The sequence below is a fragment of the Oncorhynchus keta genome, chromosome 23 (assembly GCF_023373465.1).
Source record: "Oncorhynchus keta strain PuntledgeMale-10-30-2019 chromosome 23, Oket_V2, whole genome shotgun sequence".
NCBI classification, from domain to species: Eukaryota; Metazoa; Chordata; class Actinopteri; order Salmoniformes; family Salmonidae; genus Oncorhynchus; species Oncorhynchus keta.
In genome coordinates this window covers 26,112,101-26,228,063 of record NC_068443.1, presented here as the reverse complement: position 1 = coordinate 26,228,063, position 115,963 = coordinate 26,112,101, and the positions used below count along the sequence as shown (strand labels likewise).

Genomic DNA, 115,963 nt, shown 5'->3' with positions numbered 1-115,963 from the left:
TTCCAAACTGTTGGTTTTGAGGGGAAACTTGTCAGAGTCCATATTTTTCCTGACCATACTGGGTGAGAACAATAGGCCATCTGCAGCCCAGAACAATGTCGAATTTTTAAGGAAGAACGACACGGGGGTCTCCATTCAGTAACTGGTTAACGACTACTACAGGAAATATAAGTGTGTATTATTAAAAAAAGAAATGTCCCCATGCATTGGAGATTAAAACATTTATCATTTATTCAACCAATGCTTTTGTTTTGAACAAAGGATGAATTTTGGGACACATTTGCTAATGTTTGAAAATAATGGATTCAAAAAAGATCATCTAATCTTCACAAGTTAGATTGTGCATGCATAATTGCTCTATCAAATACATATTGGAAAGCAGACTTCACCCCATCAGCTCCAGTGATGCTGGTGATTTCTATTAATGAAGCACATAGGTTACCCATAGTGCATTAATGGGCTGTCCAAGTCATTTGATTTGCTAATTGTGATGGCGTAGTGCACCAGTGTAACAGGGCTGGAGTTGAAGGGCCCTTGTGAAGTGTTTGGTAAGTGTTTCTTCAATAGAGAAAACATAAGACATTGTGATCCCTATGACATGAATTTATATACTTTTTTTCCTGATGTAATTCAGAGGCATGTAAGAAAAGCATGTTCACTGCATTTGAAACACTGTAATTGTAATTGACAATTTAAAGACGTCAAGATTTTGTTTTTCTCTTTGCATAGGACCTTACTCTTGCAATGCTATGAGTTGACTTTGTTTATGTGTTAAAGTCAGCATTCATTATAAACTCATCAAAAAAAGAAACGTCTTCTCACTTTCAACTGCGTTTATTTTCAGCAAACTTAACATGCGTAAATATTTGTATGAACATAACAAGATTCAACAATTGAGACATAAACTGAACAAGTTCCACATGCATGTGACATACAGAAATGGAATAATGTGTCTCTGAAAAAAGAGGGGGTCAAAATAAAAAGTAACAGTCAGTATCTGGTGTGGCCACCAGCTGCATTAAGTACTGCAGTGCATCTCCTCCTCATGGATTGCACCAGATTTGCCAGTTCTTGCTGTGAGATGTTACCCCATTCATCCACCAAGGCACCTGCAAGTTCCCTGACATTTCTGGGGGGAATGGCCCTAGGCCTCACCCTCCGATCCAACAGGTCCCAGACGTGCTCAATGGGATTGAGATCTGGGCTCTTTGCTGGCCATGGCAGAACACTGACATTCCTGTTTTGCAGGAAATCACGCACAGAACGAGCAGTATGGCTGGTGGCATTGTCATGCTAGAGGGTCATGTCAGGATGAGCCTGCAGGAAGAGTACCACATGAGGGAAGAAAATGTCTTCTCTGTAATGCACAGCGTTGATGATGACAACAATGACAACAAGCTCAGTCCGATGATGCTGTGACACACACCGCCCCAGACCATGACGCACCCTCCACCTCCAAATCAATCCCGCTCCAGAGTAAAGGCCTCGGTGTAACGCTCATTCCTTCAACGATAAACGCGAATCCGACCATCACCCCTATTCAGACAAAACTGTGACTCGTCAGTGAAGAGCACTTTTTGCCAGTCCTGTCTGGTCCCGCGACGTTGGGTTTGTGCCCATAGGCGACGTTGTTGCCGGTGATGTCTGGTGAGGACCTGCCTACAAGCCCTCAGTCCAGCCTCTCTCAGCCAATTGGGGACAGTCGTAGCACTGATGGAGGGATTGTGCGTTCCTGTTGTAACTCGGGCAGTTGTTGTTGCCATCCTGTACCTGTCCCGCAGGTGTGATGTTCGGATGTACCGATCCTGTGCAGGTGTTGTTACACGTGGTCTGCCACTGCGAGGATGATCAGCTGTCAGTCCTGTCTCCTTGTAGCGCTGTCTTAGGTGTCTCACAGTACGGACATTGCAATTTATTGCCCTGGCCACATCTGCAGTCCTCATGCCTCCTTGCAGCATGCCTGAGGCACGTTCACGCAGATGAGCAGGGACCCTGTGCATCTTTCTTTTGGAGTTTTTCAGTCAGTAGAAAGGCCTCTTTAGTGTCCTAAGTTTTCATAATTGCCTACCATCTGTAAGCTGTTATTGTCTTAACAACCATTCCACAGGTGCATGTTCATTAATTGTTTATGGTTCATTGAACAATCATGGGAAACCGTGTTTAAACCCTTTACAATGAATATCTGTGAAGTTATTTGGATTTTTAATTATTACCTTTGAAAGACAGGGTCCTGAAAAAGGAACGTTTCTTTTTTTGCTGAGTTTAGATGTTGTGTCAGCAACATAATACATTCTAAACAAATTAAACAACATTGTCGGTAGGCTCGTCCGGTCTTTCTGTTCTGTTGTGATTTACCGTTCCATTTTCATAGAATTTAAATGGTTCGGCCTATGAATGACTGATATTTTGTCCTCTCCTCCACCAAAAACTGTTAAGCTTTAGGAGAGGGTGTAGGAGAGTGTCAATTTGTGTATCCTACTGCGGTAGAGTTTTGAATTCCACCACACACACTTTGAAACAGCTGTTGTTTTTCTCAGATGAGAAAAGAATACACACATTTAAAAACAATACGCTACTTATGTTTTTATCTATAAAATGTATAGCACAACACTCTACATTTTTTTTACACATGTATTTAGGGTTTCCCCCTCTGTGATTTAATTTTCTTGATGATATACACTAGAGATTTTTAGTATTCTTTTTTTTGTTGTATTATTATTAATTCTTATTTACAGTGAAAGCCTACCCTGGCGAAACCCAGACGATGCTGGGCCAATTGTGCGCAATCACAGCTGGTTGTGATACAGCCTGGAATTGAAGCAGGGTGTCTGTAGTGATGCCTCTTAGCACTGAGATGCAGTGCCTTAGACCACTGCGCCACTCGGGAGCCCTCTAGAGAGTTAAAGGAGAGTTTAATTTCATACAAGCACATTAGTATCCACATTTTCTCTGCACATCTGATTACCTTTGACCTTTTTCAAGAGGAGGCGAGGAGAGGACAGAATTCCAATTTAGATTCTCCCTTTGTAACAGTGATTTCACGGTGCAGACTTTTAGAATACATGTTGCCCTTTAGTGGTGATAGGATAGTACCTCATTGAGGAATTAAATCTTGCAGCGATAAACTGCACGTTTATCACATTTGTCGTTTAGGCAAAGGCTACATGAGTCAATCTGTTGATGCGAATTGTGGTAAAGTTAAATATGTAATCTGTAGGCTTAAGTAAAACATTTGGGTGGCAGCATAGCCTAGTGGTTAGAGTGGTGGACTAGTAACCGAAAGGTTGCAAGTTCAAATCCCAAGGCAGTTAACCCACTGTTCCCATGCCGTCATTGAAAATAATAATTTGTTCTTAACTGACTTGCCTAGTTAAATAAAGATATAAAAAAATGTAATGATAATAACCACAACAGCTTGCATGGCATTTGTTAAGCAGTACCCCAGTATTTGATATTATTAATTCTCTGTTCTATTCAAGTCAGCAAAGCTGTTGTTTTTTAATCAACCAACCAAGGCAGAGTTGGGCACTCAGCCAATCATCCAACAGCGCTGTTGTAAATGTTTTAATTTCCAAGCAGCATAGCATGTTAGCAGTATTGAATCATAAAACAGTTAAAAATGATAAGAAATGTAAAATGATCAACATCCATATTTTCCATTTATTACTGTGTGATTTAATCAGAATCAAGTGCCATCTGCTTTGAGACAAAAAATCTGAAACATCCAAAATATCACCTCATATGGCTGCAGCCTATAAAATAGACTAGAAAGTAAAACATTGACATCATAGCTCAAGTGGGGAAAGCCAAGGCATGATGAAATCACTAAATACCCCAGGCACAAAGTAGATTAAGCCTTGCAGCTCATGACCCAATCATTCAGAGGCAGACAGAGCCCACAGCAGGCGATGTGTTAAGGGGACAGAGTCAGCAAATTAACCCCATGGGATCACAACATGGTCCACACACAGAGGGCCAGATTGGATGGAAAATAAATCAAAACAAAGCTCTTTTAGACCAGCCCACCCACAATAGCCAGCGACAATAACATCACAACAGAGGAAATGTGAATATTTGGAACAAATGGCGTCCCATACTAAAATAATCCGAACTGCGAAGCCTCCATATGCAAATAAAAAAAAGTAATTACTTAGTCAGAGGTTTAGGAGCATCTGACACTTTGAGGTTTTAATCTGACATATGGTTTGTTTGTGGGAGCAGAGGAGTGTTGTCATACAGAAGGTTTAAAACTGATTTTAGGGGGTAGAATACTAATTGTATATGATTCAGATTACAAATATTTTAGTTCCATAATATTATATAATCTGTTCCCCCCAACATCATCTCTGATGTTTTACGTGATGACATCACAGGCATAGCAATAGGATCTCAAATGGTCACAAGCCTTTTGAGAAGAGGAGCCTCAGCCATATTATATCCCTTCTTAGTTGAGACCATTACAATGTGCTTAAATTACATTAAAAAACTATAACGGTACCCTAATGATTATGACACACGACCATTTTATGCCCAGTCTGTGGAGAAATTGACTGAATTGGCGACACTTTTACATCAGGGCCTAGTGGAGAGGAAAGACTTTGTTTTAATACATTTCCTCTCGTCCTCTCCTCTGTCATTTCTCTGTGATAGTAAACTCTCCTGGACGCATCCATCAGTTTCTCTGGCCAAGAGTTGGAATAAAAGGAATAAAATCATTAAACCATAAGTCACTTAGCAAGCAGGAATAAAGGGCCCTCTGTTTCTCTGAGTCCTGAAAAGAGCTGCATGGTTTGTTGGTTTCATTCAGAAACCAACAAGTTAATGTTGCATATAATGTAATGTTTTGGTACTTAAAATGTGATTTTACATTGACTGATGAAGCATAGTATATGACTACTGTAAGGTAAAACTGGTGTAATCAGAGGTGAGGCTTCTTCCAACAGCCAAGGGTCTGAAAAATGTACCAAATATGATACATGTATGACCACACGAGGGCCCCAGAGAGAGCTCTGAGAAGACAGTTCTTTAAAGAAAAATGCTGGTTCCAGTACCCCACCTTAAATAAGTAATTCAGTATCAATAACAAAACCAGAGTAGAGCTACAATTATCTGGTTCTCAATAGATTTGGGATATTTAAGAATACAGTACATGCTAACATTCACTTACATTGAAAAAATCACCCTCTAGCCTGTGTGAGCAATGTGCTGCGAAAAGCACAGAATGTGTCACGCTATCAACACCTGTCATGGACTATTAGCTACATAAAGGTGATGTTTAACCCTCAGTGGTATAAATGTTTAAGCATTCCCTATAATGTTTCTGACTTTTCTATACAAGGCTTTATTTAGTTTTGAATGGATCAAATTGCCCCATTGTAAAACAGTGCCTACTCAAGTGCCCACCACATACTGCTTATACTACTTGTGACAGGTTATATTCCAATAACCCTAAGAGGATAGCTAGGGACCACTGTGTGCTTCCTTGCCTGTGTGTGTATACCCTTTCTCAGGGCTAAGGAAACCCCCTTGGCCCTTCCTCAAGACATGAAGGGAGAGTGTTGGACTGCTGAAAATAAACCCCTATTAAAGCCATTTTATTCTTGCTTCAGAGAATCATGACAGCAGAAACTGTCTCCCTCTGTAACATGTGGTGGGAGATATTTTGGGACATTAGCCTGCAAATAGACCACACACCTATACATGACACAGAGAGCCAGGACAGTGATCTTAATTATTATGATGACAATTAATGATGCATCTTATCTACAGTATATGGTCCTATTCTTCTGTATTGCATATACTGCATATACACTTTAGAACATAGTGTTTTCAGTGGTGGAAAAAGTACCCAATACTTGAGTAAAAGTAAAGATACCTTAATAGAAAATGACTCAAGTAAAAGTGAAAGTCATCCAGTAGAATTGCTAAAATATGCTTAAGTATCAAAAGTAAAAGTATAAATCATTTCACATTCTTAAATTCTTATATATTAAGCAAACCATAAGGCACCGTTTTCCTATTTTGTAAATTGACGGTTATCCAGGGGTATACACCAACACTCAGACATTTACAAATGACGCATGTGTGTTTAGTGAGTCCGCCAGATCAGAAGCAGTAGGGATGACCAGGGATGTTCTCTTGATAAGTGGGAATTAGACCATTTCCCTGTCCTGCTAAGCATTCAAAATGTAACAATAACTTTTTGGGTGTCAGCGAAAATGTATGGAGTAAAAAGTACATCTTTTTTTTTTTTGAAATGTAGTGATGTAAAAGTTGTCAAAAAAAATTGTATAGTAAAGATACCCCTAAAATCGACTTAAGTACTTTACACCAGTGAGTGTTTTAGCACGTAGTAGCCTATGACATTTAAATTGGTCTCGGGAAAATTGCACAATGGGTCATTTTGAGTTCAGTGATTTTAAAAATAAACAGTCTACATCTGAAATGTTTTGTCAATAAATAATATACTTAGTTGTGACTGTCCTGTTTATGAATATAAGATTGAGGAATTATTTGGCTGTGTTTCAGATAGTCTGGGGGTCTGTCTACTCTTATTGAAGACAATAATATTCTTCAATTTGAAGGTAATTTGAAGGTAAGAATTTCAGAAACTCATTTTCACCAAAAGAAATGGTTACGGCAGTAGTTGTCGTCAATGTTTCAATATTTAGTCACCAGTATTTAGGGACGGTTACCAATGCAATGCTTTCTCATGACCAAATGCCATGGAGCCACCCAGGGCTGTTCTTGTGATGATTAAGTTTGACCATCCCGTGTCAGTATCATGATGAGGGAACAGTCCAATGGAAGATTCTCTTCCACCACCACTACAGAGATAATTGGTCCCTTATACTATATGATTGAACTGGGTCACTTAACTGTGAAGTGGCCAGGACTTTATAGAGGAATTTAATACAGATCATTTAGTTTAACTCCAGGAGGTCCAGTAGGATAGGGAGAGTGGAGATCACTGGTTTAGTGAGAAGCTGAGCCACAGGGCTGAACCACAGTCCATTACCCCACATTTAGGTCCTGTACTGTTGGTTCATGTGGCTATAAGGATAGTTCCAACCAGCAACACAGACAGATGAATTTCACCACAATAACCTACAGATTCTCTTTTAATAGAAGGGAGTATTTAAAGATCATCTATTATTACGTTTAAACTAACCCCAACCAAACATTTAGGATAAGTTGTTACATATGTATGTTTTGTAAATATGCCCACAGAGAAGGCTTAGAGATTGTATTCAGTTGACATGATGCCTTTCATTTGTGATTTCCTGGCTCTGTTTATCTGACTGTCACATCCTAATTTTCTTTAGGCTATGGAGGCTGGGAGCACAACTGGGTCAGTTATACTTCCTGAATGCTCCCGATCCTTCCAACGAGGGAAGGACCGGGGACTGGCTCGCATGGCAGCACATCTGCATTATGTCTCTTGCTATAAGGGCACAAGGCGAGACCCAAATGCAGACACAGGGGGCAGATGGTTGAGCTCTGATATTTATTATAACAAAAGGGGCAGGCAAAAAAGCAGGTTGGGGACAGGCGAGAGTTTATAAACCAGGTCAGAGTCCAACCAGTACCAGGCGATAGGCAGGCTCGAGGTCAGGCCAGGCAGGGGTTCAGTGATCAGGTCTGAGTCCAAACAGTACCAGGCGATAGGCAGGCTCGAGGTCAGGCCAGGCAGGGGTTCAGTGATCAGGTCTGAGTCCAAACAGTACCAGGCGATAGGCAGGCTCGAGGTCAGGCCAGGCAGGGGTTCAGTGATCAGGTCTGAGTCCAAACAGTACCAGGCGATAGGCAGGCTCGAGGTCAGGCCAGGCAGGGGTTCAGTGATCAGGTCTGAGTCCAAACAGTACCAGGCGATAGGCAGGCTCGAGGTCAGAACAGGCAGAGTCAAAACCAGGAGGGCTAGGAAAAAACAGAGACGGGCAGAAATAGGAGCTAGGAAAAAACGCTGGTTGACTTGGCAAAACAAGACGAACTGGCACAGAGAGACAGGAAACACAGGGATAAAAACACTGGGAACTAATGGGGAAAACAGATGACACCTGGTGGTGGGTGGAAACAATCACAAAGACAGGTGAAACAGGTCAGGGCGTGACACTTGCCCGTGGTGTTTTTTCTTTTTTTACCCGTTTCAGATTTGTCTGGGTTGGTTCTACTGGGGTTTGATTTTCTATAAAGGCTTTCATGTCATGTTATTCAGGTGGATTTTGACATGTGCACGCTATGCTACAGTAAGGTGTTTTATCTGACCTTTTATTGTCCAATAAGATGTTATATTTGATATATAACCAGCTTTTTATTTACTTGTAATATATTATATTTATTTGTATTTTGTATGTTGTATTCTGTTTTCTGTCATGGCATGTTCTAACACATCCAATCTCCCCTGTCATCTAAACCCACATCAACTGTTTGGATTTTGTCCCAAAAAAACACTCATTATTCCGAGATATTCTAACAATGAACCAATTCCCTGTTGTCTCTATGTAGCCTACCATTATCTTAAATTACAACTTATCTGTTAGTTTACCTCTATATCTGTCGTCTCTAATGATGTGAACTCTACTAACCAACAAGCAGATTTCCCTGAGGCAGCCTATCAGAGAGCACTATTTAGTGAGGTTGTAGCTGCCTGCATGCGCTGGCATCCATGCATATTCAGCAGAAGCAGGACAACTGTTAAACTGTAATCATCTGTGCTCTCTGCAACCTTATGCCATTAATACTGTGTAGGCTAAACATTCCGTGCTGAGATTACCTTCATATTAAGGAAGGGTTTTACCGTCACCCTGGCATCCGTTCGACTAGATTAGAGGTAATTTGTCACCAGTGTGGGATCATGTAAGCATCGGTTACTATAAGGAGAGAGAGAGAGAGAGAGAGAGAGAGAGAGAGAGAGAGAGAGAGAGAGAGAGAGAGAGAGAGAGAGAGAGAGAGAGAGAGAGAGAGAGAGAGAGAGAGAGAGAGAGCTTGTGAGGCTTCTGACTCTCCCAATGCAGACTCACAGACCGTTGTACTGCAAGGCACAGCAGAGTGCACATGTGGAATCATGCTGATGAACTACGTCCTATCTAACTAAGGAGCTGGGCTTTGTCTAAAGATACTTTTTTCTTGTTAGACAGCTAATCCTCTGTGTCCGGTCAAGGCTTGGCACTCAGACTACTGAGAGTTTGATTACCAACTGGACAGACAGACTGGCAGAAGTGTGTGAGAGAGAGGAGCCAGCTAGAGGGATATACAAGACGTCCTGGACTATCTGACCGGAATTCTTGTTGACGGTGGAAAGATGACATCCAAGTCATCCAGGCTGGGCAGACCCTCATCGGCAGGGTCCAAGCAGCCCTCTCAGAGGAAGGATTGCCCGGTGGGTAACCGATCCTGTATGCTGCGGGTTGGGGAGAGGCTGATGAGGGCTGGGAGTGAGGGGAACCTACATGTAGTGAGACCCAAACCTGTCCAGCAGACACCCCTGGAGGAAGGACACCAACAGTCCAGCTCCATCACACCCAAAGGTAGGAACTCTCAAAAGTCTTTAAGTTTATAGTCTAAGGCACTTACTACTGTACTGCAAGACTTTAGTAGTAATTTACTAACTCATTGTTTTCTGATGATGTACTGTATGAGCCATAGGATATTGTATTGACAATGACATTGTGTCAAAGTCAATACACCACAAATTAAATCTGATTATGTACAGTGTTACAGTGCTACTGTAGCCAACAGTGCATGCTTCTGTGCATCAGTCATGATCACCCCACCAACACTCTCACACTCTCTCTCTCTATCGCCCTCACCTACACGCTGACACACACACACACACACACACACACACACACACACACACACACACACACACACACACACACACACACACACACACACACACACACACACACACACACACACACACACACACACACACACACACACACACACACAATTACTGTACAGTATGTGGAGGGCTTAGATCACCCTGTCAGAGGGCTATTTTGTATTGTCATGCATTCCTGGGTGAAGCACATGAGTCTGGCCACATTGTTCTGCCTCGGCCCCCTCAGCGGCCAGTGGATTAAGCCCTGGGGTCAACCCTTTTAGCTATCATTGTGCTGATTAGTTACATTTCCCCTCTTATCATCACATTCTCTTTCAGTAAAGTTGGGTTAATCTCCTGCCCCGGTTCAAAAGTAACTGCTGCTGCAGACCCTCTGATTGCAAATTGTACCGTTTTGAATTGAACCTTGCCAACTCTGCAGCTGGAATCAGTCGCATAGAGAAAAACCATTTCTCACACTATCCAGGGTACAAATGAGCCTGTGAGTGAACTCAGGTTCCCTCTAGGTTTAATATATCATTTGAGCTGACGAACAATGGCTGCGATACATGGCCTATAACTAACAGATGACATTTCCTGTGGCTGTCTATCTATCGTTAGTTGCTGCCAGTGGCAGGCTTAACACCATGTATTCAGAGAAAGATCTGAACACTAAGCCTCTGCTCTCCTCTCAGGACATGATACAAGACTGTTCTGCTAAACTACCCTTTAACCAGCCTATTTTTGAAATGTCTTCCCTTTCTCCATACATTGTGACAAACTGCACTTCTCACACTGAGCCCTCGGCTTAAAATCCTATCACACTTGCTGTCACATGCAAGTGACATAGAGTAGACTTAAAATAGAATAGAATAGTACTGAACTTGGTCTTCTATCGTGAGTGATAGTAGTTTTGCAATTTAGTTGGGAGTAAATAACCTGTTGAGTTTTAGTGTGTGAATGATTCATCATGAGGGCCATCCCAGCCATGGTTCGCCTGCTTAACAGTTGATGATGATCTCATCTTTCATTGTCTACATATAAATATTAAATATAAAATAAATATATGCCATTTAGCAGACGCTTTTATCCAAAGCGACTTACAGTCATGTGTGCATACATTCTACGTATGGGTGGTCCCGGGAATCGAACCCACTACCCTGGCGTTACAAGCGCCATGCTCTACCAACTGAGCTACAGAAGGACCATCTGTTGTTAATTGTGTTTTAGTTAGTATTGTCAATTCTAATATTCAAATGTAAGTTGTAGCTACTCACAATTCAGCATGTTGCTGCCAGTTGCTCTATATATTTTTTGTCAAATAATAATTATACTGTTTTCCTTTGATCTAAATCTTTTGGCGCATCACAATGCCTGCCACTGGACACAGTCTGGTGGTAATTATCAGTGCATATGTCAATATCTAAGCTGCAAGATCACCCAAAACTGTAGTATTAACCTGATGACTTTTGTGCCTTCTAACCCCTTTTATACATTGTCTGTCTAAGCTACAGACTGGGTTGTACCATTGGATTCGTATATTATTTTCTGCATCCGTAGATACCAACCATTAGCCTGTGTGATTAACGGTGGCTGAGCAACAGCGGTGTTTGCGAGACAACGACAGATCCCGAAGGGGCCGCAGGGCCAGGTCTTTTTTACAAAATCATCTGTAGAGTCCAAATGATCTGAGCTACAAACTATTGAAAGCAATCTATGAAAAGCTGAGACTCCCACGAACACGTTTTTCTCTATGACTCTCACAAGCTACACAAGAGTCGTTAGAAGGTAAGGGGTTCTTCTACATAGAAGATCATAGGAAATCACAGGACATACTGTAGTGTCTATGATACTGTAATAAGCTCACATAGTTGGTGTCACAAACTCCAAACTCCACACAGTTGTCACTGAGTAGTTAGATATTAATTTCCCATTGAGCAAACAATTTCTGTACTTACAGTATTCATATAAATTAATTGTTATCAGGTTTTTGCTTTGACGGACCTTAGTTTTTATTGACATTTGTCAATAAAACCACGACTGTAACTGTTTATGTCAAATTGTTATCTGTTCTACTTGTAGCCCTGGTTGTCCTGAAAATAACTGTAAAACACTTCATTGAGAGGCTAAATATAAGGGGGGGGACACGCAGATAAATGAAAAGCCAATTTGTTGCTGGAGTCTTGGGGCTGATAGGGTTAAAGCAAAGACAGTTCTCAACAGGCTTTCTCAGGTTTCAGCTTCAAAGTGGATGCCTGTTTTTTAGATAAAGATACTGGTGTCTTTATCAACATCTTGTTTCCAAAGATAGAGACTGGTTTCTGAGCAAGTGTTAACAGGATTTAAAGTTTATACTTTTAAACATCAATATCCACTAGATTAAACTAATGGGCAAATCTGATGGTATTATTATCAGAATAATTATCCACTGAAATGTACAATCCTCTTGTGAAATTTAACCTAAGTGCTCTGTCAATTGCAACGTGAAGACTGTTTCTCATGATGTGGAGTAGAAATGAATTTAGGATGTGAATGATACTTTTTTCATTACATTGTATCCTTTATTACCTAAAAACCCTTTTCTGTGTATTATTGGATCTAACAGACCTTTTTCATTTTGACCAAGTCACTTCATTTTCAGTTACGTAACCCATGTGATCTGTTAATTATGGCAATCCTTGTGTCATCTCAGGCAGCAGCCTAGCTCACAGACCCTGATTCTGATTCGCTCTGACAGCTGCGTGATTTCAGATCAGACGGAAGTCTGCCCGGCCCTGTCCGTCCCAACCCCCACCTCCCACCTCTACAGCCTCTACACTACAGCCCTAATGACATGTCTTTTTTTTTATAGCCACAACAGCGATGCATGCTTTCATGAACTCAACACATCTGAAACAGCTGCTCAATTGATTTAGACTTCATTTTGTTCCCTTGTTAATAATGATTTAGGTGATACTGGCGTGACATGGCTATTTCTGTGGCTTTGGTTTAGTCTCGGGATGAGATGCATACAGATGACATCATCGAGGCCAGTGTTCTCATAAACAATAGAAATTCCTGCTCTCCCATTCGGAAAACCATCCCTAATTCTCCAAATGACTCCTTATAACGAGAACTGGACCCCTTCTCATCCAAGTTTATGATTAACTCAGATTGACTTACGGTAACTACCTAGCTAACCTGCAGATATTTACTTTAAAAGAACCCTTTAAAATGAAAGTTTTCATTGGCGTTTGTTTTTCTTCCCTCTGGTAGATTCACAGGCCAATAGAGGAGCGTACTTACAGCCTGTAGCTGTATGTTATTATAGCTAATAGAGCCACCCAGGTAAAAAAAAGAAATGTAATACAAATTCTGGATGTCCCTCTCTCTTGGTGTCCATAACCTGTTACAGTTAGTATGTAAGGACATTCATGTTCCATGCTTTTATTGTTGTAACGTTTTGTTGCACAGCACATGCTTGACAGCCCCCACCAAGACAGTTATTAAAAACACTCCCCCGCATACTAGTGCTGGGGGCATAATGTGAGATCTAAGTCATGCAACAAGGATGAACAAGCTAGGGAGAGATGAAGTACGCACATTCTGTATAAACTGATTAGAGCGTACCCTAAAGCCATGTTTGGTCAAGTTCACACGAGGTTACTGAAACTATTGTAATTCACATTTATTTACCTAGTCTTTGTGATAGTATGCCAAATTACCAATAAAGAAAATGTATTTGGAAACTGTGGTTGGCAAAGTTAATAACAGCTGATAATGAGCATAATAGGGCATGTATTAAACACTAAAGGATCAGTTCAGACTTCTATGCTATTTATAAAATGCTACCCTGAACCAAGCAACAGGTTGATGTCATGTGAGGCATTGATTATTGTGAAAGTCTGTGTTTATTAGGTGTTTTATTGCTACAGTATGCCAACAGTGTTATACTGTATATAGTAGGCTGTAGGCTATTTCAGGCAACACATCAATTCCACCCTCTCAACATCTTTGAAAACTGACTGAAGGGTCAATTAAGTAAATTACATTGAACACAGGTTTTGATTTAAAGTGGGTGTGGCGTACCTCCCCATGTCTTTACATGAGATGGATACGGGAATAGGTTTTTGATTAAATTGTTGGGCAATCTAGATCATTGAAAGATAAGTGAATTTTCACTTAACAGACACATCAACATCCTTCAGGAGTGTAAAAAGGGGGAGGGGAAATCCTTGGGATAACTTGTGTTAAAGTCAGTGATCAGTAGATCTGTATGAGTTGATAGAGCTAGGCTCTTTCCAAGTGGCACCCTATTCCCTACACAGAGCACTACTTTTGACCAGATGCCTTGGTGCACTACAAGAAAAAGAGATCCATTTGGGATGCATTCCTAGTGAACGAGGGGTCTTAAAAGGATGGGTAAGTAGCCTTGTGAGCAGACAGAAAGGAAGAGTAAAATATTACTACGGTATTGCTTTGCTCTCCCAGGACTCATCTTTCAAAACGGTCTCATAAGATTTTGTTTTTGTAGCTCATGCGGCTTTATAAAACCTTGTCACATACTATTTCATAGCATATTTTCAAGGCTGAATGTCCCAGCCTTCAGACTCAGTGAAGTGCATCAGATAAAAAAAAAAAACCTCAAGTCTCACAATATCAACAATATGTAGTCTGCCTCCTCTAGACCAGACTGCCTTTATACCCTATAATTAGGGGTTCACAGCGAAGCTGTTGTTCTTCTCAGATGTTTTTTTTTTTCATTCATCAAATAACTCAAGTATACTGTAGCTTGGTAACTTTCTTTCTAATTACCAATCTATACTTGAGTTATTTGACTTTGTATGTAGAGGCCATGAGTAACTTGGTCAAAAAGAATGGCACCGATTGGCCTATATGCGGTCTCACTTAAACCCAAATATCTGTCAACCCGTTTGACCTAGAGGCTTGAAACTTTGTACTGTATGTAGGTGTATTTCTTCATTTTCCTCAAGGACCCATAAGTTTTGTTAGGACAGATTTTCCTCCAACCTGGACATTTAGGAAAGCTTCTCATGAACTTTAAGTCCAAATAACACCAAATTTGGGTATGTAGACCCATGTTACCTCCTAACTTATACTGAACAAAAATATAAACGCTACATGTAAAGTGTTGGTCCCATGTCTCATGAGCTAAAATAAAAAATCACAGAAATGTTCCATACACACAAAAAGCTTATTTCGCAAAAATGTTGTGCACAAATGTGTTTACATTCCTGTTAGTGAGCATTTCTCATTTGCCAAGATAATCCATCCACCTGACGGGTGTGGAATATCAAGAAGCTGATTAAACAGCATGACCATTACACAGGTGTACCTTGTGCTGGGGACAATAAAAGACCACTCTAAAATGTGGAGTTTTGTCACACAATACAAAGCCACAGATGTCTCAAGTTATGCGGGAGTGTTCAATTGACATGCTGACTGCAAGAATGTCCACCAGAGATGATGCCAGATAATTGAATGTTAATTTCTCTACCATAAGCCACTTCCAATGTTGTTTTAGGGAATTTGGCAGTGCATCCAACCGTCCTCACAACCGCATACATGTTCTGTCTGTTATAAAGGGAAAAACTAATTCCGATTGGCTGGGACTGGCTCCCCAGTGGGTGGTCTTGGCTCCCAAGTGGTTAGGCCTATGGCTGTGCTCCTGCCCAGTCATGTGAAATCCATAGATTAGGGAATAATGAATTTATTTCAATTGACTGATTTCCTTGTATAAACTGTAACTCAGTAAAATCTTTGTAATTGTTTGATGTTGAGTTTATATTTTTGTTCAGTGCAGTTTGAGAAAAGCTAAGGGATTGATTAAGAGATGCCTGAGTTATTGATAAATCAGGAAATCAGATTTTACGTGTTTATTTAAATCCTTTGTAAATCCTCTCCACTGAAACTTTTTGGCGTCATCAAAGACATTACCATGATTAATCATGTTAAGTTTGGCATTGACATAAAAAAGTAAACAAACTATTTTGACTATGGAACGCTAATGCTTAAAATAATCATAAAAATCTTCTCATAGACTAAAAGTCAGATTCACTCCAAATTTGCTCTTTGCACTCATCACAATAGTCATTGAAGAGTTTGAGAAAATGATGCAGAAGATGAATGAATGAGAAGATGATGCATTCAAAGATGGCCACAATATACCAGTAGATGCATATTAGCCCACACAGTGTCTTCAGGAAGTATTCATACCCCTTGACTTATTCCACATTTTGTTGAGTTACAGCCTGAATTCAAAATGGATTGAATAGATTTCTCACCCATCTACACACAACACCCCATAATGACAAAGTGAAAACATGTTTTTAGAAATGTTTGCAAATGTATTGAAAATGAAATACAGAAATGTCTCATTTACATAAGTATTCACACCCCTGAGTCAATACTTTGTAGAAGCACCTTTGGCGGCAATTACAGCTTTGAGTCATCTTGGGTATGTCTGTCAGCTTTGCACATCTGGATTTAGGGATTTTCTCCCATTCTTTCTTGCAGATTTTCTCTAGCTCTATTAAGTTAGGTAGTTAGCTGAGGTGAACAGCAATCTTCAAGACTTTCCACAGATTTTCAATGGAATTCAAATCTGGGCTTTGACTGTGCCACTCAAGGACTTTAACATTCTAACACGGAACCCAAACCGGCTGCGCGAGTGCACCAGCGTGCGCTATCGTGCATACATTTATTTTGTCCCCCTACACCAAACGTGATCACGACACGCAGGTTAAAATATCAAAACAAACTCTGAACCAATGACATTAATTTGGGGACAGGTCGAAAAGCATTAAACATGTATGGTAATTTAACTAGTTAGCATGCACTTGCTAGCTAATTTGTCCTATTTAGCTAGCTTGCTGTTGCTAGTTAATTTGTCCTGGGATATAAACATTGAGTTGTTATTTTACCTGAAATGCACAAGGTCCTCTACTCCGACAATTAATCCACACATAAAACGGCGAACCGAATCATTTCTAGTCATCTCTCCTCCTTCCGGGCTTTTTCATCTTTGAACTTATATGGTGATTGGCATCTAAACTTTCATAGTATTACCACGACGACCGGCAAAACATTTTGTCTTTCAATCACCCACGTGGGTATAACCAATGTGGAGATGGCACGTTGGTACCTGCTTCTATAAACCAATGACGAGATGGGAGAGGCAGGACTTGCAGTGCGATCTGCGTCCGAAATAGGAATGACTTCTATTTTAGTCCTTGGCAACGCAGATGGTCATTGGCGCGTGCGAGCAATGTGGGTGGAATAATTGAATAACATGGATTTCTACATTTATTTTTCAATGCTCGCGCACGCGACGTGTCCGGTCTGGTCAGCATGTAAGGGGCCTAGCTTGAACCATGAAAAACATCCCCAGACCATTATTCCTTTCAGGCAGGTAGCGTTCACCTGGCATCTGCCAAACCCAGATGCGTCCGTTGTACTACCAGATGGTGAAGCGGGATTTATTATTCCAGAGAACGCGTTTCCACTGCTCCAGAGTCCAATGGTGGCGAGCTTTACACCACTCCAGCCGATGCTTGGCATTGTGCATGGTGATCTTAGGCTTATGTGCGGCTGCTCAGCCATGGAAACGCATTTCATGAAGCTCCCGACAAACAGTTATTTTGCTGACATTGCTTCCAGAGGCAGTTTGGAACCCAGTAGTGAGTGTTGCAACCGAGGACAAACTATTTTTACGCACTTCAGCACTCGGCAGTCCCGTTCTGTGAGCTTGTGTGGACTACCACTTCGTGGCTGAGCCGTAGTTGCTCCTAGATGTTCCACTACACAATTACAGCACTTACAGTTGACCAGGACAGCTCTAGCACGGCAGACATTTAACAAACTGACATGTTGGGAAGGTGGAATCCTATGACGGTGACACATTGTAAATCACTGAGCTCTTCAGTCAGGCCATTCTACTGCCAATGTTTTCCTATGGAGATTGCACGGCTGTGTGGTCGATTTTATACACCTGTCAGCAATGAGTGTGTCTGAAATAACAGAATCCACTCATTTCAAGGGGTGTCCACATAGTTTTGTATATATAGTGTATGTAAATGAGATATTCCTGTATTTCATTTTCAATAAATAAGTCAACTTTCTGAAGGCACTGTAACCTAATATGCTAAGAAATACTTCCATCTTCTTATCATGAAACACAAGACCAAATTACAATTTTGGGGGAATGTAGGCCCATGGTACATGTCTGATTTAACATGTCCATTTAAGCCATTGTAAATCGACTCCACAGTGGCCTATCAAACCTGTCATTAATATCATGAATGTGCCTAAGATGAACCACACTGAATTTGGAGTTGAAATCTCAAAAACCAAGGAAACTATTAAAAACATTTTTTTTACATATGTAACTTTAATGCTCAAAATCATCTGCAATCATCTTCTCCTCATGAACCACACATCAAATTCACTCAAGATGTTGTATTTAGAGTCATTACATCAGTATTGAATGGTTTTAAGAAAAAAGTACCTATAGATGCACGCACTGTACCTTTCGATGCATGTTAGCACATATGCTAAGTTGGGCACACTACACCACTAGATAGCACCATATCTCACCTGGGCTATAAGAACTGAATCGATGGACATGGGGCCATGAAATTTAGTATGTGAAGATATTGTATATGTCCTTAGAAGCTGTGAGAATATAAAGTAAATGCAACATTAGATTGCTGCACCAGACCAGTTTTTGACACTATAGATGTCATTGGCACCAGTCACACCATAGGATATTAGAGCAAAAACTATTGATCAAGTGGACTTTGTCTCAAGCAAATGTTAGATTTAAATTATGCAGACGAACAATGTGAAATATCATGAAAATAAAGCTGAAAATATTTCACAAATTTTTACATAAATCATTAGTAATATTGACCCCATTATTGGTATTTAAATATATTTTTATTAAGTGTATATTAAGTAATGACTTTAAGAATGATAACCTGCTGCATTCAAAGATAGCCAACCTACAGCACTAGACTAAACTTAACTTGTGTCATCCTTCTGGTATTGAGAGAAAAACATGTAATACTTTCACTGATTGCACATGAAGGAAGATAGTTCCTACATTAAGGAATATACAAACAGTGGACAGTTTATTAGGTACACCCCTCTAGTACCAGGTCAGATCCCCTTTGCCTCCAGAACAGCCTGAATTATTCGGGGGATGGAAACAAGGGACCTAACGTTTGCCAGAAAAACATTCACCACACCATTACACCACCACCCGCCTGTACCGTTGACACCAGGCAGGATGAGGCCATGGACTGATGCTGCTTATGCCAAATCCTGACTCTTCTATCAGCATGACGCAACAGGAACCGGGATTCGTCGGACCAGGCAATGTTTTTCCACTCCTCAATCAATTGTCCAGTGTTGGCGATCGCGTGCCCACTGGAGCCTCTTCTTCTTGTTTTTAGCTGATAGGAGTGGAGCCGACAATTTGTGCTGTTTTGCGCACCACTGTTGTACTGCACCAGTATTTGCCTGTTTGTGTTCCGCCTGTTAGCTTGCATGATTCTTGCCATTCTCCTTCGATCTCTCATCAACATGCTGTTTTCGGCTACAGGACTGCCATTGACTGGAGGTTTTTTGTTTGTTGCACATTTCTCTGTAAATCCTAGATACTGTCATGCGTGAAAATACCAGGGGGCCCGCCGTATCTGTTATACTGGAACTGGCGCGCCTGGCACCGACAATCATACCACGCTCAAAGCTATTTAGGTCACTCGTTTTGCCCATTCTAACTTTCAGTCAAACAGTTCCTGAATGCCTTAATGCCTGTCTACCTGTTTAAAAAAAAATAGCAAACCACAGCCACATGACCCACTGTCAGTAGGAGAGAACCATTTTCGTGAACCTAATAAACTGGACACTGAATGTACTGTACATCGCCATTCATAGGCTTCATTAGGAAATGTGTCGATGATGTTGTACCCAAAATAACAATCCGGATATACCCCAACCAAAAACCCTGGATGAATGGAGAAATCCGTACCATGCTGAGAAACGGGAAAAGGGATACCTAGTCAGTTACACAACTGAATGCATTCAAACAGAATCTGTCTTCCGCATTTAACCCAACCCCAGAGCCTGTACTGCAGCATTCAATGTCAGCAGAATGAGCCCAGATGACTCAGTGGCACGCGACATGTACAAGGCAAGCAGGTACGAGCTCCACAAATCCATTAGGGATGCAAAAAGACAACTCAATGTGTTACCCACCAAAGCCTCCCTACCAGATGAACTTAACATATTCTATGCTTGCTTCGAGATCGACTACTGAGCCATCCAGGATATCTCTCGGTGCTCCGGACTACCAGGTGCTTTCGCTCTCTGAGGCTGAAATCTCAAAAGAGTGAATACTCACAAAGCCGCCGGCCCAGATGGCATCCTTGACCGCGTCATCAGAGTGTGCACTGACCAGCTGGCGGGTGTCTAATTGGACATCTTCAACCTGTCCCTGTTCCAGGCTGTAATCCCCACTTGCTTCAAGGAGACCACCATTGTCCCAGTGTCCAAGAAAAGCAAGGTGACATGCCCAAATGACTATTGGCCCGCCATACTCACCCCTGTCATCATGAAGTGCTTCGAGAGGCTGGTCACATCCCACATCAAGGCCAGCATGCTAGGCACACTGGACCGACTACAATTTCCCTACCGCTCAAACAGATCCATGGGAGAGGCTATCACTATTTACATGGCCCTAACCCATCTGGACAGGAGGAACACCTACATGAAAATGCTGTTGATTGGCTACAGTTCAGTATTCAACACCATTATTCCCTCCAAGTTCGCCACCAAGCTCAGTGCCCTAGTTCTAGACACTACCCTCTGCAACTGGATACTGGACTTCCTGACGAGCATACCACAGGCTGAAAGGATTGGCAACAACACCTCATCTCTTAACACAGAAGCACCCCAGGGGTGTGTTCTCAGCCCTCTGCTGTTCATCCACGACTGCAGAAGAAGGAGGTGAACTGGCATTGTAGTGCCAGGACAATGTCAGCAAAACAAAGGAATTGATTGTTGACTTCAGGAAGCAGAGGAGGTCCAACATGTCCACATCAACAGTACTGCAGAAGTGAGAGTCAGCAGTTTTAAGTTCCTCCGCATCCACATCACCAAGGCCTTGACACGGACCAACAACAACAGCGCCTCTGCTTCCTAAGGCAGCTGAAGAAATATGTCCTCTCAATACTACCGCTGCACCATCGAGAGCATCCTGACCGGTTGCATCACAGCCTGATATGTGTCCACGAACGCAAGGCCCTAAAGCCGGTGGTGAAGACGGCCCAGTGGGGCCGTGTAAACACCAATTGAGGACATCTACTTAATTTTTTTATATTTTACCTTTATTTAACTAGGCAAGTCAGTTAAGAACAATTCCTTATTTTCAATGACAGCCTAGTGGGTTAACTGCCTGTTCAGGGGCAGAACTACAGATTTGTACCTTGTCAGCTCGGGGATTTGAACTTGCAACCTTTTGGTTACTAGTCCAACACTCTAACCACTAGGCTACGCTGCCGCCCCAACTAGAAACGAGGAAGTCCCAGCATCATCATCAAAGACCTTACACACCTCAGCTACAAGCTGTTCACTCCCTTAGCGTTGGAGAGATGGTATTGGAACACGAGGTCTAATACCAACAGGCTCAGAGACAGTTTCTATTTTCAAACCAATCAGACTTCTGAACACTTGAACTGAACTGACCACCTGCACTGACCACCTGCACCTTAGTACACATGCACTCAATCACGCACATACCCACACAGACATCCACACATTCACACACACATACATCAGTGGCGGCTCCTCAGAGGAGGAAGGGGAGGACCATCCTCCTCAGGAAATTTCATAAAAATACAAATAGTGAAATATTAAAGTTATAATTATTAGATAAAACTATACTAAATATATTCACATGACCAAATAATTTATTAAAATACACTGTTTTATAATGAAGTCCTACAGTAGCCTCAACAGCACTCTGTAGGGTAGCACCATGGTGTAGCCGGAGGACAGTTAGCATCCGTCCTCCTCTGGATACATTAACTTCAATTCAAAATCTAGGAGGCTCATGGTTCTCACTCCCTTCCATAGACTTACACAGTAATTATGACTTCCGGAGGACTTCCTCCAACCAATCAGAGCTCTTGCAGCATGAACTGATTACAGCTGTGAATTGGTTATATTCATTGCTAGACAGACATTTTCAAGTCTTGCCATAGATTTTAAAGCTGTTTTATGTCAAAACTGTAGCTAGGCCACTCAGGAACATTCAATGTTGTCTTGGTAAGCAACGGCAGTGTATATTTGGCCTTGTATTTTAGGTTTGTTTGTCCTGTTGAAAGGTGAATTTGTCTCCCAGTGTCACGTGTGCTCCCTCTCCGGCCTCTAGGTCACCAGGCTGCTCATTAGGTCGCACATCTGTCACCAGCGTTAGGCACATAATGACACTCACCTGGACTCCATCACCTCCTTGATTACCTGCCCTTTATATGTCACTCCCTTTGGTTTCTTCTCCAGTCGTCATCGTTCCTGTTTCATGTCGATGCGCTGTTCGTGTTTCTTGTTTTGTTCATTTATTAATTAAATGTTATCACTGCCTGAACTTGCTTCCCGACATTCAGCGTACATCGTTACACCCAGGGTCTTCTGGCAAGCAGACTGGACTTGGTTTTCCTCTAGGATTTTGTCTGTGCTTAGCTCTATTCCGTTTCTTTTAATCCTAAAAAACTCCCTAGTCTTTGCTGATGACAAGCATACCCACCACCATGCAACCACCACCATGCTTGAAAATATGAAGAGTGGCACTCAGTAATGTGTTGTGTTGGATTTGCCCCAAACATAATGCTTTGTATTCAGGACATAAAGTTAATGTATGTTTTGGAATATTTTTACTCTGTACAGGATTCCTTATTTTCATTCTGCCATTTAGGTTAGTAATGTGGAGTAACTACAATGTTGTGGATCCATCCTCAGTTTTCCCCTTTCACAGCCATGAAACTCTGTTTTACAGTCAGCATTGGCCTCATGGTGAAATCCCTGAGCGGTTTCTTTCCTTTCCAGCAACTGAGTTAAGAAGGACACCTATATCCTTGTAGTGACTGGGTGTATTGATACACCATCCAAAGTGTAATGAATAACGTCACCATGCTCAAAGGGATGGATATACCAATGGGTGCCCTTCTTTGCAAGGCATTGGATACCTCCCTGGTCTTTGTGGTTGAATCTGTGTTTGAAATTCATTGCTCGACCTTAGAGATAATTGTATGTGTAGGGTACAGAGATGAGGTAGTCATTCAAAAATCCTGTTAAACACTATAATTGCACACAGAGTGAGTTCATGCAACTTATTATGTGACTTGTTAAGCAAATTGTTACTCCTGAACTTATTTAGGCTTGCCATAACCAAGTGGTTGAATACTTATTGACTCAAGACATTTCAGCTTTTCATTTTTAATTAATTTGTAAAAATGTCTAAAAACACAATTTCACTTTGACATTATGGGGTATTGTATTTGGTTTGGAAGTCCATATTTTTGTGAGTGAAGTGTTCATTGCGTTTCTGTCCTGGAATATGACATGCTAGTCAATGTTAAAGACATTGAGAGTGACTTTTACAAAATCAGTAAAGATCTGACCCACCAATAGAGGGTGCCATCACCCTGAACCTTTTTATTCTCAGCATTGAGATGCAATTTCCTCGAATTGTCATGGTTGTTCTTCTCTCGTTATCTCTCCTCTGCGATAAGGACACAAAAACCCATCCGGAAAAATATCTTCCTCATAACCATAATGACATTTTCCAGCATTGTGCAAACCGATATGTAGTTGGAAGCTGAAGCATTCGATGGCTGGCTGTGTAGTATAGTCAGTGAACCAATGCAGCATGGCAGATCAGAGATCCACCTTCGGGGCAGAAGTGAACTAGATCAATCAGCTCAGCTTTGTCAAAAGGAGAGAGCGAGACTAGGCTTCCTTTCCTCGACTCTATCTACTGCTTCCCTTGCGTCTCTCTTTCTCTCTCACTCTCTCTGTCTCTCTCTCTCTCACCACTCTTCAATCCACTTGTGCGGACTGTCACACAGTGGACCTTAAGTGTCACATCCACTTGGCAGGCTTTTCATGTTGAATTAATTCAACTGCTGAACAAAAATTGGCAGGGGGCGGACGGACGACAAAAAACAAAACTGTATAGCTGCCATATTAGACTAAATGTCAAATGTTCTGCTAAAGGAAAATGAAATATTCTTTATGAACATGTAGGCTACATTTCCAATCATCATAATGATGTGATAATATTAATTTGAGCTATTTAATAGCCTAATACAGTATACCCTTACAGTGCATTCGGAAAATATTCAGACCCGTTGACCTTTTCAAGATTTTGTTACGTTACAGCCTTATTCTAAAATGGTCTAAATATTTTTTTTCCCTCAACAATCTACACAAGGTCCCATTATGACAAATAAAAAAACAAATACCTTATTTACATACAGTGTATAATTTGCCCAAAAAATAATTTAAAAATCCTACAATGTGATATTCTGGATTTTTTTTCTTCTCATTTTGTCTGTCATAGTTGAAGTGTACCAATGATGAAAATTACAGGCCTCTCTCATCTTTTTAAGTGGGAGAACTTGCACAATTGGTGGCTGACTAAATACTTTTTCCCCCCATTGTAAGTATTCAGATCCTTTGCTATGAGACTCGAAATTGAGCTCAGGTGCATCCGGTTTCCATTGATTATCCTTGAAATATTTCTCCAACTTGACTGGAGTCCACCTGTGGTAAATGCAATTGATTGGACATGATTTGGAAAGGCACACACCTGTCTATATAAGGTCAGTGCATGTCAGAGCAAAAACCAAGCCATGAGGCAGAAGGAATTGTCCATAGAGCTCTGAGACAGGATTGTGTTGTGGCACAGATCTGAGGAAGGGTACCATTGAAGGTCGCAAAAAACACAGTGGCCTCCATCATTTTTAAATGGAAGACGTTTAGAACCACCAAGACTCTTCCTAGAGCTGGCCACCCGGCCAAACTGAGCAATCGGGGGAGAAGGGTCTTGGTCAGGGAGGTGACCAAGAACCCGAGTTCTTCTGTGGAGATGGGAGAACCTTCCAGTAGGACAACCATCTATGCAGCACTCCACCAACCAGGCCTTTATGGTATTGTGGCTAGACGGAAGACACTCTTCAGTAAAAGGCACATGACAGCCCACTTGGAGTTTGCCAAAAGGCACCTAAAGGTCTCTCAGACCATGAGAAACAAGATTCTCTGGTCTGTTGAAACCAATATTAAACTCTTTGGCCTGAATGCCAAGTGTCACGTCTGGAGGAAACCTGACACCATCCCTACGGTGAAGCATGGTGGTGGAAGCATCATGTTTTTCAGCGGCAGGGACTGGGAGACTAGTCGGGATCGAGGATCAAAGTACAGAGAGATCCTTGATGAAAACCTGCTCCAGAGCACTCAGGACCTCAGACTGGGGCGAAGCTTCACCTTCCAACAGGACAACAACCCTAAGCACATAGCCAAGACAATGCAGGGGTGGCTTCAGGACAAGTCTCTGAATGTCCTTGAGTGGCCCAGCCAGAGCCCGGACTTGAACCCGATCGAACATCTCTGGAGAGACCTGAAAATAGCTGTGCAGCTACGCTCCCCATCCAACCTGACAGAGCTTGAGAGGATCTGCAGAAAATAATGAGAGAAACTCCCCAAATACAGGTGCCAAGCTTGTAGCATCATACCCAAGAAGACTCCACGCTGTAATCGCTGCCAAAGGTGCTTTAACAAAGTACTGAGTAAAGGGTCTGAATACCTATGTGAATGTGATATTTCTGTTTTTAATTTTTAATACATTTGGAAAAATGTCTAAAAAAACGTAGGTTTTTTTGCTTTGTCATTACGAGGTATTGTGTGTAGATTGATGTGGGGGAAAACAATGTATTCAGTTTCTGAATAAGGCTGTAACATAACACAATGTGGAAAAAGTCAAGGTCTGAATACTTTTCGAAAGCACTTTATATACACCACTGCACTATGCAAGAGCATTACTTGTATGAAATTTTGTGAAACTACAGTTTCAGGGCTTTTCTCCATGTACAATATCAACAATGCCCAACGTAACATTGAAAATGAGTGTTGATACAGCCCACCATGAGTGTCTTAGGTTTACCCAACAGTGAAAATTGAATGCATGGAGTTCAAACTGTATTGAGAGGAAATTATATTTTTGTTCTGTATAATTTTGTTCTGTTCTTATAAAAGCTCAAATACTAAATGTGACACATTTTAGTCCACTTACTAACATCTAATGTCAAAGCCTGAGGAATTTAAGTACAACAACAAAACATTACTCTTCCCTGTGGAATTAGTCTATTTTCCTATGCATGTTTGCATGGCCTTGGTTTGCAGGTTCACTTCTGATAGAAAATGAATGCTGATTTGTACAATAGACCCAAATAGTAGTTATTTTCTAAGTTTTCATGAAGGAAACTATTGGTGGGGTTTCCAGTTTGACCATGACTGTGACCTTGACCTCAGAGTCCAGCTGTGTGAAGAGGGAACAGTGGGAGAGGTTGAGGAAATGAAGGCTAAAATCCCCACAGAGGACAGACTAATGATGTCAAACTGTTTTGTATTATTATGAAAAAGAGAATTAGACATTACATTTGTATTATAAAGGTACATATGTTAAATCTTTGACCATCTGGAACTCATGTTGTAAAGATATGTATTTGTTCATTAATTTGTTATGCCATGTATTCCCAACATGCACTCATAGGCTGGAAAACAGGGTGTTTGGAAAAAGTGAGGACAGCTTTACAATGGAGCTTCCTCAGGAACACACACACACACACACACACACACACACACACACACACACACACACACACACACACACACGTTGGTTTTGACCATAACTTTCCACGTATAACCTTGCACTACAGAAAGACCTGAACACTGTCTGCACTGTCAATGCAGAATTCATAGTGTTTAAGGGAATAGCGTGCAAAGTAATGGAATATCAGTACATACGGCATACTCACTGGAGAGGGAGAAGAGGTAAGGCATAATGTAATCTAAGTAAAGACTAAATGTTTATCTGTTGATTTTTGTCTCTGTGGTCTTTGCAGTATTGCTCTGGTGGATGCGTTTGGATACTGTGACTGTCATGTTAGTGAATAATGATCCAAGGTGTCATTGAGGAATCACCAATAAACTGAACCTGGACTAAAGCAGCAGTCAGAGGTTGTAGTATGAGAGACACTTTAATAATATTCCTTGTATTAGCCAACTAATACCCAGTTTTAGCTTAATTAAACACTCAAGTCAAGTGGGGAACGCCAAGCTTAAATATTTAAAGCAGGATAAAAGACAAGAGGGAGGACAAGGTTCCCGAGCGGTATTACTGTATTTAGAAACTCTATTACATAGATGGATTAAGCCCATTCCTTGGAAGCTCATCAATTAGTCTGAAACTTTGACATGCAGAGAAGTCTTACAACACTAAGCAGATGTACTGACAAGTATGCCTACATAGGAGCTTATGATGAACTGTAGGTCTCACTCACATGGTGTTATACTGTATGTTACTCCGATGTGCAGCTGGTTGAAGAAACAAAATATGATACAGAAAGTCTACACATAGCGGAATATAATCTGACACTACAGTTAGGCATATGTAATTCTGCTTTGTAACCCAGACCTACAGTTCATCATAAGCTCCTGACCCAGAGTCTATTTCAGGTTAAGGAACTACTGTGCACTCAAATGATACAACAGAAAACAAAATAGTCCTGTCTCTTTAACTGGTTCAGATAAATCAACAAAAACATGTTTCATAGCCAAGATTGAAGCACTGGGGAAATTCTCAACAGCTGTGTACATCCCTGCCTGCCTGCCCATCCCCACCCCCCTCCTGAGGAAGCTTCACAGCACATTGCACATGCCAGAATGAGTTCCTTCTCTCCCTCGGCTCCTCTTGCCTAATTCCAGGAAGATAAATAGTCCAGCTTGACTACAACTGAGACTCATACATGGGTCTCTGACCTGCCTACAATCTCTGTTTTCTGTCTTTGTTTCCTGGAAGCATGCCTCATGCTCTCTTCCTTTATAACCGGAGTATAAAAGCAGAGGTCGTCTTGCTGATTTAAACTCACACGTTTGCCTCATTTTATATCCAACTGGATGGGTTGGGATATGATACAGAGAGGACCTGGATTTGCTATATTCTGGTTACAAGCCCAGCTTTCCTCTGGACTGTAGTAGGACCTTCTTTGACCTCAGTGTGTGTCACACCCTTTGTTGATGTACACTGAACAAAAATATAAACGCAACATGCAACAACAAGATTTTCCTGAGTTACAGTTCCTATAAGGAAATTGGTCAATTGAAATGAATTCATTAGGCCTTCATCTATGGATTTTACATGACTGGGAATACAGATATGTATCTGTTGGTCACAAATACCTTTAAAAAAAGTAGGGGTGTGGATCAGAAAATCAGTCAGTATCTGGTGTGACCACCATTTGCCTCATGTAGTGCGACACATTTCCTTCACATAGAGTTGATCAGGCTGTTGATTGTGGCCTGCGGAATGTTGTCCCACTCCTCTTCAATGGCTGTGCGAAGTTGCTGGGTATTGGTGTGAACTGGAATACACTGTCGTACACGTTTATCCAGAGCATCCCAAACATGCTTAATGGGTGACATGTCTGGTGAGTATGCAGGCCATGGAAGAAATGGAACATTTTCAGCTTCCAGGAATTGTGTACAGATCCTCGCGACATGGAGCCGTCCATTATCATGCTGAAACATTCGGTGATGGCGGCGGATGAATGGCACAACAATGGGCCTCAGGATCTTGTCACGGTCACTCTGTGCATTCAAATTGCCATCAATATAATGCAATTGTGTTTGTTGTCCGTAGCTTATGCCTGCCCATACCATAACCCCACTGCCACCATGGGGCACTCTGTTCACAACGTTGACATCAGCAAACCGCTCGCCCCCACACAACGCCGTACACATGGTCTGCGGATGTGAGGCTGGTTGTACGTACTAGCAAATTCTCTAAAATGACATTGGAGGTGGTTTCAGGTAGAGAAATTAACATTAAATTCCATTCCTGCAGTCAGCATGCCAATTGTTTGCTCCCTCAAAACTTGAGACATCTGTGGCATTGTGTTGTGTGACAAAACTGCACGTTTTAGAGTGGTCTTTTATTGTCCTCAGCACAAGGTGCACCTGTGTAATGATCAGCTTCTTGATATGCCACACCTGTCAGGTGGCTGGATTATCTTAGCAAAGGAGAAATGCTCACTAACAGGGATGTAAACAAATTTGTGCTCAAAATTTGAGAGAAATAAGCTTTTTGTGCATATGGAACATTTATGGGATCTTTTATTTCAGCTCAAGAAACATGGGACCAACACTTTACATGTTGCGTTTACATTTTTTCTCAGTGCATTTGTGGAAAATATCTCATAACAGTTCCCTGGTATATTCAAGGTGTGGGGTTGAGGATATCCTCTGAGGTGTCCTGCTTGTATCCACTCTGTTTAAAAGCTTAATAGGTGAGGGGACTTGCTCAAGTCTTTGGCTGATTACTGCTTTAGGCCTGCCCCTGTTAGATTGAAGAGATAGCAATCATCTTCCAGACAAACAACACATGCAGATGGGAGTCCGTTTTTCCAGCAGACCCTTAACCAACGTGGGATGGCTTCCTCGTGGGATAGGCATTGTTCTGAGCAGGAAGCACATCTATGTTGAACATAACCTATAAGAGACTTCTCTTGATGACACATTGTCCCAGCATTGAATTCTTTCCTATACAGGATTTGTAATTATACTACAACAGATGCGTTCTTACAAAACTGCAGCTTTGTGTTGATGCCATTTGTTTCCCGTGACACAACCCCCACACACACACCGCCCTTCCAGCATAATTCTAAAAGTCATTTTCTGCTTAACCAAAAAGGCATACCTTTAGGTCCACTTAAAATGTCAACAAGATGTGTCGCATCATTCTTTGCCTGAAGTTGTGCAAAATGCTACTCAACAATGTGGACATCAGTAATTAGTCAAGATGAAGTAAACACGTCTTGTGCATGCTCTGAGTAAAGCATTTAAAGCATTTTAAATATCATAATAATTTTGTCTACGTGTTTGAAAATCTATGCATTTGTTCTAATATGAAGCTCTGTACTGTGTATTCACACAGTAGGCACGTATCTCACCACACAATCGTGTGATGAAAGTCCAAGAGATAAAGTAGGCCTACATCTCCCCCAACAAGACTACAGACAGTCTGACTCCAGACTAAATCAGCACTGTGTGATAGATATAATGAATACAGAGGATTAGAACTTCTCTCTCATTTGGTCTGCCTGCTTTGAGGGTCTAAGCCTTCATATTCAAGATGCTTAGGCGATTACCACCCTTTTCAAAAGCAAACTCCATGGTGGCCGTATCATTCTTAAGCCATACAAGGTCGGATTCTTGCTTTTTTGATCCACATTTCTATGCTGTATCTATAGCATAGTAAAAGTAAGCCACATGCCTGTTTCAGTTTGTTTAAATCTTTTGAGTTGTGTGTTGTTCACCCTCTGGGTTCATGTTGTAGGTGTTAATTTAGGTAACATACAGAGGGGTCCTAAAATGATTGACAACCTTAATAGTTGTGTGTTGTTCACCCTCTGGGTTCATGTTGTAGGTGTTAATTTAGGAAACATACAGAGGGGTCCTAAATTGATTGACAACCTTAATAGTTGTGTGTTGTTCACCCTCTGGGTTCATGTTGTAGGTGTTAATTTAGGAAACATACAGAGGGGTCCTAAAATGATTGGCACCCTTAATAAACATTAGCAATAATTACTGTATAAAAAAATCATTCAAATACTGAGCTTTTTCAAATGTTTTTTTATACTAATACAATTGCTCAGAGAAAGAAATGTTGTTTAACAAGTAATATTTTTCTCTCTCAAAAGGGTAGGGGTCAACATGATTGACAAGGATTACAGATAATCCTGAATGAATCGTGAATAATGAGTGAGAGATCATACCCCCAAGACATGCTAACCTCCCCTGTTATTGGTGATGGTGAGAGGATAGCATGTCTTGTGGGTATGATCTTTGGCCCTCTATAACTTTCTCACTCATCATTATTCATGATTCATTCAGGACTATCCGTTATCATGGTAGCATCCACATTAATATAGAAGTGTTTAGAAACATATTCTATTCTTATTTACAATAATAGTGACAAATTATTTACCATTCATTTCTATTGGGCACAAAATAATCTGAAACACAACCAAAACAAACTGCAAATGCATCCATTTGCTCCCGAGTGGCACAGCGGTCTAAGGCACTGCATTTCAGTGCCCGAGGCGTCTCTACAGACCCTGGCTCTATCCCGGGCTGTATAACAACCGGCCGTGATTGGGAGTCCCATAGGACGGTGCACAATTGGCCCAGCGTCATCCGGGTTAGAAGATGGTTTGACTGGGGTAGGCCGTCATTCTAAAATAATAATTTGTTCTTAACTGACTTGCCTAGTTAAATACATTTCTTTTTAAATAATAGTACAAAAAAAGTATTATCCAACAACTTTGTATAGTCACAAGCTTGATGTAGTCATTGTGTGCTAGGAATATGAGTGCAGCACAGATTGTCATCCATGGAACTCTTAAAGGCCAAACAACATTCTGAAGGTTCATGAAACAGACAGCTATGATTACTCATCACATGAAATACTGTTGGACACATCATGCACGGTCTTGTCTTTGGATGTTTGCGTGTCATGATAAACAATGAAAGGAAAGGAAAGGGGGATACCTAGTCAGTTGTACAACTGAATGCCTTCAACTGATAAACAGTTAACACCCTCGTGTAAGAGTTGTGGTTGTGTTTCACTTCATAACAACATAATTTCTTTGGTGTGTTTGAATCCCGATAACGTAATATATGATTCTCTTTCATATCTGTTGTATTATTATTACGTAATATTTAATTATATTTCATATCTGTTGTATTATTACCTCTTTTTATATCTGTTTTACTAATAGAGTTAGGAAACAACAACCAGAGAGACTCATCACCTGAGGATGTAGAGCGTTTCCACAGGCAGCAGACTGTAGAGAACCAGAACCACCACTCTGAGCCACGTTCCCCCAGCACAGTCCCCAGGAGGTACACCATCGGAGGGCAAGGGCCCCGCAGTGCCAGAGACCCCCTGACCATGCAGCATGCTGACGTAGAGAGGAAGAAAGAGGTGTTCCTGGAGCACCTGAAGCAGAGGTATCCTCACCATGCTGCTGTCATCATGGGCCAACAGGACCGCCTCAGAGACCATGTAAGCGGGAACCCTTTTTTATTTGGTTGGTTGTGATTCCCTGCATAATGGCATGATATACACTGTAGGCTTGTGTTGTTATTGTATTGGTGTGAGTATATCAGCTACTGTATAAGGATTTCAAAGCACATATGACACATTTGTCTCACTATGCCTTGAATTGAAGAATTTAATGATGAATGTAGAACATATTCTTTTTTTTCTTTTTTTTTCAATACATGGTGTTTCATCAATACATGCAATACGTTAATTCAATACTATTGTGTGGTGTCAGGTGTGCCTGGCCTGGAGTGTAGCCTAACGTAAATGATGGAAATAGAGATGTCAATAAGAATTTCCAGTAAAACAGAATAAAGTATGGAACAATTTCAGTATATGCTTACTGTTTAGGCCAGCCTACCTGAAATAGCGGTGCCGCCTCGCCAGGGGGGTGGTGCCGTGCGCGCGCTGATGCTAGAAGTGGCCATGTGGTAAAATAAACTGTGACTGTTCTACAAGTTAGACAGGTAAATCCAGACCCGCATTTGGGCTAGGTGGAGATCGTTTCCATGGCCACACCTGTCACCTCGAGGAAAGCTCATTTTACAAGCGAACGTCGTCTTGTTGCAGTCATTGCGAAAGAAACCCGTTTACTCCGAATTGAGCAGGACTCATGCAACGCGCGCTTACCCTCGGATTGAGGCGTTGATATTTAGGCTACGTTCAGGTAAACTATCGTTGAAAGTAGACCATTAGACTACTTTACCTAGTTTACCTCCAGTTGTGCAATTACAGTATTCTATTGGTATTGGTATAGCGCAGATGCTTGTACAGTAGTTTGCAGATAAACTTGTTCGATATAAGAATAGCAGATATACGCAATAACCTGCCATGCATACTTTCCAGTCAGTGTAACCTATGCTTCCAGTATATACATTTATTTTTACGTATGTTTTTTTTCTCATTTCAATTTAGTCTGGCGCCTACACTCCAAGCACATCAATGTCTATTTGCGTTCATTTTGTATTTTTCTTAAAGGGATAGTTCAACCAAATGACCATGTGAGCTGTCTATGGACCAGGTATGTATGATAGCAATCTATGCTTTGGTTTTATTTCCCAGTCACTGTTTCAAAATGCCAACGTTTTAGCATTTGTGGCACAACTTACATTCAAGTTATGGTAAGAGATTAGACATTTTCTACATCCTCATGTACAAATAAACCAAAAGTATAAAAAATGTTACCTACCCGTGACTTGGGTATTTGTGCCACAAAGCCCACAAAGCTAAAACATTAGCATTTGGGAACAGTTCCAGGGAAACGAAACCAACGCATGTATTGTTGTCATACCTTGTCCATAGACTGCTTACAGGGTAGGGAGACCAATGTATAATTTTGTAATTTGGGTTAACTATCCCTTTAAATGAGGGGAATAGTCTAGGTCTACAGTTATGTCTTGAAACAAATACTATTTTAAACCACTTTCCTATTGGTATTTATAGATTAATAGGTTTATATATATAGTTGAAGTCAGAAGTTTACATACACTTAGGTTGGAGTCATTAAAACTTGTTTTTCAACCACTCCACAAATTTCTTGTTAACAAACTATAGTTTTGGCAAGTTGGTTAGGACATCTACTTTGTGCATGACACAAGTCATTTTTTCAACAATTGTTTACAGACAGATTATTTCACTTATAATTCACTGTATCACAATTCCAGTGGGTCAGAAGTTTACATACACTAAGTTGACTGCCTTTAAACAGCTTGGAAAATTCCAGAAAATGATGTCATGGCTTTAGAAGCTTCTGATAGGCTAATTGACATAATTTGAGTCAATTGGAGGTGTACCTGTGGATTAGAGGTTGACTGATTATGATTTATCAACGGCGATACCGATTACTGGAGGACCAAAAAGATACCAATTAATCGTCCAATTTTTATTTATTTGTAATAATGACAATTACAACAATACTGAATGAACACTTATTTTAAATTAATATAATGCATCAATAAAATCAATTTAGCCTCAAATAAATAATGAAACATGTTCAATTTGGTTTAAATAATGCAAAAAGAAAGGGTTGGAGAAGAAAGTAAAAGTGCAATATGTGCCATTTAAAAAAGCTAACGTTTAAGTTCCTTTCTCAGAACATGAGAACATTTGAAAGCTGATGGTTCCTTTTAACATGAGTCTTCAATATTCCCAGGTTAGAGGTTTTAGGTTATAGTTATTATAGGAATTGGACTTTCTCTCTATACCATTTGTATTTCATATACCTTTCACTATTGGATGTTCTTATAGGCACTTTAGTATTGCCAGTGTAACAGTATAGCTTCCGTCCCTCTCCTCGCCCCTACCTGGGCTTGAACCAGGAACACATAGACAACAGCCACCCTCGAAGCATTGTTACCCATCGCTCCACAAAAGCCACGGCCCTTGCAGTGCAAGTAGAACAACTACTCCAAGTCTCAGAGTGAGTGACGTTTGAAACGCTATTAGCACGCTCCCCGCTAACTAGCTAGTCATTTCACATCGGTTACACCAGCCTAATCTCGGGAGTTGATAGGCTTGAAGTCATGAGCAGCTCAATGCTTGAAGCACAGCGAAGAGCTGCTGGCAAATGCACGAAGTGCTGTTTGAATGAATGCTTACGAGCCTGCCGCTGCTTACCACCGCTCAGTCAGACTGTTCTATCAAATATCAAATCACAGACTTAATTATAACATGATAACACACAGAAATACGAGCCTTAGGTCATTAATATGGTAGAATCCGGAAACTATCATTTCGAAAACAAAACGTTTATTTGAAATACGGAACCGTTACGTATTTTATCTAACGGGTGGCATCCCTAAGTCTAAATATTGCTGTTACATTGCACAACCTTCAATGTTATGTCATAATTATGTACAATTCTGGCAAAATAATTACGGTCTTTGTTAGGAAGAAATAGTCTTCACACAGTTCGCAACTAGCCAGGCGGTCCAAACTGCTGCATATACCCTGACTCTGCTTGCACGGTACGTAAGAGAAGTGACACAATTTCCCAAGTTAAAATAAATTCATGTTAGCAGGCAATATTAACTAAATATACAGTTTAAAAAATATATACTTGTGTATTGATTTTAAAGAAAGGCATTGATGTTTATGGTTAGGTACACATTGGTGCAACAACAGTGCTTTTTTTCGCGAATGTGCTTGTTAAATCATCACCTGTTTGGCAAAGTAGGCTGTGATTCGATGAGAAAATAACAGGCACCGCATCGATTATATGCAACGCAGGACATGCTAGATAAACTAGTAATATCGTCAACCATGTGTAGTTAACGAGTGATTATGTTAAGATTGATTGTTTTTTACAAGGTAAGTTTAATGCTAGCTAGCAACTTACCATGGCTTCTTGATGCAGTCTTGTAACAGGTGGTCAGCCTGCCACGCAGTCTCCTCGTGGAGTGCAATATAATCGTTGACAAATGCAGATTACCGATTGTTATGAAAGCTTGAAATCGGCCCTAATTCCGATTAATCGGTCGACCTCTACTGTGGATGATTTCAAGGCCTACCTTCAAACTCAGTGCCTCTTTGCTTGACATCATGGGAAAATCAAAAGAAATCAGCCAAAACCTCAGAAAAAAATTGTAGACCTCCACAAGTCTGGTTCATCCTTGGGAGCAATTTCCAAACACCTGAAAGTACAACGTTCATCTGTACAAACAACAGTACGCAAGTATAAACTCCATGGGACCACACAGCCGTCATACCGCTCAGGAAGGAGACACATTCTGTCTCCTAGAGATGAACGTACTTTGGTGCGAAAAGTGCAAATCAATCCCTGGACAACAGCAAAGGACCTGGAGGAAACCGGTACAAATGTATCTATTTCCACAGTAAAAGGAGTCATATATTGACATAACCTGAAACAGCAAAGAAAAAGCCACTGCTCCAAAACCGCCATAAAAAGCCAGACTACGGTTTGCAACTGCACATGAGGACAAAGATCGTAGTTATTGGAGATATGTCCTCTGGTCAGATGAAACAAAAGTAGAACTGTTTGGCCATAATGACCATCGTTAAGTTTGGAGGAAAAGGGGGGGTGGCTTGCAAGCCGCAGAACACTGTCCCAACCGTGAAGCACAGGTGTGGCAGCATCATGTTGTGGGGGTGCTTTGCTGCAGCAGGGACTGGTGCACTTCGCAAAATAGATGGCATCATGAGGTAGGGAAGATTATGTGGATATATTGAAGCAAAATCTCAAGACATCAGTTAAAGCTTGGTCGTAAATGGGTCTTCCAAATGGACAATGACCCCAAGCATACCTCAAGTTGTGGCAAAATGGCTTAAGGACAACAATGTCAAGGTATTGGAGTGGCCATCACAAAGCCCTGACCTCGATCCCATAGAAAATTTGTGGGCAGAACTGAAAAGCATTTGCGAGCAAGGAGGCCTAAAAACCTGATTCAGTTACACCAGCCCTGTCAGGAGGAATGGGCCACAATTCACCCAACTTGTTGTGGGAAGCTACTGGAATGCTACCTGAAACATTTGACCCAAGTTAAACAATTTAAAGGCAATGCTACCAAATACTAATTGAGTGTATGTAAACTTCTGAACCACTGGGAATGTGAGGAAAGAAATAAAAGCTGAAATAATTAATTCTCTCTACTATTATTCTGACATTTCACGTTCTTAAAATAAAGTGGTGATCCTAACTGACCGAGCTCAGGGAATTCTTAATAGGATTAAATGTCAGGATTTGTGAGACACTGAGTTTAAATGTAGTTGGCTAAGGTGTATGTACATTTCTGACTTCAACTGTACATATGTATAGAGTTGCTATAAAATGTGTACAATTGTTATAAAATGCTTCACTGTTTTGTAATGGAATGATTTCAATGACTTTAGTAGCAGTGAAACCATAGTCTACTCTTCTTATGTGGTGAAGTCCATGTTGCTGTGTTAGTTAAATGCTCATCCATCTACCTGTTACCCAGTGTGATCATTCTAATGGTCTGCAGCAAGGGAGGAGTTGAGGATGAAACATTTGCCAATGCTTTCAAAGACCTGGCATCCCACCAAAGCAGATGAACCATGGTCTGGTCTCTCTGCCCATGCATCTGTCAGTGATTAGAGATCAAAGTGGGAAATTTGATGCTTGGCCCTGCTTTCATCCCTAGCTGGCTCACTGTGCTGTGCTCTTCCCTCCCTTCACTACAAGTAACACCTTGAACAGTGACGGAGTGCTACCTTATGGTGGAGAGGTATGCAATTGTTGCTCTACACATGGGGTCCATATTGGATGGATAGATAGATTCAGTGGTTTCGGGGGCACAGCTGGAAGTGTTTTTGTTCTATTGCACTCTTGACAGGCTCGGCCCATCTTGGTCTGAGAGGCTTGTAGCTGAACAAGGTGGCACATTTGTTTTCACCCCTCAGAATTTATTTGTATTTATTTTTACCAGGTAGGCTAGTTGAGAACAACTGCGACCTGGCCAAGATGATAAAGCAAAGCAGTGCCACAAACAACAACAGAGTTACACATGGAATAAACAAACATACAGTCAATAACACAATAGAAAAAAGGTAAATATACAGTGTGTGCAAATGAGGTAAGACAAGGGAGGTAAGGCAATAAATAGGCCATGGTGGCAAAATAATTACAATTTAGCAATTAAACACTGGAGTGATAGATGTGCAGAAGATGAATGTGCAAGTAGAGATACTGGGATGCAATGGAGCAAAAATAAATAACACTATGGGGATGAGGTAGTTGGATGGGCTATTTACAGAGGGGCTATGTACAGGTGTAGTGATCTGTGAGCTGCTCTGACAGCTGGTGCTTAAAGTTAGTGAGGGAGATACGAGTCTACAGCTTCAGTGATTTTTGCAATTTGTTCCAGTCATTGGCAGCAGAGAACTGGATGGCTAGGCGGCCAAAGGGGGAATTTGCTTTGGGGGTGACCAGTTAAATATACCTGCTGTAGCGCGTGCTACGGGTGGGTGCTGCTATGGTGACCAATGAGCTGAGATAAGGCGGGGCTTTACCTAGCAAAGACTTATAGATGTCCTGGAGCCAGTGGGTTTGGCAACGAATATGAAGCTAGGGCCAGCCAACGAAAGCATACAGGTCGCAGTGGTGGGTAGTATATGTCGCTTTGGTGACAAAACGGACTGCATCCAATTCGCTGAGTAGAGTGTTTGAGGCTATTTTGTAAATGACATCGCAGAAGTCAAGGATCGGTAGGATAGTCAGTTTTACAAGGGTATGTTTGGCAGCATGAGTGAAGGATGCTTTGTTGCAAAATAGGAAGCCGATTCTAGATTTAATTTTGGATTGGAGATGCTTATTGTGAGTCTGGAAGGAGAGTTTATAGTCTAACCAGACACCTAGGTATTTGTAGATGCCCACATATTCTAAGTCAGAACCGTCCAGAGTAGTGATGCTTGATGCGCGGGCAGGTGCTGGTAGCGATCGGTTGAAGAGCATGCATTTAGTTTTTCTTGCGTTTAAAAGCAGTTGGAGGCCACGTAAGAAGAGTTGTATGACGTTGAAGCTCCTCTGGAGGTTAGATAACACAGTGTCCAATGAAGGGCCAGAAGTATACAGGTTGGTATTGTCTGCGTAGAGGTGGATCAGAGAATCACCAGCAGCAAGAGCGACGTCGTTGATGTATACAGAGAAAAGAGTCGGCCCGAGAATTGAACCCTGCGGCACCCCCATAGAGACAGGCCCTCCGATTTGACACACTGAACTCTGTCAGAGAATTATTTGGTAAACCAGGCAAGGCAGTCATTTGAGAAACCAAGGCTGTTGAGTCTGCCGATAAGAATGTGGTGATTGACAGAGTCGAAAGCCTTGGCCAGGTCTATGAATACAGCTGCACAGTATTGACTCTTATCGATGGAGGATATGATATCGTTTAGGACCTTGAGCGTGGCTGAGGTGAACCCATGACCAGCTCGGAAACCAGATTGCATAGCAGCGGTGGTGTGGTGGGATTCAAAATGTTTGATGATCTGTTTGTTAACTTGTCTTTTGAAGACCTTTGAAAGGCTGGGTAGGATAGATATAGGTCTGTAGCAGTTTGGGTCTAGAGTGTCCCCCCTTTGAAGAGGGGGATGACTGCGGCGGCTTTCCAATATTTGGGGATCTCAGACGATACGAAAGAGGTTGAACAGGCTAGTAATAGGGGTTGCAACAATTTTGGCTGATCATTTTAGAAAGAGAGGGTCCAGATTGTCTAGCCCTGCTTATTTGTAGGGGTCCAGATTTTGCAGCTCTTTCAGAACATCAGCTGTCTGGATTTGGGTGAAGGAGAAATGGGGGAGGCTTGGGCAAGTTGATGTGGGGGGTGCAGGGCTGTTGACCAGGTTAGGGCTGGCCAGGTGGAAAGCATGGCAAGCCTTAGAAAAATGCTTATTGAAATTCTCAATTATCCTGGATTTATTGATGGTGACAGTATTTCCTAGCCTCAGTGCAGTGGGCAGCTGGGAGGAGGTGCCCTTATCCTCCATGGACTTTACAGTGTCCCAGGTGGCGAGGTCCTTCTAGAGGGGACCTTTACAAGATTTTGTTAACCAGATCGCTGAGTCCCGCTTAAGTGACGCTGGTTTAAACATTAACTAGCTGCATTTAGTAGCTACAATGTACTACATTTCCCTTGTTGTATTATTGTGCCAGCTTCAAACCGGTATCACAGTTATAATCACTATCACAGTGTGAACCTGTAGTTTCGCTGTACCTGTCTGTAATTATTGTATGTAATACATGGTTTTACTCCCACTTACTAAACAATGGGACAGTTATTTTTGTTCCATAGCCAAGTTAAAACCCCAGTATAGGAGTCCGTAAAGGTTTTGACTTGTAGGTGCCTTCAACTCCAGCACAGGTAGCTTCTCTAGCTAGTCAAATCTTCTAATGCATTATTAACACAATATCTGAAACCCATAGGGTCAACCTGAAGTGGATGACAGTTAACACCCATAATGATCATGCTCGTTGTCAACTCCAAGTCTTGTGTTCTTTTTGGTAGGAAATACTGAACATATATTTTATGAAAGATAAAGTAAATCTATTGGGAAAGAATAATTGGATGTAACCAGTATGTTTTCTCGCCAGTAGCCACAGCTCAAGTTATTGGAGGCCTTTAAGGGTACCTTTTGATGAACTAAACAAATGATTTGCTCTGAGCTCAAATTTGCTCTGAAGTTTTAGTATTATCGGTAAAGCATTACTATTATGGGAATGAAAGGAGAGACCAAAACTATGTTGATAGAGAATAAACATCAGCCAAAATTGGAGTATTGTTATTCCGTGTTCATTGTTGTTATGGGAATTTGGATAGCGTCATTGGATATATTTATGAGTCTAGAAATACATGTTCAAACAAAGCATATGTTGACATAGAAATAGAATAGGTCTGTTGTAATGAGATGCAGAGTTAAAACCGAAACAAAGCATGTGTACCACTACTACTAGCTATACTGTATTTATGTACATTTCATGAATTCAACTTATTTCCTGTGCATCAAATAATGTAGTGGTAATTATGTGAGTCAAAGTGAAGAGGAGAGGGCACTCTGATCCAGAGCTGCCTGAGGTGGTTATTCACCAGAATGTGTCAGCGTAGCCCAGTCAGTGCCAGGCTTAAAATGTAAATGCAGTGAGTGACTCAGTGAGCGTGTTTGTGTGTCAAGTTGCAGATGTCCCCAGAAGTAACCCTTACAGAGGCAGCATGCATCAGGGACACATTCACATCAAATTATGTGTGTGCCAAATACACAGAACAAGTCCATTAAATCTGCTTTTTTTTGCAAGTATGACAGCTAACTACAGATTAACTTAAAGACGTGTTGACAGTTGTTATTTTCAAAAGTGAGCAAGATGCCCTTAAGCAGACTGGTCCTACTTTAGCATATTTCTGTGTGCAAGCATGCATGTTTGACAGTAATTTAGTGGAAGTAGATATAACTTCAGGTTGAATACATCACATCCCTGACTATAGAACTTTTGTGATTGTGTGTTGGTGACTGTTTCTCCATCTTTCATCTCTCCTTCTGCTTCTACAGGTCAGGAGCCCCCAGCACTCTGACAGCCCCCCGCCCAGTATAGGGGAGCAGCTCGAGCACCTCTCGTTGGAGTCTCTGGAGACCATGTCAGAGGGAGACGGTCCAGCGGTCTTCACCCGTGGCTGCCAGGCACGGGCCAGCCTGCCAGTGGTCCGCTCTGCCAACCAGACCAGGGACAGATCATTAGGTAGGTACTATGGAGCTCTCTCTTTCGCATGCTCTATGTCACACACGTCCTTGTACTCTGACACGTTATCTCTCTCTCCCAATCTTTTACGCTCTCACTCCTTGAGGTCTCACGGTTTCTCTCTATCTCCGTCTTTGTCTCTCTCTTTCTCACTCTCTCGCTCTCTCCCCCCTCTCGCTCTCTCTCTCTCTCTCTCTCGCTCTCGCTCTAATTTTGATGTTACAAAGTGTTTCCTCACCCTCCCTCTTCAGGTGTGCTGTACCTGCAGTACGCAGAGGAAACCAAGCAGATCCGGATGCCCAATGTGATTACCAGCATAGACACAATCAGGGCTCTGTTTGTTAGTGCTTTCCCCCAGCAGCTCACCATAAAGATGCTGGAGTCTCCCAGTGTAGCTGTGTACATCAAAGATGAGACCAGGAACATGTACCACGAGCTAACTGATGTCAGGTGTGTTCATCTATCTACTGTACATTAGTGACTCTACCTTCTGTTGTGATTTATTTCTTCAGATGACATTTCCCCTCCATTGAGCATGTTATGTTGCAAGGCCCATACTGGTTTTGAATGGGCTTCAAGCCTATATCATAAATATTCATGTAAATGTACAGTACCAGTCAAAAGTTTGGACACTCATTCAAGGGGTTTTCTTTATTTTTACTATTTTTTGCATTATAGAATAATAGTGAAGACATCAAAACTATGAAATAACACATGAAATTGTTTAGTAACCAAAAAAGTGTTAAACAAATAAAAAATACATTTTAGATTTGTAACGGCGTTCTTCGTTTGTAGAAAGAGAGTCGGACCGAAATGCAGCGTAGTGGTTACTCATGACTTTAATAGAAAAAGTGACACATGAAATAACGATACAAAATACAAAACAACAAACGGAACGAGGAAACCTATTACAGCCTATCTGGTGAAACTACACAGAGACAGGAACAATCACCCACGAAATACAAAGCGAAACCAGGCTACCTAAATACGGTTCCCAATCAGAGACAATGAGAATCACCTGACTCTGATTGAGAACCGCCTCAGGCAAGCCCATACAAACACCCCTACTCAGCCGCAATCCCAATAATACAAAAACCCCAATACGAAATGCAACAACATAAACCCATGTCACACCCTGGCCTGACCAAATAATAAAGAAAACACAAAATACTAAGACCAAGGCGTGACAAGATTCTTCAAAGCAGCCTCCCTTTGCCTTGATGACAGCTTTGCATTCTCTTGGCATTCTCTCAATCAGCTTCATGAGGAATGCTTTTCCAACAGTCTTGAGGGAGTTCCTACATATGCTGAGTCCTTGTTGGCCACTTTTCCTCCACTCTGCTGTCCAACTCATCCCAAACCATCTCAATTGGGTTGAGGTCTGGTGATTGTGGAGACCAGGTCATCTGATGCAGCACTCCATCACTCTCCTTGGTCAAATAGCCCTTACACAGCCTGGAGGTGAGTTTTGGTTAATTGTCCTATTGAAAAACAAATGATGGGATGGCATATCGCTTCAGAATGCTGTGATAGCCGTGCTGGTTTAGTGTGCCTTGAACTCTAAATAGATCACCAACAATGTCACCAGCCAAGCACCATCACACCTCCTCCATGCTTCACAGTGGGAATCACACATGCGGAGATCATCCGTTCTCCTACTCTGCATCTAATAAAGACACGCGGTTGGAAACAAAAATCTCAAATTTGGACTCATCAGACCAAAGGACAGATTTCCACCTGTCTAATGTCCGTTGCTCGTGTTTCTAGGCCCAAGCAAGTCTCTTCATCGAGGTGTCCTTTAGTAATGGTGTCACGCCTACTCCCACTCTCCCTCTCTGGTACTCGAGGGCGCCAGGTTGCTTTTCATTACGCATACCTGTCACCATCATTACGCGCATCAGCGCTCATTGGACTCACCAGGACTCCTTCGCGTTTTGATTGTCTCCCCCATATCTGCTTCTTCTGTTTCATCCCTGTGTCTGTATTATTGTCGTTTAAGTTTCCCCTGTCTAGACGCTGTCCGTAATTCTGTTCCTGTCCGTTGTTTCATTAAATGTTCACTCCCAGTACCTGCTTCTCATCTCCAGCTTTGATCCTTACAAATGGTTTCTTGCAGCAATTCGACTATGAAGGCCTGATTCACACAGTCTCCTCTGAACAGTTGATGTTGAGATGTGTCTGTTACTTGAACTCTGTGAAGCATTCATTTGGACTGCAATCTGAGGCTGGTAACTAATGAACTTGTCGTCTGCAGCAGAGGTAACTCTGGGTCTTCCTTTCCTTTGGTTTTCCTCATGAGAGCCAGTTTCATCGCAGTGCTTGATGGTTTTTCCGATTGGACTTGAAGAAACTTTCAAAGTTCTTTACATTTTCCGGAATGACCGACCTTGATGTCTTAAAGTAATGACCGTCATTTCTCTTTGCTTATTTGAGCTTCTTGCCATAACCTTTACTTGGTCTTTTACCAAATAGGGCTTTTTTATGTATGCCAACCCTACCATGTCACAACACAACTGATTGGCTCAAACACATTAAGAAGGAAAGAAATTCCACAAATTCACTTTTAACAAGGCACACCTGTTAATTGAAATGTTTTATTTTATTATTTTTATTTCACCTTTATTTAACCAGGTAGGCTAGTTGGGGAGAAGTTCTCATTTTTAACTGCGACCTGGCCAAGATAAAGCATAGCATGCTTTAAATGCATTCCAGGTGACTACCTCATGAAGCTAGTTGAGAGAATGTCAAGAGTGTGCAAGGCTGTCATCAAGGCAAAGGGTGGCTACTTTGAAGAATCTAAAATGTCAAATATAATTTGATTTGTTTAACACTTTTTGGTTACTACATGTTTCCATATGTGTTATTTTGTACAAAATAATAAAAAATAAAGAAAAACCCTGGAATGAGTAAGTGTGTCGAAACTTTTGACTGGTACTGTGTATTCATATTTGTGGATTAATTTACTTCATCCTGACGCTTTTCATAAAGGTTTTTGATTGTGATTATTATTATTTTTCTTCATAATCAAAAACCTTCATGAAAAGCATCAAGTAGAAGTAAATTAATCCACGAATACGAATATAATTTTACATGTATCTTAATTGACCACTTTTTCAGGAATTTTATAATATAAGCTTGAAGCCCATTCAAAAACTGTTTAGGACTTGCAACAGGAAGTTGGCGTGACTTTCATAGGGTTAGTTAAACACTTGAAAGACACAAATTGGCACACTTTTACTTAACAACGGAGGTTGGTACAGTATGATACTACCTAATGTGTTGTGTGGTCGGGTAAAAAAGGGATTGTCAAGCTTTGTGTGCTGTATAGTAGTACAAGTATCTATAACACTGCTGTTAAAACATCCATCTTTTGGTATAGATCTTCAAATTACAGGGGAAGCCTTGCAAGTAATTTAGTCTCTACTTCGGCATTTCAGCATTCTAAGCGTAACATGAATACTCCTCCACCTCCTTCTTTTTCAGTGTAGGCAGGGAGGCATTAATTGGGGTATTGTTGAGGCAACAAGAGAGGAGGCCCATGTCTGCTGATGACAGGGTGTCTGTCTTTTCCACACCCTAATCTGCACAGACACTCCTCTACGGCAGTGGTTCCATGTATTTGATATATTTCAGAGCTAGCACACCTTATTCAACTTGTTAACTAACCATCAAGCCCTTGACTAGGTAAATCAGGTGAGCTAGTTCAGGGCTACAACACAATTGTGAAATGTTTGGGGGTCCCCCAAGGAGAGGTTTGAGAACCACTGCGCTACAGTAGACTGAGAAATATAGTGCCGTGAGGGCTGGCAATTAAACAGTGGAGTGTAGTTCGCTGTTAGATGTCAACAACCTAGACTAGTGGTTAGAGCATTGGGCCAGTAACTGAAAGGTTGCTTGAACGAATCCCTGAGCTGACAAGGTAAAAACCTGTCGTTCTGCACCTGAACAACACAGTTAACCCACTGTTCCTAGGCCTAGTTAAATAAATAAAAAAATGTAAAAATAAAACATGTGTTTTACAAAATGGTGTGTGTTTACAAAATGGAATAAAGGTCCACACAAGCAGTGTAAATTTGGACGTTTTTCTTTTTTCCAGAAATATTACATCTCGATGCTGTCTGAAGGTGTACCACAAAGACCCTGCACATGCCTTCAATCGCAGCAACGCAAGGCCTAACAATGCTGAGGGCAGGGTGAGTGAAGCCCAAATGATAACACAGCCAAGCACACAAACTCCCCTAAGTCCCCTAAATCCATCTGTCTAGTGCGCTACCTTTGACATCAAGGAAGCTTCCGGTCCTAAATCCCTAACCAGGGGCCTTTAGCTCATCATTCTGAGACACACACAGGGATAAAAGCAACCTTGTGTATTCTTGATTGTAATAGAAGTAGGATCAGAGGCATGGTTATTCTTCTCTATGTTTGGGTATACCCTGCTAAGCAGTTATCAAAATCAAATATTTTTAGTCACATGCGCCAAATACAACAGGTGTAGGTAGACCTTACAAGCCCCTAACCAACGATGCAGTTAAAAAAAATGTGAATAAGAAATAAAACAAACAAGTAATTAAAGCAGCAGTAAAATAACAATAGTGAGAATATATACAGAGGGTACCGGAACAGAGTCAATGTGCAGGGTTTGGTCGATTGAGGTAATATGTACATGGAGGTAGCGTTATTAAAGTGACTATGCATAGATAATAACAGAGAGTAGCAGTGGCATTAAAAGGGGGGGCAATGCAAATTGTCTGGGTAGCCATTTGATTAGATGTTCAGTAGTCTTATGGCTTGGGGGTAGAAGCGGTTTCGAAGCCTCTTGGACCTAGACTTAGCGCTCCGGTAGCACTTGCTGTGCGGTATTAGAGAGAACAGTCTATGACTAGGGTGGCTGGAGTCTTTGACAATTTTTAGGGCCTTTCTCTGACACCGGCTGGGTTAGAGGTCCGGGATGGCAGGTAGCTTGGCCCCTGTGATGTACTGGATCGTACGCACTACCCTCTGTAGTGCCTTGCGGTCAGAGGCCGAGCCAAATCTTTTCAGTCTCCTGAGGGGGAATAGGTTTTGTCGTGCCCTCTTCACAACTATCTTGGTGTGCTTGGACCATGTTAGTTTGTTGGTGATGTGGACACCAAGGAACTTGAAGCTCTCAACCTGCTCCACTACAACCCTGTCGATGTGCTCAGTCCTCCTTTTCCTGTAGTCCACAACCATCTCCTTTGTCTTGAACACGTTGAGGGAGAGGTTGTTGTCCTGGCACCACACGGCCAGGTCTCTGACCTCCTCACTATAGGCTGTCTCGTCGTTGTCTGTGATCAGGCCTACCACTGTTATGCCTGGCCGTGCAGTCATGAATGAACAGGGAGTACAGGAGGGAGCTGAGCACGCACCCCCGAGGGGACCCTGTGTTGAGGATCTACCCTTACCACCTGGGGGCAGCCCGTCAGGAAGTCCAGGATCCAGTTGCAGAGGGAGGTGTTTAGTCCTGGGGTCCTTAGCTTAGTGATGAGCTTTGAGGGCGCTATGGTGTTGAATGCTGAGCTGTAGTCAATGAATAGCATTCTCACATAGGTGTTCCTTTTGTCCAGGTGGGAAAGGGCAGTGTGGAGTTCAATAGAGATTGCATCATCTGTGGATCTATTAGGGCGGTATGCAAATTGAAGTGAGTCTAGGGTTTCTGGGATAATGTTGTTGATGTGAGCCGTGACCAGCCTTTCAAAGCACTTCATGGCTACAGACGTGAGTGTTACGAGTCAGTAGTCATTTTGGCTGGTGCTCTCATGCATGTTTCAGTGTTATTTGCCTTGAAACGAGCATAGAGGTAGTTTAGCTTGTGTCACTGAGCAGCTCTCGGCTGTGGTTCCCTTAGTAGTCTGTAATGGTATGCAAGCCCTGCCATATCCGACGAGCGTCGGCGCCGGTGTAGTACGATTCGATCTTAGTCCTGTATTGACGCTTTGCCTGTTTGATGGTTCCTCTCGCTTTAGTTCCAACCCAATTTTCGGGCAACCCAAGAGGAAACACCGGCGTTACAGAGGCAAGAGAGGGTGGATCGGTCACCTCTTCCCTCCATTCTACTAGCTAATGTACAGGCACTTGATAATAAGATGGATGACCTCCAATCGTGGATTTGCTACCAACGGGACTCAGAAACATGGCTCTCGGACAGGATAACCGCCATGGCTATCCAACTCGAAGGCTTCTCCATTCACCGACAGGACAGTGGAGTCGGGGAAATAGAGGGGGGGGGGGGTTGCCAATTAACTCTGTACTCTTGCTTCCTGTTTACAAGCAGAAGCTGAAACAGGAAGTACCCATGATTCTCTCTGTTGAGAAATGGTCACCAGAATCAGAGTTTATGCTATAGGACTGCTTTGCTATCGTTGATTGGAATATGTTTCGAGACTCCACCTATAACATTGATGAGCTATCCACCTCTGTCACCTGTTACATTAGCAAATACATCGGTGACGTTGTACCCACGGTGAGGGTTCGCTGCTTCCCCAATCAAAAGCCTTGGATTAACACCAAGGTTGGCACTAAGCTAAAGAGCAGGGCTTCCGCACACAGCGCTATCGTAGACAAACCTGATGCTACGGCCAAAGATAGGAATAAGTACAAGAAGGCCTGCTATGACCTCCGCAGAGTCATCAAATGAGCTAAGGACAATATAGGAATAAGTTGGAATCATATTACACAGGCTCTGATGCCTGCCGTAAGTGGCAGGGGCTACAGTCCGTTATGGATTACAAGGGAAGACCCAACTGTTATCTGCCCAACGATGCTTCTCTACTAGACAAACTCAATGTATTTTATGCACGCTTTGACAACAACCTTGAGCCTCATGCCACAATGACCACCGCCCTGTAGCACTCACTTCTGGAATCATGAAGTGCATTGTGAGGCTGGTTATGGCACACATTAACTCCCAGCCACCCTAGACCCACTCCAATTTGCATACCGCCCCAACAGATCCATAGACAACGCAATCGCAATTGCTCTCCACACTGCCCTCACCCACCTAGATAAAAGGAATACGTATGTGAGAATGCTGTTCATTGACTTCAGCTCAGCGTTCAACACCATTGTCCCCTCCAAGCTCATCACCAAGCTTTGGACTCTGGGTCTGAACACCTCCCTCTGCAACTGGATCCTGGACTTCCTGATGGGCCAACCCCATGGGGTTAGGGTAGGCAACATCACTTCCACCACGCTGACCCTTAACACAGGGGCCCCACAGAGGTGTGTCCTTAGTCCCCTCCAGTACTAACTATTCACCCATGACTGTATGGACACGCATGACTCCAACACCATTATCAAGTTCGCTGACGACACAACGGGGTTAGGCCTGATCACCGGCGATGATGAGTCAGCCTACAGGGAGGAGGTCAGTGACCTGGCAGTGTGGTGCCGGAGCAACAACCTCTCCCTCAACATCAGCAAGACCAAGGAGCTGATCATGGACTACAGGAAACGGGGGAAAGCCCGCCCTCGTCCACATCGACGGGTCAGCAGTGGATCAGGTAGACCGCTTCAAGTTCCTCAGTTTCCAAATCACTGAAGATTTAAAATGTTCCAAACACACATGTACATTTGTGAAGAAGGCGCAACAGTGCCTCTTTCCCCTCAGGAGGTTGAAAAACTTTGGCATGGGCCCTCAAATCCTGAAAAGGTTCTACAGCTGTACCACTGAGAGCATATTGACTGGCTGCGTCACTGCTTGGTATGGAAAACGCACCGCTGTCGATCACATGGCGCTACAGAGGGTGGTGTGGATAGCCCAGTAGATCACTGGGGCCGAGCTCTCTGCCATCCAGAATCTCTGTATCAGGCGGTGTGAAAAGAAGGCCTGGAAAATCATCAGACACTAACCACCCAAGCCATAGACTATTTTCTCTGCTGCCACATGTGAAGAGGTACGTGTGCATCAAGTCTGACACCTATAGGCTCTTGAACAACTTATAATCCCCAAGCAATACGACTGATAAATAGCAAACAAAACGGCTACACAGACTGAGTTTGCCTTGAATCTTTATAAACCTTTTATTTCAATATTTGCACTGTCGCTATGCACACTCACTCACTCACAGGGCGCTGCACACACACTTCCAGATCTGGAAGAGTCTGGCTGACTGGCAGATCTGGAAGAGTCAGGCTGACTGACAGCCCTGGCTGCACAATGCAGACTGACAGCCCTGGCTGCACAATGCAGACTGACAGCTCTGGCTGCTCCATGCAGGCTGACAGCTCTGGCTGCTCCATGCAGGCTGGCTGCTCCATGCAGGCTGGCAGCTCTGGCTGCTCCATGCAGGCTGGCAGCTCTGGCTGCTCCATGCAGGCTGGCAGCTCAGGCTGCTCCATGCAGGCTGGCAGCTCTGGCAGCGCTGAACATGCGGGAGACTCCGGCAGCGCAGGAGAGGAGGAAAGCTCTGGCTGCGCTAAACAGGCGGGAGACTCCGGCAGCGCAGGAGAGGAGGAAAGCGCTGGCTGCGCTGAACAGGCGGGAGGCTCCGGCAGCGCTAAACAGGTGGGAGACTCCGACAGCACTGGAGATGAGAAAGGCTCTGGCTGCGCTGAACAGGCGAGGCACACTGAAGGCCTGGTGCGTGGTGCTGGAACTGGTGGTACTGGACCGAGGACACGCACAGGAAGCCTGGTGCGGGGAGCTGCCACCGGAGGACTGGTGTGTGAAGGTGGCACAGGATGGACTGGACCGTGAAGGTGTACTGGAGAGCCTGAGAGCAGGGCTGGCACAGGACGTGCAAGGCTAGGTAGGTACACAGGAAGCCTAGTGCGTGAGGCTGGCACAATTTTCACCAGCCGACTAACACGCACCTCAGGACGAGTATGGAGCGCTGACCCAGGTGCCATTAAATCCCAGACACGCTCCGTCGGGTGAATATCGTATTTAAAGCACCAAACTAGCAACTCCCTCATTACTCTCTCCTCCACTTTCCCCATTAACTCCTTCACAGTCTCTGCTTCGCTCACCTCTAACACCGGCTCTGGTTCTGGTCTCCTCCTTGGCTCCTCACGATAAACAGGGAGAGTTGGCTCAGGTCTGACTCCTGACTCTGCCACACTCTCCCTGAGCCCCCCCCCCCCCAATACATTTTTGGGGCTGACCCTTGGGCTTCCTTTTGCGCCGTCGTGCTTGTCTCTCCAACTCCATTCTCCTATAACCCTCTTCGCACTGCTCCAGCGAATCCCAGACGGGCTCCGGCACTCTCTCTGGGTCGTCCGCCCACCTGTCTATTTCCTCCCAAGTAGTGTAGTCCCGATATTGTTGCTCCTGCTGCCGCTTTTGCTTCTCCTCATACCAGCGCCTCTCAGCTCTCGCCGCCTCCAGTTCTTCTTTGGGGCGGCGATATTCTCCAGGCTGATCCCAGGGTCCTTCTCCGAACAATTCATCCTCCCATGTCCATTCCTCTTTTCGCTGCTTCTGCTGTCGCTGTTGAATGTTACCACGCCACTCGGTCCGGGTGTGGTGGGTGATTCTGTAACGGCTTTCTTCCGTTGAATGAGAGTCGGACCAAAATGCGGCGTGGTGGTTACTCATGTTCTTTAATGAAAATGAACGATACATGAAATAACTAAATATGCAAAACAACAAACGAAACGCGAAAACCTATACAGCCTATCTTGTGACAACAAACACAGAGACAGGAACAATCACCCACGAAACACACAGTGAAACCTAGGCTACCTAAATATGGTTCCCAATCAGAGACAACGAGAATCACCTGACTCTGATTGAGAACCTCCTCAGGCAGCCAAGCCTATGCTAGACACCCCTACTCAGCCGCAATCCCAATGCCTACTAAAACCCCAATACGAAACACAACAAAATAAACCCATGTCACACCCTGGCCTGACCAAATAAATAACGAAAACACAAAATACTAAGACCAAGGTGTGACAGTGTTGACTTTGATTCAATGTGGAAAACTGATCGGATTTGCAAAAAGCCATCAACATAAAGGAATCTAGTCTTTTTTTTAACCCAATGTTTAACCTAAATCCTTGATTTCACGTTGAATTCACATTAGTTGATAGCTCAACAAAATGTAAATAAAAACTAGACGTTGAAATTACGTCTGTTCCCAATGGGATAGGATCACTTTATTGGACTGAATTGAAAGCATGCTACATGCCACTAATGTTTTACTGACAGTATGTTGATGCTTTCAAGGCAAGCTCCCATTCTGGATTAGTAATTACAAGTATTTACTGTAGAATTTTCTGAACGTCTTTTACAGTTACAATCTGTCTCCGAAATAGTTACACTAGGATATTATTGACCATGACGGAGTTAGTTCATGTCATATAGAAATAAAACCAGAGGAAAGTAATACTGTAGCCACTGTAGCCTTCAGAAAATATTCATACCCCTTAACTTATTCCACATTTTGTGTTACAGCCTGGATTCAAAATGGATCAAATATATATTTCTAGCCTCCATCTACACAATATCCCATAATGAAGAATTGAAAACGTGTTTTTAGAAATGTTTGCAAATGAATAGAAAATGGAATACAGAAATATTCAATTTAGAATCACCTTTGGCAGCAATTACAGCTGTGAGTCTTTCTGGGTAAGTCTCTAAAGAGCTTTGTATAGCTGGATTGTCAATATTTGCACATTATTCTTAAATTATTAAATCTCGGTCAAGTTTGTTGTTCATTGCACGACAAACATTTTCAAATCTTGCCATAGATTTTCAAGCAGACTTAAGTCAAAATTGTAACTTGGCCACTCAAAACAGTCAGTGTCATCTTGGTAAGCAACTCCAGTGTATATTTGGCCTTGTGTTTTAGGTTATTGTCCTGTTGAAAGGTGAATTTGTCTCCCAGTGTCTGTTAGAAAGAAGACTGAACCAGGTTCTCCTCTAGGATTTTGCCGGTGCTTAGCTCTATTCCGTTTCTTTTTATCCTAAAAAACTCCATAGTCCTTGCCGATCACAAGCATACCCATAACATGATGTAGCCACCACCATGCTTGTAAATATGAAGAGTGGTACTCTGTGTTGGATTTGCCCTGTGTTTGAAAAATGCACTGCTCGACTGAGGAACCTTACATATTACTGTATTTGTGGGGTGCATAGATGTAGACATTCAAAAATCATGTTAAACACCATTATTAAACACAGAGCGAGTCCATGCAACTTATTACGTGACTTGTTAAGCACATTTGTACTCCTGAACTTATTTAGGCTTGCCATAACAAATGGGTTTAATAATTATTGACTCAAAACATTTCAGCTTGAAAAAAATGTTTCATTCCACTTGGACATTATAGTCATTGTGTGTTACTGGCCTACACACAATCTAAATTTAATCCATTTGAAATGTAATCTGTAGCACAACAAAATGTTGGAAAACGTCAAGTGGTATGAGTACTTCCTGAAGGCTCTACCCTACCAAGCAAAGAGCAGTAACTGCTCATAGAGTGAAAATTAGATAAATTACTTCTACGTTTTTTAAAATTATCCAGCCAAATGAATTGTAGGCAGATCGTTGGAGATGTGGTTGTTTTACTATGTTATTTTTTATTGATATTGACCCTGACCTCTGACATGACCTGTGACCCTAGACTGCAGTTACTGCCTTCTTGTTTGGTACACCCACTGGAATACGCTTCCAAGACGAACATTTTTTTTTAGCACAAACTTGTTTTCATATATTTATTTGTATGTGGTTGTCAGTGTCATAGTTTGATACTTGTATCAGCAAAGGACAATAAATAATGCCAAGGTAAACCGTAGACACTGCAGCCCAAAGATCAGTGAAACCAAGGTAAAAGGCAGTAACTGATGTGAGTGATGGCAGTTACTGCCTTTTCCCTTGGTTTCAATGGAACATTCTGCAGTTACAGCAAACATGACCCCCCCCTCCATAACACAACACAATGGAGGCAGGATATTTTGTCCACATGATAAAGCATGTATTTAATGTATAAATGAATAACACTTTTTTGACCAAATGTGCATCGACTGCTTTTTTGCTTAGTAGGGCAGAGCTATGTTTCAACAAACGGTTGAAAGTTATTTTATATTGTATCTTGTCATTTTGGGAAGGGGAGGAAGGGGAGGACCATCCTCCTCAGTGAATTTTTTTTATTTCGTGAAACATAAAGGTATCCTTTTTAGATTAAACTATACTAAATATAATGACATGTCGCCAAAGAATAAAACATACTGCTTTGCAATGAAGCACTCTAGGGTAGCCCCATAGTGTAGCCGGAGGACAGCTAGCTTCCGTTCTCTTCTGGGTACATTGGTTTTCACCTGCTTCCATAGACTTACACAGTAATTATGACGGGTTGGAGGACGTCCTCCAATCAGAGCTTTTGCAGCATGAACTGTGACACGTTGTCCACGAATCAAAGGTTTAGAGAATGTTTCTAGTCGTAAAAGCATAACCTACAGCTAGCTAGCGCTGCATAAAATGTGGTGAGTATTTGAAACAGAGAGCGAGAAAGACAATAGTTGAACAGTTTTGACAAAATTTCTTCAGAAATGAAGGAGAAGCAAGCAAGAGAGAGAGAGCTATATTTAGTCATTTTTATTCACTTTTACTTACCTAGCTAGCAAATGCAGCTAGCTAGTTTAGCCTACTCAAACACCCAGCTCAAACAGAGAGGGATGCTATGTTATCTAGCTGGCTATGACTATCCAACACTGGAACTCTTCCGAGTCTAAGCAAGCTTTTGGTCTTACTAATTTATTGCCACCGGGGCCCGCTGGTGTAGCTGCTAAACTGCTTATTGACTTACTGTACTGCATGATTGTAGCAGGTTTGCTAACACAGTAGTTCTATTTGCTATGTTGACTATGACATAACTTTAGCTAATATGTTGACAACGATGTAGGCTGTGTGTTGTGCTTATGATATGGTATCGCTTGGAAAGGTTTTATCATCTGACCACAGACAGCTGTTGTGTTGTGCATTGAAGTCCACAAGCGAAGGGAAAGGGTGAGAGGAGGAGAGCGAGTAGATGCCTGAAGGAATACAACGTGGCTGCTAAGAACGTGAACTGTGTTTACTTGTAATCAGGTGTGTATTCATTCCACCGATTCTGTTGAAAAACGTTTCTCACATGGAACCAAACAGGGATAAACATACCTGAATTTGTCTAATAGAAACTAATTTACAACTGTTGGACCAATGATTTCACCCCTAGATCCACTAGATGTAGGCAAGAATGTGCAAGGCGGTATTGAATTTGACTATCATGTAGTAGCCTAAATCTATCGCTGTTACATTGAACTGGGTGAATAGAATATGAATGACAGTCATCCAATATGCTGTAATAGAAATAAGGCCACTCTCATAAAAAGTAAAAAATGTCCTCCCTCTTAAACGGCTCCGGCCGCCACTGGTCTGCACCATATTGACATCATAGTGCAGGGTTAGGCAAACCTGGTCCTGGAGTGCTGCAGGCACTTCATGTTTTTTATTTAACTGACCTGGAAGGACAGGTGTGTTGAATTTAGGCAATCACTGAACTGATCAATTAGCTCAGTTGGTCAGGTGGGCTTTTGAGTGGCCCAGGGATTGGGAGTATGGTTTCAAAATTCCAGGAAGTTTCAATAAATTCCCTGGTTTTCCCTCATGATTCCGGGAATCCTCCAACCAGGATTTCGTTGAAAGTTCCAAGAATTTTGCAACCCTAATTGGGAGGCATGTAACCCTGCTGGGAAAGAGCTCAAATTCCTTTGGTGGGTGTTGTTCTCAGCACGTTGTGTTGTGGTGTTCGGAGAAGTAGTGCCTAGTGATCAGAGGCCTTGTTTCTCAGAAAGTAGAGTGTTCTGTTAGATTGACGTACTGTGTACAACCTTGTGTTGCAACACCGAAGGAAGTACCCGACCATCCTGGACATTCTTTATTCTCAGATCCACTTGATTTAACTCACACCTTATAGTCACCTTGATTTAACTCACACCTCACAAGATCAGACTATATATATATATATTGTTTTACATACACCTGATGGGTGCAGTGAAATGTATTGTTTTACAGGGTCAGCCATAGTAGTAAGTCGCCCATGGATTAAGTGTCTTGCTTGGGTATTTGAACCAGCAACATTTTAGTTACTGGCCCAACACTGTAACCCCTAGGGAACCTGCTGCCCATAAATGCATGTGATGTCTGTGGTAGTGTAGATCTTCCTCTTCACAGAAAGAAAAAAATGTGCTCTCTAGAACCTGAAAGGGTTATTCGGTTGTCCCCATAAGAAAACCCTTTGGAGAACCCCTTTAGGCTCCTTGTAAAACACTTTTGGTTTTAGGTAGAACCTTTTTGAGTCCCATGTAGAACCTTTTCCACAGAGGGTTTTACGTGGAACCCAAAAGGATTCTACCTGGAACCAAAAAGGGTTATCCTGTGTGGACAGCCGCGTAACTCTTTTGGAATCTTTTTTTCCTAAGAGTGTAGGCACATACATTTAGGCTTGTGGATGAAAGATGATAACACTTTTACCCTGGTCTGGAATGCATGTCGGCATGAAAATGTGTCTTTTGTTTAAGTTTATTACTGTACCCACTGGTGGTCAGCCCAGCATATTTTTCCATAGATGGAATAGCCCCATGTGTTTTAGGGTATTTCTGACCAGATAAGATTGATAATGCCATACTCTAAAAATATTTCCTGTTTGAGGCACTCCTGTTGTTTTTGCACAGGTTGAGAAAAGGTGAAATGTGGGAAAACAAGATAATAATATTTTCATTGTAGCAGGCCCATGTTAAATGTCTGTCTGCTTTGTTGTGGAAATATTTGGGTATTAATGTTATGCGCAAAAGATCATGATGGGAATTTTGCTAGAATTATGCACAAACTGAGTTTAAAATACTACAACAGGCCTCCCAGGTGGCGCAGTGGTCTAGGGCACTGCATCGCAGCGCTAGCTGTGCCACCAGAGACTCTGGGTTTGCGCCCAGGCTCTGTCGCAGCCGGCCGCGACTGGGAGGTCCGTGGGGTGACGCACAATTGGGCTAGTGTCATCCGGGTTAGGGAGGGTTTGGCCGGTAGGGATGGTAGGGATGTCCTTGTCTCTGCGGGCCGGGCACAGTGCGTGCTAACCAAGGTCGCCAGGTGCACGGCGTTTCCTTCTGACACATCGGTGCGGCTGGCTTCCGGGTTGGATGCGCGCTGTGTTAAGAAGCAGTACGTCTTTGTAGGGTTGTGTTTTGGGTTGTGTTTTTTAGGACGCATGACTTTCGACCTTCGTCTGTCCCAAGCCCGTACGGGAGTTGTAGCGATGAGGCAAGATAGGAACTGCTAATAATTGGATACTATGAAATTGGGGTGAAAAATGGGGTAAAAAAATAAATAATAATACTTCAACGTACATGTCAATGACTTGTTGTGTATGAATGAGCTGCTCTTATTGTCATAAAACAATACAACTGGGTTTCACTTTATTCCCAGTCGTTGTGAATAATGTCACCTGTTTGACTCTAGGGTTATTCTAGAATATTCCACATGCAGTTTTATCTGTTATGACAAGCCACTTTATGAAAGGTGAATAGATAATCCCTATGAAAAAGCAAAACGCAAAGTTAGCCAACACCCCTCTTGCATCATGCAACGGTTCTATAACTTTATCATCACTGTTCAAATCTGCTGAACTGCTGAAGGTAAAGCATGTACCTGCAGCACGAGCACTAGGAAGATTGTGAGTACCATAACAAGTATTTTCTTGAGTCTGTAGTCAACTATTACTGGCTAATGTAATTTAGCTTAGATTTGCTCCAGTTCAGTGATTGGCATGTTTACACATCAACTGACAATGCTTGATTAATGGACCTTTTCACGGGAATCGTGTCAAGAGTCCATTTTACATGACCTTATGATCTGAACAAGTTGTCTTTAGATTGTTGTTGTGAAAAGACTCTGAAATGAATACAGACAAAGATCCAGATCAGGGAGAATTATGTGTCAATGGTAATGTTGGGAATTACTCATACTGCGTATTGAACTAGTCCTGCACGCACAGCATACACAACAAACGCTCTGTGTCTTCACTCTGCACAGTAACGCATGACTGTGCAACAACGACATGTCTAAACAGATAGTGGTGTTTACCTGTGGTACAATTCCACCTTTGTGGATGTGGTTTTCCTCTCTTTTTCTCCCACACTCTGTGTATGGCCTTTGTCAAAACAGATGCACATTATGTCTACAATTTGTCATTAAGAAAAGCAACATTTTGATTCATAGATTTATTTTGGGGGGGACAGATATACCGTTAACCTAATGGCTGAGAGTCTCTCTGCATAGCACATCAAGTCTCTTTTCATTGACTTTGATGATATTTTCTCTGATTTTCCTCCTGTCTACAGATACCAAGGGAGATACTGTATGGAAGTCATAGCCCTGTGCACACTTTACAATCCACCTGCAGTCCTGTCCACTCCATACAGGGTTCCATGTCTCCCCCCACAGTCCGCTCCATGCCCTCCTCCCCCTCCAGGATCCCCTATGGCCACCGATCAGGGGGAGGGGTGCCAGGCAGTGCCACCCTCCCCAGGGCCAGCATGTCCAGTGGGCCCCCCAGCAGGTCCGTCACACCCTCCCCCAGTGCCATCCTGGAGAGAAGAGACGTCAAACCTGACGAGGACCCGAGCAGTAAGAGTATGGCGCTGGTGCGTGCCGACGGGTTGTATGTCAACGTCATTGACCCCTACGCTGTCCAGGAGGGCCGGCTGAGTATCGCCTCCTCCCAGGGGGGCGGCCACATGGGAGACATGGTCGACATAGGTGGTGGTAGCCTCCACCGAGCCTTGGTCAAGTCCCCAGCCTCCTATACAGAGAACCCGGAGCACCAGCATTCCCTCTACAGGCAGAAGTCCCGGAGGTACGGGGAAAGCCAGGGACTACCGCCACTCGGCACCAAAACCCCGCCCCCTTCCCCTCATAGATTGAATGACAACCACGGCCCTGTGGCCTCAGAGAGGGGCTCTCCTATTCGCCGGTCTCTGCGGAAGGAGAGTAATGGTAATACAGTGGAGGTGGTGAACAGGACCAGGGGTAGTGTGTCCTCTGTGTCCTCCTCTCCTGTGTTCGTGGAGCTCCCCTCAGGGCACTATGGGGACAGGCTGTTTCAGGGACACTTCACCTCCAATGACCCCCAGACCAGGTGAGACTCACAGACATAGAATTACTCATTCTATAACTATGTTGATACTCACGTAACAGAGGGCTCATTTTATTTGTTTACAGAGAGCTCATTTATTTGTTTATAGTCCACTCAGTAACGATTGCCTCTGTTTTCCAGGGAGTCCTGAGTGACTAACTACCACCTCAACTTTGGGTTTTTGATAAAGCACGATAGAAATTCAATGCGTTGTTGTTGTTGTTGTTGTTAATATTATGTATTATAGGTAACTGCCAAAATAATGGAATATCTTGAGTAAATGAGGGATACAAAGTATATTGAAAGCATGTGCTTATACACAGGTGTGGTTCCTTAGTTAATTAAGCAATTAACATTCCATCATGCTTAGGGTTATGTATAGAAAATCCTGGGCAGGCCATTATTTTGGTTACCATGGCTATGCCCCCATCCACAGCACACAAGTGGTCACTGAATGGTTTGATAAGCATGAAAACGATGTAAACCATATGAGAGATTCGGAAATGGCGCCTGAGACAGCGTTTTCCACAACCATCAACATTTCATGTGAATTTCTTGTGAAAGAATGGAGTTGCATCCCACCAATAGATTTCCAGACACTTGTAGAATCTGTGCCAAGCTGTTCTGGCTCGTGGTGCCCCAACGCCCTATTAAGACACTTTATGTTGGTGTTTGCTTTATTTTGGCAGTTACCTGTACATAGCACAGTATTGTTTTTGGCTGAACATGTATTGTGTTTTGCAGTGAGCGAATGAAGGCCATGGAACAACAGATTGCCAGTCTGGCTGGCCTTGTTCAACATGCACTTGCTATTGGGCCAGCTGAGATAGATAGGATGACTGCTTCTCCTTTCCATGTCAACAACAGTGCAGGTGCTCTTATTACACAACTATTAGTGTTACAAAGTCAAATTAGGATTAGTTTTTTGTGGTTTCATGCATGGATAATTAAAGTTATTTTGAATCTGCCCTATTTTAATCTCATATTACAGTAAGTCATAGAGTTGTCTCACTGATCTGATGTGTAGGAGTGTCACCAGTTCCTGCATCCAGAACCCCTGCCCTCCTTACAGATGGCTTCAATGCTCTAGTCCCTCAGGCCCCTTCCTCTGACTCCACCCTGCAGGTCACACTGACCACGGTCAGGAGGAATGTCACTGACCTCCGACAGCAGCTTCACCAACTCCGACAGCTACAGGTACTTAATAAGACACCTGCACATTACATGAATCCATTATCAGAATTGTTTAAAGTGCACTATTCAGAAATTGCTCCGCCCTTTCCTGGTTGCAAACATTCTAATAGTTAGCCTAATTTCAGTTTGTCACAAAATAGCAAGTATAGTGTAGAGAATCATTGTACCATCTAAACCACTGTGAAATATATTTTCCATAACCAAAAATATTGTATTTTCAGCTGTTTGAAGCTGGTGTACAAAACCGAAAGTCAAAGATGCTAAAACAAAACTTCTTGGACTTGCTTTCAATGAGAATGACACTTCTATATATAACACACATTTCTATGTGAATTTGGTTGGGTTGCCCAAAAAGTTTCCTATTGCAGCTTTATGTGATACCTCTTGTCATCCAAGCACCATAAGTGAAAATACAAACATAAAAGACAGATGTACAATATTCACAATAGTGGTATCTGAGAGAATCGGCATATATTTAGATCCAATATATACAGTATACCTTTATATGGTGTGTTCATATTATGTACTCCGTTATATTCCTCCATCACATATAGTGCATCTCATTAATTGAGTGAGTGTTGTAATGGCACTGTGTATGGTCCATTACTAGATGCAGAACCAGGACAGTGTGAAGGGGATGCTGAAGAGAGCAGAGGAGGAGCTAGCTGAGGTGATGTCTGAGACCCTACAGAGACAACAGCAGGAGACCGGGCCTGGCCAGAGACAGAGGTCCACGGTGGACGAGGAGAGACGCAAGTACCAGGCCATGGAGGAGAGAGTTCTGGCCCAGCTCAGGTAAAGGGTTGGAACCCAACACACTGACTGACAGGATATGTCATTTATTGAAGGCATTGACTTTGTTGAGCCCATCTTACTTTTACACAGCTACTGTTAATAACAAGAGTACAGATTATATCCTATGGCAACAAAAAGAGAAATCATCTACTTCCTACAATAAACAGTGATCAGACGATAGTAATACGTAATTGTTCCAGATGCCCTATTAGTTTTTTACATTTGGCTAAACTGCTGAAGCTAACATTGTGAGCGTGATCTTATGTTGCAATGTGAAGTCATTTGTTGCAGCTAAAGTGGGATTAGTTAATCTACTCTGATTATGTAATCAGAACAGATTCCAGTGAATCAGAGCACAGTCTATCTACCAGTACACTAACTCAGCTATGGAATGAGTCATTGGTATTCAGCCAAAAATTGCTAGTAATGTTTCACAATGTTTAAATGAGTGCTAATGAGGTTAAGTATGTGATCTGGGGGGGACTGTGGTACTGACGGTGATAGGAGAGATTAGTAATGGAGTCAAAGCCAATGTCTTACTTTACTATGTCAGATCACTGGGCCAAATTCATCTTGGGGACTGGGGGGTTAGACAGTACTGTATGTGTATGTAACTGTTATATAATGTTGAGAGCACAATTTGGGTGGGAAAACGGACATTGGGAAACAGCTATTGCTCACACTTTTTCACGCGTAACATACTTTTGAATATATAGTGTATGTGGACACACCTTCAAATTAGTGGATTCGGTTATTTCAGCCACACCTGTTGCTGACAGGTATACAGTTGAGCACACAGCCATGCAATCTCCGTAGACAAACATTGACAGTAGAATGGCCTTACTAAAGAGCTCAGTGACTTTCAACTTGGCACCTTCGTAGGATGTCACCTTTCCAACAAGTCAGTTCATCAAATTTCTGCCCTACTCTTAGTGCTGATATTGTGAAGTGGAAATGTCTGGGAGCAACACCGGCTCAGCCGCAAAGTGGTAGGCCACACAAGCTCACAGAACCGCCGAGTGTTGCAATACTCACTACCGAGTTCCAAACTGCCTCTGGAAGTAACTTCAGCACAATAACTGTTCGTCGGGAATTTAATGAAATGGGTTTCCATGGGCGAGCAGCCGCACACAAGCCTAAGGTCACCATGCACAATGCCAAGCGTTGGCTATAGTGGTATAAAGCTCGCTGCCATTCAACTCTGGAGCAGTGGAAACGCTTTCTCTGGAGTGATGAATCACGCTTCACCATCTGGCAGTCCGATTGACAATTTTGGGTTTGGTGGATGCCAGGAGAATGCTACATGCCCCAATGCATAGTGCAAACTGTAAAGTTTGGTGGAGGAGGAATAATGGTCTGTGGCTGTTTTTCATGGTTCTTGCTAGGCCCCTTAGTTCCAGTGAAGGGAAATCTTAACGCTACAGCATACAATGACATTCTAGACTATTATGTGCTTCCAACGTTGTGGCAACAGTTTGGGGAAGGCTCTTTCCTGTTTCAGCATGACAATGCCCCCGTGCACAAAGCGAGGTCCATACATAAATGGTTGGTCGAGATCGGTGTGGAAGAACTTGACTGGCCTGCACAGAGCCTTTACCTCAACCCCCTCAAACACGTTTGAGATTTATTGGAACGACGACTGCGAACCAGGCCTAATTGCCCAACCTCCCTAATGCTCTTGTGGCTGAATGGAAGCAAGTTGCCAGCAGCAATGTTCCAACATTTGATGGAAAGCCTTCCCAGAAGAGTGGAGGCTGTTTTGGCAGAAAAGGGGGGACCAACATCATATTAATGCCTATTATTTTGGAATGACGTTCAACAAGCAGTTGTCCACATACTTTTGGTCATTTAGTGTAGACGTTTTTATTTTTTAAATTTAACCTTTATTTAACTAGGCAAGTCAGTTAAGAACAAATTCTTATTTTCAATGATGGCCTAGGAACGGTGGGTTAACTGCCTTGTTCAGGGGCAGAATGACAGATTTGTACCTTGTCAGCTCGGGGATTCGTTTTTGCAACCTTCTAGTTACTAGTCCAACGCTCTAACCACCTGCCTTACATTGCACTCCACGAGGAGCCTGCATGGCAGGCTGACTACCTGTTACATGAGGGCAGCAAGAAGTCAAGGTAAGTTGCTAGCTAGCATTAAACTTATCTTATAAAAAATTATCAATCTTAACATAATCACTAGTTAACTTCACATGGTTGATGATATTACTAGTTTATCTAGCATGTCCTGCGTTGCATATAATCGATGCGGTGCCTGTTAATTTCTTATCGAATCACAGCCTACTTCGCCAAATGGGTGGTGATTTAGCACTGTCGTTGCTCCAACGTGTACCTAACCATAAACATCAATGCCTTTCTTTAAAAGATATAGGGATAGGGATATTTTGTAGGGATATTTATGTCCTTTGCGTTATGCTAATTAGTGTCAGGCGATGATTACGCTCCTGGATCCGGGATGGGGAGTCACAAGAAGTTAAGGACAACAAAGTAAAAATTATTGGAGTGGCCATCACAAAGCCCTGACCTCAAGCCTATAGAAAATGTGTGGGCAGAACTGAAAATGCGTGTGCGAGCAAGTTACACCAGCTCTGTCAGGAGGAATGGGCCAAAATTCATCCAACTTACTGTGGGAAGCTTGTGAAAGGCTACCCGAAACGTTTGTCCCAAGTTAAAAACGGAGTTTAAATGTATTTGTATGTAAACTTCGGACTTCAACTGTATGTATGACTTCAAATGTATTAACAGATGTTTTAGGTAGGCAATATATATAAAATTTCATGTATTTTAGTTTTTCTTGGAATAGAAACACCATAATATAAACTTTAGCTTGCACTATGCAGAAATCTCTCTGCCATTTCCTGGTTGCTAAAACTCTAATAGTTCACCTATTTTCAGTATATGTGACAAAATAAGATAGTATAGCATAGAGAATCATTGTACCATCTAAATTTGTTCGGGTCACCCAAAAAGTTACAAATTGCCATTTTAATTAAGCTAAAATATCAGAAATAAATCATAAGTAATGAAGGCCAGTATCAGCTCCTTTTCATAAATAAAAGAGAATAAATAATCTCAACTTGTAGCAGTCAAATGATTTGCGCACAAAAGCAAGCTTCAACCAACTTAATTTGCATTGAGCGTGAGAAATGCTCTTTACAAGTTAAATATTGGTATTATAAAGACAGAAAAATTACATGTCAAAGGTTAATTACACAAAGGAATATTAGTGGGAATATAACCATAATATAAACAAGAGAATGGAATATATTTGAAAAGCCTAAAATTGAGAAAAACATCCACGTGTGGATTCTATTTTTCAATTTATTTTAGATTTGATTGGAAAAACAAAACAAGTAGGCTGCAAGTACAGTGCAATAGACTTTAGTGAACCATTTCCAGAAAATGTATACAAAACAACACATTTAGTAGCAAAACATCCTGAATATCAGGACGCACAACTGCAACGTGTTTAGAATACTAATTCATACGCACATTGCATCTGAAACTGTTCTTTAGAGATTGTAACCCATCTGTCCCCATGAAAAGTATGTTTAGGGCTCCATCTACATTCATTCCACCTGGGACAGGACAAATCTTATTTGTGATATCAGGCCAGGTTTAGAAGAAGGCATGAAGAGCTCTGCTTGTCTTCAAATGCCCTGATTTATGCATTGTGACACTTTTGTTTACATAAGACATTAGCTAAACTTCTTCCCGATAATGAAAACAACTCCACAAAATATTTTTGTCCAAATAATCTGTGCACACTTCAGATTTTTTTGGCCCAGTTAGTGGCTTTTGACTCCTTGAAGCTTGAAGTGTTTGAAATAGCCTAATTGCTCTGTGTCAGCCTGTGCAGAATAGTAAGGTAGTAATATTTTTTTTATGAAGTCTGGTACACCATCCTGTAGACTCTTAAAAATGGTTCTTTACCAACAGCTTCCTCAGTGTTGGAACCAAATAATGTCTCTATTTGTTTTTCAGATTAATCTTGTGTTTTGAGAAAGTAGATAACAGTTTAATACTAACATATATAAATGAGTAGGAATAATTTAGGTAAACAATTGCATATTAAATTATGTGTGGTCTGTCGTGCAGTCGAATTTTACAATATACAACGTGTCCCCCCAAAATGTGTATATACAGTGCCGGTCAAAAGTTTGGACACACCTACTCATTCAAGGGTTTTTATTTATTTAGACTTTTTTCTACATTATAAAATAATAGTGAAGACATCAAAACTATGAAATAACACATGTGGAATCATGTAGTAACCAAAAGAATTTAAAAAAAATCAAAATATATTTTATTTTTGAGATTCTTCAAAGAAGCCACCGTTTGCCTTGATGACAGCTTTGCACACTCTTGCATTTAACTCAACATTTACTTCGCTGCCATCTGATGTTTATTGCTCGTTATTACATTAGGAGAAATCACCATGCAAAAACTACAGTGCCTGGGAGAAGATGCAAAAATGGAACCATTTATTAGTTGAGCAGTGAGCACCATCATAATATAGGCCAATCACCAATGTCTTTCCTTGTCATGCCAAACATGAACATTGGTTTTACTGTAATGTTATGACCAGATGTGGAACCTGTGTCTCTCAGGGAGCTGGAGGAGTATGTGGACCGTCTGAGGAGAGACTCGTCCTCTGGCAAAGGTCAGCTGTCAATCACCCTCAGGGACGTGGAGGAGGGAGCTGTCAACCTCAGGAGGGTGGGAGAGGCCTTGGCTGGACTTAAAGGTGAGCACTGTCTGGGGCTGCTGCTAGAGGTTAGCACATCATTGACCACAGGTAGAAGATGTTCAAGTGATTAAGTTACCAATAGCAGGAGATACGCCATAGCAGCATTAATCATAAACAACCAGTCAGTTCTGTAATGTTTTAAAATATGTGAAGGGTAAGAAAGGACACCGTGGATAGCTGACACCTCGTCAATGTGTGACAACTTTAGGATTTATGGTCCCTCCCCTCTGTCAGGTGAGTTCCCAAGCCTGCATGGGAAGATGCGGACGGTGCTGCGTGTGGAGGTGGAGGCGGTGCGATTCCTGAAGGAGGAGCCTCATAAGATGGACACCATGCTTAAGAGGGTCAAAGCCCTGACAGAGGCTCTCAGCGGTCTCAGAAGGTACATGCTGCCCCTATATATCATCCAGGACATGTAAGAGGATGATTGATGATCTGAGTAGTCAAATAAAGTTGTGCTGTGTTCCCTTCAGATGTGTCACAGAGAATCATCCTCACAATCCCGAGCCTGGAGCAGCCACAGCAGAGGGGTGTGTAGAGCCTGCCATTGCCCGGTCTGAACCCCCCCGGAAGAATCTCCCCACCATGGAATCCCCCAAACCTCAGCCCAGGCCCTCTGTCAGACCTCCCCAGCCACAGGTCAAGAACCCTGCAGGCAGGCCAAACACAGTCCCCACCTCACCTGACATTGTCCACCGTGTGAAGAGCTCTCCCGTCAACATGCATTCTTGTCAGCACTCAGCGGCTCTGCCACACCACCCCAGCCCCCCATTGACCTCCACCCACGGTCGAGATTCCCCCACCGTGGCCAAGGTCAGTCCCCGCAGCCGAGAGAACAGTCCGGCCCTGCAGAAGAGAATAGTCCCTTGGTGTGGCGATGGACCGGCACCCACGGCCAGTAGCACTGAGACCACCTCACAACCACCTGGTTCAGAGGAGATCCACACCAACAGGGGCAGCATCAAACACATCGTCATGGATGTTGAGGTAGTCATAGTCGGTCTGATAATCTTAGTAATTATTTCAGTGTCTGTAAAACACATGAGTCGGTTTCCTGTTTAAGATTAAAACGAGACTAAAAATATTCAATTGAGATTATTCTTAGTCTAAAACTGGACTTAATCTGAGTCCAGGAAACTTGCTCAAGGTAGCTGGGTTGAGATGAAGAAAGTCTTTAAAACTGAGATGACTGTTACATACTGTGTAATGTAATATAGACCACACTATCACTCAAGATTATTAAACAGACCCCTCTGCCAGTTCTCTAACATAAACCAATCTCAGTAAAGTGCATCTACATTTCTGATCGGTATGCATTGAGACGTCTGGGCCATTATATATCATTAGTATAGCTCTCTGGTCACCCCCAAAACCAATTCCTCCTTTGGCCACCTCTCCTTCCAGTTATCTGCTGCCAATGACTGGAACGAACTACAAAAATCTCTGAAACTGGAAACACTTATCTCCCTCACTAGCTTTAAGCAACAGCTGTCAGAGCAGCTCACAGATTACTGCACCTGTACATAGCCCATCTATAATTTAGCCCAAACAACTACCTCTTCCCCTACTGTATTTATTTATTTATTTAGCTCCTTTGCACCCCATTATTTTTATTTCTACTTTGCACATTATTCCACTGCAAATCTACCATTCCAGTGTTTTACTTGCTATATTGTATTTACTTCGCCACCATGGCCTTTTTTTTGCCTTTACCTCCCTTATCTCACCTCATTTGCTCACATTGTATATAGACTTATTTTTCTATTGTATTATTGACTGTATTTTTGTTTTACTCCATGTGTAACTCTGTGTCGTTGTATGTGTTGAACTGCTTTGCTTTATCTTGGCTAGGTCGCAATTGTAAATGAGAAACTTGTTCTCAACTTGCCTACCTGGTTAAATAAAGGTGAAAAAAAATACAAATTATCCTCCACCCCACAGACGGCAGAGAGAGAGCAGGACCTGGAGGAGGGGAGGTCGCCACAGAACTCCGCAGCCACCTCTTCTGGGAGTGAGTTTGAGCAGATTCTCCAGGAGGCCCAGGCCAGCCTGATGAAGGCCATACCCGACCTGGAGGTGACTGAGACCGGGAGAAGGGAGGCTCAGTCCTCCACTCCACCCCTAGCTCCAGACCAGCCATCTCTCCCAGACCCAGAGCTTCCCCTCAACCCTCCACTGCCAGACGAAGTAGATGCCCCTCAACCTACTGAGGCATCTCTTCCAGGTAAGAAACCTTGGAAGTTAATAGACCAATTCAATTGTTGGAAGCATCAAAGTTACCAGTTTGCTGTAATTTTTCCTATTTTTGTAAGAAACTCTGGAAGGACTCAGAATGCAGAACCATTGTACAAACTGGAAGATTGTTCATCATCCCCAAACAAAACTGAAGGTGTAAATAATCATAATGATACATAATACATGTGGAAATAACCATATTGGTTAAGGGCGAAGACCAATCAGGCAGAATCACTTTCCTTAAATGTATCCATAATGGAAAGAAAATTGCCTTTATTAATGTGTATGCTAATGTGTGTATACAAATTCATATTATTCTACTTTATTTGATTCTATGAACAGCATATTGTTAGAATTAACTGAATTCCATCTGGTTATTGGGAAAGACATGAATGCCATTTTGGACATGCGGGACAAATCTAATAAGACTAACTACAATCCACACGCAACCAAGGCTCTCCAGCATATACTCTCTGATTACAATCTCAGTGATGCCTGGCAAGCACATAATCCAAAAGCAAATGAGTAAATGTTCTACTCAAACAGGCATAAAAGATTATCCTGTATCAATTGTATATTATTTATCTACACCTCTATTTTCTAAAATTAAGAAAATAGAAAATCGACATATGAGCTTGTCTGATCACCACGCCTACTACAGCCAATTACACATTTCAGATTCTCCTACAAAATGGCGTTTCAATGTTTTATTACTACAAAATCCTACATTCTGTGATCAATTTGAAATTGAACTAAATTAATTCATAATGATTAATACAAATTCAGGCAATGACCCCCAGATTCTATGGGATGCCACCAAAGGTTGTTTAAAAAAATTAAATAATGCAACTGCATTTGCATATGGGTTGAATAAATCACAATTAAAGAAGATATCAGAATTAGAAATGCTGTTAACTGTGTTAAAGCGTTCTCAATAAACCCTTTTTTCAGACTAGGTAGCTGTTACTCTTTCCAAAGTCAATACATAACTTAATTTATTGATAAGACAGAGAGCATAGTTTGCCGTCTTTCGAGTTAGACTCAACCATAACTTCCATGGTAATCGGTCACTGTACTGGCCAACAAGCAGTAATGATCAATTAGATGATATAGTAACTATTGTATCTGAATCCTAAATACATTTTTAAAAATGTATTTGACCTTTATTTAACTAGGCAAGTCAGTTATGAACAAATTCTTATTTTTAATGACGGCCTAGGAACAGTGGGTTAACTGCCTTGTTCACGGGCAGAACAACAGATTTTTACCTTGTCAACTCAGGGATTCGATCTTGCAACCTTTCGGTTCCTAGTCCAACGCTCAAAGCTTATCTCCCTTCTATAAAGAACTGTACACCTCTGATTGTGAATCCACACCAAGCCAGACTAAGTCCTTTCTAAAAGAATAAAGAACTCCTCTTCTCTCAACAGAGGAAGCCACCTCACTGGGAGCCTAAATCGCTCTCAATGAACTCAAAACAGCATTGGATAGCATGAATAAAGGCAAATCACCTGGATGGGATGATAATTGCCCCTGAGGTCTATACATTTCTTTGGAATCAATTAGGTCCACCATTGCTCGAAATTATTAATACAGGCGTTCACAAAGGTTCATTTGGGAGAGATGTGAATACAGCACTAATTTTTGCTTTTATTAAAGAAAAGGTAAGAATGCCACCCAGTGTTCTCACTATCTTTGATAAACACAGATGTTAAAATGTTTTCCAAAATGTTGTTGTCCCATCTCAAGACTCAAAACCTTTATCCTCCATTGACAATTACATATCTTAAATGCTTCATCAGAAACAACAGCTCCTTAGGCTGTTTTATCTCTCGATACAGAAGAATGTTTTGATAAACTAGAATGGTCATATCTTTGTCTGTCTTGGAACATATGGGAATTGCCTCCAATTTCATTAATATGATTAAAATACTATATATGCCAATCCCTCAGCCATAGTTATAACAGTCAATATCTGCTCTGCTCCGTTCAGAATCACTAGAAGCATTAGACAGGGTATCTGGATAAGAGCGTCTGCTAAATGACTAATGTAAATGTAAATGTATTTCTTCAAGCTGTCAGGCATTCCCTTGGCAGCAAGAACCTCTCGGTGGATGCTGCAGTGTAACCAAGTGGCGTCGGGGCAACTGCTTGCACTCGCATTAACACGCCACTATGTCTCCCTGTCATGGCTTTTGCACCATCAGTACGGATACAAACACATCTTTACCACCAAAGTCCATTTGATGTCACAAAGCTGTCCAGTACTTTAAAAATATCCTCTCCTGTTGTCCTGGTTTCCAGTGGTTTGTAGGAGAGGATATCTTCCTTAATTGCCCCTAAATAAACGTAACAGACATATACCAGGAGCTGTGCCAGACCTGCCACGTCTGTTGACTCCTCCAGCTGTAACGCATAGAATTCACTGGCTTGTATGCGAAACAGTAATTGTTTTAATACATCGCCTGCCATATCACTGATGCGTTATGAAACTGTTGTTTGATGAAGACATTGTCTGTATATTTCTTTTGCCTTTTCCCCAAGCATTGTCCCAGCCATATCCGCGGCAGCAGGAAGAATTAAGTCCTCCACAATAGTATGGAGCTTGCCTCTTCTAGGTAGCTCTCCAGACGCTTCTAGCCCCTTCTTATTAATGGTATCTGTTGCTTTTATACATGTCTTACTGCTCAAATGTAATCTTAATTCTCGCTCAAAAAACTCCTGTGGCTTATTTTTCAAATTGGCATGTTTCATTTCCAAATGTCTGCGCAGGAGTAAAGGTGTCATCAAGTTGTGAGATTAGTAATTTTGCACGAAAAACACACTGTGGCTGAGGAAAGGCACTATTCCCAATATAAGTGAACCGCAAACCAATGTAGTTCTCATCATATTTGCGACTCTTTGATGGTCCAACGTCCCTGTCTGTTCTGTGCTTTCCCGTGGAACGGGGCAGTAGCTCTTTGGCTACATCAGATTCACAACTGCCAGTGTGCGTGCTAGCTGGGCTAGCAACAAATGTAGAATTACTGATGCTAGCATTGGATGTGCTCATGAAAGCAGAACTTGTGTCGTTGACAGGTGCAGGTGTAGTACTGCTGGTAGTAGCAGTACTACCAGTAGAGGCTGGTATTTGTGTCTACGGACGCGGGCCTTACTTTTTTTTAACCATTAAACAATTTTCAATCAAAGGGAATAAGCAGCAGCTACATTTGGCTACATGTGGACCGCTAGTGGAATTCCCGCGAGAGAGTAACGGTTAATGTGATTGGATGTTAATTATTTGACTTGGCTACCTGTATTTGACATTATGTTGTTATTTCGCTGAACACTAGATGGTTTCATTTTATTTTAGGCAGTGAAACGAGGCTACACGGGCGAGAAAAAACATCACCCAAATGTATAGCCCCGTTGAAAAATCTAAATGAACTATTTGAAAATGTGAATCACATTTTTTATTTGGCGTACCCCCGACGACATTGCGCGTACCCCAGTTTGGGAATAGCCGGTCTAGAGGAAGGTGTTTGTCCTTAGGCCTGGAGGGAAGCCAAAGTCATTACACTACCCAAGAGTGGTAAAGCGGACTTTACTGGTTCTAACGGCAGACCTATCAGACCTACCTTGTTGCCAGATCTTAGCAAACTGTTTTGCCTTGACCAAATACATTGACAACAGACTTTCATCGTTCTTATAGAGAAGGGCACTCAACATGTACTGCACTGACACAAATGACTCATGATGGGTTGACAAAAATATGTAATAAAAAGATTGTGGGAGCTGTACTGTTAGATTTCAGTGGAGCCTTTGATATTATTGACCATAACCTGTTAACTTACAGTAGAAGTCAAAAGTTTGGACACACCTACACAAGCAAAGGGTGGCTACTTTGAAGAATCTCAAATATAAAACATTTTGATTTGCTAAACAAAGCTTTTGTGTCCCCGTATGCTGATGATTGAACCATATATAATGCATTCAGAAAGTATTCAGACTCCTTGAATTTTTACACATTTTGTTAACTTACTGCCTTATTCTAAAATTGATTTAAAAAAATAAAAAATCTGCATCAATCCACACACAATACCCCAAAATGACAACACGAAAACAGGTTTTTAGACATTTAGACTTTAAATAATTTAAAAAACAGAAATATCTTATTTACATAAGTATTCAGACCTTTTGCTTTGAGACTCAAAATTGAGCTCAGGTAAATCCTGTTTCCATTGATCATCTTTGAGATGTTTCTACAACTTGATTGGAGTCCACCTGTGGTAAATTCAATTGATTGGACATGATTTGGAGACACACGCGCACACACACACACACACATATATAAGGTCAGACACAGATCTGGGGAAGGGTAGCCAAAACATTTCTGCAGCATTGAAGGTCCTCAAGAATACAGTGCCCTCAATCGTTCTTAAATGGAAGAAGTTTGGAATCACCAAGACTCTTCCTAGAGCTGGCCACCCACCCAAACTGAGCAATCATGGGGAAAGGGATTTGGTCAGGGAGGTGACCAAAAACCTGATGGTCATTCGGACAGAGATCCAGAATTCCTCTGTGGAGATTGGAAAACCTTCCAGTGGGACAACCATCACAGCAGCACTCCACAAATCAGGCCTTTATGGTAGAGTAGCCAGACAAAAGCCACTCTTCAGTAAAAGGTGCATGACAACCCGCTTGGAGTTTGCTAAAAGGCACCTAAAGGACTCTGACCATGAGAAACCAGATTCTCTGGTCTGATGAAACCAAGATTGAACTCGTTGGTCTGAATGCCAAGCGTCACGCATGGTAGTGGCAGCATCATGCTGTGAGGATGTTTTTCAGTGGCAGGGACTGGGAGACTAGTCAGGATCGAGGGAAAGATGAACTGAGCAAAGTACAGAGAGATCTTTGATGAAAGCCTGCTCCAGAGTGCTCAGACTGGGGCGAAAATTCACCTTCCACCAGCACAATGACCTCAAGCACACAGGTAAGACAACGCAGAGCCCGGACTTGAACCCGATCAAACTTCTCTGGAGAGAGCTGAAAATAGCTTTGCAGCGACGCTCCCCATCCAACCTGACAGAGCTTGAGAGGATCTGCAGAGAAGAATGGGAGAAACTTCCCAAATACAGGTGTGCCAAGCTTGTAGCATCATACTCAAGGCTGTAATCGCTGCCAAAGGTGCTACAACAAAGTACTTAATAAAGGGCCTGAATTCTTATGTAAATGTGATATTTCAGTGGTTTTGTGGAACACAAAACAAAGATTGAGGATTTAAAAAATGTTTTCATCCATTTTAGATTAAGACTTTAACATAAGAAAATGTGGAAAAGGGGGGCACTGGTGAGCAGCAACCTGTGAAGTCACGTTTTCTCAGTGCTCCGATCCAGGGCAAACAATTTACGATTAATACTTGACCAACAACCTACCCCACGTGTTAATTTTGTAACATTTAATTTGGAATCAAACCCAATTTACTAATCTGTCTTATTTTCTGAAAATGTTGGCACTTTTATCGTAAAATGTTGAGACAACTGGCCGCGACCCACAAAGGAGCAGGCCTCTGCTGAAACCTCGGGCTCACCTGACACGGACTCTGATCCCCCCCCAACCTAGACATGGTAATGGCGGCTATCATTAAACCTGAAAAGACTGTGCTGGCTAAGGTGGAGTCATTATCCACTGACCCAACCTCACAAATAGCTATTCTCTCCACCGAGGTCAACATATAGATTGACTCCGTTAATCTAGACTTGGTGAGACATGACACCCGTCTGGATAGCCTGGAAGATGGTGCAAATATTTACCCCAACAAAGTGGTGACACAAAGAGCAAGTCACCCGGCTATCATCAGATGTCGTCAAACTCACTTCCAAGGTTGAGGACCCCGAGAACAGACAGCGATGGGGGAACAGTCTAATTTTCGGCTTGAGAGAGGGACTCGAGACCGTAGGCGGAATGCCCTGTCCATAGCTAAACTGCTACAAGAAATTCTAGGCCTCGATTACGCCCCCACTCGCACAGAAGCATACAGTCCTCACCGAAAAATGAGTTAAATTCCACTACATTCAGGAGAAGGGGGATGTCTTCCGTAAGTGGCTCGGAATATTTGCATTTACCCGGACTACACGGCGGCAGTCATGAAGAAGAGGTCAGCCTTCAACGAGGTGAGGGGGCTCCTACTTCGCTGTCTGGACACCAGGTTCGGCATTTGTTCCCCAGCTATACTAAAAATAACTACTCCCTCCGGTGAGTAGAAGGCATTCTTAGACCGAACCAAGGCCAAAGAATATGTTGTTGTGCACCTACATCCACAGGAGGACAGGAGACATAATACTAACTAGCCATTGTGGGCTGATACTGTGACCCTGCACTAGCCTTGCTAACGCAACCAAGAACCAACTAGTGAATTCATATCTTGATTAGAAACATGCCTCCACCCTGCTGCCAAAAAAATGACAATTATTCATCCAGTAATTTAACGTTATGAACAATGATGGTATGTATAGGGTGACATGTTCTCACAAGGACAATATAGTTTGAATAGATACTTTTGTACCTGTTTCCTCCAGCATCCGCAGGTACACCTCCAATTGACTCAAATGATGTCAATTAGCCTATCAGAAGCTTCTAAAGCCATGATATAATTTTCTGGAATTTTCCAAGCTGTTTAAAAGGAACAGTCAACTTAGTGTATGTAAACTTCTGACCGACTTGAATTGTCTGTAAACAATTGTCTGTAAACAGTTGTTGGAAAAATTACTTGTCATGCACAAAGTATATGTACTAACCAACTTGCCAAAACTATAGTTTGTTTACAAGAAATGTGTGGAGTGGTTGAAAAACAAGTTTTAATGACTCCAAACTAAGTGTATGTAAACTTCCGACTTCAACTGTATATGTGTTTTTAAGTCATCCCAAGTAGATGGGGTTGATCGGGGGGCGGACATATTCCTATACCTCCCTTTTTTATATATTGTTTTACTATCCTTCAAATATGCATATAGCATAAGATACCTTAGAACCACCTCAGCCATCTATCAGGGCACATGGCGAGACCCAAATGCAGACACAGGAGCCAGATGGTAGCGCTCCGATATTTATTATAACAAAGGGAGTGGTCAAAGGCATGTCGGGGCCAGGCGAGAGTTCATAAATCAGGTCAGAGTACAAACAGTACCAGACGATATGAAGTCTCGAGGTCGGGCCAGGCAGGGGTCAGAAATCAGATCCGAGTCCAAAACAGTACAAGGGGATATGTAGGCTGGTGGTCAGGCAGGCGGGTTTGGAGTCAGGACAGGCAAGGATCGAAACCAGGAGGACTAGAAACAAACAGAGACTGGGAAAAAATATGAGCAAGGAATACCGCTGGTTGACTTGGCAAACAATATGAACTGGCACAGAGAGACAGAAAGCACAGGGATATATACACCGGGGATTATAAGCGACACCTGGAGGAGGTGAAGACAATCACAAGGACAGGTGAACCAGATCAGGGTGTGACAGGTTCCCTCCAGAATCCCCTTCCCTAGGTGTAAATGTGATTATGTTTGCCCTGGATAGAGCTTTACTGAGGTTCAGTTTAACACAGTAGCATTTTGCTCTAGTCTAGGAGAGGTAGATGCAGCCTTCCAACAGGGAGAAGGCCAGCATAGGGGTCCAAGGTTTTCTTCAGGGTATTTTGCTGTGTATGCTCATCTTAAGTCCTTAAGTCCGGACATGGTTTCTCTCCAAGAGACCCATCTCCGGTCCAGCGACCATGATAAACTAAAGAGAAAATGGGTAGACCAAATATTTCACTCCAACTTTGGTGCTAAGGCCAGCAGGGCAGCCATCCTTATCAGAAAAGGTACCCCGCTTGTCTCCTCCAAAGTAATTCCAGATACTAATGGCAGATATATTATAGTGATGAAAAAATTGTTTATTCTGGTTAATCTCTATGATCCTAATTGGGATGGCGATCAATTTCTCTGACCTTATCGCAACAGTTCCCGACCTTAACCCTCATCATTTGATATTGGGCGGAGATTTCAAATGTGTATTGCATCCAAGTCTAGACAGATCCCGACCGAAGCCCAACAATGTGGGAGCAAATCCCACTGCTAAACAGTACTCCTTTTTTTCCCTCCAGTCCACGAATCATACTCTAGGTTTTACTTGTTTTCTGTGGGATTGCTCCTCCATGGATCAGACAAATTATAGGATTCTACACTGCATCGCAGTGCTAGCTGTGCCACCAGAGACTCTGGGTTCCAGCCCAGGCTCTGTCGCAGCCGGCTGCGACCGGGAGGTCCATGGGGCGACGCACAATTGGCCTAGCGTCGTCCGGGTTAGGGAGGGTTTGGCCGGTAGGGATATCCTTGTCTCATCGCGCACTAGCGACTCCTGTGGCGGGTCAGGTGCGGTGCACACTGACCAGGTCGCTAGGTGTACGGTGTTTCCTCCGACACATTGGTGCGGCTGGCTTCCGGATTGGATGCGCGCTGTGTTTAGAAGCCGTGCGGCTTGGTTGGGTTGTGTTTCGGAGGACGCATGGCTCTCGACCTTCGTCTCTCCCGAGCCCGTACGGGAGTTATAGCGATGAGACAAGACAGTAACTATTTTATATGATTCTCGAAATGAATTGATTACTGTCCCTGATTTTGACAATAAAATTCTTCCTTTTGTAACTAATAGCCAATATTTATTGACATTTTCTTTCAAAATCAGGCGTAGTAATCAACTAATTTTTCCTGCTGGACAATAGAATTCTTCCTTTTGTAATAGGCAATATATATATATTTACCTTTATTTAACTAGGCAAATCAGTTAAGAGCAAATTCTTATTTTCAATGACGGTCTAGGAACACTGCCTAGTTCAGGGGCAGAACGACAGATTTTTACCTGCTTGGGGATTCGATCTTGCAACCTTTCGGTTACTAGGCCAATGCTAGGCTACCTGCTGCCCCAATATCACAGCATCAGACCATAGCCCTGTCCAGCTAGATATCCGCTTTCCGGACAGTACTGTGTCACAATGCGTGTGGCAACTTGACCCACTACTACTATCCTGTAGTGCCTTTAAAAATATACATATCAACTCACATTGATGTCTTTTTACAGATCAACTGCACCCTTGATGTGTCTCTACTGTGTGGGAGTCGTTAAAAGCATACCTAAGGGGACAAATTATTTCATTTTACCAGGCAAGGCAGTTAAGAACAAATTCTTATTTTCAAAGACGGCCTAGGAACAGTGGGTTAACTACCTGTTCAGGGGCAGAACGACAGATTTGTACCTTGTCAGCTCAGGGGTTTGAACTTGCAACCTTCCGGTTACTAGTCCAACACTCTAACCACTAGGCTACCCTGACAACACACAGCGCACCAAACGCTTATCGGAGCTCTCTCAACTCAATCTAAATGTGGACAACAGATATGCTTCTTCTCCGACTCCTGAACTCTACAAAGACAGACTGCTACACCAATCGAAATTTGACAATCTTTCCACCAAACAAACTGCGCAGCTTCTGTTTTAAGTCCAGTCAAAAATTCTATGTACACTGAGAGAAAGCTGGCAAGTTGTTATCTCACCAGCTTTGACAATCCGCTGCTAGCAGCACAATACCTTAAATCTGTGTTGCAGCTGATTTAACGTCTACCAATCCCAAAGAAATCAACAATAAATTTAATCAATTCTATTCGGCTCTTTACTCACCAGAGGCTCTTCCTGACACATCTTGTATGCATGCATTTCTAGACAATCTGGACATCCCCTGTCTCAATTCAGATGAACAAACCAACATGGATGCCTCAATAAGTGATGATGACGCTACTCTGGCAATCCAGTCCATGCAGAGCGGTAAAGCCCCTGGGCCTGATGGCTTCCCTATTGAATTTTATAAAACATTCTCCTCTAAATGATCTCCTATCCTCAGCTCAATGTACAATGAAATCCTTTCTAGTCAGAAACTGCCACAGACACTTACCCAGGCGACTATTTTGTTTTTTCTTCAAAAAGACAATCCCCTAGACTGTGGCTCGTACCGCCCTATAAGCCTTTTGTTCCGTTTAGAGACAGTGATGCCTAATATAATTAACTCTGACCAAACCGGATTTATCTCAGGTAAGCAATATTTCTACAATATTCGCCGGCTATTTAATGTTCTTTATTCTGCCCAGTCAACTCTACAGCCAGAGGTTGTCATCTCTTGATGCTGAATAGGCTTTCGACCGGGTTGAGTGGGAATAATTATTTACAGTACTAGAGAGATTTGTGTTTGGCCCGTCATTCCTTTACTGGATTAAGATTTTGTACTCGTCCCCAGTGGCTTCTGTTCGCACCAACAATGTTACCTCCAGCTACTTCCCTCTCCACAGGGGGGCCAAGCAGGGTTGCTGTTTATCCCCTTTCCTATTTAATATGGTTACTGAGCCTCTTGCTGTCGCTCTGCGGGCGGAGGAGAGGATTAAGGGGATATTGAGGGGCAACATGACTCACAAGGTGTCCTTATATGCAGACGATCTTCTCATATACATCTCTAACCCTGTGGAGTCTATACCCTATCTCTTGGACATGCTACAAGGTTTTGGGACATTCTTTGGTTAGAAGTTAAACCTAACAAAAAGCATGCTCCTCCCCATGAATCAGTTAGCAGAAGGAATTGGGTATGCCAATTTCCCATTTAAGGTGGAGCATCAGGTTTTTTCTTAGTTGGGGATAAAGGTCACACGCTCTGTTTAAACATAACTTCAAAACACTCCCGGAGCGCAGTAAGCAGGATTTCATAAGGTGGTCCACGAATGACGAATCCACGAAATCCACAAATGTTTTTTTGTGACCTATTTGTTGATAACACATTCGTCTCATTTGATACTCTGAGGGTTGACCATAATATTCCCAAAACCCACTTTTTTAGATACTTGCAGCTTTGCCAAAATACATTTCCCTTAATTTCCACTAGAGCCTACTAAGTGTCCAGTCGTGAGGTGCTTCGATCTTAACCCTTATCTGACGGGCACAATCTCAAGATTATACGACATAATACAGGACATTAATCCGCCTTCCTTTGCAAATACAAAATCTGCAATGGAGCAAGACACAGGTGGCGAGCTACCTGGTGATACAGTATATGGCAATAAAGTATTGAGCGTATCCACTCATCATTTTGCATAAGGCAATGGCTTATTCAGTTTAAGGTTTTGCACCGTCTCCATTACTCAAATGACAGATTGGCAAAAATATACCCAAATGTTGACCCCAGAGTCCAGCAACTGTGGAACACATGTTTTGCTCATGCAAATCGTTGAGTGGCCTCTGGGACCCATTTTTGATACGTTCTCACATATGTGTAATACTGTTTGCCCCAACCCAGTCACTGCCATTTTTGGGGTACTTCCCCTAGACCAGAATGCTACCACACATCAGGCGAATGCAACAGCATCACTGCTAGCTTGCCACCTTGTCCTCTTTCACTGGAAGTCTGCAAAGCCGCCCTCCTTTATGCAGTGGGTTAAGGAAGTGATGTCATCCCTGCCTCTGGAGAGGCTGAGATGCACTGTGCTTGGGTCCCGACAGAAGTTAGACTTAAACTGGTCTCCATTAATACAATACGTGGAGAGCCTGTCTTTTACTTAGTGTAACTTGCATAGTTTGGTGAGCAGTCATGTCAGTTCTAGTGGCCATTTGTGCTGATTTTTCCAATGTTTCAGTTTCTATTAATGTTTGTTTCTATTTGTCTTTCCTATTTAACTTATTTTTATAGATGCCTTTGTGGGTGGGTGGTTTGGAGGGAGGGATGAGGGATTGGGGTTGTACTGTTTTTGTTGTTATATCTGAAAATCTATAAATAAAGTTTTTTTTTAAAGCACTTTTGGAAAGCTCATATTCTAGGCTAGACATTACAAAAGCATGGTACACAGATCTACAGTAAGTGAATCTGAATAACCCTTTAACTGGAAAAGAATATGGAAAAATATGACCTTGTCATCCCGTAATCTGAACCACCAATTTATACATTCTAAATTTGTTCACAGACTGTATTTAACACCAAAGAAAAGTTTTATCACACTGTTCACTGTGTCCCCTAAAACAGGTAGGCACATTCCTTCATGTGATGTTGGAGTGCCCTGCAGTTAAATGCTTCTGGGACAAAGTTACAAAATTAATTTTGAAGTGCATGAATGTAAACATTCAATGCGTTGCATCTACTATGTTACTTAACGATGATAGCTCCTTCAATCTCTCAGTCAATCACAGACGATTACTGCGGGCAGGCAGCACTTCCGCAAAAAAAAAGATGCTGGCTCTTAAGTGGCAAACACCCCACTCTCTCACAATTCACCAGTGGATACAGTCACTAGTAGAAGTTATAACATTAGAATTATCGACAGCGAGAATGAAAGGTGCTAGTCAAGAAACAATTGAGGCCTGGACAAATTTGCTTTGTGAAGAAGACTGTGAAGAATAATCTGAGCTAAAGCCCAAACACACACACACACACACACACACACACACACACACACACACACACACACACACATACATATATATATATATATATATATATATATATATATAATGGTAAACATAATACTCAACATAAATATTTCAGGTTACTACAGTTACTACAGTATATATATTTACACACTGTCGTAATCTGAAATATTTATGTTGAGTATTATGTTTACCAATAGATGGCAGTATTGATTCAAAACGGGGTTTGCTTTCTGCTATCCGTCAATGTTTAAATGTCTGCCATATATATCGTGCTCGAGAAAGCCTCAGGTAGTTTTACACCAGGTGCATTCCGGTAATGTTATTCAAAGTTACCATTTAAATACTAAAACATACTTAATGTGTCCAGTGTCATCAATCTAAGAAACATCCTAAGATGCTACATATACAGTACCTATTTTCATAAAAAATGTTGTCATTGCTTTCAGGCCCACAGGAAAGGGCTGGTATGGGGAGGGTTTTCTCTCGTCGACGGGGGTTGGGGTGGACGTAAAAGTATCCTAGGTTAGGGGATATGGGGTAGGGGGCAGGTAGATAGAGATATGGGGGGGTGGGGACTGACAACCAACCTGTATTGCCAGGCGGGGTGCTAAGGGGTGGAAAACATGGTTTAATAAAACTTTTGTCAAGATGTGTATGTATTATTTATGCTCTACATACAGTATAAATTGTCTGTGTCTGTGTGTCCTCATCTGACAGAACCCACTCAGGCAGCTGATGTGGCTGCTGAGGTGACTGTTCAGGTCAGCCCTGAGCGACCACATAAGTCTATGGTTGAAAAGCCTCGCAGGCCCAGTGTGGAGAGAGAGATGAAGAACAGCCCAGAGAAGTCAGGGAAGTCTCTTCCACCACCCCCACCACGGAGGTTCTTCCCTTCACTGTCCGGCTCAGGGCTGACCACAGGGAGGTCTGGAGAAGTCATCTTTACTACCAGGAAGGAAGCCACCACCGCCCAGGTGTGCGACTCATTTGTTGGCAATTTCACTAGTCAAGCAGCATTCCCTCCCAGGATAACCTCATAACACTGCCAGTCAAATAGTTGTCTTTAGTAGTGTATGCACACATGACCTAGTGGGGGATACAGTGGCAATTTATCTAAGCCAGTTTTGCTCTGGCAAGTATTCCAGTGTCCAAGTCAGTGTGTTACTATCCCCTTCAGGATGATGAAGAGGCGGTGGTCCCTCAACCCAGTCCCAAACCCACCAGACAGCCCCCAGAGGTCAAGCCCAAGCCCCAAACTACTCCTGTTTTTATAGCCTCAGCTGAGCCAGGGGAAAAGGAAGACGAAGAAGAAGAGGATGATGATGAGGAGGAGGATAAATTCATGAAGGAACTACAGGTAAAAATACACAAGTCACATGTAAACCACAAATATGTACAAAGCCTTTGTCTATTTTTTTGTGCCTTTTTTAACATAAACAGTAGCTCTATTGTATGTGGTCTTATCTTACCTGCCTTACTACGAAAACCTCATGGAAATGTGTTCATGTCTCCCTCTGTTGTTCAATGGAGGAAAGGGTTTTGTCTGTGTGAACAAGAATATGCCCTGCCTAATACATCAGTTACTGTGATATTTAACTCAGCCTTTGTTGTACAGCCACAGAGGCCTTGTCATCATATACGATCTGTGATCTAATCGGTGCAATTTGACCTCCTCAGGTGTTTCAGAAGTACACTCTTAGAGATGTAAGCACAAAGTGTGTCATAGACCTTACAAGCACTGCATCTCAAGTCAGACAGATAGAGCCAGAACTCTCTCTCTCACCCAAAGACCCAAAGGTAACAGATGTGGTACCCTTTTTCTAACCCGTTCCGGCCCCCTTAGGCATGCACTGCTTGTAACTCACTCACTGCTTGTCTGGCCTCTAACACTAATCTGATCTGGGGCCTGCCTGTCAGTACTGTCTGTGCTTACAGCTTAATCAGCCTCTGAATCTGGTCTGAGCTTGGATCTAAAGCTTGCTTTTGATTGAATATGCTTCTGAACACTGGTCTGACTGCCACTCATTGCTGTGTTCAGCTATTGCAGCTATTGCTATTGGAATGGCCTGGGGGGCCGGAGGTTTGGTGTTTCTTTTGGTGTTTCCTGTCTGTCATGTTATCAATGCCTTTCAGAGAATTGGCTGATCTCATATAAAAAGTGTATGGTGTCTCTTGGTGTTGGAAAATGTTTGCTCTTGATTTCCAAATGTGATATTATCTTCAATTAATTTCCTTCCACTCTGAGATTAGACTTGTCATTCACACTGTGCAGTGTTCTTGCCTGGCTCCGTGAATGAATCTGCATCTGATCATTTGTAGCATATCTCTTATGACATTGTGCTTGACTCTATTTCCCTTAGTTTTCTAAGCATGCCTTCTTGGCTGCCAAGGTTGGTCTCCTCAATGTAATTTGAAATGTAAACTGAACTCGGAGCTGTTGTGCAATGATGTTATCTCCTAAACTGTCATAGGAGAGTCAGGAGAACAAGGGTAAAGAGAAAAGTGTGCGCAACACTGACGAAAACAGATTTGTCATTGTTCCAAAGAGTCCCAGGGTAAGTCTTAACTTCCTCAAATAACCATGTTCCTCAGTCAGAATACAGTATATTGTATATTTTTGATGTTGATATTTCCCTGATTTTTTTTTTCCAGGTCATGTATTATGTCACAGGGCAGTTATCCAATGAGAAGCCTCCATCGGGAAAAACAGACCAATCGGAAGGCAGGGAGGGAACATTGTCCCCCTCACAGGTGGCAAACTCAAATACATTTGACTCCCAGCAGACAGAGCTACTAATAGCAGACACAACACCTCTGGTATCATGTAACTCAGTGCTGGAAAGCCAAGATTGTCCTCCTAATATACAGAAGATAGCAGTTGGAGAAGATAGTGGGAAGGAGAGCGTCGTTGATGAGAATGTCCAGAAGGATCCTGTTCAGTGTCAGAAAGTGGGGGTAGTTGAACCTGTGTCTCCTCCAATACCTGCAGAGAAGCAGGACATATCTGAACCCTCTCAGCAAGACTGTTATCTTACTAACAGTAAACCATCATCATCTTCGTCATCATCACCACCACCATCTTCACCAGCATCACCACCACTTCCACTATCATCATCTTTACCACCACCAGTACCAGTAATCCAGTTTGTTAGTAGTACAGGCCAAGAGGTTTCAGGTAGTCCAGGGTCTCCACCAGAGAGCAGGGGCCTGGGTGACAGCCAGAGCCAGCAGGTAGTGTTGAGGTCCTTCAGAAGCAGAGCACCACGGTATGTAGAGGAGGGCAGCAGCCTGAGCCCTGACCTCCCAGACGAGGAGGGCCCTCCTCCCCCTGAGAACATCTCCTTCATGATGATCACCAGCAACAGAGTGCAGGCTCTGTCCACTGGGGAGTACCAGGAGATAGTGAATGGTACCAGCATGTCCGAGGTTCAGACCGTCAGTGTGGGGAACGACACCACCAGTATCAGCCAGGAGCACAGTGGCTTCGACAGGAAGCCTGTGATCATCATATTCGACGAGCCCATGGACATCCGGTCGGCCTACAAGCGTATGTCCACCATCTTTGAGTGTGAGGAGGAGCTGGATAGGCTGCTGCACCAGGAGAGCATCAAGGAGGAAGCAGAGGAGGCAGGATCAGAGAAGAGTGTACCTCAGGTAAAGTCTAACACTTATCTACATCAGGCAAACAAGATAGCAGTGACAGGAAACACTGCAACCAGTCACCATAATACTCCTGCTGTGGTTGCGCAACAGAAGAGTACAGCAGAGTGCTCATTACCAGAACAGTCTAAAACAGAGCCCTCAAACACCACTAAACCAGAGACCAAAAAGAAGTTCAAATTCAAGTTCCCCAAAAATAAGCTGGCGGCCATCAGCCAGGCGATTCGCACTGGGACCAAAACAGGGAAGAAGACACTTCAGGTGGTGGTCTATGAGGACGAGGACGAGTGGGACGGACACATGAATGAGACCGAAAGGTTTGAGATCAACAGCAGTGGCATACCACAAACTGACTTTAGTCACCTCACCTCTGTGAATAACATCACGTCACCAAGCACTCTCACCAGGTCAAACTCTAAACGCAGGACAGAGGAGATCTGTAAGAATGCCTACGACTCCATAACCAGTCTAGAGGAGACCATTAAACAGCTGGAGATCACTGTGGACAATATAAACCCAGCAGCGCCTAACACCGACTCCTGTGAAGAGTCTCCAGCCACAGTGAAATCCCAACGAGAGAGAAGTCCCTCCAAGAGGCCTGCCCCTCCTCAGGTCTCAAAGTTCCTGAAGCATCCTCAGAGTAAGAAGTCCAAACCAGAGCTTCCCAGGCCATCCATCACAAGCAGCTCCAAGAAACAGGTCTCTCTTAGAGCTCCTTCCCCCTAACGCTGCACTGGTGGCTGGGTCCCTGTGAGGGCTGGTGGCTGGGTCCCTATGAGGGCTGGTGGCTGGGTCCCTATATGAGGGCTGGGCTGGTGGCTGTGTCCCTGGTAGATTCCCACCTTCTCTCCCTCTAACCACTAAAGATTAACATGTTTTTCAGGCGCTGCTGGGGATACAGCTGGGATCTACCTCTGCTTATAAGCTGTCTTTGTGGTGTCAGCTGACATGATTGTTGTCCCAGGGTACCTGGGTTGCTATGATGTGTGTTTGTTTCCTAATTGTGGACTTTGAACAGTGACTGGCTTTAAAATGACTGGCTTTATATTGTGGCCATGGTTCCACTGTGCATGCTTTGCTCTCAGTGTTGATGCAGGCGGGTCAGTGGCTCCTGAACTTTAGAAAAAAAACGAAGACCCCTAACTTGACTCGGCAGCTTTCTAGATATACCCAAAGCCTGTAATCACAGGCAATATAACGTTATTATTTTACGAGAACATCCCTGGCATACCGCAACACCATAAATAAATATTATTTGTTTTTAACCATCAATTACAAGGGTGCTAATTTATTCTCAGCTGGTAGTAAAATAACTTAATTAGCTTTTACTAATAATGTCCACGCAGCATGTGAAACTATAAGTGCAAACTAAAAAAAGAATACAGCTCAACACAAAATCCCCCATTACAGTCTCAGACTTCCCCCTGGAGCTGGTAACTCTACTAGTAGCTCAGTTTGGGAAGCACAGATCTACTGTAAGCATACTGCCATCTTATCTCTGGATACATGTATTTTCTGTTGTTGTTGCTTTGGCTCTTAGGTGTTTTCACAATCTGTTCCTAATATATGATTTTTGTCTGTTTTTGAATACTTACAGAATACCAGTGGCTCTCCTTCTTCAAGTCAGATGTCACTTTCTGTGTCTGCAAAGTCCTGGCAGCAACCAGCTGGGTCAGCTGACAAACCAGGAGGAAAAACTCAGAAGCAGTTTCCACAGGTAGTTTTACTGTAAGATGGCCTGTGTTAGGAAGTATTGGAGAAACTACTTTCATGATTTACAGAAGTTTATACATGAAGCCTTGGAAACTGTACAATTATAGGATATGTTTGTTGAATCCACTCACTCTCTGTCTTGTTCTCCTACTGTATGTCTTCAAGACCTTTTGACTGTTACCATCTGTACCCTCTTCTTCCCCTCTATATGCTCCTTGAGCATGCTCACCATGTAACTGTAATTCACTTGGAGGTGGAGGCAAGGATAGATTCACTTCGCTTTTTCAACTTCTTCAACCTTAAACTAAATCAACTAAACTAAACCTATTTTCAAACTAAACTCACCCTCTGTCAACTGTCCAAATATTATTTAACCCTCTTTATCTCACCCTGAGAAGCATGATATTTATGTCATAAACACTGCATGTGTGTTATGAGTTGGTGCATTGAATTAGTGAAGTAGTGGGCATCATTCACCCTGTAGATAATTTCCTGACTTCATCTTTTCTATGAATGATCTATAATTAGTGTATTTTAGTGCCACCTCTTTGCTTTCTAACATGATGCTTATTTATCTTTGTATAATAACCCTTCTTTTGCCTTTCTTGACATTCCATATCTCCCGCCATCTTTGTTTCGCAGGCTAACAGAAGTGCTGAGAAAGCTGGTGGGGATAGTAACCATTATTTCCTTGCTTTACCTGCTTCTAAGATCCCAGCCTTTTGTAATAACTCTGGAAAAAATATGTCATTGCCCGGTCCAAACACTGTGTCTAACCCTATTAAATCACCTTCCTCCTCCCCATCCTCCTCACACAAATCTTTCATCCCGTCTCTTAATCTGAGTCGTCTCGTCCCTCCTAGCCCTTCTCTCAATGACAGACGTCAAAACCTTTCCCTCTCATCACAAACCCAAAATGGCCGACCCAGCCCTTTCTCTCACTGCTCATCTTCCTCTTCCTCCTCCACCTCCCCCTCTTCCAACTCCTCCTCTTTGTCCCCCACATCCACGTCCTCCACCTCCTCCTCCCCTCCCTCTCCTTCCCTCCTCTCCCCGACTGCCATGAGTCAAGGTGCGAGGAGTATCCACCGCATTGCTCATATACCCAGCTTCACCGGACAAAAGATGCAAGGTGGATACAGCAGCAAAACCACACATACACCAGCAGCTTCTTTGTCCAAGGACATATGATTATCTTTTTATATCTATATGTAACAAAGTTAAAAACATACCGTAAACTCATGCCACAGCTTGCTTGAAATGTTGCAGATGGAGCCATCCAATTTGTACATTTTGGGTGGCTCAACACGTTGGAACATTGTCAAGGAGGACAGTTACGTGTGTTGCGAAGCAGAGGATCACTGGTTTGAACCCAGTATGGGGCAGTTGGAAAGTGGAGGAAGCTAAGCTTTTAGCAGCACACAGACCCCTGTTACATAACAGTATAAAGTATAGTGGAGGGAAGTGCTGTTTTCAAGGCAACCTAATACAATTGCAGGGCATTCTCTCGTTTCTCTCTAGCTTTGATAAGTTTTTGATCATGATCAATTTGAGTTCACATACAAAAACAGAGAATAGCGTGAGCTGGTTTTCATTCCATGCTCCCTTTCAGAAAGGGGACCTTTTTTCATTTCTGTCTCAGTTCATGGGTTGTTCCATGAAAATAGCGCCTTTTGCATCCCTTTGATATTTAAATAGACATTGTGCACCAGTATTGAATTGTAAAAGCCTGTTATATTAAATGAAGCGCCCTTTAATATAGACTCCATGGAGAATTCAATGTATTTAAAAAATCTGAATAAAGGTTTGCTAAAGTGCCAATTCAGCATTTCGACATGTTCCTCCATCAATCCTGTCACTTCTAGGAAGATTTCAACCCACTTAATCCAAAGATTCCTCCATAATTTCACCGTCATTGTAAAGCCCTAGTTGTTGCTTTGACAGTCATTTCTGAAAAGTATTTTTTTATTTCATGTGATTAGTGATTCATTCAAATCTATCTCTCATTTTGGAGGCAAGAAGTTTAGCAGTTAGAAGCTATGGGCCAATAACCGAAAGGTCGCTGTTTCGAATCCCCGAGCTGATTAGGTGTACATTCTGCCTGTGCCCTTGAGGAGCCACTTAACCCTAATTGCTCCTGTAAGTCGCTCTGGATAAGAGGTTCTTCTAAAAGACAAAACATTTACATTTTAAGGTCAATCCTGTTACATTAACTGAAATCTGTTTTTAATATGGTGAAACTATTCCTTTAAAAAAAAATCGTAATAAGAATGTAACATGGTCAAATCATCGTGTAAAAGCAGGTGAGCCGTTTCTACTCTTTTTGGCCATTTTCTGGTGTTTTGTGGTGGAAAACTGAATGGGTCGAGCAAAACACATAGATAAGACAGGCTAGAAATGTTTAAGCTATTTTCATTGTTTTTGTGAAGCTTGCATTTAATTGCCACTCCCTGTTGCACACAACAAACGTACATTCCCCCTGTTCACGAGGGGATGAATGGCTGATTTAAGATGAAATGTTACTTTATTTGGCACTTAATAGGGTCGTTTTGTTTAACGTGAACATGTTTTTATGAAGTTAAATGTGCATTTTATGACCGAATGTACAAATTAAGTGAAATCAAAAAAAATAAAAAATCTTCCAAGTTACACTTCTCAAAAGGCACCGAATTGGTGGAATGACCCTGTTGTATGATGATAACCATATTCACAAGAACTACTAGCTTTACAAATGATCAACACAAAAAGGTGCAAACATTCTAGAGTTTATACTAATGTAGTTTAGTGGTGTTGGAAATCTAGTTACATTTTTATTGATGTGAGAAATCTGTGATTTTAACGGATGGTGTTATATTTTATACGAATTAGAGTGACACTTAATAATATAAAGATTTGATCTAAAATAACAATTTATGTAAAGAAATCAAATAATTTATTTACATTTTTTTATGGTGGATGAAGGCATAGATGCAGACTTTCATCTAGCATCAGTCATTCAGATGTCATCTCTCTTATGCAATGATCTTAGATGTGTGGAGTTGTGCGAGTGGAACTTTGAAGAACAAAATGCTTGGTATTTCTCAAGCTTCCGATGCACTGCCAAATCCTTTGAGCTAACAAGATAGCTACTGTTCATGCAAAATAATGTTTAGAGGCCTTTTAAGGCAGTAGATGTACTAACATGCTTGTACTAAAGTGTTTGGTTTTACAGATCATGTATCTAAGACATGCACTATGTGGACATTGTAATGTTTACCTTTGGGATGGCAACTGACTTATATTCATATTAGTAACTGGTGTTTACATTCATAATTAGTGACAGAAGTTTACATGCAAGTGTATGTATTTAAGAGGGTTTTGTCTTCAGAAAAGTATTTTAACTTGCCAAACTTCACTCCTATGCATGCCCTTTTAGAGATTTATCTGTCATATTAGAGAACTATTGTTTGCACAACTCTGTAAATATTTAGTGTTCTCTGATTTTGTAAAGCTGTAAACCATGTTGTAAAAAGGTATTGTAGAATTGAATGCTTGTGAGGTTGAGAAACTAATAAAGGGCTTTCTGTTAGTGATTTGCTGTATGCTTTATGTGTTCATGTTATATTAATCTGTGTGATTGTATGAAAATCGGTTCACTGACATATTGTGGGAATCAATGCAAAGTCAGTTTGCGCTTCCTATTATTGCCCAACAGAGGTCAATATACACATGCAATTGTACAGGAAAGAGAGCAGCCAGACAGCAAAACTCAGGTTTGCATACCAGTACTTTTCAAATGTTCTGTATAATTTACCTAAAATAGCTATACCTAAATGTAATATTATTTGTGTCTATATCAAACACATTTCAAACAGCTCCCCATGATATTGAAGAAATCATTTGTCCAAAAGTCCAAAATAACATTTGAAATTCTGAAACCGATTGAAATGGTCATATGATTAGGTCATGAAAGGATATTGCTATTACAAAGACAACTACATGAAAACACATTTAGACATTACAAATAATATGTGTTAGTGAATCTCATTAACACATTTCCTGAAACAATTTGTCCATACTGTATATGCACACATTCCATTGTGGAATCACACTAAGAGGGGAAAAAAAACATAATGAGATATCTCATCCTTTTAATTAGTAAAATTATTAGTAATTAGTTTCATTAAACGATAATTAGCTCATGTAAATTCCAGACATAATGAATCCCAATGCCCATCTACGGTAATTAGCATATCATCATTCTGCATCATATTTAACACAGGAAAGTTGAAGAGAGTCCAGATTGTGAGATGCAACACAGAGGGACGGATGGCTGGTAATTAAAAATAACTCACTTTAGCATCATAGGGTTAATTATGATCTCTCCCAATGCTTTATAGTAGTGTCACATCAACAGCACAAGTCTAGGAGGACATCCACAAACCAACAAGGAACTTTCTGTCAGTTAATCAAAGATGTGGCTCCCTAATTTGCATTTCTAATTGGAATTACTGTAATGAGGGTGTCAATCAGTATGGTTGCCAAATTAGCCAAGTAGTTTTCTGTAAGTAATACTAGAAATGTGAATAAATTTGCCATGTTGTTAGATCTTTGGCAACAGCACAAAGCATGAACGAGGTGAGGTAAAGATGTTAACCCAGTAAGGATAATAAATATTTACAGATCAACATGCCAACATATCCAGTACCGACAAGATTTACAATGAACAAATTACACCATAGATTATTAGTGGAACAAAAGCAAGTGTTAAAGTGTTGGTATTTGGCAGGAACAGAAGTCTACAAACCCTGTAGCTCCCCATGACCCTGTAGCTCTCCATGACCAGCGTTGGTGACCACTGTGGGTAAAAGCAACATTTCCCATATGGTGGGTCACACTCTATGGCCACCATCTACGGGCCTGGCTAAAAATAGATTAGGGGGGAATGTGGTCAAATCTATTGTCTTCATTTTTAACTTTTGCCCTAAATCAATGAAAGTGCATCACGTGAGTGCTGTCCTTTGTTGGTATTTAGATAGGTCATCATAGCAATGTTTAGCAGCAGCACTGCAGAGAGCAAACAAAGAATCATTGGTAACGTTATTATTCATTTCTCGTGTTACAATTTTGTTATTATTTTTAACTTTGCATCGTTGGGAAGGGCTCGTAAGCACGCATTTCACATTAAAGTCTACACCAGTTGTATTTGGTGCATGTGACTAAAATGTATCTTTATTATGGAGTTGCAGGCAGTCTGGACAGTGGAAAATAGCCGTCAGTGTTTGTTCTGGGGGGGGGGGGTTCACAAGAACATTCAAAAGGCTCTATTTCATTACCTTTATTTATCTAGGCAAGAACAAATTCTTATTTTCAATGACGGCCTGGGAACAGTGGGTTAACTGCCTTGTTCAGAACGACAGATTTTTACCTTGTCAGCTCAGGGATTTGATCTTGCAACCTTTCGGTTACTAGTCCAACACTCTAACCACTAGGCTACCTGCCACCCCTCTTCGAGGGTCATGGTAAAAAATATGTTTTGGAACTGCTGCAAGGCTTCATTACTGAATTGTACATTACATTTTTTTCTATTTCATTAATGAAAGTGGGTGCAATATAGTCTTTGTTCAAGTACAGTGGCTTTATGCAATACATTTTAAGAGAGAACTAATGGAAAGCTCTGGCATATATAGACATTAATTTTTAGCTAAAAACCTATTCATCATACTGTAGGTACTGAAAATCTTAATTTTTTGATGCAATGGACTATGGATCTCTCCTCTTGCCCACCTCTGTCAGCAAATGTAACCTATATTTCTGCTAATACTTATTTGGTATGTCCTGTTTGATTATAAAGCTAGGTTTATTTTCAGATAACTATGAATCCCTGTACAGCACTAGATTTCTTAAAACCCAAGGGTCTCAAGAAAGAGGATCTCCTGTCCATAGTTACCTATGGATCCACTACAGTAGGCCTATCAAGGTTATTAGTAATACCTGTATGGGAAATGAAGGTTATTCAAAATATAGTTCTATAATGTCAGTAGAAGATAACAGCATTGTGCACAGTACATAATATTTAATGACATAAAGCATATTTAGAAACCCAAAATGTTTTCCACAACGCACCAACAATGACTTGGTTCCAGTTTTCCAAACTTCCAACATCTTTGGTAACGTGATCAGCTCCCCAAAGCGTATCTGGCACACGACCTTGGATGAGGCACTAATTCAATTGTGTTTTTGAGGGCATCACCTCAGGCTATTCACCCACCAGAGGGGCCAAGAGATAACTCCAGGCACTTGTCTGACAGCAAGCAATTTTCGATCACCAGTAACTACTTTAATACTTCATTAACAATTAATTAAATCAAGTCTTTGAGGAATTATGTCTTAAAAGTAAGATCAAGAGTAGAGACCATGTTCAATTTGGTAGTTTGGAAAAGTCTGGTATGACAGTAGAATTTGATCATTAAATTATGTTGCTTAGTGCAGTTTGGTTCAATACATGAAACAAACTCTGCTTCTTATGTTGTGATTGTAAAATGCCTCTCGGGCATCAGAGTTTTGGCACTGTACCATGAATATCTAAATAGTGAAATTTGTAAGAATGCAAAGAAATTCTCAGATTCATTTTGACAACAAAGTTCTGATTTTATTCCAAAAGTGTTGAATAACTGCTGGAACATTTTGACAATACAATAAAACATGTTAAAATCCATAATTTAAACATTCAGTCCACAAAAATAACATAAATGTATGCATGTATTATTAACGGTTGTTACAAAAAGCTACAAAACGACCGATTATCTATCCACAGTGTACAAAATCTTGCAAAATATCAAGGGTAGTGTGACTGTACATTGCAACTTGTTTTTAGCCTTCCTTGCTGCCTCCTCATCTTCACCTTCTTGTCTTCGCCATCATGTGAATTTATATGTGAGATTGTTAAGGAAAGTGGTGAGCTGGGCTTTAACAGAAAAACAAAGTGGATATCACAATCAGAATCACTACAATCAATTGCCACGATCTTAAAACCCATGTTTTATTTAAAAGGATATGATTCATAATCCATGTTCTGTGTCAATACACCAGTCAATATAAACTCAGCATTGTGAGTGTCTGTTAGGAAGAAACAGGGGAGACAAGAAGTAGGTTTAGGGTCGAGTCAAAACAGGATGTCAAAACAAATCGGCCACATCCAAAGCACATGTGTACATTTATAGGTTTCTCTTACCAATGTTCTTCAAGAAGTACTCTCTACAGAGATGAAGATCATTCTCACAGGATATGAGGATGATCTCAGCAAGGTTCTGAAAAGAACAGAAAACATTCCACGAGTTCAGTAATAGAACATCACCTCGGTCACATTCTTCCAAGTACACATTTATAACACAATGCTGTGACGACATGGAGAGGACCAGTACCTTGTTCTGCTTGTGCTCCATTATTTTGCGGAAGGAGGGCTGCTTGGGGAGCACCTTGCCTCCTGCGCTCTCTACAATGGCTTTCATAGTGATAAGGCTTGGACAGATCCCAGGGGTAATGTAGAAATACTTGCCCTAGAGAGGGAGAGAAAAACAGAAAGACATGTTTATGAGCCAGTTGGGTATCTAATGTAGGGCTGCAAGATATGGGCAAATAATGTAATTGTGTTTTTTTTTTAAACCAAATATTGCGATTGCGATTTGACTTACACGGAGTGTACAAAACATGAGGAATACTTTCATGATATTGAGTTGCACCCCGTTTGCCCTCAGAACAGACTCAATTCGTCAGGGCATGGACTTTACATGGTGTCGAAAGCATTCCACAGGGATGCTGGCTCATGTTGACTTCAATGCTTCCCACAATTGTGTCAAGTTGGCTGGATGTCCTTTGGGTGGTGGACCATTCTTGATACACACGAGAAACTGTTGAGCGTGGAAAAAACCCAGCAGTGTTGCAGTTCTTGACACTCAAACTGGTGTGCCTGGCACCTACTACCATACCCCATTCAAAGGCACTTAAATATTTTGTCTTGCCAATTCACGCTCTAAATGGCACACAGACACAATTGTATCAAGGCTTAAAAATCCTTCTTTAACCGGTCTCCTCCCCTTCATCTACACTGATTGTAGTGGATTTAACAAGAGCCATCAATAAGGGATCATAGCTTTCAGCTGGATTCCCCTGGTCAGTCTGTGTCATGGAAAGTTGTTCCTAATGTTTAATACAGAGTAGCTCAAAACACTTGGGTGACTGTTGGAATCATGGAAATAGTGTGATTCATATTAAGAAGCAAAGTGGAAAGCACCATCGTGCTTGTTTGGAACAATCTGTTGACTGCACATGACAGAACAGCATGCAAACTTATAGTGACTAACAACTGGGCTAACAGCGGGGAGGTGGAACTGCTTTGTTGAGTGACGGGTTGGGGCTTGGTGTGTGGGAAGTGTGTGGGAAGGTGTGTGGGAAGCAGCCGCAAGAGAGGGAGAGGGACGACAAACATAGTAAACTACAAATGGACCTTACATGCGGCTGACTGGCGTTTCAAAATATTGCATGCAATATGGATATTGCACATGTCAATATTGTGATTTCGATGTGAATTTGATTCCTTGTGCAGCCCTAATCTAATGCATCCAATCAGACAAATTGACTCGATAACAATCTGATGACTCGACAGAACAAGTATATACACATTGGTGTCCACTGTCCAGGCAGATAGACATTGGGGATAGATTCCATAAGTGCATTGTTTCACTAACCTTGAAGAGTGGTGCAGTGTGGGCCCTCTTCAGTGACTCTTCCAGACTGAAGCCAAACAGCACCTCTGCCTCTGCATCTCTCAGCATGTAGTTCTGCTCATCTGAATAAACAAACACGTACTATAAGAATACACATACTCTAACAAATAAACACATACTGTAGTCTAAAGCAGGGATCATCAACTAGATTCAGCCATGGGATGATTTTCTTAAGCAGATGGTCAGGGAGCCAGAACATAATTCCAAGTAGTTTGTATTCTGCAAATTGACAGCAAGAAGTCAAAACAGATCATATTTAACTAAAACATAATAGTTTTATACCTTGCTTAGATTTGTATACGATCACACATACTGTATCTATCTATTATGCATGGGAATACTTTGGAACAGATTTCCTAAATTAATATCAGTGATTTGCTGGTGTTTTCACAGGCTTATGTTCAACAATAAAAAACATTTTTTCAATTTGACTTTTGAAATAAAATCACCCGCGGACCAAATTCAGTCAGCGGGCCACCAGTTGTGGGACCCTACTCTGAAGAATGTACAAAAACTCTAAAACCAAACACACTCACTCTAAGAACCCACATACACTCTACAAAGCTACACACAAAAAGTGATCACAACAGTGTCTCGCAACATGAAACTCCCTCACACAGATCTGTTCTCTAATAACTGAATGCATATTTAACATACCGACAAACTTCTGGCTCTTCCAGCTCTCTTCTAACCACTCAGGGGTGACGATGTGCTTGACGATTGACATGGCTGTGAGAAACTTCACCGTCCTCGTCACCTTGTTGGCCACCAGATGGGTGCACTTCTGAGCGCTCTCTGCAATCTCCCCTCCAAGGTTGTGCAGCCTCTGGATAGACAAAAGGAGACATCGGATGCATTGTTAGAGGCTGGTCTGTGAGTGCTGAGAATCAGAAGTCATCCTGTGATACGTTTTGAGAAATATTGGTGATTGATAACAATAATTATAGACAATGACTGTTTCCTGCAGACTCAGCTGTGCAGAGGCATAAAAAGGCAATTACCTTCATGAATTGTTGGACCTGTGTTGGCTCAAAGCCAGTAAAGAAAATGTACGGTGTCGACTCTGGTGGAAGCTTCTTGGTTGGGGATTGAATCTCCTCAAGTCTACAATTGAAAGAACATTTGGATCATTGGGTGAGAAACTTTAGGTAATTGCGTTGTATACATATATACATACAAATAAATATATAAATTTAAAAACATTTTTGTAGAAACAAATATTTTTCCTAACACAAATTTTGCAGATTGACTAATTCAACATACTGTGCTACACAACACTGTAAAATGTAGAGTGATGGAGACTCACCTTGGCTTCTTATTTGGAGGCTGGGAGTTTGACTCAGACTGTCTCTGCTTCTGTTGCAGCTGCAATGCTGCCAACACATCAGGTGAAACCTTCACAGGAGCCCGCCAAGCACCTAAAATCAAACGGAGAAAAATGTATATAATCCACACCTGTGTAAGAATTTTGTCCATCACCCTCAATTTTTAAAATTTATTATTACCCATATACAGTGCATTCGGAAAGTATTCAGAGCCCTTGATTTCCCACCCCCCATATTTTGTTACAATAGTCTTATTCAAAAATGGATTATATTAACAAAAAATCTACACTCAATACCCAATTATCATCAAGAAAAAAATAGTTTTTTAGAAATTGTTGCAAATTTATATTTAAAAAAACAACTGAAATTTCACATTTACATAAGTATTCAGATCATTTACTCTGTACTTTGTTGAAGTACCTTTTTGTGATCACATCCTTGAGCCTTCTTGGGTATGATGCTACAAGCTTGGCATACCTGTATTTGGGGAGTTTCTCCCATTCTTATCTGCAGATCCTCTCAAGCTCTGTCAAATTAGATGAGGAGCGTCACTGCACAGCTGTTTTCAGGCCTCTCCAGAGATGTTCGATTGGGTTCAAGTCCGGGCTCTGGCTGGGCTACTCAAGGACATTGAGACTTGTGCTGAAGCCACTCCTGCGTTGTCTTGGCTGTGTGCTCAGGGTCATTGTCCTCATTGGAAGGTGAACCTTCACCCCACTGAGGTCTGGAGCAGGTTTATCATCAAGGATTTCACTATACTCTGTTAATCTTTCCCTCGAGCCTGACTAGGCTCTCAGTCTCTGTCATTGAAAAACATCCCCACAGCATGATGCTGCCACCACCATGCTTCACTGTAGGGGTGATGCCAGGTTTCCTCCAGACGGGACTCTTGGCATTCACGTCAAAGAGTTCTATCTTCATCAGACCAGAGAATCTTGTTTCTTATGGTTAGAGTCCTTTAGGTGCCTTTTGGCAAATGCCAAGTAGGCTGTCATGTGCCTTTTACTGAGTAGTGGCTTCCATCTGGCAACTCTACTATAAAGGCCTTTGGTAGAGTGCTGCATATGTGGTTGTCCTTCTGGAAGGTTCTCCCATCTCCACAGAGGAACTCCAGAGCTCTACGAGAGTGACCATTGGGTTCTTGGTCACAGCTCTAGGAAGATACTTGGCCACTGTGTTCTTCGGGACCTTCAATGCTGCAGAAATGTTTTGGTACCCTTCCCCAGATAAACACAATCCTGTCTCGGAGCTCTACGGACAATTCCTTTGACCTCATGGCTTGGTTTTTGCTCTGAAATGCACTGTCAACTGTGGGACCTTATATAGACAGTTGTGTGCCTTTCCAAATCATGTCCAAGTTATAGAAACAGCTCAAGGATGATCAATGGAACTAGGATGCACCTGAGCTCAATTATGAGTACCATAACGAAGGGTCTGAATACTTATGTAATAAAATGTATCTGTTTTTTAAATAAATTTGCAAAAATGTCTAAAAAGCTGTTTTCGCTTTGTCATTATGGGGTATTGTGTGTAGATTGATGAGGATTTTTTATTTTATTTAATCGTTTAGGCTGTAACGTAACAAAATGTGGAAAAAGGTTAGGGTTCTGAATACTTTCCGAATGCGCTGTAAAGTCCCCTTGCCCCCACTGTAAGACTTCTGAACCCTGTACCCAGTAGGTTCTGAACCAGATGCTGGTTGGGGATGAGTGGTTCCTGCAGATTGAAGTTGGAGTATCTGCTGTGCTGGATCTGCCGGAGAGCCTCAAAGTTCCCCAGGAGGATATCACAGAGCCACTGGGCATTGACGCAGGGGATCCTCCACTCCTTGGCCTTCTCATACTTCAGACCACTGGGCCTAAGGAGACAGGGAGGGAGAGGGTTAACACAGGGGATTCCAACAGTCAAGTAAAACAGACATGATGCAGGCATAAAACACACACACATACAGTGGGGCAAAAACGTATTTAGTCAGCCACCAATTGTGCATGTTCTCCCACTTAAAAATATGAGAGAGGCCTGTAATTTTCATCATAGGTACACTTCAACTATGACAGACAAAATGAGAAGAAAATAAAATCCAGAAAATCACATTGTAGGATTTTTAATGAATTTATTTGCAAATTTGAAAATAAGTATTTGTTCAATAACAAAAGTTTCTCAATACTGTTATATGCCCTTTGTTGGCAATAACAGAGGTCACTACGTTTTCTGTAAGTCTTCACAAGGTTTTAACACACTGTTGCTGGTATTTTGGCCCATTCCTCCATGCAGATCTCCTGTAGAGCAGTGATGTTTTGGGGCTGTTGCTGGGCAACACGGACTTTCAACTCCCCCCAAAGATTTTCTATGGGGTTGAGATCTGGAGACTGGCTAGGCCACTCCAGGACCTTGAAATGCTTCTTACGAAGCCACTCCTTCGTTGCCCGGGCAGGGTGTTTGGGATCATTGTCATGCTGAAAGACCCAGCCACATTTCATCTTCAACGCCCTTGTTGATGGAAGGAGGTTTTCACTCAAAATCTCACGATACATGGCCCCATTCATTCTTTCCTTTACACGGATCAGTTGTCCTGGTCCCTTTGCAGAAAAACAGTCCCAAAGCATGATGTTTCCACCCCCATGCTTCACAGTAGGTATGGTGTTCTTTGGATGCAACTCAGCATTCTTTGTCCTCCAAACATGACGAGTTGAGTTTTTACCAAAGGTATATTTTTGGTTTCAACTGACCATATGACATTCTCCCAATCTTCTTCTGGATCATCCAAATGCTCTCTAGCAAACTTCAGACGGGCCTGGACATGTACTGGCTTAAGCAGGGGGACACGTCTGGCACTGCAGAATTTGAGTCCCTGGCGGCGTAGTGTGTTACTGATGGTAGGCTTTGTTACTTTGGTCCCAGCTCTCTGCGGGTCATTCACTAGGTCCCCCAGTGTGGTTCTGGGATTTTAGCTCACCGTTCTTGAGATCATTTTGACCCCACGGGGGGAGATCTTGCGTGGAGCCCCAGATCGAGGGAGATTATCAGTGGTCTTGTATGTCTTTTATTTCCTAATAATTGCTCCCCCAGTTGATTTCTTCAAATCAAGCTGCTTACCTATTGCAGATTCAGTCTTCCCAGCCTGGTGCAGTTATACAATTTTGTTTCTGGTGTCCTTTGACAGCTCTTTGGTCTTGGCCATAGTGGAGTTTGGAGTGTGTATGTTAGAGTTTGTCGACAGGTGTCTTTTATACTGATAACAAGTTCAAACAGGTGCCATTAATACAGGTAACGAGTGGAGGACAGAGGAGCCTCTTAATAAAGAAGAAGTTACAGGTCCGTGAGAGCCAGAAATCTTCCTTGTTTGTAGGTGACCAAATACTTATTTTCCACCATAATTTGCAAATAAATTCTTAAATCCTACAATGTGATTTTATGGATGTTTTTCTCTCATTATTGTCTGTCATAGTTGAAGTGTACCTATGATGAAAATTACAGGCCTCTCTCATCTTTTTAAGTGGGAGAACTTGCACAATTGGTGGCTGACTAAATATTTTTTTGCCCCACTGTATATATAAAACTGAAACCCATCCACACAAATTCTGAACATGATTACACCAATATCTTGACTGTGTCTACAACATTTACATGCAATTCTAAATAGGTGAAAGCATATCAATATCTTCTCGTACTCTTTACAGATGAGCACGGTGTTGCTACGACAGAGGTAGCCTGTGTATCTGGCTCCTGCCAGATAGGCCATTAGCTTCAGGTCATCACGGTCTGAGTCCACAAAGCCAGTCACAGAGATGATCTGAGGAGGAACGAATGTTAGGAACATCAATGGACTTACTATTGAAGCTATGAACTCTACTTCTGAACTATTCATTACATAGGCCTAGTTCTCCTTGGAATTCTAGTCATTACCTCATCATACACCAATGCAAAATGTATGATTGTACCCATGGGTGTAGTGCTGCCGGAGCAACGCTCTGCCACTTCTCAGAATGCAATGGTGCTCATTTAATAAAGTTGAAGTGGAATCAAGTTCACACAAGATCATTTAATGATTAACCAGTATTCGACATAACAAACCAAATATAATAGCTAGTACAATGTTACTGTTAGACCAAAAAACACATCATTTCGTATAAGACGTCAGGATGATTGTGCTGAATGGTTGCATTTTTTTAAATCATGAGGCCAAGACTCAACAGAACGTGCCACTGGACAAAATATGTGCTTTGACAAACAAAACACAGGGAGGCTGTAGCTTGTGAACTCCATCTGCTCTAAAATGCACTCAAACAGTAGGTTATGTACATCAATCAAGAAGATCTGAAAGCATGTACCCATGAAACTGATTTAGATTCAAATGGTTGGCATACAGCTTGGACGTTTCATCCGTAAAACGTGAAGAATTGTCATCCACGATTGACAGAGATGGTGCCCTTTATTTTTTGGTTTTGGTAGGCCTAATTTGGTGTTTGAGGGTATTAAAAATGGAACCGTTGTTCAAAATAAAAACAAATGAAAGCAGTTCCCAAACCATGTTAGATGTTTTGAATGTGGCGAGATAAAGAGGAAGTGATGCGTACGTGTTGTGAGCAGGGCTTCGCTCCAGGTGGGAAGGCGAAGGGGAGGTGTAGGGTTCTGTGGGGAGGAACCATCTTCTTTTTTTTCAGGATTGTGTTCAGCCAGTGGGCAGTGACACAGCGTCTCCCCTCCCGTAGGGCCTGAGGTACAGCAACAAGAAAGATGACCTTTAAAACCTAATATAACGGACACACACACAGTAGAGTCCTGCACGGGTCCGTTTTTTGGAGACACATCCGCCCCGGCCACATCAATTCCGAGCCCCACCCAATATACCCTACATCAGGACTGATTTTTCTCATAACCCGACACACCCGCATAGAATAGTTCTGAGAGCCGATCCGTGACCCGCCAAATAACATAATAAAAATGGTTCATTAATTGAATAGAAGGCTGTTATTCCCCTTCCCTGGCCTGTATGAATTCATTTGTCTGCATGTCTATTCAACATTTGGATAAAAGGAAACCATGCCATGAATTAAGAACAATATATTTTTATTTTCACAATGAGATGCGGCACACAGACGACTCAAATCCCTCTGAAAAAAAGGGCCTTCTAATTAGCCTTCTTAGCTGACATAACGAAACCTTTACATTCAACATTGTTTAAATAATAAAATAGTTTAATTGAAACTTAAAACAATTCCCAGAATCGAATATAGGATGCAAAAAGATATATATTTAGTAGGTTATACTCACAACTTTTACCAGGCACACTGGTTTAAACTTGATATGGCCTGTGTAAATCAGTGATTCCCAAACTGTGGGGTTCCCCCACCACTATTTTTTTTACTCAGTCCGGCATTAAACTAACTCTTGAAAGTTGTCATAGTAGAAAGCACAAGGAGCAATTTCGAAATTGGGTAGTGCTTCATCAGTTTCTCTTGTCATGTCAGTCATTACTTACCTCAGAGAGCCATGTATAACTTGTCAGAAATGTACATATCAACTAGCTCATGTCAGCTAATGTTTTTTTTTCTCTTTCTTTGCCAAATAGATATTGTTGTAATTTTGTTCTCACTCAAATATCAAATGAACACACATTAGACATGGCAAAATGTAAAGAATTGCATGGTAACTTTGCAGTTTTAAAGCAAATTATCTTTGCACCCCCATGACAAAATGTGTAGAATTGCAGGAAATAAGCACAGAATGTTCCCTAATGCTGGAAGGTGTAAAAAAGTTTGGGAACCCCTGGTCTAAATTAACAAAAGCCTGAATTAATGTGCTGCAGCAAGGGAGCCAAATAAACTGAATTAGTATCTTATAAAAAACAATAATCACCTATTGTAAAGAAATATCGTTGCGGTGCCTGTTAATTTATCATTGAATTGACTACTTTTGATTTAACACACGCATTCGCAAAAAAGCACTGTTGTTGGTGTATCCATCTACCAGAGTTTTGTTGTTCTATTTGTCCACAATGATCCTTCCAAACCAAACCAGTGGATTTCACCAGGAACACATCGCAACACCTATTTTCCCAATTCTGAATTTCATAACCTTGAAACGCTTTTATTCATTTCTGGTTACGTTTGCCCTTTTCAATGCTTGAAGAGCGAAGAGACTGGCAAATCCATGGAAAGTAGGCCTAACAGCTCAGTCAGACTGCAAAATGTATTAACATAATCACATACGAGCCTTAGGGGGATCCAGAAACTGTCATTTCAAAAATAAAGGTTTATTCTTTTCAACACCACACAAATAATGGACAGTTCCACTGCATGCATGAATTGCAATGTTTAAATATATACTTCTGTGTATTGATTTTAAGAAAGGCAAGTTAGGTACATTCATGATTATACTTTTTTCCCCCCGCAAACTTTTTTGTTAAATCATCCCCTCGTTTAGCTAAGTTGGCTAGTAGCCTATAAGTCTGCCTCACCACTTTTGTTAAATCATCCCCCAGAATGGAACACAACCCCAAATAAATACATAAATAAATACAATTTTAGTTAAAATTTTTTAAATTAATGAATTAATGAATTAAAATTAAAATGTTCTATTAAAACAAATTAATTAAACTTTCTCCTAACTTTGTTTTTATTTTTAAATATTATTTATTTGAGGCTAAATTGATTTTATTGATGAATTATATTAGTTAAAATAGTGTTCATTCAGTATTGTTGTAATTGTATTATTACAAATAAATACATAAATAAATAATAAATAAATAAAAATTAATTAATGAATATATAAATAAATAAATAAATAAATATATATATAAAAATCGTCCGATTAATCGGTATCGGCTTTTTTGGGTCCACCAATAAATCGGTATCGGTGTTGAAAAATCATAATCGGTCGATCTCTACTTTCATTCCACCCGCCAGCTGTTTTTTTTGCGAGTCAACCACGGGTATCTGACCCGATGCAGGATTCTAACACACACACACACTTGTCCTTCAAACAAGCCTTTAGCTGAGATGAAAAACTCTTTAGTGATGCTTACCTGGACATACATGCTGCTAACTTGAGTTTCACAGAGCAGGTGAGTGCAGCGGTTGTTGAGAGAGGAGTCCACAGTTCCACCATAGGCCTGGATAATCTGTGATTCACAAAATACAACTCAGCAATGCAAGGGGAAAAACAGTAGTTGAAAAAAATGCAGTTATAATGAATGCTGTTTGCTAAGACACAAGATAAGTCCAAGAAAATAATTAACGTTTTTTTTTTCTTACTCTCTTCCACGTGGCAAGGAGCTGCTTGTCTGCCATCTGCTCTGGGTAGTCAGCAACAGCAAACACACAGCCCACCAAGAAGCCATCTTCAGGAACTACAGCAGCAAACAGAACAATGTTTGGTTAGTCAAACAAATCAGAACTATAACCATTAAAAACAGCATGATGATCATTGGATGTATATCATCTGATCACGATTGTTTTCTTAATGTATTTTGATGACTTTTTGTAATGACCTGAAACTGAAATTGAAACCTCAATTGTGTCTTAGAGAACTTACTCTCTTGTCCTGGCTCGTGGCCAAACAGCTGGTGCACTTGAGGCGGCTGGAGCTGAGGCTGTAGTGACCCTTGCTGCTGCTGCGGCTGCTGGAGTGGCTGCTGGCTTGGATGCTGCTGCAGCGACTGCTGCTGGCTCTTCAGATGCTGCTGCTGCTGTTGTTGTTGCTGGAGCTGCTGCATGTGCTGCTGCTGCATCTGTTGCTGCAGGAAATGCTGCTGCTGCTGCTGTTGGAGGTGTTGTTGATGGAGTTGCTGTTGCTGCTGGTTCTGCTGCTGTTGCTGCTGCTGCTGTTGCTGCTGCAGCTGTTGCTGGAGCCTGTGCTGCTGGAACTGCTGTAGCTGCTGTTGTAAAGCATGCTGCTGCTGCTGGAGCTGCTGCTGCATTGGTGGCCGCAGGAGCTGCTGCGGTCGCAGTTGTTGCTGCGAGAATGCATGTTGTGGTTGTTGTTGTTGTTGCTGGGTGAAGATCTGTTGTTGGTGGATCTGCTGTTGCTGTGGCTGCTGCTGGATGAACTGATGTGCTTGTTGTTGTGGCAACTGAGGAGGGAAACCTGGCTGAGGAACCTGCGGCTGCTGCTGTTGTTGTTGTTGTTGTTGTTGTTGTTGTTGCTGCTGGTGGTGCAACTGCATGAGTTGCTGTGGTGGGAGATGCTGCAGCATGGGGTGCTGCTGCTGTGGCAGCTGCTGAGGTGGGTGTTGTTGTTGTGGCTGTTGTTGTTGTGGCTGTTGTTGTGGCTGTTGTTGGGGGACCTGATGAGACTGCTGCTGCAGTAACTGCTGCTGTGCTTCGGCTGTGAGCTGCTGCTGACCTTGGGGCTTCGCTTGGTTGAACAGGAGTGGGTTGGGTTGGGCGTTGGGCTGGCCCTGGTTCGTTTGCTGCTGCTGCTCTAATGTCTTAGTTGAGGCAGAGAGACTCTGTAGGATCTGTGGTAAGAAACCAAACAAATGTTGACATTTGCAAGCCAGTTAAGAATACATTCTTATTTACAATGACGAGTGGGTTACTGCCTTGTAACTGCCTTGTTCAGGGGCAGAACAACAGATTTTTACCTTGTCAGCTCGGGGATTCGATACAAAAACCTTTCGGTTACTGGCCCTACGCTCTAACCACTAGGCCACTGTACCACCCTCTCTGTAACTAGAACAACAGTAGTTGCTTTGAAAACTATACTTTTCCCACAAATGCATTTTGAACAACGGTCATATGCTTCTATGCTTATTAGAATCCATCCCTCTCTCCTCCATGAGCATAGAGGGAGAGGGAGTGAGAGTGGCTCGCTCACACAGCAGACGACAGCGAAACAGGGGCAGGCAGATACTTTCATATGGTTTATACTTGGTCAAATACACATAATGGTTTGAATAAATCATGATAACAGCAATTTTTAAGCAAGTTGTTAACCAATAAATTATGTGACCAACTCCATAAAAAAATTGCCAAGTAAAATGGTTGCAAATGCGAGAGTTCTGGTCGCCGTTTCGAACCCTGATTTCACACCACTACTGCAAAAGAAAACAAGCAAGAAAGAAAGCCTGAGAGAACGCCAAAGAACGGTGTTCTTACGTGTGCAACGTTGGGGGGCCTTGTGGTCTGCTGGATGTCAGAGTTGTTGGTGATGTTCCGTAGTGTCCTGGCCGCTGGGCTCCAGCCTGCCATGCCCTCTGTCCTCTCTGCCCCCGGCTGGGCAGCACTGGGTACTAGGGCAACCCGGGCTTCTGATGGCCCTGCACTGCCTGGCACAGGGGGAACACTGGCACAGAGGTTGATCAGGCCAGAGTCCTTCACTGGCTGCAGTCTGCGTTTGGGACCCAGGGGCGGCCCGGTCATCTCCGCAGGTGTCCAGTTCAGGTTCCGCTCCTCCTTCTCCGTGGAAGAGTCATCCGAGTCATCAAACATGAGTTCGTCTCGTCGCTCGGCTTTGGGCGAGGTCCCTCCTCGGCCACTAGCAGGGGAGTCATCTCTTGATGAGGGGCTGGATCTCCGGGACCTGGGGCCTGGGCGCCTGCGGCCTGGAGGGCTGTAGCTGCCCTCAGAGCGCGACTCGTACTCGCTCTCCTCATCCTCCTCCTGGTAGGTCAGCCGGGGGTGGTACAGAGCCTCGTCCTTCCTACTCTTGTCCAATGCGGAGTGTGTGATCCACTCCGGCGTGACGATTTTGATGCTGCTGTGCTTCAGGGCAACCTCATACTTTTCCTGGAAAACACAATTCACGGCGTGAATGTACAGACATAATACGTTTCAGGTGTATGATGTTCTTTCTGTGTACTGCAAAAATGTGTGTTTTGGTATCATCTGACCAACATAGTACAGCTATCAAGATCTTGAGATTAATTGTTTCATTAGAATACAACCTGAAGTAACACAAAGACATGTTGTGTTCAGGCATTTCTCAGTGGCCAAGCAAAGACTAGACACTAGACAGCCTATGGGCAGGCTCTACCTCCTGGTGCCTGAGCATAAAGACAGCAGTAAAACAAGACATCCCCTTCCTGCAATAACCATCAGACATACCAGTGCCAAAGCAAGACATAAAATGTCCAAAACAGGCAAGGCCTCAGCAGGCACCTCAATAGATCCTAAAAATAGTAACATGCCGGCATTATTTTTCAAAAGACTGTTCCAATTCACCAATTTGTCCATTTTCTCCAAAATGGGTGAACACTTTAAATCGTGTTTTTCCCCCCATATTTTCTTGTGAATCGGAAGAGCATTGGAATAATTTTACATTAGAAAAACACAAACACCACACAAGAATGACAAAACTTAATATGGCAAGAATAGTACTGAAAAAATAATTACCCCTTTTGGCTCTGGAACAATCAGGTGAGTACATTTCTTGTTTAGGTTGAGTTGACAGTCACCACCATAAAAAGTGATCAAGGCCCAAAGAGTGTTCAGATCTTCTGGTAGCTAAACAAAGAAATGCATGAGAAAGATCTTAACATGATATAAAATACTTATCCTAATAAATCCATAAAACAATATATACGTAAAAGTACATACTTTAGGTAGACATGCCGTGACACCGAAGAATATTTGTCCTGACTCTGGGGAGAAACCGGTAACTCTGAATTATCTTATGTTAAGAAAGTCATTCAACTCAAATGTTCAGCTAAAGTGTTACCGTTAAAATATATTTCACAAACATCAATCAATTGTTCATGAAATTCATTTCTATGAAAAGATACGGTAGCAGGTCTCCACATCTGACGGACAAAGTCACCCAAGACGGCTGAAAAACAAGGAAAACAGAGTTTAAAACGGTTTCACTTTTCCCTTCACACCACCAAGGCTCCAGGTTTTTTTGTGAATTGTCTACATAAAGGGATATACAGGTACCTGCCAAAATAAAGGAAACACTTGAGTAAATGAGGGATCAAGTATATTGAAAGCAGGTGCTTCCACACAGGTGTGGTTCCTGAGAAATAAGCCATTAACAGCCCATCATGCTTAGGGTAGGGTAATGTATAAAAATGCCCAGTTGCCCATTATTTTGGATGCCATAGCTAGAAGAGATCACAGTGACAGTGGTGTAAAGTACTTCAGTAAAAATACTTTAAAGTATTACTTAAGTAGGTTTTGGGGGTATCTGTACATTACTATTCATATTTTTGACAACTTTTACTTCACTACATTCCTAAAGAAAATGACTTTATACTCCATACATTTTTCCTGACACCCAAAAGTACTCATTACATTTTGACAAGAAAATGGTCCAATTCACACTCTTATCAAGATAACATGCCTGGTCATCCCTACTGCCTCAGATCTGGCAGACCCACTAAACACAAATGCTTTGTTTGTAAATTAGTGTGCCCCTGGCTATCAGTCAATAAAAATGTAAAATACAATTGTGCCATCTGATTTGCTTAATATAAGGAATTTGAAATTGTTTATACTTTTACTTTTGATACTTAAGTACATTTTAACAATCCCATTTACTTTTGATACTTAAGTACATTTTAACAATCCCATTTACTTTAGATACTTAAGTATATTTTAAACCAAATACTTTTAAGACTTTTTCTCAAGTAGTATTTTACTGGGTGACTTTCACTTGAGTCATTTTCTATTAAGGTATCTTTACATTTACTCAAGTATGACAATTGAGTTCTTCTTCCACCACTGCTTAGTGACTTTGAAAGAGGGGTCTCAAAGGAGCATAGATGGTTTAAAGGGTGGAGGGAGATACATAGTCAGTTGTACAACAATGCATTCAACTGAAATATGTCTTCCGTATTTAACCAGATCTCAACCCAATAGAACACTTATGGGAGATTCTGGAGTGGCGCCTGAGACAGCTTTCCCACCACCATCAACAAAAAAACCTGGGGTGTAATCATTAGCCAAACAGTTGCGAAACATAACTAAAACAAGAGTTTCTATTGGACAAATTCAGGTCGGTCCCTCCCCGTTTCATTCCATTGACTTCCGTTAAAGAAACGTTTTGCAACCGAATCTGCATAATAAATACACCCCAAATTATGGAATTTCTTGTGGGAAAATTATGTTGTGTCCCTCCAATATACTTCCAGACACTTGTAGAATCTATGCCAAGGCTCATTGAAGCTGTTCTGGCAGGTTGTGGTGGTCCAACGCACGATTAAAACATGTTATGTTGGTGTTTCCTTTATTTTGGCAGTTATCCATGTATAATTCACACCCTTACCTTGACAACTGGAAGGTCAAAGACCTCTCGTGACTCCCCAACCTCTGGGTTATCTCCATCCTCTGCTATAATGTGTGTAGCCAAGGCATTGTATGAGACCTCCTTGCCTTTCCCTGCTTTCAGCAGCTGGACAACCTAAAGTGCACATGAAATCACATCAATGAAATAAAACAGAATACCTGGGGGTCGAATGAACCAGTTATATGCACATGATCAAATCGTATTTGCATAATACAACAGTGAAATGCTTACTTACAAGCCCTTAGCCAACAATGCAGTTTTACAACAACAAAAGTGTTTAAAAAGTATTTAATAAAATCAACTTTTGTAAAAAAATTAAAATGATAAATTATATGATAAATGTGTACAATTCCAACCAAAGTGTGATAAGAAAAGGCAGTAGGCATCAAAGACGTTATTCATCAATCAAGGGGTGGCCTGTATACTTAAGAAATTGACGTTATCAATGAGCAGTAGAAGATACTGTTGATTATTAGCTAGCTAGTAAGTGACAAAAATATGCACGGTATAGGCCAAATCAATCTCAGTGGGATTGATTATTTGAAACATAGTTTGAAGGAACAATTTGAAAATGTTCGTGATGTATTTAACTAGGCATATTCGTCGTATGTACACGATGAATCGGTTTATAAACACAGGCGCGTAAATTAAAGGCATTATTTGGCAGGAAGTTGCCACTTGCATCTCTACAATGGCGGATTTGTCCTCGCATATGCGCAATGACAGGCGCACAATTCAGCAAACCGAGGATGGGCTTTCACCTCAATATTATTGTAACGACCCTGGGTTTATCAATCCATCTCGTTCTAGCTATGGTAATCCATACATATACAATGCAAAACATGCCAAATGTATATTTACTGTATTACTAGCTGCATTGCAAAATTGGATAACCAAGTCATAGGAATGCCAGAATACTGGTTGGCTAACCTGCACTCGTAGAAAACTGGCTAGCTAGCTAAGCATCCAACTGGCTACGGTCGCTAACGTCAACAAACTAACCTCATCTGGATCAATGACAACTTCATATATATTTGTAAAACGCAATGCATGTATTAGTGTATACACCAAATCTGCAAACAATACGGGTTACAAAAGGGAAATGGAAACACTGGCCGTTAGCGTTTCGCTATGCTAACCGGCTAGTGCGGTAAACGTCATTGCTTCGCTAGGCTAGCTAGCTGTATGTCAACAGTGATACCTTTTGGTCAATGTCCCCGACCACGTAAAATTTAACATCTTTAAAGAGATCCTCCGGGACCTTCGGTTCTTCATCCGACATTATTATCCATAAAATGCTAATCAATATATGTAAAACAAAATCACTAAAAAGTCAAAAGACATTAAAAAGTTATTCCCCTCAAGGCAACACTAGCGCCAAATCTCACTGAGCGCGCCTGTACCAGAGCGTGACGACAAAGGGGGTGGAACGGAATAACATTGTTTCATTTATGTATTGTTTCTCAGATATAGTGAGTGATGTATTGTGTTATACATATTTATTATATTCATTACTAAATGCATCGCCTTACATTCAACAGACCTCTACAAACATTTATCAAATAGAAATGCTACCCCACAACAATTTGAAACATGCGACGTCTATGGGAGGAGTTAAGTAATGACGCAAGGTGGAAAAGCAATGCTGAAGTGCCAAAATACTGATCAGTGCAAAGGGCAGGTACAAACGGGAGGGGGGTATTTTCTTAACTAACTTTATTGAACGTTAAACAGGGATCTCTTTACCAGCTACAGAAAATAGGTATAATGCAGACAGATATAATAATGCAGGTAATGGGAGAAGCTTGAGGTCATTAATGAACTGTTAAAAGCTGGAGATGCCCCAGGGGTCTGTGCCAGTGGCCCCCAAAAGCAAAACTGTCCTCATGTCAGGCAGCTCCTATGTTCTTAGAAAAAATGGTTCCAAATGGTTATTTGGCTGTCCCCAGAAGAGAACTATTTTGGGTTCCATGTAAAGGGTTCTACATGGAACCTGAAATAGTTCTTCAAAGGCTTCTCCTATGGAGACAGCCAACAAACCGTTTTAGGTTCAAGATAGCACCCTTTTTCTAAGAGTGTAGACAGGGCTTGAAGCAGATGTTGGCCTAGTGATGATGGCCTTTAATTTAGCCTAGCAGTGGAAGAGCAGGAAAAGCGCCATATTATCAGACTGTAGCAGACACAATTGATTATTTAATGAGGCAAGTCATGCAAACAAAGACAGATCATACTGTAAGTGTGGCCATGCAGACTTTTTAAACGGCCTCTCCTCCCCATGAAAATGTATAGAAATGGTACTATATTCATGTTTATGGGTGATAACGTGTATGTTAGATTAAGGATTGTGACTGCTAACATCTACTATAGGACTGATAAAGATTCATTTTCTATCATCTTGAGATTGTAGCATGTTTTCCCCTTATGTTACAGACACATGTAATTCACCTTTTCGAAGATCTCATCTACTATGGAATTCATTCCTCCACGGTTCTTAGTTAATTGGCCTAATTGCTTCATTAATTAGAAGGTGTCGAATTGAAGTGCTATCAAAACGACCATAGCAGGGGTGTGTATGATATATCCATAGTGAATTATGGACATCAGTGTGAAAAGACCTTGACAAACTCTGAAATGCATCCAATTAAAGCCATAATTGGATCACTTCACTGACAGCTACATTACGTATGAGAATGTGGCCTTGTGACCTCAGAGTTACAATTTGACATCCTTGATCTGGAGCTTTTGACAAGGTGAAGCAGTTTGATTTAAGTCAATTTTACCCATATGAGCATATTGTCTTTCTCCCTTACAGGTATAGCATGCACAAGAGGATTATATTAATCCAGCATGACTATCAAGGTCACCCGCGAGCACATTGGTGTAATGCCATTTAATAAATTAAGAATTGTGACCATTATGGCTATATGATTTCATGACAGGGAGTCCATCATGAAGCCACAGCTAACAAACTGTGCCAAGGTCCTTGGAAACATTTTGGACAGAGAAAATGATTCAAATTTTGAACATTAGAAACATCTGATCCTTCATAGAGCACATAAATTTAAAACAATGTTGGGTTACTGATTCTCTGGTTCCATATGCTACTCTCTATGAGGTACATTTGGGTGAACTTTACATTTAATAATACACCTTATTCTGAACCCACTGAATGTTTTTACCAGGACTCAAAATGACACACAGCATCACAAGTAGACCTTGTAGTCTATTTTTTTATATTTTTTTATTAATTTGAATTACACTGAGACATTCATCTTCTCACTAACAGGACTGCCACCAGGCTCACCAGCAGCAACCATCCTGTATCAGTCCCTTCCCTTCTGAGGCAGCGTCCTACATAGTCCTGGTGGGGGACTGACAGTCAGCCTTCCGCACAGAGATTTCTGGGAGCAGGGCCAACTTTTCCTCCCTGGATAGATTCCATGGTAACCATTTTGTTTCTTATCCCCAGCTGTGCCTCAGGTTGTGAAGAGGATTGTGTTCCATCCAAGAATCGTGGATCACATGTAGCCTATGTTTATAATTTTGTAATGACAATTATTACTTATATTGATATATTTACATAACAGATTGTTAGGGCAATTACCATAAACCAGTTTTTGTGTTTATCATGTTTACATGTTTAAACAAATCTGATAAATCTTAGTTTTCTTAGATTACAGTTGGAAAATCAACTGAAATAAATGATTTTAAAAGTATTCAATTAAAATCCCATGTGCATCCAAAATATCCTAACCCAAATGTACCACTAGATGGAACTGTTTACACTTTCTCTAATACGCTAGTAATTTACAACCACTCAGGACAACGCAAAGAAGAGACCCCTGCTGGAAAGATACAACATTCACTATGAATTGTTTTGCCTCTGAACAGAAATTTAAGAGCTTCTTTCTGAGAGCTGGGAATGAAATCACAGAAAATCACTCACACAAACATGTGCATTGTGCACACACTTCAAGGCACTTTCAAACAGTTTGTAGGGCAAATAGGTCAAACCACCAACTTTTATGGTACAGTATACCTACTGTACTGTTGAAAGTTCAATATGGGGGTAACATCAATTCAATTATGAACATATTCTCTAAAGTAATAGTGAGCAGATCATCAGGGCTATTACATTTTAATAACATTATGTTAATTGAAAACCTGAAAATGACCTGCTGGAGCAAAAGGGAAAGAGCCAACATGTCTAATAAAATATCCCTGGGGTCCATATACAGTAGTACTTACACAGAGATTCAATCAGCAAGCTCAGATTAAAAAAGGGAGCAACACATTTTTAATTAGGGCATTGTTCCCCGATAATCTATCAGAACTACTATTTGGTTGATGAAATAACACCACTAAAGTACTGTAAAGGAGATGGCTTCTCAATGTTATTTTATATTAGGTCAAGGTCATAAGGTTATCAATGCATATTAGTTTACGAGACGTTATTGAAAACACTCATATGAGTTATTACATGTTATTTAATGGTAAATTATGATGCTGAATAACCAAGCCAGATACACCTAGCACAAAACACTAGTGGTTTGAGTCTTTGAAAATATCAATATGTCTAACTAAGCCAGTGCCTTTTGTGATTTCCTTTTTTGAACTGAGTACAGTATAGGCTATTGTTCACCAGTATCGGCTATGTTTACCATTCTTGCTGACAGAGATTGTCAAATACTATTTAACATAAAGCAAAAGCATTTACTGCACTTTGACTGAATCAAGTTTTGCACAAAAGTTCTCACATTTCTGCTTTCCACCCTTTTCATCTTCCCTTGTCTCTCTAGCTCTGAGAAAGAGTGTAGATCTTAATGAAGTATTCTTCAAATCTATGCTACATGAATATGACGAAATGCATTATAATGAGAAGTATCTATTCTGTCAAATCCAATGTCACATATATGCCATCAAAAGATGTCATACAACAGTGGAGCATAATGTATTATACACTCACTATTGAATAAAGTCCACCTTTTATACTTTTTAATAGACATATTTGTACAGGGCTAAATTAGTGTACATGACTAAATGAGGGTAAAATCATATATTATAATGGATGATTGATACATTTTCTATATGATGATCAATGAACTTAATACATCATTGATTACTGAAGAAAAGCAAAAGTCAACTAAATTCCCATTATGCACATGCAAAAACACATGGCTGGAATCCTTATCTCTTTAAATGGTGACATAAACTATGATGGGGAAAATGCCATCAGCATTAAGAAAACGTTGCTTAGCATTTTCAATTGGTCCTAAATTGCACTGCTGGTGTCAGTTAAATTCCAGTAAATGTAATTAAAGATGCAATTCTTTATATTTCTATAGGCCTTTAATCATGTATCAAGCTATTTCACTGAAACACGCTATTATTTATTTCCTGAACTGACCGAAATTAAAACACAATGGACCAAAACCCTTTTTTCCCCGCTGTAGCCTGATATAAGCTATAGTTGCTGCAACCATGGTCACCAAAAAGTAGAGGAAAAGGCTGGGGTTGAGTTGACTGGAGAAATCCAAACGGGCTCAGTTTTCAAACGCCTATTCAGCTGGGATTTATCCACGCCAGGGCGATCCGGGGGATTAACCAGTAATTAAACCCCATAAACAATCGTCCCATTGGCCTTTTCAACGTCTTGTTGAAGGAGACTTGGTCACTTTGCACATAAAGGAAAGTGCGGACAGAGGGAGGGACAGTTTAGATCAATGATCTATAAGTAAATAGCAAGCACATCCTAAAGTATTTCAAATGTCATTTATCCAATAAATTACATGTTTATAGAAAATTATACATTTAAATGACACGTAGGCTATACATTAAAATGAAAATACTGACAGCAATCAGTTGAGTTAAGGATTCATTTCTCTGGAATATGAGATTATGTGAGGGTAAACGGGGTAAACATAATTAACGGGGTATGAGTATAAATAAATTCGCAATAAGAACAATTTAAAATGTGTCGGGAGATTAAGTCATGCCAATAGATAATCTACATAATCGAACCAAAAGGAAAACAATATGAAAGTTGGATAGGCTATGGCCTGGCCAGAAAAACCTTATCAGGGTTGAGACCAGTGTGCCGCACAGTTTTCACCAAAAGCTTTCCAGACTATAGGAAGTGGTCAGTAGGCCTAACCTTTATCCTCATCCTCGGGGACCCCCTTAGTGTTTTCTCTCTCCGTTTGTTTTTCAAAGGCCAACAGGAAGCGTCAGGATCCAACATGACCCCTGCATTGTTACAGAGCAGATATCACAGCCATTCAATGGAGCACATCTGTGTGCTGGTGATCTGGGGCTATGATCTGTGAGCTGCAGCCAACGCTATGGCGTTCATTCACAAATCCCTCTGCCCCTGTAGTATAACCCTTTCAGAGGGGAAGTAAACCAAATAGAAAGAGACATTTACCGAAATAGAACGTTTTGACTGGGTTAGGAGAGCTAGGATGAAAGTTACGAAAATGGGCACCAGATTGCCTAGGCCTATTAAAATTGTCGGTGGATGTTAGAATAGGCTAGACTGGAATTATTGGACTCATAAGGAAATACTTTTCCAACTGCCAATAATTGGCTATACAGAAATGTGTTGTAGGAAGTTGCATATAGGTTGAGCTGCGATGTTTTTAAATATGAGCAATTAAGAATAATTTAGAAAATATGATTTGGCCTAAGATTAACTCCGTGAAAGAACGATTGAACATTTGCAAACAATATGCCAAATTCTATTCATGTTTGACAGACAGTGTTACAGATTGTGAGAGTTGGGGATGTCAACATGAAGGACAGAAACTTCCGTCAAAATATTTTAAATGGCTAATATTCACATTTGTTAATCGTTCCACACGAATTTCAATATTTCATAGGACAAGGTTATGAATGCAATTCATAAATGCAATAATATTATTATACGCCAACTAAATTACACAAGAAAGGAATAGTCACCATTTCATTAGGCTATCGAATCTGCATGAGCTTGGATTTAACATTTTACAACTTTGTGGTGGCTTATTAATTAGTTACAGTTACTGTTCAAAGGTGAAGTGAGTATTTGGACTTTTAATGGTGTAAACCCCCTGGAATGAGGTTAAATAAAAGGTCATTGGAGAGTGGATCTACTTTCTCTCACCTGCCCTGATTAAATTGTGGAAAAGTTGCCTAGGACTATAGAATGTCATTCTAGGATCCTTGTTTTGCCTGAGAAGTTCAAAGCAGGTTCAAATACATTTCGAATAAGTGTAAGGGGGTAAGCGAAATACAGCTTCTAAAAAAATATAAGCTCAACAAAACTCATCTGACATTGCTTGGCCCTCTGACAACTTCAAGCTGCGTGTATTTTCGATTACAGGGTCCAACTTCACCAACGAGTCCGGGTACGTTTTCAAATAAGCATTGCAGAACAGCGTAAATCATTTAAAATAAAGTCAACAAGTCTGCACGTGTTTTTCAGCAATATGGAATTGGAATTTCATCGTTTCCTTCGTCGCATGTTGGCAAGGCACACTTAGTCTACATGCAAAGCTGTCCTTTTAAATGCTATAGGCATACCGTATGAATAGTCTATATGTCACATTTAATGTTTGATGCAGGTGCACCAAACATTAACAATCAATGTAACAATTAAACATTAACAATCAATGTAACAATTAAATGCTAAAATAGGCAGCCTAATATCCTGTATCAGGACAAAAATAGGCACACCTAAACAAAACTAATCACAAAGATGAATTAAGAAGACACTGGGACTATAAAAAAAACACATTTAGCTGAACAATTGTATTTCTGGAATATAAATGATTAAAACGTGTATGATTTAATACAGCCATATAACGAATGATTTGACAATTATAAGTCAGTATTTCATGAACACATGTCTTTTTTCAGTTTTTGCTATATGCAAAGGTTTTTTTAATCTCTCCGTGATGTTGTCTATAAACCTGTAACCTCTACATCCAACTATTAGGAAAATGACAAAGGGAAAAGTATAATGAATAATAGATCAGATCAATCCAACTCAATATTCTCAAACAAAAGCCAGTCTAGGTCATTTAATATTTTCTAAGGAGCAGTCCAAAACATTAATTAATAGGCTATTCTTGTGCATTATTTGTTTACAGTAATATTTTGCGGATCGTTGATAACATCTGGAATAACTTCTGCCTTCTACATTTCCAACTAGGCTATAGGCCAACAATAATGTTTAAACGCTGTGTA

At 41.7% G+C, this 115,963-nt stretch overlaps 2 protein-coding genes across 11 annotated transcripts; one reads left to right on the top strand and one right to left on the bottom strand.

Annotated features, from left to right (window-relative positions):
* The first annotated feature begins 9,043 nt into the window (after nt 1-9,043).
* Nucleotides 9,044-88,991, top strand: si:ch211-207d6.2 (sickle tail protein). Of its 10 annotated transcripts, none has more exons than XM_052476932.1 (20): nt 9,048-9,527; nt 31,945-32,231; nt 41,283-41,469; nt 41,721-41,919; nt 45,566-45,662; nt 57,809-58,605; nt 59,347-59,474; nt 59,630-59,799; nt 60,407-60,591; nt 65,210-65,346; nt 65,584-65,731; nt 65,823-66,336; nt 67,291-67,573; nt 80,764-81,020; nt 81,224-81,403; nt 81,724-81,843; nt 82,518-82,601; nt 82,699-84,405; nt 85,304-85,423; nt 85,585-86,205. In XM_052476932.1, exons 1-20 carry the CDS (start codon nt 9,302-9,304, stop codon nt 85,591-85,593), a joined length of 5,835 nt encoding a protein of 1,944 aa, XP_052332892.1. In that variant the 5' UTR covers nt 9,048-9,301; the 3' UTR covers nt 85,594-86,205. The 10 variants fall into 10 exon arrangements, with proteins under 10 accessions (XP_052332896.1, XP_052332892.1, XP_052332894.1 ...); XM_052476934.1 differs by having other exon boundaries at nt 9,052-9,527; nt 82,699-82,797; nt 86,062-88,991; XM_052476931.1 differs by having other exon boundaries at nt 9,053-9,527; nt 86,062-88,991.
* A 3,033-nt stretch (nt 88,992-92,024) lies between these two features.
* paxip1 (PAX interacting (with transcription-activation domain) protein 1) lies at nt 92,025-109,185 on the bottom strand. The gene is made up of 20 exons (XM_052476929.1): nt 108,939-109,185; nt 107,717-107,851; nt 106,236-106,279; nt 106,051-106,114; nt 105,847-105,957; nt 104,611-105,240; nt 103,046-103,970; nt 102,766-102,860; nt 102,537-102,632; nt 100,087-100,224; nt 99,181-99,302; nt 97,183-97,367; nt 95,491-95,602; nt 95,186-95,288; nt 94,842-95,010; nt 94,146-94,246; nt 92,823-92,957; nt 92,633-92,708; nt 92,458-92,517; nt 92,025-92,335 (listed from the first exon to the last, which is right to left on the bottom strand). Exons 1-20 carry the CDS (start codon nt 109,017-109,019, stop codon nt 92,319-92,321), a joined length of 3,399 nt encoding a protein of 1,132 aa, XP_052332889.1. The 5' UTR covers nt 109,020-109,185; the 3' UTR covers nt 92,025-92,318.
* Between the last annotated feature and the right edge of the window lie 6,778 nt (nt 109,186-115,963).

Bases quoted from the DNA above. Each gene is read 5' to 3' on its own strand.
- si:ch211-207d6.2 (XM_052476931.1), top strand. From the start codon at position 9,302: ATGACATCCAAGTCATCCAGGCTGGGCAGACCCTCATCGGCAGGGTCC. The intron at 81,404-81,723 runs GTAAAAATACAC...TGACCTCCTCAG, and splicing joins AATTCATGAAGGAACTACAG to GTGTTTCAGAAGTACACTCT. The intron at 85,424-86,061 runs GTAGTTTTACTG...TTTGTTTCGCAG, and splicing joins CTCAGAAGCAGTTTCCACAG to GCTAACAGAAGTGCTGAGAA.
- paxip1 (XM_052476929.1), bottom strand. From the start codon at position 109,019: ATGTCGGATGAAGAACCGAAGGTCCCGGAGGATCTCTTTAAAGATGTT. The intron at 105,958-106,050 runs GTATGTACTTTT...TTCTTTGTTTAG, and splicing joins TCACGGCATGTCTACCTAAA to CTACCAGAAGATCTGAACAC. The intron at 94,247-94,841 runs GTATGTTAAATA...TTGTTTATTCAG, and splicing joins GAAGAGCCAGAAGTTTGTCG to ATGAGCAGAACTACATGCTG.